General features: G+C 38.2%; 3 protein-coding genes across 19 annotated transcripts in view; 2 read left to right on the top strand and 1 right to left on the bottom strand.

Moving 5' to 3' along the window:
• The window catches only part of atp2b2 (ATPase plasma membrane Ca2+ transporting 2), a 207,139-nt gene extending 198,702 nt beyond the window's left edge, over window positions 1-8,437 (top strand). For 3 of the 11 annotated variants that reach the window (XM_079597528.1, XM_079597535.1, XM_079597531.1), the window contains 3 exons: window positions 1-105; window positions 2,723-2,771; window positions 6,412-6,500. The exon at window positions 1-105 is cut by the window's left edge and continues 67 nt beyond it. In XM_079597528.1, the coding sequence (XP_079453654.1) occupies window positions 1-105; window positions 2,723-2,730 (113 nt within the window). In that variant the 3' untranslated portion in view covers window positions 2,731-2,771; window positions 6,412-6,500. Of the gene's footprint in view, window positions 106-2,722; window positions 2,775-6,411 lie in introns of all 11 variants that reach the window. The other 8 variants (XM_079597526.1, XM_079597530.1, XM_079597529.1 and 5 more) reach the window with 6 other exon arrangements.
• Window positions 8,438-36,375: 27,938 nt separating this feature from the next.
• Window positions 36,376-118,520, bottom strand: LOC306990571 (uncharacterized protein). Of its 3 annotated transcripts, XR_013795900.1 has the most exons (4): window positions 39,570-39,890; window positions 39,418-39,507; window positions 38,602-38,658; window positions 36,376-37,113 (listed from the first exon to the last, which is right to left on the bottom strand). XR_013795900.1 is itself a non-coding variant. In XM_079597542.1 (3 exons), the coding sequence occupies exon 1, from the start codon at window positions 118,358-118,360 to the stop codon at window positions 117,446-117,448; it is 915 nt and encodes a 304-aa protein (XP_079453668.1). In that variant the 5' UTR covers window positions 118,361-118,520; the 3' UTR covers window positions 36,376-37,113; window positions 38,602-38,658; window positions 114,112-117,445. The 3 variants fall into 3 exon arrangements, 1 of the variants encoding a protein (XP_079453668.1); XR_013795899.1 differs by having other exon boundaries at window positions 39,418-39,890; XM_079597542.1 differs by lacking the exons at window positions 39,418-39,507; window positions 39,570-39,890 and adding an exon at window positions 114,112-118,520.
• slc6a11b (solute carrier family 6 member 11b) lies at window positions 46,014-79,208 on the top strand. Of its 5 annotated transcripts, XR_013795897.1 has the most exons (16): window positions 46,014-46,302; window positions 46,934-47,169; window positions 47,818-47,952; window positions 48,070-48,210; window positions 48,305-48,386; window positions 49,780-49,912; window positions 54,401-54,535; window positions 59,967-60,070; window positions 62,457-62,581; window positions 65,893-66,005; window positions 66,240-66,377; window positions 69,513-69,615; window positions 70,386-70,486; window positions 70,577-70,747; window positions 77,244-78,514; window positions 78,615-79,198. XR_013795897.1 is itself a non-coding variant. In XM_079597540.1 (15 exons), exons 2-15 carry the CDS (start codon window positions 46,947-46,949, stop codon window positions 77,391-77,393), a joined length of 1,854 nt encoding a protein of 617 aa, XP_079453666.1. In that variant the 5' UTR covers window positions 46,014-46,302; window positions 46,934-46,946; the 3' UTR covers window positions 77,394-79,208. The 5 variants fall into 5 exon arrangements, 3 of the variants coding, with proteins under 3 accessions (XP_079453666.1, XP_079453665.1, XP_079453667.1); XM_079597540.1 differs by having other exon boundaries at window positions 77,244-79,208; XR_013795898.1 differs by lacking the exons at window positions 46,014-46,302; window positions 46,934-47,169 and adding an exon at window positions 47,647-47,721.
• Window positions 118,521-126,977: the final 8,457 nt, after the last annotated feature.

Below are 126,977 nucleotides of genomic sequence, written 5' to 3'. Positions count from 1 at the left end.
CCACCAGTCAAAATCAGGATGTAACCAATGTTTCTAGTCCTAGTCACATGTCCTTGTGCAATGCTCTTTCCTCTCCTACCAGCACTGCTGCTGCTCCCTCTGGGCGTGAGTGACACTCTTCTTTGGGTGTTTGTCAGGGATGCCCTTGGACCTGAAGCGAGCCAATCACAATGACGAGCACAGAACTGTCAATCAAAATCAGAAAACAGGTCTATGAATAAATTAACAAAAAGTCAAAATATTTGACACAGTGGCAACAGTGGGTTAGACGCCCCCAAACACGTGGCCCCCTCTAAAAAATGCTGGGTTGTTTCAACCTAAATTTGGGTCAAATATGGACAAACCCAAACCCAACCATTGGGTTACATTTTTAAGTTATATTTTTAACCCAACGGTTGGGTTTGTCCATACTTGACCCAAATTTGGGTTGAAACAACTGAGCATTTTTTAGACTGTTTAATGTAGGTCAGTAAAAACCAAAAAGCAAAGTAATACCTTTTAAACCAATGGTGCCCAATCCCGTCCTTGGAGATCTACTTACTGCAGAGTTCAGATCCAACCCTGATCTGGAATTATCACGTGCTCCCGAACATCTTATTTAGCTGTGTGTGTTTAATCATGGCTGGAGCTGAACTTTGCAGGAAAGTAGGACTGTGTCTGAAGTCGTGCCCTATACCCTCGTTCACTATTCCCTACATTAGTCCACTAGTTTAGTCCACTTGAAGGAGTGGATGAAAACAAGTGAGTGAAATAACTTTGCGAATTGGCAGCTCCAGTAATAATGAAAAGATTTATCTTGAACTATGTCATGTGTAAACTTACATGAAACAATTTTATAATCAATTAAAAATCAATATCTACATGTATGATATTACGCCATCTTTTGGTCAAATGCGGGAATTAATTTGACAGTGCATTATGGGTATTCTCTAGCCGATGAGCGTACATCGGTTGTACATTCGTTATTGCGGTGCATTGTGGGATTGAATGAGTGCAGTTGATAACGTCCACTAGTGTTTCTGAAACCACTACAAATGGCTGTTCCCTCAGATTGAGTGATTTCGGACACAGTTATAAGATTGGGCACGCTTGTTTTAGACTGATCTTTAAACAGTACATGTCCTGAAAAAGGCATTGCAGGGAAGCAGCTCTGCAGCACAGATTCTAGAAATAAGCTTTTCTCTGCAATCTGTTGAAAATATTATGCTGCATTAATGTTGTGTCAGGATTACCATAATGATGAGAAAACGGCTACTCAGAGCTGTACACATTCACTGACTCAGAAATTATTTGTTTCTATGGCAACAGCAAAATGGATCGATGTACGGCTTTGTTATTGACAACAAAATCCTTCATCACTACATTAGTTCACCCTCTGTATGCTCTCACTAAATAAATTGCATGAAAAATAAAGAAAGCACACCACGTTATGAGCTGCAATAAAACAGCATAAAATTCCCAATGTACAATATTTTAAATGTACAAGACATGATTTGGTGTGAATGCAGGATTACTTGGCCTTGGACAAAAAAAATATGGACACTTTTGTTTGCAGTATAAAGACATTTTAGAGTGCTATTTCCTTTAATTTGTTAAAATTAGTATAGTATAAATGATAACATGTTATACTAGTTTATACATGACCCTGGATCTCAAACCCAGTCACAGTCGCACAGGTATATCTGTGGCAAAAGCCAACAATACATTGTATGGTTGTAATATCAAATATCAAAATTATAGATTTTTCTTTTATGCCAAAAATCATTAGGATATTAAGATCATGTTCCATGAAGATATTTAGTAAATTTCCTACCGTAAATATATCAAACATTTATTTTTGTGAGTGAATGCAGCACAATCGTGAACATAAATACACATCTTTAAAGGAGATTTTTTTGCACCCTCAGATTGCAGAATAGTTCAAATAGTTGTATCTCAGACAAATGTTGTCCTATCCTAACAAACCATACATCAATGGAAAGCTTATTGGTAACACTTGTTTTTTTCCCGATAGTCCACTTTAGACATTCTACTAACTATAAGCAACTTTGCAACTAGATGTCAACTAACTCTCATTAGAGTATTAGTAGACTGTCTGCTTAATATCTGCTAACTTTTTATTTTGTTGGTCCCCAAATAGACATTCTACTGACTGTAAGTAACTTGGCAACTACCAGTCAAACTTATTCTACTAACCCGAACCCTAACACCTAACCCTAACCTAACAGTCCACCAATACTCTAATGAGAGTTAGTTGACATTTAGTTGCAAAGTTACTTATAGTTAGTAGAATGTCTAAAGTGAACTATCAAAATAATGTGGAACCAGCTTATTTATTCAGCTTTCAGATGACGTATAAATCTCAATTTCAAAAAAGTAACCCATGTGCCTGCTTTTGTGGTCCAGGGTCACATCTTTTGGATATGGACACTGGACACAAGTCTGGCTCTAACATCTACAGCTGAAATATCTGACAGACATTACTGATCAGGAATAACAAAAAGATACCCTTAAGGTCCTAAAGGGATCTGGCATGACACCGGAGCTCTCTAACAGTTTCTTATTAGACATAGACGATTAGTGTAATTGTCAAAGGGCATCCCTGAAATCTGCTTTGCTTCTGATTTCCTCTTACTCTTCATGTCACAGTTTATCAGATCATCTTTAACCAACTTCTCAGAAGAACATATGTTTCAATGTACCATGTGTTTGTTTTCCCCAGAGTGCTAAGAGCCCTGGACTAAGGGTGCAGCCTACGAAGTGAATTTCAGGTTGTGAGTCCCTCCATTGTCCGTCGCAAAATTGATGTGAACTAATATTCCACCAACAAACTCACCAGGCTGGGTAAACATTCAAGTATAGCCAACGGTACCATTCCCCACTCAGCTTAAGCCTGACATGTTCTACAAAATGCTCTAGGTTGCATTGTTGAAGTTACTCTATTGATCACGGGAGGCTGTTTTGTTCCTTTTGTACTTTTTTCTCTCCACACAGATACGGAGACGTGTGAAGAGAGTGGCGCTACCTCCCCATAGTCTTGTCTTATTTGTCGTCTGTTTGATGTAGATCCGAGGCCACAGCGACCCATTATGTCTCATGGCTTTACTCTGTTGGTCATGTAGTCTGCTGTGTGATGCTGACAGTTGCAGAATCTCACTAAACGTTAGGCCAGTCTTCATCTATGTGATTCCTTCCGACATTTGTTTTCATCTGTCATTCAGACCAGTTTGTGTTGGCTTTGTAAGTTTGCTCTCAGCTCAGTTGAAAGTGTGCTATTTCTCTGCAGGAGAAAAGATTAGAATCAAGTTTGTTGGTTGTTTGATGTAGGAATTTTATTCCATCAATCATTTAATGGTGGGGCCAATGTAGGCATGAAATGGGCTTCAGTTAGGGGCCCTACATGGGTTCGTCCATGGGTTCTACGTTGGCCCTATCTGAATTATCCACAGTATAAACTAATTCCAATAGGGCCCAGCATGGACAAACCCATGGAAAAAACAATTTGTGGCCATACTGGGGCTAATTCCAATAGGGCCAGCATGGAACCAATGGAAAAACTCATGTATGGCCCATACTGGGGCTAATTCCAATAGGACCAGCATGGTGCCAATGGAAAAACCCATGTATGGCCCATACTGGGGCTTATTCCAATAGGGCCAGCATGGTATCAATGGAAAAACCCATGTATGGCCCATACTGGGGCTTATTCCAATAGGGCCAGCATGGAACCAATGGAAAAACCCATGTATGGCCCCATATCTTAAGCACATATTGTACCTACATTGGCCCCACCATTAAATGATGGCTGGTATGCTTAGCATGTCAGTAGTTGGTGGTATCATAGAGGCTCTGTTCCAATCCCTAGCGAAACCCTCTCCATTCGTTTGCTTAGGCAGCTCCCATCTAACGGGAGGTTCACATGGACAGTGAATAAAAGGCCATTTTCAATTGGGAGGCGTCAAGAGCACAGTAACTGCTATCAGTTCATAGATGCAGGGATATATTTTGAGTAGGAAGGTCTAGTACTAATCAACAGTACAGAGAATTAGATACCAACATTTTTTTTTACTGTCTTTAGGGGGTTTCACACCGGGTAGTTATAGGAACTCGGCTATAGGAACTAGCCACCATGGTGGTCCCTCGAGATCTTTTCCCTTAGGGCCATTTTCCTGGTTTCATTCGCACCACCAGTAGGAACCCGTCCACTCTCGTTGTTGTGCGGGACTCTTATTTTGACGGCGCTGAGAAAGCCATTCTATGTCTTCATTAGTTTACGATCTGTTTAACAGTCCTATATAATACCTCATTATAACTGTTAAACAAACAAAGTAAACGGTATACAAAAAATTATTATAGCATTTGCAATGTGGTTGATGCCTAATGTCGCTAAGACTAGAACATAGTCGTGTTTTTCTTGTTCCCTTTAAAGTCACTTTGGATTTCCTCCTTAGCGTAAAAGGTTTAGAAGTGCCTGGACTTTGGCGCCGGTCCATCTTTTGCTGTTTTCCATGTTCGTGGCATAAATATATAGGCTATAAACTGTTTGTTTACACGGCTTTTTAAAAATGGTGGCTGCCAGTGTTTCGGACGCGTTCGTCCAATCAACGTACACTTACGTACAACGTACAATATCCTGGGTTAGACCCTACTCTGAAGTAGGAGCTTTTTTTTTTTTAAGTATGTAAAGTTTACGGCATAGACTCGTCCAAGTCTATCTTAAAATATGTCCAAGAGTCTTACACACCGTTCTGTTAATGTAGGGTCATCGACATTACAGTTTCACGCCCCTAAACTTGATGCAGAATAAAACAAATTGGGATTGGTTGCTTTACATGTCAGTCAGACGGCCTCTGAATGGTCCTTGGCCAATGAAAGCTGCTATGGAGTCTGCCGTCAGTCTGAAGGTCTGGATACGCGAGACTATAGGAACTATGAAAACGTTTCTCCAGTGTGAAAGCCCCTCTTGTGAACATCCCTTAAGGCAGGGATGTCCAGTCCTGCTATTGGAGGGCCAATGCCCTAGAAAGTTTCGCTCCAACTTGCTCCCAACACACTTGCCTTAAAGACTATTCTTCTGAAGACCCTGATTAACTGTGTTTAATTGGGGTTAGAGCTAAACTCTGTGGGTCAGTGGCCATCCAGGAGCAGGATTGGACATCCCTGCCTTAAGGCAGAATCCTAAGCCAAATAAAACCGCATAAGTGACGGATATGAAACACTCCAGAGCGAACGCTGATTCCTCACTTGAATCGAAGAATAGATCACAATGCTAGGCTGACGTTAGCATGATACTAAGCTAATACTCTAGTAAGTAGTCCAGATAGAACTTATCTATTTTAATTAGACTGAACTTTTCATCAATGTTTTGCAGAATTGACTAACAGACAAAAAATGTTTTAATCTTAACCCAGTCCTTAGACTTTAGTTGCTTTATCAGTGAAGGACACATGCAATGCTGCCTTAGAATTTGACTAGAACGGTTTATCTTTGAATATCTTGTTGTTTAGATAGGTTGCTCACTAGGTTGTGGAACAGGACCATAGACCATATTCATAATTATTTTAGATTATTGTATTGTGTTTTTCCGAAAGTTTATCTGTTATTGTAAATCTTTGAAGTGGAATATTAGCTACTCCCAACTATTAAAGACAAGTACTTCTATAAAGTTTTAATTCCACAGTAATAACTTATTAAGGGATTCTCTTTTTTTTTAGTTCTGTGAACCTCAACAAAACTTTTCGGCCTATACTTGAGTGTTTACACAGAGACGCATGGAGTTTTTAAAAGAACAGACCTTTGTTTGTTCTCGTCTTCTCTTATTCCACAGTCTGTGTGCCTGTGTTCATCTCCATATGGTGTTGTCCCGAGTTGCATGTTGTGTGTAGTCGTTGAGTTGGCTTGTCAAGCTTTTGGTTTGCTTCCATCATCGTGTTGTGACTCTATGCTCTTGAAGCATAGGATCTCCTGTCCCCGTCATTCTCGATTGAGTCTCTGTAGACTTCTACTCTTTCTTTTGTTTTTTTCTTTGGCTTTGACTTTGTGTTTACCTTGAAACTCATCCTGGATCTATCTAATCTATTCCTCTTACCAACTTTCCACGAGATGTTTTCAACTTGCATGATGTTTTGTTTTTCCTTTGTTTTTAACTTTTTAACAATGCTTGTCTCTAGGTATACAACACATTGGACCTTACACTGTATACTGTATTGTGTACTGAACGGGACATGAGCATTGCCTATGTTTTCTTTATCATGAGTTTGAGTTTTAAATCCTTAAACCGTCTCAGTGCACGGCAGAGTAAGTGAATTACAGATGTTTTCCAAATGTTCTCCACGGGTGTCCCTCCGTTCTGACGGGGGGTGTTCCAACTCACTTTACAACCCTTTAACACTGATCTCCTTCCTCACGCAGATACGTGTTGTGAACGCATTTCGTAGCTCGCTCTACGAAGGCTTGGAAAAACCCGAATCCAGAACCTCCATCCACAATTTCATGACTCATCCAGAGTTTAGAATAGAGGACTCCACTCCTCACATTCCTCTTATAGACGACATCGACATTGACGACGAGGCGGCCAGGAAGAACTCCAGCCAGCCCACGTCTCCCAACAAGAACAACAACGCCATCGATAGCGGTATAAACCTGACAACCGACACGAGTAAATCTGCTGCTTCCTCCAGTCCCGGGAGTCCGCTTCATAGTCTGGAGACATCGCTTTAGCCATGAGCTCTCCATAATCCTCGTAAACTCTACGTTTAGAAGCACTCCGGAGTGCATGCGAACTGTTGACTGAAGGCGTGGTCGCGCCACTTTCTTTTACTGAACGCACGACTGACTCGGATGATCGCGGAGTGACTCGAGAAACTATACAAGAAACCACGAGCGCAGGCACAGCGCTCCCATTTCCTGAGGAAACGACAGACTATTACGAGTAATTTAAATCAAATTCAGCTATTATCGTTGCTCCTGCATGAATGTACATTACCCAGGTTTTTATTCGGAAACCTTTATTTTTATTTAAACGGTTTGATTTGATTTGGTGGGACGTGCGGTGGACTGCTATTTTACGACAGCTTATCTGATTCACTGATCTGTGAGTATTGTGTGTGGCATGTATCTAACTGTATAGATTTATTTGGTTATTGATTAAGGTGTATCCAGGTCGCAGGGCTCAACTTGCACAGTAGATTTGCACCTGTCGGAAAAGAGAAACCCATGGAAATTAGAATTTATTAAGCGTACATATATATTTATAGACATATTATAAATATATATTTACAGAGTTTATCTTTATTTGTTGGCATGTTGCCTTGTTCTGCTTCAATAACTACTTTAACTTATTTATGTCCTAAAGAGAATGTAATTTGTTTACAAAACTTGTAGATACGTCCTGGTTTCTTTGTAGGGTTCAAAACCACGCAGCAGACGTAGTTGGAACAGCTCACGTTGTTCAGTTCTCCTGTAATATCGGACTCTAGGTGTTTTATTACCAATTGTGCGCTGGACTTGCCTGCTATTTTGTCAAATAATGTAGATATTTTTAGAAGATAACAAAAGAAACCAAAATATAGTGGGATATATCATTAATGTGGCATCGTAGTATTAAAGTCGAGTGTCGGGATCGACGGCTCTGATCGGCCCCCGAGAAAATCCAATCGGTTCTGCTGGATTTGAAGGTTTCGTCAAAGTCAACGCTTGCAATGAACTTGTGGTCAGCCTCAAATGTGGGCATATATATATATATATATATATATATATATATATATATGATCAGGTTGGGTTTAAATATCTTCTTTAGAAGTATATACTATTTAACATAAAAATAGTTTCAGTTCCGTGTGACCATCGAAAGCTTCGATGGGTTTTATGTTGGAAACGTGTAAACTACTAAGTTATATTTGGCATCTCTGTATGAAAATCAAAATTGTGTTCAAATATTGTGATCTATTGTGTTGATTCTTCTTTTTTGACATTTAATTTGTAGATTTCTTTTGGTTGAAGGAAATGAGCCCAGCTCCTGAGCTGACGACACTTTGAACAACTGAATTATGTAATGTAACGAAACGAAACCAATAAGGAATGTTGCTTTTGACTCTTTTCTTAAAAGAAAGAGAAAAACCCAAACCAACAACAGCAACAAAAAATAATTACACACACACACACACACACACACACACACACACACACACACACACACACACACACACACACACACACACACACACACACTTATGATCCTTTTCTGCACTATCCGGATATGAATGAATTTCTGTGGTGTAAATTTAGATGTGCTTCTGTGTTCAAATCAAGCTTGTCTTCCTGCAGTCAGTAAATATACTCTAGCATCTCAACAGTATTCACTAGTCGTTAACTATTTATTGTACTCTAGAATTAAAGGACAAATGGGCGTCTACCAGAAGGCACACTTATAAAGTCACCCATGTATTCATTAATATTCTTTGCAATTATTGGAAAGGCATGATGTCATACACTTAATATGCAACTCATTTTTCGCCAAATTTTGACTGTTTTTTGTTTTTTTGTGGGGTTTTTTGTGACAATTTTCCTCATCAAGATAAGGTGCACAAGCTTTAACCGTTAGCTCAGGCATACTCAATGAGAGAAATGTACAAAAAAAATGTTTTTTTTTTCCAGAAATCTTTTACCCTTTATCATGTTAACGGGATAGTTCACCTAAAAATTACGATTCTGTCATCATTCGGTTCGTCTGCACTATCGTCTTCTGAAGTCAAACCACACAGAAGATTGAAATGTCATTATTTACTGAAAATCTTCCCCCATAGCTCTCCTTGGCATGTTCATGTGATGATGGACAGATACTATCTTTTCAATTGATAAGCCACTCCAGTTATGAAAACTGTAAATATGAACTGTTTGTTTTTGGGTGAACTGTCCCTTTAACGTGTCTCAAAGCCTCATTCACAGCCATTCTCACAACTGTTGTACACTGACCAAAAGAATCGCCTCTGACGCGTTGAAAGTTTGTCTGAAATGTGTGTGGACTGCAATGACTGCAGACGAGATCTTTTACGGTATGACTGGCCACTTCAGTTCAATTCAGTTTCGTTTAGTTCTGCGCCCTGTGTCGACGGGCCAAATAACGGATGCAGTTTAAAATGTTTAACCAATAAATCGGAAGGATGACGGCATTCTAATAATCACGAATAATAATATTTCTTGCAATACATCAGCTTCTATGTACTGTACTTAGCAGCATGCGTTTTGTGGAACAAAGAGCATATGACGCCACAGGTACTTTTGGCGCACTAGCAATTTATGGGTAAATGAAAAGTGTTCATCCATCTTGTTTTTATGAATTTTATAATCTATACAATAATTGTAAATAAAAAACTCAATGTCTTTGTTCATTTAATACTATGCAAAAAGTCAAGCTTTCTGATTGTTTCTCATCTACCCTAGAGTATGTTGCTGGAATGTTTGTGGTCTCAAAGTCAGTAAAACAAACAAAAAAATATTGTGATGTAAATGATTTTCTAGCCTGAGAACATGAACTGACTCTTGCTGCTTCCCCGTCCATACCACGATTCCAGACGGGAGCACAAGTGATACAAATGAAATGGAAGAAAAAATGAAAAAAATAAAAAAACAAGCACTTAATAAATTCCCAGAGGAGCATGAAAAAAGCAGTGAGCAGTGTGTGTGATGTTTCATCTGTGGCACGAGTAGATGTGCTGGGTTAAAGATATATTATGTGCTTAAGTCTGTCTGCTTTAATGCATTGATGTGGTCTCCAAACCCCACATGTAGGCCTGACACGATCATGAATTTTGTGCTGACTAATGATTGGATACATTTTTGTTCATATCACTTACAGTGCTGGGTTCGGATTACACGATTTTGTCACGATCCGTTTGACGTGTAGGGTGTCTTGGGGATTCGTAAACGACAACCGGCGTCGGGACGCAAAATGCGATTATTTCATCTCGTCCCAGCCAACATTTGTATGTGGGGCCTGTAAAGGATATTTCTCTACTTTAAGTTATTTTAGCCCGTCTGGAATGGGTCCCTCTGTCGAACAGGGTTCTGCAGTCTGGCAGAGTGAAGACAACATGGTTCCTCGTCCCCGTTTATCCGACAGAGGGAGATTCCGACAACTCCTGGCTGGCTCGCCAAATTATAAAGGATTTTTCCCTAAGCTTAACCATTCTATAATGTTTATACTCTGGTGCGTCTTCTTGGTCGATGTCGGCCGAGTCTAACCCTATACCCTAGCCCAGGGGTGGGGAACGTTGGTCCTGGAGAGCCACTGTCCTGCAGAGTTTAGTTCCAACCCTAATCAAACACACCTGAACCAGCTAATCAACGTCTTTAGGATAATTAAGGCTACAATCAGATGAATTTTTATCAGGGTTGGAGCTAAACTCTGCAGGACAGTGGCTCTCCAGGACTGATGTTCTCCACCCCTGCCCTAGCGCGTCTCCTGTCGACGTCGGCTGGGTGCTACCTATACTCCAGCTAGTCTCTAGTCGACTGCAGTTGAGTTCCCTATCTATACTCCAACTTACTTCCTTCCCTAAACTGACCTACTTGCTAACTAACTTACTTGCTTCCTAACTGACCTGCTGCGCAGCAGTAATAATAGACAGACTTTCAGCAAATGTCCTTCAAATGCCTTCATTAGAGGCCGGGAGAGTCTTCGAGCAGTTCTCAGAGGAACTCTCCCAAGAAGAATCAAGGCCGGGAGTATCTCAGACAAATTCCATTTAGAAAAACCCTCAGTACACAAGAATACAACAGTTTTTATAGTATAGAGGTATGGCATAAATGTCATGCTGCATTACATAATTTCCCCACTATATGATTGGTTCTTCATATGCAAACCCTTCTGTTACTAGGTGAAGCAAACTTTGTTTTAATGATTACTTCATTGTTAATCACAAGTTCTAACTTCGTCATCTGTCTAGTTTCAGTTCCCATATTCGTTATTTATACACACACGCACACAAAGTCATGAGTTGACATAAAAAGACACATACATTCAGCCTAAGTACAGAACGTCTTACTACATTGTGGTTCAGAGTGTTAGCTTTGTTATGCCTGAAAAGTAGTGTAAGGTTAGATGTTAGTTAATATTAGTTTGATATACAGTTTACTATTTTATCAAATAAAAATCTACCACAGGCCCATATGGGTATGAAATGGTCTGAGAAATGTTCCCTTATGTAGGATTGTCCGCGGGTTACATAATGGCCCCATGTTAATTACCCAGATGAATTTCATGTAGGATGGCACTTGGTACTAGTTGGGACCCAAGTGGGCAACGTGCGCAAGACCCATCTCGGTCCCAGTTAGTGTGTCATAGTGGACGACAACCGACTAGCGTATGCGACGCTTCACAACATCAAGATAAAAAGACTATAGCATGTATCATTTCCCGGTCCTCCACGACGTTTCCGTCAAGAGTGAGTAAGTGTTTGTGATTGAGAGTGTGAGTGTGAGCGCGTGAGTGTATGCGTCTATGCGTGTATGTGTGCGAGTGAATGTGTGTGTGAGACGGCATGAGATGACTGGTCGGGAAGCAACGTGACATATTTCTTGTCCTCGACACGACAAGATTTTAGGAGTCAAAATCGCGTAATCTGACACAGTGACTATCTTAAAGCTACACTGTGCACTGTGCAAAGTTGATTCTTAGCAAAAAAACACTTTGTTCTTTTAAAATTATATGTGCTCATTAATGTATAATTACTTCTACCAACTAATCAAGTATTCTCGTAAGCGTAGAATCTGCCATTTATAATACATACGGGTGAGTCGCTCGAATGGCGGAAGCCATGTTGTGCCTCCATCTTGAAAATACATTAGCCAAAGAGGGACATACCTGGACATTCAAGCTTCGCCTTTCGCGTTTTTACACTCAGCGGCACCGTGACGGATGCGAGCGGAGGATTACTCGCGACTGCCGGCATATTTGAAATAATAGGAGGAGTTAAAACGCCCTCGGAATGGGAGGGGCTAGAAAGTATTATTCAGTTGGTAGTCATATACGATTTCACCGCTAGATGGGAGTAAATCCTACACAGTGTAGCTTTAACTGACAAAAATCACGTAATCTGAACCAAACATAGACGTGGTGATTTGTAAACCATGATGGGTAGGGCTGCACAATTAACTGAATTTCTAATTGTGTTCTAAATTTTCACTTTGTGTTATTTTGTATATTTTTTAATGACTGGCGGGTCATACCAACATTGTATTTAAAAAAAAAAATTTGAGACTGCAATTTGATAGCATAACCTCATAGGCTTACAGTTTATTTATCAGTATTAGTCATATTCTTACAATTTATGTGTATGTTAAGTAAAGCTGAACAGTTCTTGTGTGTGTCAACAATCTTTGAGTAAAACAAATGTATTATAATAGGCATATAACTCCTAAAAGAGTGTGTTGCGGTTTGATGACATGGGGAAATGTGGGTCCCATGGCCAAACGAGTTTAAAGCTATTCAAAACGTCATGTAACATTCAATGTAAATTGTGATAATCGTAATTATTAATCACAATTACAATTTCAAGGGAATAATCGACAATTCTGATTTTTGTCATAATCGTGCAGCCCTAACGATGGGCGTCGGGACACGAGAGTCGATCGCTTTATCTCGTATAGTGTCTCCTCAGGGACCATTTAAAAGATAAATGCTGGCGAACGATAGCAGAGGAGCTGGAGTCACGATTACACCAATACCACCAGTGTTTGTTTCTGCTCTTGTTTCCGGAAGTCAGTCGCTAGAAGAACCGCCTTCTCGATGACGTCACGCATGTCGTTAAAGATGCCGAGTGATGATTGGTCAGTAAGTAACGTGGAATCTGACATGTTTCTTATTTAGGAGTCAAGATCTCATAATCTGACACAATGACTATTATAACAGACACAAATATTGTGTAGTCTGAACCCAGCATGAGTCTAATATTGTGTTTTTACTTGGATAGATAACATAGCAAACATTATAATACAATTGGCCCAAATGCTGTAAAAAACTAATATAATATAATAAGTGCATTGGGCAACGATTAATCGCATCCAAAATAAAAGTATGTGTTCACATAATATGTGTGTGTACTGTGTATAATTATTTTGTATATATAAATACACACATGTGCATGCATATATTTAAGATTTTTTTTATTTGTATCTAAAATGTTTACATTTACATATAATATTAATTATATATAAATATATATACAGTATATAAATGCAAATATTTCTTAAATGTAGCCTATACAAGCATGTGTGTATATATACAAAATAATTATACACAGTACACAAACATATTATGCAAACACAAACTTTTATTTTGGATGCGATTAATCGTTGCCCAATACAGTCATTATACAAAAAAAAGTATTTTCTTTGGCAAAATGTGAATTATTGCTGATATCTCAAGTAATTGTGATTAGATCGAATAACCATGGTCAGATAATTAATCAATAATCGCGACAGGCCTGGATATGTGTGTTCACTGGGTTTCTGCTGCGAACAGTTGCAATTCTCGTCAGTTTGAGAACCAAAGCAAAGGTATTTTGGGAACAATAACTTCTAAACATAAAGAGCAAATTACTCTATGAGACATATAATGAAATCATGTTTGAACAGATGAATATGAAAACTACATTTAGCAGTCATTTGGAAACCATGAGTGTAAAACTTTGCAGTTTTAGAGTAAAACGCTTTGGGAAATATATATTTCATATAAATAAATATATTTTTTTCCATAACAATAAACATACTTCTATCACTTTTTTTTTTTATTCACTTTTCTTCATTTCAGCAATAAGCTAACAAGTGAACTGCAGGTCTAAATTTCATTTTCAGGTCTATGCTCAAAAAGAGAATAAATAAATAAAGTTTTTAAAAAAAAGGATAAATATATGGATTAAAACTACTTATATATATATAACTTACCTATGATCCCTATAGACATGTATTGTGACTAACACTAAGCCTAATAAAGCACATGACCCCACCTCTTGCATATCATTTGAATAATGAACTGAGTTTCAATACCTCATCATAAACCATGCAATATAATTGAAAAGAGTCACTGTAAAAATGACTAATAACAGCCTTAACTAGCAAATATCATCATATACTTTTTATTCTAATAATTTTAAATGATCTCTGTTCGGCTCTTTAATGGTTCAACTGAGCTTGTTCAGGCTGACTATAATATCTGACTAAAAAACTGTAAATAAATGTTCATTATAACAAACATTTCAAATGAATGTTCCTGCATATGTCGGATATTTTGCAGTTCAATAGCAGTCCCGAATGAATGCCCAGTGAGATCTTTACAGATATTCATCCATCCATTCGCCAAACTCTGGTATCCCAGCATCTCGGACACCCTGGACAGATGGCTGACATTATAAAGTTGATATTATATAACATTATGTGAATTAAATATTATAATTCATGTTTATATGATTGTATAAACTTTCATAGATATGATGGAACCACTTCTCAACACTCAAGACACTAAAATAAAAAAAGTTTTCCTCCGTATTTTTGACTTGATTTCCCAGTACAAAGATCTACACATTCTTAAATCAAGATACATTTACTTAATGAACTAAGCCGTCTCCCTTCATCAAAAAAAAAGTGAGTTAATTCTTTAAATGTGGCTGATTTAATTTGAAAATCATACCCCAACATATGTCATAATGGCAAAATTATACCCCAATATTTCTAATTTCATCATGACGATAAATTCTCTTATGCGATCGTGTCTCTGTCTGACACTAAATGTGTCTCATTGAATGCAATGAAGAACCTAAACATTGAAAAGAGTTAAAGCGGTGGTATAATGCCCTTTTCACAAGATGTAAAATAAGTCTCTGATGTCCCCAGAGAGTGTGTGTGAAGTTTTAGCTCAAAATACCCCACAGATATTTTTAAATAGCATGTTAAAATGTCACTTTTTGAGGATTTGCAAAAACGCACCGTTTTGTGTCTGTCCCTTTAAATGTAAATGAGCTGCTGCTCCCGGCACAGTGGGCGGGGTTTCAAGAGCTTGTGTGTGCACACACACACACACACACACACACTCTAAAATGACAGAATCTGTTCTGCCTTTAATGTTAAAACGGAGTCAGACAAAGATGGAGAGACTCAAGAAGAAGTGCCTTAGGGATGCTCATTTCGGTTAATTTTCCCGACCGACAACCGCTCGTTATCCGCTCGTTATCCTATTATTAACCGTTACCTGATAAGATTATAATATTGAATTGGCATTCAATAAAAATAAAATTAACGAGTGTCTGTGACTTGTTAAAAATACAACAAAAAAAAGATCACAGGTTTATTGCATTGTATTCCTCATTTGTAAGTTGCTTTGAATAAAAGCATCTCATACATAAATAAACTACAAGATGTTTGTCATCAGTATCAGTGTGAGACGCTCAGCTCATCACGGCTGATCAACCGAGGAATCAATGAGAGAACAAAGTGTGTGTGAGAGAAGACGTTCAGCTCAAAATGTTCATTATGTTAATAATATAGTCATTTAGCATTCTCAGTACCACTTTATAGGTGTCTTTATTAACATTTAAATTAATTATTTGATCAAATGCATGTATTGTGTATGTTTTTTACATTGTACTTATATTTTGCTGTAAGTATAGTAGTTAAGGACACCTAATGTAAAATAGGACCGCATTATGAGTGTAAGTATTCTCATAAAAGGAGATGGAGACCAATTTCCAACATTAATGCTTGTTTTATGTGTGTGCCTCAGTTATATTTCATAAATGAGGATTAACAGACTCAGATTGTCCAGTCAACACAATCATGACTATCTTAATGAAGATGTGTATTGTAGAGTTTGATAAAGTCCAGTGATGTCTCGATGATCCCTCTGTACTGAATGAATCTCTTCCAGTCGGACATGTTCTTAGTGTGCACTTTCAAGTCTTAGAGCATTCCTGCACTGTAAAAAGTTATTGTTGGTTTAACGTAAAAAAGTAAGTTACCTGGTTGCCTTAAAATTTTGAGTTCGTTGAAATAAAAAATTTGAGTTAATACTATGAAGGAGAATGGTTTAATTAACATACACTCAAAATATTATGTTATCTGAACCACATTAATTATCTAAGTTGATTTGACAAAAGATAAAAAGTTGTGATGACAAATCATGAAAATAATTTTTTACAGTGTATCAATCTCTAGATAATCTACATATTAATAATATTATTACGCAAATTATTAGAAAAAGTAAACAATTAAATGATATAGTGGTAGACATGTTCCTATGATAAAGGGGTGAATCTTTTTTTTCTCTGTACTAACATATTTCTTAATCATGTGACCATGTCTGCTGGTGTTCACACAGAGAACACAAGAGAGCAGTGTTGAGTACTAAACAACAATGACACTAACAGTGACTTCTCACAGCAATGATTAAGAGACAGGAATGCTACTGAGAAAAACTGATGTGAATGCAAACGTAAACTGTAAATGTCTCTGTCAAATGCATGATGTCCTGACTCTTTATGAATGAAAGGACACATGATTATATCACTAGATTCAGGAACCCTTATATTTGCCGTCTTTCTTGGAAATCATCTGTTCCTCATCTGTAGATTTGAAAAGAAATTATAATGTCTAGAAAAGACATTCCATCAATCGCCTATGAATTTTAGGTTACACTTTATTTTAAGGTGCCTTTGTTACACTGTAATTATATATTTAAGTACTGGGTAACATTAAGTAACTACATGTATACTTTAGGGTCAGGATTAGGGTTTGATTTGGTTGAGGGTTAGTTGCATGTAATTATGCATAATTTATAGTTATTAATATAGTAACAATGACACTGTAAAATAAAGTGTTACCGACTTTTATTAATGAATGGAAAATTTCCCTCTCTCATATATATGTGATATGTCTTTTTGTCATACATGTGATATGTTGTAAGTCTTTGCTATATAATAGTTTTTAACTGCATACTTTGCAATCCTGACCCTGAGAAACATTTACATAATAATGAATGAATCTCTGTGGAATTGAAGGTGCAATTAAAGTATTTGTTTGCTTGTCCATTTTCTTAACTATATTTTGCTTTTCGGCAGCTTGATTGTCTGATAATGTCATTTTCACACTCAGGGTCATACATTTTTGCAAATTGAAATGTATGTTTGGTTAGTTAGTTTGTTAGTTTAGCTTTATTATCCCCCATGGGGCAATTTAGTTTACAGCCATTCAAGCTATGTTTGTCCTTGCTATGATGTATAATCGTCCTTCATAACACAATATAATTTCTAAATAGAGATGCACCAATACTACATTTCTCTGTCGATATAATAGCAGATTATTCAGAATCATATCTGCCGTTACTGACACCAATATTTACTTAAGGAAAATCTCTCCCAACTAATGCGGTAAACTCTACAGGGAACTCTCTCATTTCCCACATTATAATATTAGAGGTTCAACAACAGAGCCCAATCTATTATATTCAACTGCGGTTTATTTTCAGATAGGCCTATAACTGAAACTGAAATGTGTGTATTCAATTCATTTGTACTTAAGGTAGTTTTAATAAACTCTTGTCTTTATGACAAATTTATTCAAACATATGCATATATAACAGTAAATAATCTGCTCACAGTGCGTTTGTCAAGTGTGAGCTCGCAATACCGGTTTCCCGTTTTCCACAAACTATGGTGGAAGGAATAAATACATATAGGGATAAACACAAATTTGAAAAAACCCTGCAAGACAGGCAGTGCTATACCGTTCTGGAAGAAACAGTAGCCGGTGGGGAAATGGAAAATAAAACACTGAAATGACCTGATCTGAAATTTGTGGAAAATTTCTTCCTAAATTTCAGCAAATCTTGTGTAATGTTGGAATCGTGTGAAAGGCTGTTGGTTTCCACAGCAGCAACGCTCGCAGTATTACAGTAGATCTCCTACAGATTCCTATCTCTCTAAATGGTCTAAACCAATAATGCACAGTGATAACAACATCAGTGTGAGATAAACTGTGGATTATTTATCATTGCTTTGGCACACAATGCATTCAATTACGATCTTTTAAATTACATAAATTATTTTCTCACTTCAACACAAAAACCAGCTAAATTCAACGAACCTACAGGCTGCATATCTTTTTCAAAATATTAAAAGCATAATACAAAACTGAATAAGACAGTAGGCTACCTTATATATTTTTACAGCACTTTAAATATTTTGTTGATCTAAAAAATTAGAAACTATCAATGCAATTAGATGTAACTGAACGCCTACACATTTAAGTCTTTCAAATTCACTTCATCTACAAAAGGGGAAACTATGGAATAATGTTGTACTGTAATGTAAATATGGACCTGGTACTGGATGGGTGAGGGAGATGTTACAGGAGATCTGTGTTATTTGGGTTTTCACGGTTTAAATGGTTTAAATTGTTTGATTAATCTGCACACCTGTTGTTCATTTGGTTGATTGGTTTGTCTGTGTATTTAAACCCTGTGTTTCTTTCAGTGGCTTGTCTATTCTTGTCGTGACAGTTGTTCTGTTCCCGGGTCTGGAGTTATATATTCCTGAGTACCTTGTTTATTTTGGTTTGAAATAAATCTCGAACTTCTGCAATTGAATTATTTCCCTCATCTTTAATTTGCAACCAAAACATGACAGATATTGGTGCTTTTTTCACTGTTTTGAGACTGATCAAGTTTGTTGGGTGAAACCTTTAGCTAGTGTTCTGGAAGAATGAGTAGATTTAGACACAAATGAAGTGTTTTGCCAGTTTTAGTGCATTTTGAATGTGAAATGAACATGCTGTGCCGAGCTGAACGTTGGTTAGGAGAACTGTGTGAAGAGTTTTGAAAAAGTGACCTAGGTATTGAGAAATGTGTCCTAGCCACTGTAAAAAGGTGGCTGGGTATGTAAGGGTGACGGGGATGTGACGTACCTCCCTGCACCTGTCGTGAGACTTTTTGGGTGAGATCTAACATGGCGGCGCTCTGAATACAGTTTGTAAACAGGAATACAAAAACTCTCAACAAAAACCTGACAACAACTTTCAACAAGATCCGGACATTTTTTTTTTTTGCCTCTTTTTCCTGATGGCCACCTTTTCATTCTGGACACTATGTCATCTGAGCCCAGCAAAAAACGAACCCGCGATGGCTCAACTGAGACTGAACCAGAAATACCCTCCGCCTCCGCTACTTCTCCAGTCACATCTATCGAGGTTAGTTTACTACAATCCATTAATAGCAAACTTGCTATACTGGAACATCTTCATGCAGACATTAAGGACCTAAAAGCCAGCCTCGAATTTTCTCAATCACAGATCGACATACTTGCATTAGAAAATCGCGAGCTAAAAGGAACTGTCACAAACTTATCTAACCAGGTTAATCATCTCACCAGCGAAAGCCAAATCATGAAAAATAAAATACTAGATCTCCAATGCCGCAGCATGCGCGATAACCTCGTTTTTTCAGGAATTCCTCTACCAACATCTACACCTGACGACCCGGAGAAAGCAGTTAAAGAATTCATGCAATCATCCCTGAAAATTCCGTTAGAGACAGTTAACAGGATTACCTTCCACCGCGTACACCGTATCACTTCAAAAAACAACAAAAAGCCATCTCCGATAATCGTCAAATTCGAGCCCGGATGGCTTCCCTGCTGAGTTCTACAAACAATTCTGGTCCATCTTGGCTCCACTTTTAATTAGGATGATTAATGAATCTAAACAAAAAGGAAGACTTCCAGCTAGTTCCACCACAGCTTCAATTACACTCCTCCTTAAGCCCAATAAGGACCCAACAATGCCATCCAGCTACCGGCCAATCTCTCTTCTCAATGTTGACAACAAAATAATCGCCAAAACTTTAGCATGCAGACTAAAAGAAGTCTCTCCATCCATTATCCATCCAGACCAAACTGGTTTCATTAAAGGTAGATTCTCATCCTCTAACACCCGCAGACTGTTCAATGTCATGTACCACTCCTCAACTCTTCAAGAAAACACCATTATAGTAACTCTGGACGCAGAAAAAGCTTTTGATAGGGTCAACTGGAGTTTCCTGTTCTCCACTTTGGGGCGGTTTGGTTTCGGGGAATCGTTCATTAATTGGATTAAACTTCTTTACACTTCACCGTCAGCCACAGTAATCACCAATGGACTAACATCACAAAGTTTCATTCTACACCGGGGAACTAGACAGGGATGCCCACTCTCCCCCCTTCTATTTACCATCTTTATTGAACCCTTAGCAGCCGCCATCCGTCAGAACCCCCGCATTAAGGGAGTTCAGACTCTAACTATGGATCATAAAATTAGCCTCTATGCCGACGACATCCTTCTCTTTCTTCAGGACCACACAGCATCCGTACAAGAAACCATCAAACTCATTGACATATTCTCTAATATCTCAGAATACTCAATCAATTGGAATAAGTCTGCAATTCTCCCTTTACACTCGAATAACTGGGATGTGTCAGCCCACTCTCCACTTATCCCACTCTGCACTAACTATATCACATATTTAGGGATAAAGGTCTCTACCAGGCTGTCAGACTTATTCAGTCTAAATTTTTCCCCACTGCTTAACTCAATAGATGATGACTTACAACGCTGGATGAACCTCCCTCTATCCATCATGGGCAGGATATCAGTCGTCAAAATGACCATTCTACCAAAAATAAATTATTTATTCTCAATGGTTCCGACTCAGCCTACCCCACTTTGGTTTAAATCACTCGACTCATCAATTACTAAATTCTACTGGAAAAATAAGACACCAAGAATCAAACTGACCACTCTGCAAAAACCCAAAGTTCTGGGAGGACTAGAGGCTCCACACTTCCAGCATTATGCCATGGCCAACCAGCTTAAATACATTTACAAATGGCTACATCCCACCCCCTCGGACAACACCTGGCTAGACTTAGAACAAACCATTTGCAAGGATATACAGATCTCAGACCTCCCTTTCTGCAGTCAGTCAGTCAAAAAACATCCATCCTTCAAAGCACCAACAATATCATCCAGTCTGACAGCCTGGTGGAAATTCTACTGTATCACTGGTTCACCTGTAGCACCATCAATTCGCACCCCGATTTGGAATAACCCTGACTTCATTGTCAACAAAAAAACAATTAACTTTCGCACATGGATAAGCAAGGGCATCACTCAACTCATCCACATCATTCAAGACAAAAATCTATCTCCATTTTCTAATTTGATCCAGAAGCACGGCATTGAGAGCAAACACTTCTTAGAATATCTACAAATTAAATCATCTATTCAAGCAAAAATGAATATCCAAACAGCTAACCTGGACATCCCCCCACCAATCTTGGAGCGGATCAATATTCCCTCCCCTAAAAAAATTCTCTCCAAAATATACAAAATTTTATCCCATTTAGATAAAACATTAAGTCTGCCATTCCAAAAATGGGAATCAGACTTGTCCATTACTCCCGGTGCCGACTTTTGGACTCATATATGTAAAAACATATACCTCATGACAAAAAATAGTAATCTACAATTAATACAATATAAGGTACTTCACAGATCTCACTTTACTATTCAGAAATTATCTATAATGGGGTTCGGTTCTGACATATGCTCTCACTGCACGCAAAACAACCCAGACACATACGTTCATGCTGTATGGCAATGCACTCCAGTAAACCGATTTTGGATAAATGTCACGGAATCACTCTCTTTCATCTTTGGTTGTCACATCCCAGCAACCCCTTCTTTATGCATTCTTGGTGATACTACTACAATCAATGTAAGCACTTTATGCAATAAAACACTGCTAGTAGCACTAACTATCGCCAAGAAAACAATCCTCATGAACTGGAAATCAAGGAAAAAAATACATATCGCTCATTGGAAAAACCTGTTATCAGATTATATATCAATAGACAATTTATCAACTTCAAACTCACCCTCCCCTTGGTCATCCTTCATCACCTACTTACAGTCATGACCCTCTGCACCTGAGATCCAAGTCACAAGTTTAGATCCATCCACTTCACTTCCCACTTGTAAATAGCCACAAACACCAGGGCGGAGGATGGTAGCGGGAACAATTACTATTAGTATGTTTACTCTTTTTATTATTTTTTATAATCATTAGTTACACTTATAAATAAAATCTCCTTTTCCCTTCCCTCCCTCTTCCTATTAATTTATAATTTATGTTTTTTTTTTTTTTTTTTTTTTTACTTCCCTCTATTCATCCCTATTCTGCCTGAGCCAAATGTCTGGTGCTGGTCGGCCCCGTGGGGTATCTATGGGCTCTGGGCCCCCATGGGGCGCCCCCTTAATACGGACATACACACACCCGGTCCTGGTAGCACACAACATGCCGTACTCTCTTTTAAATGCTCTATACATTTGGTTGCATACATAATATTTCCAATAATAACAAGAACAACCAAAACAGACTAAGGTAAATGAGGGGAGCATGCAGATGCCTTAGCAGGTATTTTACTGCAAACCTCATCTCTTTTAATACATACATTCCAGAGGAGGCATATACCCAGTAATACTCAGGGCGAGTGCGTCATGCAGGGGGAAATCTGGGCAGATGTTCATCCTGCTTGACCACTTTCTTTTAATGCATTACATTAGTGGAAATCGACAATTTAGCCATTCACACTCGTTCATGGGACAAGAGTGGCGGGTAAGGTGATGGTTCCGGGGTCGGGATGTGGGTGTCCGTGGGGGCGGGATGTGTGCTGGGGGCCGGGGGATCGGATCACATGTGGGTCCCCCCTCTGCCATCTCACTATGGTATACCTTGTTCGGGGACCGGGCGGCAACGCGGCTATGAGTGCCCAGGCAGTTTGTTTATTCAATCATAAAAAAATATTTTATAATAATAAAAATTATTATTTGTTTATTATACTCTTCTTCTCTCTCTCTCGCTCTCTCTCGCTCTCTCTCGCTCTCTCTCGCTTCTCTGCAACCCTCCGAGGTGATCCAGCTTCTACATTACCGGCCAAACTACAAACCTACATTTTTCCTTATATACACCCACACACTGTTACGTGGATAGCAGATGAACCCAAGCGCAGACAGTATGCAACACACAATGTTTAATTAAAGACAAAAACAGGGGAAAACAAAACCCACAAGGGGGCAAAACAAGACAGGACTATGGAGACTAACTAGACTGAGACAGATAACTACAAGAAAACAAACAACTAATACAGGCAATAGCGCAACAGGACAACAGCTCTTGACAAGATACTCACAGACAAAGGTTTGACATGGATTAACAATGAACTGACACAGGACAGTAAACACAAGGGGATTAAATAGGGAGACTAATGATAACATAACAGGTGACACAGGTAAAGCAATAATGACGAGACTAATGATAACATAACAGGTGACACAGGTAAAGCAATAATGACGAGACTAATGATAACATAACAGGTGACACAGGTAAAGCAATAATGACGAGACTAATGATAACATAACAGGTGACACAGGTAAAGCAATAATGACAAATCGAGGATAACAAGGAGGGCGGGGCTAGATGACGAGACAACACAAGCACATGGCCAAACAAGGCCATGTGTTTGCACATAAAACATGGGTCTGTCATGATCCTGCCTCAAGACATAAAGAAAGACAAGGACTAGATGGCAGAATCATGACACACACACACAAACTAACACACAACTATCTCCACACACTCATTAACCCCCACCCCCCACCCCCCCACCCCCACCCCGCCACTTTAACTCCTGTAACTTCAGTTAACCTGTATGCAACAAGTCTCAACCTTTTATCTGTTGTTAAATGTTTTGTCATATCAAAATATGTCAAGTCAATGTAATGTCAAGATATGTCTTTTGTCTAGTGTACGTGTTTTATTTATATTTTTGTGTAGTATTCTTGTGGCTACTGTATCGTTACATTTTGTTCGTAATAAAAAAAAAAAAATAATAAAAAAAAAAAGGTGGCTGGCTGCAATGATGTTAATGCATGTATGTGTTCATGTGGAGGCGTCATGCACTGATGTTTTCATTTATTGTGTTGTGAAAGTAGGAAAAAGAGTCGTTTCGGCTGCTTGGGAATTTTAAGTTCAGAAACGTATATTATGTTTGGTAACACTTTACTTGAAGGGGTGATCATAAGACTGACATGACACCTTCATAATCATGACATGACACATGAATATGAAGGAGGTTTTATGCATGTTTATGACAACTGCTTATGACATTTATAATGCAAATATGTCATTGTTTGAGATGTCTTTGTTATGACACCTTGACATAAACCAATACATCATAACCTGTCAGTGTCTTTGTTATGACAACTTGACATTTCCAAGACAACATATATTTTCATAAATATGTCATAAACATGACATTGCAGATTAATTACCAAACTTAAGAAATCACTTAGCTTATGGGTTAACATTACATTAAACTGTCATGTGGTTGGTTTTGACATTGGCTGTCATGAGGACATTATAACATTTTAATGACAAATTAAATTAGTAGTTGAGGTCAAGAAAAATATTCATGACAGTTATAATGTCCTCATGACGGCCAATGTCAAAACCAACCACATGACAGTTTAATGTAATGTTTACCCATAAGCTAAGTGATTTCTTAAGTTTGGTAATTAATCTGCAATGTCATGTTTATGACATATTTATGAAAATGTATGTCTTGGTAATGTCAAGTTGTCATAACAAAGACATCTGAAACAATGTCGTATTTGCATTAAAAATGTCATAATGTCAAAATGTCATAATTGAGCGAATGACACTTAATGGCAGTTTTCATAAACATGCATAAAACCTCCTTCATATTCATGTGTTATGTCATGATTATGAAGGTGTCATGTCAGTCTTATGCACACCTCTTCAAGTAAAGTGTTACCATGTTTTAATAGTACTGTGAACTCTATGTCACAAGATCAAGCAAAATTTGATTTGTTATGTAACCATTTTATGCTTCGAACTGACCGCGGTAAAACCCAGAGCCGGTTATATGTTCTTGAACACATCATTCCACACGCAGTTTCTTTTCTATCATTCTCTCCATCAGGACAATGTGCTTGGCAGAAAGTACTAAAGTACACAAGCCCACCGTTACATAAGTTTAGCCTCGGAAGACTATTAGCTTTCCCATCATGCCTTGCAGCTGATCTCTTAGTTAAACAGCTACTGAGGATCTTGAGGTGACCTACAAACTGCATAGTTTTTGTATAATTGACGGTGGTGGTAGTAAAACTCTCAGTAAAAACTGAAGCGGTTTGTGCGACGGAGAGAGGGAGATGAAGTGCTCCAGGAAGAGTATCTCCACATCAGGAGCGCCTCATTTGCATGCAGTGATGTGCCCGGCGCTGCTGATGAATATCTAGTGAGCTCCCACAGGCGGGCGCAGATTAATGCAGAATGAATTCAAGTCCATGCGCAGGCTGATTTCCCCGAAGAATGGCCCTTTATCTGGGCCTGGTTGAATCATGCTGCTTTCCTTTTGCAGAATGGAGGGAGAAGTAATTGACAGTCCTTTAGAAAGTGCCAACACTGGTGCTTTTTGGGAAGGGATTGATTTTGAAATTACACTGCCCTGGGGTCTTTAAAGGCTGGGCTGGAAAATGCAGGCCTTTAGTAATTGTTCTAATGAGATCAGCATACCTATGGTTCCTGTTAGGGAAGCCCGTTTGTAGGAATGACATGGGAAAAGAAGAGAACGCCCCAACAACTCCCTCCCTCGCTCACTTACTCTTTCTCCATCACAAACCAACCAGAACCGAGAGAGTGAAAAACAAAGCCACAGTTTCAAGAATCCTGTTGCAATTTTACGTCCAGTTTTCATTGTAGTTTCTCTCTTTTTTTGTGTGGCTGTAGAGTTCAAACCCGTGCTGAAGAGTCAGTAGCACACTATTGCGCTGGAGGACGATAGTGATAAAAGAAAAAAGTGAGGATGGACTTCCAGCAAATTAGTTGATTTTACAAGACACGCTTCAGCTTTGCTTTTGAATTTCTACTTTTAATTTTACAAGCTAGTTCATAAAGCTGGTCTTGAGGGTTACAAAGGGATTTACCTAAATCTGAAATATTTTTGTCATCTAATAATATCATTAACTTTTTCCCCATTAGCGCTTTTTTTTTATGCCAGCCAGCGTTTGATTTTTTAATTATTTTCACATTATTTTCATGGCCCCCAGAATATTTTGTTGTATGAACAACTATGATTTTTTTATTATCATGTTGATTATTTTTCTGTTTTTGTTTGATGCTTTAGTGATTACATTAGTGTGTGATTTGGTTGTTATTGCATTGGATGATTGGGTATAGTGCACTAATGAGGTCAGGTGTAATGGTTCACACTGATATAAATTGTACCTTTCTATGATTGTTGCTTGCCTGACAAAGACCCTCTGGGTCGAAACGTTGTTCATTTTAATAAACCCTGGGGAGCAGAAGTGGTAGTGTGCAGATTCATTTTGAATTCGATGCTTCATTTGATCGAACACCTGCCAATAGTTTTTTGGATGTGCGTGTAACCCCTCCACCCAGGTCCTTCTCACCCCGCTCCGTACGGGTCTTGAACCCGGGTCTCCGGCATAAGAGTCAGGCGCTCTAACAAGGAGGCTAAAGACTGCAGCCTCTAGCACTGATGACTACACCGTATTGAACTTGAAGTAAAGCTCTTATAAGTTACAGAGAAATTGTTTAGAAATATGTGACCCTGGATCACAAACCCAGTCTGGAGCAATATCTGTGAGCAATAGCCATTGCTATACAACTATACACTGTATGGGTCAAAATTATCCATTTTTCTTTTATGCCAAAAACCATTAGGATATTAAGATCATGTTCCATGAAGATATTTAGTAAATTTCCTACCGTAAATATATAAAACATGTATTTCTGTGAGTGAATGCAGCACAATCGTGAACATAAATGCACAACTTTAAAGGAGATTTTCTCAATGTTTCGATTTTTTTTATTCCAGAGATTCGATTTGAAATCGATTCCAGATTTTCAATAGTTGTGTCTCGACCAAATATTATTATGTATTCAGCTTTCAGATGATGTATAAATCTCAATTTCAAAATTTGACCCTTGTGACTGGTTTTGTGGTCCAGGGTCACATATATTCTGTGTGTATGTTATTGAGTGTACCTCACTAAAGAGATCATATCTGCAGGGGAACGTCAGTCTCACAAGGGAGGAGAAACACGACAGCTGATGCCCAGACCTCCTGCTGAACTCAAGCTGCCGTCACACACACACACACACACACACACGCACGCACACGCACACACACACACACACACACACGCACGCACACACGCACGCACGCACGCACGCACACACACACACACACACATCTCACAACACTACATACAGTATGGACAATGATATTGACAGTCTTATGAAACTACAGGGGCAAAGCCTGACTGGATGAATCATCAAAAGTGTTTAAATAGCACAGATACTGACAGGATTGTCTTCTTGCAATTCAGACCTCAGTTGTACGATGAAAAAGCATAACTTATTTTGACCCAAAATACACAAATTCATAAAGAGGTTACTATGGGAATTTCTACTCTAATTTTACATGTTTGTGAACTAACAGGACTAAACCTACAGAATGCCTCTCAAACAGAACAAATTAAACTTGGTTTCACCAAAAACATGTTCATTTAAAATAAAAGAAATAACTCTCTTATCCGCACAGTTTTTTAAAAAGCCTTTTATAAACACTTGTTGTTAGGCATCTAAGCTGAAATGTAATATATGTGTATCTGTTGACAGTCATATGGCCATCCTGAAAAACAACTGATCATCATACATTTCCCTGAGGGTTCATATTCATTAAGAATTTTCCCTTCATTAATTCTCTAAAAAAAAAAAACCTTACTGTTTGTTCATTAGCTGAAACCAGTTGCACATTGTACACTTTTTTTGCCAAATTTTAGGAATAATTAAAGACTGATTTTGTGACTGATCTTACAACAATGCACTTGTTAACTAATATTTGATCCGGAGTGCAAAATATAGAGTACATACTGTATAAACCGATCAGATTTTTTCAGATTTATGGATGGTGTATTATTCCACTTGGAATGTTGTTTTAAACATATAGTAAAACAAACAAATACATAAATAAAACAGGGAAATTTCTGGGGACATCTAATAAACCTTGTGTGTGCCTCGATATGAAATCAACGTTTACTGGAAAACAAAATGTTTTCTTCCTCCGTTTTTTTGTCTTGTTTTCCAGTACAAATATCTAAACATTCTTAAATCAAGACACATTTAAATTTACAAGATACATTGCATAAAATATTAGGTAAGTCTTGTTTACTGAAAATCAGATCAAACTTTTGTCCCTCTAGCGGTGAAAAAAACAAAACTGCATGTATTTTGTGGAAGAACATTGTTGTGGTTGTGCTTCGGCTCTGAGCGGATGAATATGATTCTCCTGCTGCTCATGAAACACTCACTGCTAGAGATATAACCCGTTTAGAGGAAAGATCTCAAGCTGAAGAGTTACTGTCGTTCTTCATCTCCTGAAGCCAAGCTGATGTTGATTCTTGTTTTATTACGAGTTTGTCTCGTTACCCTCAAAACCCTTACCGTAGTGAATTAGGGCAAGACAAAAACACGTCTTAGAACAAGATTGCAAGATTGATGGTATATTTACTAAACTTTTGTTTAAATTTTGTTCATTTTGAACAAAATAAAATTGCATAGTACACCTTTTAAGTGTGCTTAAAACCAAAACAAATATTTGCCTTTGTGGTCAGAAAAATAATCTTGTTTTTTCATTTTAATCGTTTCTTTATTTTCTTTTTTCTTTTGCAGTGAATATTACACATGCATACTTAATCTTTCAGAAAGTAGATAGCTATTCGATAGTAGATAGCTATAGATAGTAGATAGATATTCACTCTCATTATTCGTAAATTCCTCTCCATTGTCATTATCATAAAGTTTGATGTGTGTTGCGATTGTTCACATGCATTAATAACATGTGTGAACATCATATGGGTTTGGGAAGACACGGAAAAATCAATACAACATCCGAGTGATATTCTAGCGTGGCAGAATAAAAGAGAAATTTCCTCACGAGAATTAAAGCACATTTTGTTGACAGTGTCCAGTTGTTGCGAGAGGACATCATTATCTTGAGCTTTCTCCGCTGAGAACACACACATTTCCCTGACGTTTAACTTCCTTTTCTGCTCACTCCTCCACCCTTTAACAGCCTGGGAGAATGAGGGAACACAAGGGCTGGTTATTCTCCTCCCTGGAACCAACATTGCCATAGAGACTCGCACTGTTTGTGTTGCTCAACCTTGTTTTCAGCTTTGTGTCTTTGCAAAGCCTTCAAAGGGGCTCTTGTGAATGCTTAGCAAGGGGCCAGCTTTTGTGCATCACGTCGCAGTGATATATGTGTGTTTCCCGTCCATCCTTTTCATGGGCTCGGTTACACAATGAAAGGAAGATGCGTCCAAATTGTAATTGTCCCTAATTACATCTGATTGTGGGACAGAACTGATGATGTCCATTTCTCTCAGTGGACAGGCAGGGGCCCGGGGAGTTTTAGAAAAGATCACATATTATTATCCAAGTCACATAAGCCTAAGCATCTGTGCAAGTGCTGCGTAAAGGAAAAAGCCTGTTGATCAGTCGTACAGATCTGGGGTTTTATAAGTGGCATACTTCACATGATTCCTAGCTAATTACATCTGGCCCAGGTGTGGCCCACATCTCTAACATTCTTCTGGCCGAAATACCACAGGGGTTACCGATGATGACTCAAACTGAGTGTGGGTATCAATAGCATGCATATCCAGGCCTCATCTGGGCCAGCTATGGCTGAGTTCTGGCAGCCGCAAATGTCACATGGGCCGTATCTGGGCCACACACAGCAAGCCACAACTCACACTAAAACCTGTACTCACCTGTACTCACACTAAAACCTGTACTCACCTGTACTCACACTAAAACCTGTACTCACACTAAAACCTGTACTCACCTGTACTCACACTAAAACCTGTACTCACACTAAAACCTGTACTCACCTGTACTCACACTAAAACCTGTACTCACCTGTACTCACACTAAAACCTGTACTCACCTGTACTCACACTAAAACCTGTACTCACCTGTACTCACACTAAAACCTGTACTCACCTGTACTCACACTAAAACCTGTACTCACACTAAAACCTGTACTCACACTAAAACCAGTACTCACCTGTACTCACACTAAAACCTGTACTCACCTGTACTCACACTAAAACCTGTACTCACACTAAAACCTGTACTCACACTAAAACCTGTACTCACACTAAAACATGTACTCACCTGTACTCACACTAAAACCCGTACTCACCTGTACTCACACTAAAACCTGTACTCACCTGTACTCACACTAAAACATGTACTCACCTGTACTCACACTAAAACCTGTACTCACCTGTACTCACACTAAAACCTGTACTCACCTGTACTCGCCTGTACTCACACTAAAACATGTACTCACCTGTACTCACACTAAAACCTGTACTCACCTGTACTCACACTAAAACATGTACTCACCTGTACTCACACTAAAACCTGTACTCACCTGTACTCACACTAAAACCTGTACTCACCTGTACTCGCCTGTACTCACACTAAAACATGTACTCACCTGTACTCACACTAAAACCTGTACTCACCTGTACTCACACTAAAACCTGTACTCACCTGTACTCACACTAAAACCTGTACTCACCTGTACTCACACTAAAACCTGTACTCACCTGTACTCACACTAAAACCTGTACTCACACTAAAACCCGTACTCACACTAAAACCTGTACTCACCTGTAATCACACTAAAACCTGTACTCACACTAAAACCTGTACTCACCTGTACTCACACTAAAACCCGTACTCACACTAAAACCCGTACTCACCTGTACTCACACTAAAACCTGTACTCACCTTTACTCACACTAAAACCTGTACTCACCTGTACTCACACTAAAACCTGTACTCACCTGTACTCACACTAAAACCTGTACTCACACTAAAACCCGTACTCACACTAAAACCTGTACTCACACTAAAACCTGTACTCACCTGTAATCACACTAAAACCTGTACTCACCTGTACTCACACTAAAACCTGTACTCACACTAAAACCCGTACTCACACTAAAACCTGTACTCACACTAAAACCCGTACTCACACTAAAACCTGTACTCACCTGTAATCACACTAAAACCTGTACTCACCTGTACTCACACTAAAACCCGTACTCACACTAAAACCCGTACTCACACTAAAACCTGTACTCACACTAAAACCTGTACTCACCTGTAATCACACTAAAACCCGTACTCACCTGTACTCACACTAAAACCTGTACTCACCTGTACTCACACTAAAACCTGTACTCACCTGTACTCACACTAAAACCCGTACTCACACTAAAACCTGTACTCACACTAAAACCTGTACTCACCTGTAATCACACTAAAACCTGTACTCACCTGTAATCACACTAAAACCCGTACTCACCTGTACTCACACTAAAACCTGTACTCACCTGTACTCACACTAAAACCTGTACTCACACTAAAACCTGTACTCACCTGTACTCACACTAAAACCTGTACTCACCTGTACTCACACTAAAACCTGTACTCACACTAAAACCTGTACTCACCTGTACTCACACTAAAACATGTACTCACCTGTACTCACACTAAAACATGTACTCACCTGTACTCACACTAAAACATGTACTCACACTAAAACCTGTACTCACCTGTACTCACACTAAAACCTGTACTCACCTGTACTCACACTAAAACCTGTACTCACCTGTACTCACACTAAAACCTGTACTCACACTAAAACCTGTACTCACCTGTACTCACACTAAAACATGTACTCACCTGTACTCACACTAAAACATGTACTCACCTGTACTCACACTAAAACATGTACTCACACTAAAACCTGTACTCACCTGTACTCACACTAAAACCTGTACTCACCTGTACTCACACTAAAACATGTACTCACCTGTACTCACACTAAAACCTGTACTCACCTGTAATCACACTAAAACCCGTACTCACCTGTACTCACACTAAAACCTGTACTCACACTAAAACCTGTACTCACCTGTAATCACACTAAAACCCGTACTCACCTGTACTCACACTAAAACCTGTACTCACCTGTACTCACACTAAAACCTGTACTCACACTAAAACCTGTACTCACCTGTACTCACACTAAAACCTGTACTCACCTGTACTCACACTAAAACCTGTACTCACCTGTACTCACACTAAAACCCGTACTCACCTGTACTCACACTAAAACCTGTACTCACACTAAAACCTGTACTCACACTAAAACCTGTACTCACACTAAAACCTGTACTCACCTGTACTCACACTAAAACATGTACTCACCTGTACTCACACTAAAACCTGTACTCACCTGTACTCACACTAAAACCTGTACTCACCTGTACTCACACTAAAACCTGTACTCACACTAAAACCTGTTCTCACACTAAAACCTGTACTCACACTAAAACCTGTACTCACACTAAAACCTGTACTCACACTAAAACCTGTACTCGCCTGTACTCACACTAAAACCTGTACTCACCTGTACTCACACTAAAACCTGTACTCACCTGTACTCACACTAAAACCTGTACTCACACTAAAACCTGTACTCACCTGTACTCACACTAAAACCTGTACTCACCTGTAATCACACTAAAACCTGTACTCACCTGTACTCACACTAAAACCTGTACTCACCTGTACTCACACTAAAACCTGTACTCACCTGTACTCACACTAAAACCCGTACTCACCTGTACTCACACTAAAACCTGTACTCACACTAAAACCTGTACTCACACTAAAACCTGTACTCACACTAAAACCTGTACTCACCTGTACTCACACTAAAACATGTACTCACCTGTACTCACACTAAAACCTGTACTCACCTGTACTCACACTAAAACCTGTACTCACCTGTACTCACACTAAAACCTGTACTCACACTAAAACCTGTTCTCACACTAAAACCTGTACTCACACTAAAACCTGTACTCACACTAAAACCTGTACTCACACTAAAACCTGTACTCGCCTGTACTCACACTAAAACCTGTACTCACCTGTACTCACACTAAAACCTGTACTCACCTGTACTCACACTAAAACCTGTACTCACACTAAAACCTGTACTCACCTGTACTCACACTAAAACCTGTACTCACCTGTAATCACACTAAAACCTGTACTCACCTGTAATCACACTAAAACCTGTACTCACACTAAAACCTGTACTCACCTGTACTCACACTAAAACCTGTACTCACCTGTAATCACACTAAAACCTGTACTCACACTAAAACCTGTACTCACCTGTACTCACACTAAAACCTGTACTCACCTGTAATCACACTAAAACCTGTACTCACCTGTACTCACACTAAAACCTGTACTCACCTGTACTCACACTAAAACCTGTACTCACCTGTACTCACACTAAAACCTGTACTCACCTGTACTCACACTAAATCCTGTACTCACCTGTACTCACACTAAAACCCGTAATCACCTGTACTCACACTAAAACCCGTAATCACCTGTACTCACACTAAAACCCGTAATCACCTGTACTCACACTAAAAACTATACTATGAAGCAGAAACCCCGGTAGTATACATATCCGGGACAGATGAGGCCCATATATGTATGCCATCTGGGATTCTGCTTTATAGTGCCAACATTAACTCTTGATTACAGTCGTTGTGTGTATGTACAACTAAAGAAGAAAAAGTTATTGAATGATACAGCTACAATGAGCTGCGTGTCCAGATGATCAAGTTCTACACATCCACTGCCCTGGTGTGCTTATTTATTACGTGTTGGTTAATTTGACTTTGCTCTCAGCTAATGCCAGCTCACAGCTCCATGAAACACATTTTACAATGTTTAAATCTCTGCAGATTATCCCCTGGTCAAAACATCCATGTGAGCCTGATCATAATATAGTTTCAAACTGAATATTGTAATAAGATTTTATTTCATCTCTCTTGCAGCGTCTGGCATCACCAGGTCATGGACACTACATGATGGACAACACTACAGCGCCTCCTGGAGGACGAGGAGATGTGACACTTCCCTGAGCTTTATCCAGGATCAGAGGAAACAATCGTTTGATTCTGCTAATGCCTTCTCTTAACAGCGCCATCTAAATGCATTTCTCTAGCAAATGAATAATAACTGCATCACACACATTCTTTATTGTATATAAGACAAGGCGGCAATCTTAATTTTACTCATTCTTGTGCTTTTCACAATAGACTGTTTCAGAGCAGCTTAACATGAAAATATTACAGTAACCATGACTTTATTTCCATAAGACCCTCATGTAGCATTTCAAGGGCAACGGTGCCAAGAAACTAAATATGTTAATGTTACTGGGATAAAAAAAAAGTATATATATATATATTAGCTAACTAAATAATAGCAACACCACATGCATCATTTTCACATTAATCTGTCGAAGGCAAACAAATAAAAAATAATAGTTTATATATAAAGTAATTTCTAGTTGTTAGATGAGGAAGAACAAATGTGCATTTACTTTTAAATCTGGATAGCATGTGCCAGACAATAATGCATCAGCCAATGTGTTAAGCTTTACAAAATATGATTTAGTTTTAATATCATTATTTAATATTATTTCATTTTTATTGCACAAAATTATTTTATTACTAGGGAAGATTTTTAATGGATGTATAAATTACTTTAGTTATCATTACTATACTAAGTGTCATTAATATAAAATATTAAATCAACTGTTCTATTAAAAATTCTGTTTTGACAATTTAGTTGAAAAATGTAATAACTGATGACAGACAAGGCAGATTCCCAGTCATAGAGATTCATCTGAATGGGTCATTATTATGTGACTTCTATACAGATATAGGGTGAAGTCAGCAAAACTGGGACACTTTTTGATTAAATGTGTTTTAAATACAAATAAATCTATTTGATTAATGTTTTAAACAAATGCTCCATGTCTCTTGTATCTCCAACTGTGGTTTTTGAAGGAATATGGGTGCTTTATTTTTATAAATTAAAAAGGATAAGAAGATATTTTCATTCTACAGCAGTTTTCTGGTAAAGTGGGACAGTGCAATCGGTAAAGTGGGACATCTTCACAGTTTGTGCTTGGATAATACAATTGCTTACAATAGGATATAGGCTACATATTTGATTGCCCATATTTTAATTGATGTAATAATGTGAGCATCACTATCTGACGTTACAGTTTACACTTGGGTGTAACAAAAAAACATGATTTTATTTATTTATTTATTTATTTATTTGAGATGCCACCATTGGTCACTTTTAGTATGACACCATTTTAATCACATTTGAGCCTCTTTTCTTCACGTAAATAGTCATGCGCTGAAACATGAAGTTAAAATATTCCATGAAGACTCTCATTTACTATGAGCTCATAAAAATGTGTGTATGACAACTATGAACAAATGTTAGAAAATCTAGATTAATGATTGCATGTCACACTGCTGGACATTTCATGACCCTTTTTACATTTGAAGCATTCATACCCAGGTGAAAAGGAAATATATTTAAAGTGTGCTTATTTTGATATACTTAATGTATTTTAAGTGTATTGTATTAATTATGTATTAAATGTGTTATTTTGGAACAACTTCAAGTATACTAAATGTACTTTTATATGTATTTAAGTTCAATTTTAATGTAATAGTAATATATTTTAATATACTTAATTGTGTTAAAATGGAACTATTTTAAGTATATTTAGTGTAATTTAATAGCACTTCTTTAAATTGTATTTTTAATACATTTTAAATGTACTTTCGAAATACAACTTAAATATATTTTTAACATCATATTAATGTGTTCCCAGTATATTTTAAATATAATATCAGGTTATTAATAATGTATTAGTAGAACACTATGACCCACTATTAGTATATTAAAAATATATTTTTACAAAACAATTCAGTATGAAAAATATATATTTTAATGTAATAAAAATACAGTTAAAAATTACAATTCAGTTAAACACAGTAAAAACAATAGTACAAAACACATTATTAATGTATTTAATACATTAAAATATATTTTTATATATGAAAAAAAGTTAAAAATTATAATTCAGTTAAACACAGTAAAAACAATAGTACAAAACACATTATTAATGTATTTAATACATTAAAATATATTTTAATGTATTAAAAATACAGTTAAAAATTATAATTCAGTTAAACACAGTAAAAACAATAGTACAAAACACATTATTAATGTATTTAATACATTAAAATATATTTTAATGTATTAAAAAAAAGTTAAAAATTATAATTCAGTTAAACACAGTAAAAACAATAGTATAAAACACATACAAACGCTCTTTGAAAGATAGTAAACATTAATGCACTACATTAGTACAGCAACATATGAAAATGAAACAAAATACATTAACATAAAATTATATAATAAGTATTAAACAGAACAACAACAAAAAACGAACTTAAAAGAATAGTTCACTTTAAAATGAAAATTCTGTCATCATATACTCACCCTTAAGTTGTTTCAAACCTGTATGTATTTATTTCTTCTGCTGAACACAAAGGAAGATATTTAGAAGAATGTCAGTAACCAGACAGTTTCTGGGTACCATTGACTTCCATAGTAGGAAAAATTATACGATGGAAATCAATGGGACCCAGTCTGGTTACTGACATTCTTCTAAATATATTCCTTTGTGTTCAGCAGAAGAAATAAATTCATACAGGTTTGAAACAACATGAGGGTGAGTAAATGATGACAATTTTAATTTTAAAGTGAACTATTCCTTCAAGTCAAACAAAGTTAAATACAATAGCTGCAAACAGTCCTTCATCCTTCAAGCGAATTGAAGTGATTGGTCTTGGAGTTTGCCTCATTGTTGCATTTTCTTCTGATCAGTGCTCGCACCTCAGACACTGTCGTGGTCGGAAACGGTTTGATCACAGTATCTATGAAAAGGGAAAAATATTTTTATTTTTTTAAATATTAAAGCAAAATTAACATCCGTTAAAAAAGTCACTGTTCCCTTTCGAAGGGAACTTGCACTGCGTATCTAGGCGCCCCTTTTATACTTCTGGGTCGCACTAATAGTGTCATAGGTTGTCGCCAAATTCGATTGCCGTGATTTCCCAAAGGCATTCCCCCAAAGCGTCATGCACCGTCTCATTCCCTGTTCTCAGGGAACAGAGGTTACAGTCGTAACCTAGACATTTTTTTAAAATGGCATGTAATGCTTAGTTCATATATTTTAACAGAAGACATCCAATATAAAATGTTAATAAAATGCAATAAAGGAGTTAATAAAATATCGACATAAAATAGCACAAACATTACGTCTTGCTGAACAACAGTGAGGTCTACATGTATACATGACACTGTATCACAGCAAAAAAAGAAAAAAAAAGAAAATGTAACTGTTTAACTGAAAAAGTACCCAGCCAACAAGTATAATAATTATAATGTATAACAAATGCTAATCTTTATTTTTAGCATTATTATTTGTTTTAGTCTTTGACTTAGAGAGCAAAAAAAAGTGATGTACAGAAACACATACTAGAGATGCACCGATTACAATTTTCTAGGCCGGTTTCGATTCTTCACTGAGTTTGACCTGCCGATACCGATTTTAGCCGATTCCGATTAAAAATTTTCCAACCCCTTTACAGCACACACACATATTTGAAGAGTTCAGATTCAAACGCTTTTAAGTGCCATCTGAAATTTTATTCTAAAATTATCATTTTTATCAAGCTCATATATTTAAGTTCAGTAATTTCACTTAAATGACAAATAATAGGTAATTTTCGTTGCCATTTAAGATAAATTACTGAACTTAAATATTCAAGCTTTATAAAAATGATCATTCTAGAAGAAAATTTCAGATTGGCACTTAGAGGCTTAAATTGCATCTGAACTCTTCATTTATTAAATTTTTTTAATAAAACACCATAAACTTTTACCCAAACTGAATAATTAAAACAAGTTTAAATGGGTAAATTTTCTACAAATATTTTTGTGTTCATTTTCTAGCCTACTCCAGTTCTTGTTAAACACACTAAACATGCAAATTCTGTGCATTTTTTGTGTGAAATCATATTTATTTTGTCCATCAAAAGCGTGTTTTCACTTTAATTGAGCGTGAGCTCCTGCTTTAATTACGTAACGCTCCGGCTTGACGCTCAAGCACTGCTCCTGCTCCGCATATTTTTTCCGGCGTGAATGTCAATCAATGAGAGCATCCACACCAAAAAAAAAAAAAAAAAAAAAACACGTTGCTCACGCTTGCGGTGTGTGAAATGGCCGTAATTCACGAGGTTTTCTACATGTGTGTTCCGTGTGCATGTGTGATTGCCGATGTTGCGCAATGTTAATCATACGGCGCCCGAGGTCATGGCCGATCACGCGAAAATGGAATCAATCGGATCATCTCTACTTACTCTCTTCTCTGCTTGTCTCTGCATTCAGATTTCTGTTTTTCTTCTATAGTAGCTAGTCTGAAAAACAACAAATAAAAACCGAGATTTATATTTATATATATACACAAACATATAAGGCAGGCAAATTATGAAGAATGATTTGTTTTGTTTTTAAGAATGACAGTACGCTGAGTACAATGTACTTGGTGGGTAATATAATCAAAACCCTTCACAGACTCGGCAGTTTCAGACGTATGCTCTCTTATAAGCATCCCTTTTAACAATTTAATCTTTGTACTTATTTGTAATAAGAAATATATATTAGAAAGTTATCAAAAAGGCAATAAGGTTATCAATCTTGAACAAATATAAACACCAATCAACACACACTACCCTTATTGGCTGGTCAGCTCAAGACAAAGGTAACTATATTCATAACATGTTATTTTCAAACTTTTTAAAGATCATTTCATTAACATCATAACAACGAAGGCAAATTCTTCAGGAAATCAGAAATAAATACACAGCTTCAGCAAATAAAAATGATATTAATGTAATGATGTACATATTATAATAACTAATAATTTTTTTTGCAGATGCATTGGACAATGTTTTAGTTGTTTTAAGACTCCACGTAGATTTTAAACAGATTCATCAAAGACTTTAGACTTTGACAGTGCAGAAGTTGCTAGAGTTCAGTGTCAGCATCATGTTACAGCGGTTAAAGTCAGTATCCCACGTGCAAGTCATATTAGCAAATGCATAGCAGACCTATCCACCTAGGAAAACAACTAAACAGTGAGCTATTTATTTATGCAAACAGCAACTAAAACTTACCAGTAACTTCTGAGGCAGAATCTTCATCTCTTCGAGTGTGCTTCGACTTTGACTTGAAAATCTTGGCTCTGATGGTCAAATGTAGCTGAACTGAAAAAGACGTGATGTTACACTTTGTGCCAAAAATACGAAATGCTGTCATGATCACTTACCCTTTAGTAGTTCCAAACCATTTAAGGCTTTCGTTAATCTTCGATAGAAAAACTGACATTTATATCCCTCCGATGAACGATTCACCAGATCTGTTCACGTTTCAAAAAGTGAATCGCAAAAAACATCACCCAATCCATATCAATCGCGTGGTTTCCTCCAAGTCCTCTAAAGAAACACGATCGCTATAAATATTTTAACAGTTTAAATTTAAACTTCTAAACCTAATCACATTCAAGGACCGCATGCACAGCAACTGAAGCTCTGAGTGAAATGCGAGCGCATTATCATAAGAACCAATCACAGCCGTTCAACGCCTCTGGAACCAATCAGAACTAGTCACGTGTGTTATGCGCATTGTTCAAATTTAAACAAGTAACGTTGCAACACCTTTTTGGAAATTAACATTTCTTTGGAAAATGTATCTATGATGCATTTCAAAAAATATGTTGCTGAAATTATTGTGGGAATTTCAGTAGTACAAAATATAATGTAATAGACAACAGCATTAAGTAGCCTTTTACAACAAATAATAATTGTAAGCTTATTGAAATGCTAATAATAGTTGACAAATGTTTCTAATACATTATAAGTTGGTATATTGTAAATGTAATTTTTTTTAATATTAAAATGATAAATACATAAATAATTAAACTATATTGCAGTAGGCCTAAGTGTTTATAAAGTACATACATTTTAAACACACTAAAATTTTAATCATTTTGCTATGTTCTTACACAAAGTACACATAAAATGTACTTTAAGAGCAACATAAGCATGTTTTCTTTAAATACACTAAAACTTCACTAAAAGTATGGTTGTGTTTAGCATATTTCTTAAAAGTGTAACTAAGCATATATTTATTACCAAATACTTCTAGTACACTTTTTAGAAATATATTTAAAGTATGCTTGTAATTAGCATATTTATTAAAAGTATAATTAAGCATATATTTATTACCAAATACTTCTAGTACACTTTTTAAACTATATATTTAAAGTATGCTTGTAATTAGCATATTTATTAAAAGTATAATTAAATATATATTTATTACCAATGTACTACTAGTATACTGTTTAGAAATATATTTAAAGTATGCTTTTAATTAGCATATTTATTAAAAGTATACTTAAATATATATTTATTACCAATGTACTACTAGTATACTGTTTAGAAATATATTTAAAGTATGCTTTTAATTAGCATATTTATTAAAAGTATACTTAAATATATATTTATTACCAATGTACTACTAGTATACTGTTTAGAAATATATTTAAAGTATGCTTTTAATTAGCATATTTATTAAAAGTATACTTAAATATATATTTATTACCAATGCACTATTAGTATACTGTTTAGAAATATATTTAAAGTATGCTTGTAATTAGCATATTTATTAAAAGTATAATTAAATATATATTTATTACCAATGTACTACTAGTATACTGTTTAGAAATATATTTAAAGTATGCTTTTAATTAGCATATTTATTAAAAGTATACTTAAATATATATTTATTACCAATGTACTACTAGTATATTTTTTATAAATATATTAAAATGCAATTCAATGTATTTTTAATGCACTTTAAATAAGCATGTTGGAAATACAAATGTATTATAAACATACTATTTGAATTTCAAATATATTTTTAATACATTTAATACTACGTCTTTTTCACCTGGGTAATGACTGCATTAACCCACTGGACAGAATGTTACACATTTGTGGTCCATCATGTTATGTCCGTACAGCATACGATAGAAGAAAATAAATAAATAAACGAATTTTGATATATTATGTTACTTATTTACGCATTTGTGAACTGGTCTGAGTAAGATACATATTACTTAAAAGGGCTGTTGATATTGATTTGACTTTTTTAACTGTAGTTAGTGTGTAATGTTGTGTTGTCTAACTGTAGTTAGTGTGTAATGTTGTGTTGTCTAACTGTAGTTAGTGTGTAATGTTGTGTTTTTTAACTGTAGTTAGTGTGTAATGTTGTGTTGTCTAACTGTAGTTAGTGTGTAATGTTGTGTTGTCTAACTGTAGTTAGTGTGTAATGTTGTGTTTTCTAACTGTAGTTAGTGTGTAATGTTGTGTTTTCTAGCTGTAGTTAGTGTGTAGTTAGTGTGTAATGTTGTGTTTTCTAGCTGTAGTTAGTGTGTAGTTAGTGTGTAATGTTGTGTTTTCTAGCTGTAGTTAGTGTGTAGTTAGTGTGTAATGTTGTGTTTTCTAGCTGTAGTTAGTGTGTAGTTAGTGTGTAATGTTGTGTTTTCTAACTGTAGTTAGTGTGTAATGTTGTGTTTTCTAACTGTAGTTAGTGTGTAATGTTGTGTTTTCTAACTGTAGTTAGTGTGTAATGTTGTGTTTTCTAGCTGTAGTTAGTGTGTAGTTAGTGTGTAATGTTGTGTTTTCTAACTGTAGTTAGTGTGTAATGTGTTTTCTAACTGTAGTTAGTGTGTAATGTTGTGTTGTCTAACTGTAGTTAGTGTGTAATGTTGTGTTTTCTAACTGTAGTTAGTGTGTAATGTTTTGTTTTCTAACTGTAGTTAGTGTGTAATGTTGTGTTTTCTAACTGTAGTTAGTGTGTAATGTTGTGTTTTCTAACTGTAGTTAGTGTGTAATGTTGTGTTTTCTAACTGTAGTTAGTGTGTAATGTTGTGTTTTCTAACTGTAGTTAGTGTGTAATGTTGTGTTTTCTAACTGTAGTTAGTGTGTAATGTTGTGTTTTCTAACTGTAGTTAGTGTGTAATGTTGTGTTTTCTAACTGTAGTTAGTGTGTAATGTTGTGTTTGGTCATAAACAACATCTGCAAAGTTACAACGCTCAAAGTTCAAAGCAAAGGGAGATATTTGCTTTTAAAGAAAAGGACTACAACAAACGGCTGGTAGGAACTACACGACATTCCTCACAGGTTAGTGACATCACCAACCCTAATATTTACATAAACCCCGGCCCCGGGACACGATTCATAGATTATCAAGACAGAATATGCTAATCAATGACTAGAAGATAACTACACATAAGCTTCATAAATTCATCAACTAACCATTCAGAAATGTCCTGTTCTTCTACATGTTGTCACTTCTTCTCGAGTCTCTCCATCTTTCTGACTCGAACACAAAAGGCTAAAAGTTTTAAAAGGTAAAAGGACACGAGCTCTTGAAGCTCCGCCCCCAGTGCCGGGAGCAGCAGCTCATTTGCATTTAAAGGGACACACACAAAACGGTGTGTTTTTGCTCACACTCAAAAAGTGACACTTTAACATGCTATATAAAAATATCTGTGGGGTATTTTGTGCTAAAACTTCACACACACACTCTGGGGACATCAAAGATTCATTTTACATCTTGTGAAAAGGGCATTATACCCTGCCTTTAAGTTTTGGCCTTGGTTCGTAGATATAGGAGCACATAAATTATGATTTGAAAAATCAAGGGGCCATTTAGACATGGATTTTTGGAAAGCTACTGGATGATTATGTCAGTAATGATTATTTAATAATAACAACTACATTATCAATCCATCAATTCTTAAACATTTAAGAAACAAATAAGTCAAAAAAGAATAATTATAGGTTACTTATATGACAAAAATGCAAATATCAGCAAATAGAGTCCCAAGTGTTTTAAAATAAATCACACTAAACAAAATTTGATATATGTTATGTGAACTGGTCTGAGTAAGGTGCATATTACTAAAGTTTTGGCCTTGTTCGTAAATATAGGAGCATATGAATTATGATTTGAAAAATCAAGGGGCCACATTTAGACGTGGATTTTTGGAAAGCCACTGTATGATAATGTCAGCAATGTTTATTTAATAACAACAACAACAATATAAATCAATATGTTCACATCCATACAAATAAGTGTAAAAAAAAGTAAATTAAAGGTTACTTAAATGACTTAAATGCAGATATCAGCTAACAGCGCCTGGAGAGCGGTTGCCAGCGTCTTAGGTGGCCTCTCTCTATGCAGCGTCCTGCTTCATTCAAGTTAAAATGACAACTGACCCTTAATTGAGCGGTGTTTAGTGAGCGGGTCAGTGTTTTCCATGCTGCTCAGAACACTAGGGGAACTAACAGCTCCCGCCATACAAGCCGTTCTTCCTGTCGAGAGCGCGAGCTCAAATATCCATGAGACTCATTAAGCTGGAGAACGCCTTGTAGCGCTCGCGGCTCGAGGCTAGTCGTGTTCTCCAGAACTACTGAGTCAAGCCAGTGATCGTGAAGGAGAAACAGAGGCCTTGTCACAGAATACACCTCTTCATTGTAGCAATTTAACTTCAATGTTTCAATGAGTTCACCAGTGCCACAAGATTTGTAGGATATACATGGACTGGCCCCAAAATATGTTTCTGAGGTTATACATTTGAGTTGCTCACAGAGATCTCAGAGATCCCACAATCCACTGCTCCTTGAAATTCCCCGTCACGCTTAAAAAGTGAAGGAGATCGTGCTTTCTCAGTCGCTGCTGGCTAACCAATGTTCATCAGATCCTCTGTAAATATGTTTCAAACTCGTCTTAAGACATATTTGTTTGATGAGGCCTTTGCTACTTTGTAAGAACGGTTAGGCTTTGATTTGATGATTATATTAGTATTATTATATTGTATTATTTCTTTCCTTGTATCTTATTGTTTTATCTAATCAGTTTGAAATGTACGGCACTTTGGTACACACTGTGTTTAAGTAACTTTATATATCAACTTTGATAATATATGAAAATGAACCCACTGTCACAATTACAGTTGAAGCAGAATATAAGTACATTAGCCTAGTAATATTTAATAAACAGTCTCAAACTAAACATGATAAACTCAGAACAATGCAACGTAAAATAACTGACAAAGAACAAGACAGAACACAGGGTATAAATAGACACGACTAACGAGGCAATTTAACAAGACACACCTGAACTGAACTAACTAATCAATAAGTAACCATGGAAACAAACAGGCAGGAGCGGAGGAAGACTAAACTGAACACAGAACACAGACAGAAATCAATGACAATGTAACACCCACTCAGCTAATAATATTAAAAATGACAGGTCCAGCTAAGATGCAACAGTTCCTCCATAAGTGATTACATTAGTACAACGGCCTAATGCACATGCTTAAAAATGTGCTTTTCACTACTCCCATAATGTAATTGATAAAGCTTTACAGTAGTATATTTTATTATATGATTTGATTCATTTCATATTTTTAAATATGATGGTTTCATTATAAATATGGTGATTATAAGGTGGACACCCAATTTGATATAATTGTCATCTAATGTCTTGTCAACAAATGGAAAAGTGTTTTTTATTATTATGTTAAATATTGTGTCTTTCGCTCAGAGCAGGGGCGTCTTTAACCCCAAATATACCATACATTTACATATTCTTCTGATGTTGAAAAACTGCTTTAATTACTTTTAATAAAAATTAAATTAGCACAGGATTAACTTTGCGTTGCTGTTCACGATCGTGTCAAGGATCAGCCAAATTTTCACGTGCATCTTGAAAAGCGGCTGTTAATGTCCCCTGTGGTGTAAATCCAGTTTTTAATGTAGTTTATGTGTGTATGTGGTGTTATTAATCTGCTTTAACACACACATGTGTAAGTTCATAAGTGGACAGCATTGCTGAGTATTTTCTGCTTAAAACTGCAGTGAACCAAAGACAGTCTCAAAAACACGCTTTAAAATCGCTGGTGTTTCTGACGTCACACACTACCTTGACCAATCAGATCAACGTGTGATCGTCCACCAGTGGATCTCTGAGTGAGTGAGTGAGTGGAGGCGGGGCTCGTTTGCATATTCATAGAACCACGCATACTAAATGAGACAAGAGTGTCGAGTTACATTCAAGATATTTTAAGGCATGAAGTTTTTTTTTTTCAAGGAATAAATGTTTAAATATGTAATTTTGGTGATCAAAGATGAGTTTTAAGGGATAAAATTGACTACAGGGGGACTTTAAGAAAAGTGCTGAGCTGAATTTTTGTGCCATCTAGTTAAAAGAGAATAAAGTCAAATGCGCCTTTTACCCAACTGTTAATCTACTAAACCTAATTTAGATGTTCAGGTTAAAAAGCAGGTTAGAATGAGAACAATGACTCAAAATCCTTTTCATTTATAGCCTATCTTGAGACTAAAATAAAGATAATAAAATATTAATAACAATTCATACGCAACTAATGAATAATATTATATTGAGTTCAAAAATTAAATTTCATTGAACATCTACAGAATATAATATTACAAATGCTCATATTACAACCAACTGATGAGCAATCTATAGGCCTAGTTGACAAACACACAGTTCAGGTTCAGCTTCCTTTATTCTATACCCGTATGTAAATTAGATTTCAGTGAACAAGTTGAGGCTGTTTCTCATATATCACAGACATAGACAACACTATAAAAACACTAACCCAGTATAATAGTTAGGTATGGACTGTAAGGAGTTTGGCTGTGTTTTGAGGAGGTGTGATCTGTACTGTAGACTCGTGGCTGTTGTCCAGTGAGAGGCGGTGGAGATCAGATCATCTGAGCTCGATCACAGCAGTCGTGAACAGCTCACTGCCACAGTCACAACACTGTGACATCCATCAGGGATTTCACTTTTATTCTTTTTTTGTCTTGTTTTGTTTTCCATCAAACGGGTTCAGACTGAAGCATCCCTCAAAGCGGGTGGCTTTTGGGTGATCTGAGGAGGTTCAGTGTCCCACAAACCGGTAAGTGAGCTTCAGCTCGGTCACTGTGATGGGAGTGAGTGAGTGGGCTTTGCTTTGCTCTGAGATGAAACTATGTTGTTTACCTAAATTCAATTTCGGTGACTGTGCTGTATACATGTCCTGCTATTCAAATATTAACACGCCGTGTGCAATAGCCAAATCACACAGAATACAATAACGCGACGCGACAAACTGGAACGCTTGTATTATAATCAAGACGTGACGCGACAACCCGGAACGCTCTACAAATACATTTCAGTGACATTTAACGAGTCAATTAGAATCAGTTTAGGGGCTTTTCATGCAGAACGCGAAGTTACTTTCATAAACAACACGACGCAGTGCATTAGAACAGATATTGAACAGAACGCAGAGTCCAGACGCGCGCGCGTTTAAACTTTAACTTCTTAAACTTGACACGGCGAGACAAAATAGAACACTAGCATTAGCGATGACACGAGATTACAACGCAGGCTTTTTCCTGATAAATCATCGCGGATATAAAGACGCGTTCATTGTTTTGAGTTCCATAACGGGCCCTAACGCGTCAATGCTCGTTAACTTGTGTGAAATGGTCCCGCTTCCAGTTTTGACATGAGCATCAGCTACACGTGTAATCCATATGTTTCAGGCTGGAGAACGTCATGACAGCCGAAAAGACGATCCCCATAATAAATGGAAAGGCAGATGAAACGATGGACCCCGAAGCGCCGAGCCCGAGCGCAGTGCACAGCAACGATAAGAAGGTTGTGAATGAGAGAGGACAGTGGAATAATAAGATTGAGTTTGTGCTGTCAGTGGCTGGGGAGATTATCGGTCTTGGCAACGTTTGGAGGTTCCCATATCTGTGTTACAAGAACGGCGGAGGTAAGAGATTATTCATTCATTCTCATTCAATGACACACTTCACCAACTCCTGTCTAAGGCTGATGCAGTTTTTTCTTCTTCTTTGCCCTTCATGGCAGATATGAACATGCTTCTTTATGCAACAGATATTCCTTCTTTCCCTTTTGTAAACATTACAGTCTTTTTAAAGTCCATCCACAACTATTTCATCTTTATTTCAATGCATGCTTTTAAAGTTTTGCTAGATAGCACATTGGTTTAACTTCTGCTGTGTTGAATGAATTATAAGTAAACATGGAAATATATGGTAATGCCATGGTACTTTTTGGATTTAGTTGCAGTGTTTTAAAAGGGCAGCTATAAGACAGCTATTGTGGCCATGTGATTTACTAAAGTCAGAATAGGCAGACAGCTGACATAGCTGAGAAACAGTGCAAAAGCTGTACAAAATCATTTATAGAGAGATATCAGCACACAATGCACTATTAAAACCACTCAGCCTGCGAAACATCCAGCAACTAATGGAACCTCTCAAATATTCCCTCATTGTCCTTCAGAGTTTAATTTTTTTCTGCAGGTTAACTTTGCATGAATTTATTAAATAAATGCGATGGCTTATGTTTATGTCCATGGGATAAGAGAGGTGTAACTGTATGTGTCCATTTTTAGGTGCTTTCTTTGTGCCTTATGTCATCTTCTTCATCTGCTGTGGGATCCCAGTCTTCTTCCTGGAAACAGCACTAGGTCAGTTCACTAGTGAAGGGGGCATCACATGTTGGAGAAAAGTCTGCCCACTCTTTGAAGGTAAGGCCTAGTTCACATTTGTCTCTTCATTACATTACTCATTAGGTTGAACATACATCAACAGTGAAATATAAAAAAGAGGATGCTAAACTGCAATGGTTATATGTCCTCTTATAGGCATTGGTTATGCGACCCAAGTCATCGAAGCCCACCTGAATGTTTATTATGTGGTCATATTGTCTTGGGCCATTTTCTACCTGTTCAACTGCTTCACATCAGAGCTGCCCTGGGCGTCGTGTGGTCACTACTGGAACACGGGTTGGTATATTTGAGGATACATTTATAAGAATTAAGTAAAACATTGTAATGCATGAATGAAACTGACAAATTTGTTTTAACAATTGCCTTCTAGAAAACTGTGTGGATTTTAACAATGAAAGCATTGCCAACTTCACCAATCCATATTCCACATCACCAGTCATTGAGTTTTGGGAGTGAGTATGATTCTGACTTTTTAGCAGCGTTACATGCATAATACTGTGCATGTTCCCAGAAACATCAGTAGCTGTTTGGAGCAAATTCTTATAAAGATCAGGGGGATCTCTGGGATCACCAGCAATCCACAAAAAAAACATTAATATGCACAGTGACACGCTGGCTTTCCAGGCAACTTTTGGCACAGTTTATCTGCAGAGCAGTTGACTACTGCCTATTATCCATGGAAATCCATAATCTTTTTCACTGATAATGTCTTGGGCACTTGCACAGCTTGAAAGGGCACTTACACAGCTAGGAATGGTATGAACACACATTTTGCCATAGTTGGCTTTGTTTTTTTCAACACATTTTCATATTGAAGGCCAAACACGGAGGAAGCAGTCAGACAGTTCTAGCATGTTGCTGGCCTCAGCCTCACACATTGAGCATGCAGGACTCTAGTACTGAGAGGCACAGAAGCTGTCAGTTCTGAGGTTCAATGGTGAAGGTTTGTTCAAAGGGGGCATGGCCTAGGCAGTGGATGTCACCCAAGAACATGTCAAAGATGATAAATGGCACTATGGCAGTGCAAGAAAGAATTGTGTCTTTTCCTCGCAAACTTGCAATTCATTGCGTCACAACCAGTCAGTGTTAAACAAAACTTCAGACCACCGTAAAGTTTGGACAAATAGTTGGGCATGTGCAGTTGGCTCTCTTGGAAGTCAGAGGCTCTTGGAATTTTGATGGATATCATTGTACCTGTACCAATGTTTTGGGGTCATTGCACGCATCAGAAAGTGTCCAATTTAGTCCGATGCGAGTGTTAAAGATGTTGGATTTTATATATGATATATACACTTTTCAGTAGTAGTCTTTTACAGCGACAGCGAGTCGACACACAAACCCAACTTCCCTCATTTATTCATTTCATAAAGCTGACTCTAAATACTAAATTTAGTTATTTTTCGCTGCTTATAGCACGTAAACAGTCAAATACACACTATGATGTCAAAATGCCGGTCATGGCGAGTAATGACGTAAACACAGTGAACGTAAACAGCTGAGAAAGAAAACATGTGTAACAGTATAATGGATCCGTGCATTAGATCTTAAAGTGATAGCCTAACATACCTGCTGCTAAATTATGAGATCATATTAAAATATATATATGGCAGTTTTCCCCATGGTATCAATGTCATAATTGTGGCCAGTGAAAATGCTTAGTGGCTAGTAACTTTGGAAAACCACTAGCCACAGTGGCTGGTGAGCAAAAAAGTTAAAGTCAAGCCCTAGAGCAACCTTAGAAACCTGTTCAAATGAACCTTGCAATATGTAATTGCCCTCTTGACTTGTGTTTATATGTTGCATGCCTGCTTAAAAGTAATTAATTCAGAATGTTTTCCCTTCTAGACGCCGTGTTCTCAAGATATCCTCTGGAATTGAAGAAGTTGGCAGCCTTCGCTGGGAGCTCGCTTTCTGTCTACTTCTAGCTTGGATCATATGCTATTTCTGCATTTGGAAAGGTCCAAAGTCAACTGGAAAGGTACAAACAAAAGGTCCAGTGACCAGAAATGGTGTTGAATGTGTGTAGATGTTAACCAAAGAGTGAGAAGCTGAGTTGGAGATGTCTCAATGAGAGACTTGGATGAATGGGAGAACTTAGCACCCTAATGTTATGCAGTCAATTCAGCATGGAATCAATTGGGTGAGTGAGACATGCAGCGTGAGATGTCATCAGCGTAACTCTGACATGTGGAACGGTATGTGAATATACAGTAGTATGTGACAATGTCCAGCAACAATGTGTATCCAGTGATTTGAAAAGGCTCAAATGCAAAGGTTATCTGCACATAAAGTGGTAAATCTTTGAGAGCACAATGACTCGTTGAGGCTTTAGACCTATATTGAGAGAATGTCAGCTGTCAAAACTACAGACTCGCATATCAGACTGGCAGGCATCAAAAAGGCCATTGAACAGAAACCGGCAACCTTCCAGAAGCCGAACGGAAATGTAGGTGCACAAAGGTTCATCCTCACAATAACCAAATGGTTTATTGGTAAACTCAAACCAAACTGTGAAAAAGTGCCTTTGGAAAACAAACAGTTTGCATTATTCCTGTGTCTGGACCACAAAATGCAGCTCTGGCCTTCCTCTACCTTCGCCTTGTACCCACAATCCATTGCATTATGAGGGCCTGTGTCCCTCTGCCAATCTCTGCAACTCAGTCACTAGCCTTCCTCTGGATTCTATTCTTCCAGCAGCCTTTAAGAAAGTCTAACGGACTCAATGAGCCAGAAAGAAAGTGCAAAGAAAGGAAGAGGGATGTGTGGGGAAAAATAAATGGGTTCACATTGTACAGGTCCAGGAGAAAAGCTCGGCAGCAAGGCCTATATCTCCTGAAGTGGCTTTTGTTTGGCCGTGAAGCAAGGGGAAAGAATGCTCCTTCATGGCGAGGCTTTAGCAGCCTGTCCAAGATTGATTTCTGTATTCACAGGGGGAAAGTGGAGCGTTCATGAGGAGCATGCAGAGTTCCTCCACTCGCCTCTTCTCTTCTGTGAGGAATTATGTCTGGCGGATAGCAAACTGCTTTCTTCCTTTCCTTTGACCGCTATACAGATTGCAGCATTCAGGACATTTGCTAAGCTGTTCATCGCAGGTCTTTTGTGGCTGTTTGCGCTTCTCCCATAAGCCAGCGGTAGATTTATGGCATGGGGCTGACCTGTGAATGTGGGGCTTAAATGTTTGACCAGGGAGAGTTGGGAGAAAGTCAGCGTGCGTCAAAGTTTCATGCCGAGTTGAAACATTGGTCCATTCATTGAGTAAAACCACACGCATGCATCTGAAAGCCTAGTGGGGGATTTGCTCATTGCAGTGGCCATGGTTTTTTGGATGTGGATATGTAATCATTTTACAAGACTAATTGAAAAGGGTGTGAATTAGTGAGCTGGACGAGCTTTGCCTCACTCATACTGTGAGGTGCATTGGGATTAAAGGATCTCCTTTGTCATACTCTTACAGATCTCTGCTTAACACAGTTGGTTTGTTTATTCCATTGGATTGCTTGGTTAAGAAAAGTTAATGTACATCAATTATCATATTGCAGTTGAATACATTTAGGCGCAAACGCGAAAGAGTTTGTTTGTTAAGGACAAAAACTTCCTGTCACAAAGGGCAACGCATTTGTTCATTTATATGAAGATGCGTTTGTTGTCGTTTAGTACAGTAAATTACCCAGGTCAGATTGAAGTCATCGGTAATACGTTTCTGTGCCACACATTTTCCCACACTGCCAACACAACTCAGTTGGGCTCCTTCTGGAGGGAAACAGGGTTGAAGCTTTTGTGTCCAAACCCTGTCTTGTCCTCGTATGGTCTTGACCGGGTGCCAGAGGAACAAGAACCTAGTGCCGCCCCCAAGGGTGGTTTTGTTCATGGGATTGAAAGAGCTTCAAAATGTTGAACTCATTTCTGTGGGTTGTGAATGCCATTTTGCAAAAGCATTTTAGGTTCTCAAACTTGAAAGTATAGTAGAGAAGAATCACTCCGTGATCTTATGACACTGTCGGTCTGATTGCGCTGAGGATTGCAGCCTCTGTGTGTCTTGGGAGACAAAGCTCTTACACTGATTGGTTGAGACTTGGTAATAATTCAAGACTCTGAACATCATGTTGACAAGTCACAACATGATGGTGGCCTGGCTATTCTATTTTTGTCTTTTTTATGTGCTGTGTTGCACTGTGGAGTGTTTTCTCCATCAAAACCTCTGGCTCAGACCTGCATCCCTTCCTCCCTCTTAGAGTAACTCTTTCAATCAGTGCTCAATTAAGGCTTTGGGAGAGTACCTGCCCCTTCTGGCGGACCCTCAGAGCATTCTGTAACTCCTTCACGTTAAGTGCACTGCTTCTTTCACTCAATCATTCATTCCCTCGAATCCCTTTCTTTGAAAGGTATACTAGTAAGACATCTGATTTGCACATGATAGCCCATCACAAAATAGGGTAGAAAATGTGTTTGGTCTCCTGATCACAGACAATTCAACCCATTAACTTAATTTTAAAGGAATAGTTCAAGAATTTATATTTTGTTGGTATATGCTTCCACTTTTTCTGTGGAACTCAAAAGAAGAATTTTTTTAAAAATCTTCACACATCTATTTTGAATACCATGCCTTTCAATTACCAAAAAAGGACAAAAACACTATGCACCATTTTTTTCTGAAGCCATTTAAGCCATTTTCCAAAATGACTTTTACAGAGAATCTATTCACATTCAGATTATGGTGCGCAACAGATCCTGAACGTCTTCTTATCTTGTAAAATGTGTGGTCAGTACCGCCGCTCCCTATTCACAGAGTTTAAAGATGTTATGAAATTGCATTGGCATGGTTCAAATCATACTTATCTGACTGTTATCAATTTGTAGCAGTAAAATAAGAGGTGTCATATCGATCGCAAGTTCAGTATGGAGTACCACAAGGCTCAGTGCTAGGACCGTTGCTTTTCACCCTGCACATGCTACCCTTAGACCCGAGCTTACCATGGTCAGCCGGATCTGGGCCATATCTAGATCAGATGTTGACTTGCACATAGACACGACCTTGAAACAAAGATGCCGTGATGCCAAAACGCTTTATGGAAGAAGAAAGCCGTGGTGTTTACTACTGTGACAATTAGTGCTTATCAGGATCAACTAAACGCTGGATTTTCAAAAGAATGTGAAGTTCACAGAATAGACTTTTTGAAATACGTCTGAAAGTTTTACACGCCGGTCTGTTATTGTAGCGACATCAACTTTATATTTTCATGGCCCTAAACATGACCATGAACAAAACTAATTGTGATTGGTTGCTTTACATATCAGTCAGACCTCTAGGCGGTCCTTGGCCTTTAAAACTGCTATGGAATCCAAACCTTCTGCCATCTAAAGCTCTTGCTACGCGAGACTAGCAAGAACCAGACCAATCCCCTGCACAGATCCCAATGGCCAGCTTTATCTCCATACCGGCATGATAAATCCAATTTTCAAGCAGAAGGAACTGGATGAAGTATTTTGAAAGATACAATCCACAATCTGACTTCTGACTTGTGATGTAGCCTGGAATTAAACCAGACCAAGTTGCTTTGTTTGGCCAGAGGAGAACTGAACTGACTTTAGCTGAACAATTACACTTCTTTTTTAGAGCTGCTTTACAGAGCTACAATTTAACCATGTTTGCATCATTAAATCATTATTTTCCAGATGATCACTCTAAAGCTGCTTTGAAACAATCCGTATTGTATAAAGCATTATAAAAATAAATGTGACTTGACTTAACAGAGTACGCATGATTGTGAATTAGAAAGCGAAAGTAAAAAGCAAGCATGCATTGAAAAGTGATTTCAATACCCTGCATATTGATTGAGGCTCCTTGGTGCCCGCAAATGATATACAATATAATTACCCAACCATATAATTGCGAGAAAACGTAAAAGCATTAAAATATATTTTTTCCTCCCATCTCCCTTTTTTTCCATTATGGGCTCCGTAGATATTGTCATTTCCTTTCCGAACATAGTATTAGGCTTTGGCACATCCTTATAAATGAGCCTCCAGATCGAGCTATATTGTATATTTTAGTGTTGCAGATATCTCAGTGTGATCAAATGTAAATAAAGTTTTAATGAAATAGAAGCAGCATCAGTTGTTTTCACTTGATCGAATGATAACATTTATGTACAACTCATCATATAAAGTACGGTGGTACAATGGTTATAAAGTACAATGGTTCTTTATGATGTTTTTTTGTCCTTTTTGGAACATGTCACATGTGGTCACTATAAACTGTTTTGAATGGAAAGAGTTGCTTGATTATTCTTCAAAATGTATTCTTTTTTTGTTTGTTTTATGTAAAAAACTATGTAATACAGATTTGGAAATACATGGAAGAATAAATTATAACTAGAATAGATTTCGAATAGATTCAGCGTCTCCAAAGATGTGAACGTGGTGCCGCTTGACGAGCTTTTTTCATGCCCGTGTTTTCCCTCTGCAGGTGGTGTATGTCACTGCAACCTTTCCTTATTTCATGCTGTTGATCCTTCTTATTCGAGGAATCACACTGCCAGGAGCTGCTAATGGAATTAAATTCTACCTGTACCCTGATATGTCTCGTCTGTCAGATCCTCAGGTATAAAAATTTTTATTCCATTTTATTCAGTGTAACTGCACTTTACATGGATTTAATACCCAGCTGTATAAAAAATGTCAGGCACCTTCTTTAACAACAATCAACCAGGGGTGCGCTTCCCAAAAGCATCGTTAGCCAACTATGGTCGCAAGTTCCGCCGTTATCAGCAGTTCAACGAGTCGGTGTTTCCCGAAACCATCGTTGTGTGTTTGAGTGACAGATCTCGACCTAGAGTTTCTTGTTTGCATGACATGTGGACTCAATAAATCCTTACCTTGAGCCAAATAAGCAAGCTGACATTCAGTACAATCTGTATCTTTTATTTAGAATACATACAAATGTAATTTAGTTTGTCAAGAGATTTAAAGTGTCATTTTTGAAGAGTGTGCACGTGTGAACGAGCTCTAGTGTGGAAGAACGAGCCAATGATTGAATCTGGAAATAAAGCAAAATAACTGAGAAAAATTATAATTAGCCCTCAGATACAATGTCCATAATTTATAGCAAAACATCTAGCATTAATTCGATCTCAAACAGATTCATTAAAAGTAGTAATTACTCCACCACATGCGTGATGTCATTAACCAGCGTGGTTGAACGACCAATTTGCGACACTAAGGTTTCGGGAAACAGTCGTGACTCGCTAGATGATTTCTTCAACGATGCGTCGTACTATGGTAGTTACGCAGCGAGTTACGGCGTTGTACTGGAAACACACCCCAGTACGAGAATAGTGAATGGAAATTTCACCAGTTTCCAAATCAAATCCTTGAAATCTTTATTGTGTGTTTAGATAGAAACTACATCACACCGCTGAAACATTGAATAATTTCAATGTATACGTTTTTATACATCTCATTGTTCATTATCCTTCTACCATTGCTTTGGCAAAGCATCTGTCAATCAAACTAAAATTGAAATCACTATATGGCTTAGTGCACTTCTAAAATCGCAAAATGCTGTGATTTAATTGAATAAGTGTAGTCTGTTTCATAGCGAAGCGTGGCACTGTGTCTCACACTCTTGCAGATCACGATCTGACAGTGTTTTCAGCATCTCAGAAGCGGCTCGGTTCATCGTTCTGCCGCAAACTCCATATTCGCTTGTGCATGCATTTGGGAACGCAACATGCGCCAGTTACACTTTTATTTTCACTTTCAGATCATTTCTAGCTTTTTGTGGATGATTACAGCATTTCATTGGATTTGTAAAGAGAAGCGTTTGTAAACCTGTTGTCACAGTTAAGATACCAGTATTGTAGTTTTAATACTGTAAGCTAAAATACTATACTTATTATGAAATAGTATATGTATGTATATATATATATATATATATATATATTTTTTTTTTTACAACGCAGTTGTTTTACAATAGAAATTTATTTATTTATTAAAGATGCACATGCCCCTAGATCGCCTTCGAGTTCCATCCATCAAACCCTCACGCAATCCTGTGAGAAACATGCAGACGTTCTGCTCAATCATGATCAGATATTGCAGGTTATAGAGGGGGCAAATCTTTCCTTTATCAAATTAATTTATGATAGAGAAATTCAGTCCCTGAAAACTACCTGAAAATGTACCTTAACGTATGACAGTGAAACCAGAGATGGACAGGGTTAGGGTTAGGGTAGAGATATAAGTAACACAGGTATAAATCTTTTAAATGACATTCATTTTACTATATTATGAGATGCACTAATGAATAGTTTACCAAAAACAAGAGAAAGGAACTTCTCAGGTGAAGAGTTATCATTCTAAATGAATGAATGAATGAATTAAAAATAATAATAATAATAAAAATATATTTGATCTCCTGAGCAGAGACTGAAAAAGCTGCTTTTCGAGATCCAGATTTGACCAACCGTCTTATGAAGCCAACTATCTCCTGACTGCTTTCTTTAGACTTGTCTCAACCGTGACTCTATTTGCTGATCCTCCTAAAATGAGTGTAAAAATCTGCCTTGTGTTTTTGCTGAAGGTGAATTGATGTGTTTTTGTGCCAGTTGATGGTTAGCTTAAGCCATGGCTCAGGATATTCTCTTTAGGTTAAAGTACAGTTTAAAAAAAAAATCACCACCAGATTTTGGGGCCTTTCCAGAATCCAAACTGAATTGAATCCCTGGCTAAAGTTCTGAAATTGCATCTAACAATTATTTACACTGTGCAAAGACAAATACTGCTATTTTTGGTAAATACTTTTCCTAGTCTAACTGAGATTTAGAATGACAAAGAGTTTGTTTTCCAAATTGATGAACATGAAGGAATCAGTGGCCAGTTTTTCCGGAAGCAGGGATCTCTCGGGTCATTCGGTGGGATTACAGGATGGCTAAACATCAGTCATGCTCCATCGTTTCATCATCCCAGTGAACAGAAAGCAGGACTGAAGGAATGTATGTGAAGTAGCTTGGATAGCCTGAGAGCGAGAGACATAAAGCGCCGCAGTGAAAGAGAGAGGGTGATAAAGGGCTGCTGTGGCGACGGGGCTCCTTCGACACCAGTGTTTAATTAGCTTTCATGCCACACAATACGAGGTCTGTTCACATTCTCTATGGTCTGTTGTTTTATTCACCATCTTCCTTAACAATATCACCACGCAGTTCAGTTTTCTGTGCTAGAGAGCTTCCATATCCATGTTTAGAGAACAGAAGTCTATGCCTGATTTGGACAAAATCATATTTTTGGTGTTATGTGATTTCTATGGTACTGGACAAATATCATCATTGAAATTTACTAATATTGTCATAAATTGCATGGACTCAACTATATGCAAAAAAACAAACAACCTGTCCATGTTGGCATTTGTGTGATTTGGCTTGATTCTAAGTGAGAGATGAATTTGCGCCAAAGTACCATAGTGTTGGACACAAAGCCTTTGACAAAAAGGGAGACGTTTTTTCCTTCTTTTTTACAGTTAATACGTATTTTGTTACTGTCCTAACTAGTTGCATTCACCTCATTGATGACTGTCTAGTATTAGAATTGTACTTAATAATGTTGGGTCAAAAATAACCCAACTATGGGGTGGTATAGCACCTTCCTCTGCACCTACCCCAACTGTGGGTTATTTTAACCCAATGTATTGGGTTAAAGCCAATTAGGTTAAAAGTAACCCAACAGTTAAGTTAACTATTTATTTTTATTTGTGACATTATTTTAATAAATAAAACTTGTTTTCAAATACAGATTGTTTTTTTGTTTTTAAACAATAAATATATCTCATACAAATATTGGTGAGTCTAGAATTTGATGTAAATACACGTAAATACACATAATTGTGCACATAAATTCAAAATATACAAGTGTACATACAAAATACGTATCTAAGCTAACATTATTACTAGAATTTTTTAATTATTTAATTATTACTAGAGAAACGATAAAAAAATGACCCAACATAGTGACCCAATGTGTAACCCAACGGCTGGGTTAAAAAAATAACCCAACTTTTTTTTTACTGTGTAATGAACGACAAGTTGCGTTTTTTTTGTGTGTGTGTGGAAGATTTGGAAAAAATGACTAGAGACGAGTTTACAATCAAAATGTTTCTTTGGGATGCACTTCCTGGCTAAAACAAGACAAAACAAACCTCCAAATTAGCCACAACATCAACGAGCAGCTTTTAAAGAATGTAGCGCCGTGTCCGAGTAATGCCAAAGCAGAGCATCCGCACCGGCCCAGTGTTACACAGAAGAGACGTAAATGACTGGATGTTCTTGGAGGGAAGTTGCTCTGTGTTTGTGAGGTCAGAAGGGTTTCCCCGGTTACTCGCTGGAGGAAGCAAATACTGCCAGTTGTCAATTGTTTTCCCAGTAAAGGAGATTAGTGGCTCAATGGTTATGTGAGAGCGTTTTAAAGAGGTGCTGGCTCGTTTTCCACAGACTCACATGGATCCCCTATGGCCACATTTTTACACTTCGCTCCCTCGCTGGGGCAGAATAACTCTATTCAGAGCATCCGAGCGCTACGAGAACATTTCATCCCGTTGCAGGAGAGAATCGTGCATCAGAATCACAAGCACGAGATACAGATCTACTGTAAAAAATATGATTAGTTGGAGATTCTGCTCGACTGATTCACTGCCATGATATAGAGACAAGCAGAACACAAAGAAAATCATATGGCTTTAGAATAAGACCAGGGTGAGTGAATAATGTGAACGGAGTAGATAGCTAATTAGCTGATTAAGTAACTTTCATTGTCGGACGACCTAACCTATATATCAGCGAATTAGCTATCTACTCCGTTTGAAAGGGTCAAAGTCGGCATAAAAGGGACGTTTCGCTAGTATTTTTTCCTCTGTTGTGCCGTATGTGAAACGCTTCAGGAACAAGAATAAATGTAGGGCGGGGCTTGGTTTTGTCTGTGGGGAATTGATTGGATGATTGGATGGTTGTGGTTTGGAACTTATTCTGATACAAGATTATCAGTAACATGAATTTAAAAGCAATAATGATGATGTGCACTGATAAATCGTTTAGAATAAACACTGCAATATTCCATAAAATAAAATAAAAATCATGATTTCATGGTGACTTTAACATGCAAAAAATAAATTGATGGGTTGTAAGTGTCAGAAAGAACTGATTATTGATCATTATGTCACGGCTCTGTGGAATACTTGTTTCTGATTGGTCAAACGCTCCATCCAGCGCTATATTATTCCCAGATAACAACCTCTGAGAACAGAAACACAGGCTCATCCGGGTCACTGAAGTCAGCAGCGCTATACGCTTGCTAGGAACGGGTTTTCTTCGTGGACGTTTTGCCTTTAGTAAGCTAATAAAATATTAAAACTCAATTAAATCAATATTTTGTATACAGTTATTTAATTATGCCATCCAGTATCGTGGACTTGCTCTCTCTCGTTTCATACAAACGCAACGGCGGCCATTTTGTGACTATTGTTTTGTACACTGTTGGATTATAAGATACAAACAGGTCTGATTTTAAAACAGTTTAATCTGAACTCAATATCTCTAATCTCCATAATGATTTATGTGTTGTAATGCTGTGTAATAAGTGTTATGACTGTATACCGTATCTCTGAAATATCCGTCTACTGAATCTGCTCTCTCCGCGGAAGCTCTGCGTTTAAAGACCTAATAAAATATTTCAACTCAGATCAATAATTTGGGTCTAATTATTTTATTATGTGGCTAGTAGTCGTGTAATAAGCAGGATAATGTTCATCCAGCCGGTTGTTCTCTCAGAATAGGCTGATGCATCACCCTGTCGGGGTTTATTCTGAGATAACAACCGGCTGGATGAACATTATCCCTTACTTAATGAACTCAAAGTCAATAACTGAACACATCTTCTCATTCAGAATACATGACACTATAGCATGTGTCTTAGGATCTTGTTTCAGTGCCAGTATCATGATGAATAAGAGCAGTTATGGTGGTGTAATTGATCTGTAATTTACACAGGTGTGGGTGGACGCAGGCACTCAGATCTTCTTCTCGTATGCTATATGTCTGGGTTGTTTGACGGCTCTCGGCAGCTACAACAGCTACAACAACAACTGCTACAGGTGAGAGTCCGCAAGTCAGTGTGTTTGCTTTGTCTAAACACACTCTCTGTTTAGACCGTATCATCTGTTGTGTATCGATCAGCCTTGCTCTGGTTACTATCATCCTACATTCTCTCTGCAAAACTGCTCAAGCTCACTCAGGTTATACAGTATGGAGATCCTTTACTTGCCCTCTCGTATTTGCATTTGGACTTGATCAACGAGGTGACGTTGCCTCAAGTGGAGGAGTTCAAGTATCTTGGGGTTTTGTTCACGAGTGAGGGAAGGATGGAACGGGAGATTGACAGACGGATCGGTGCAGCTTCCGCAGTAATGCGGTCGATGTACCGGTCTGTCGTGGTGAAGAAAGCGGCGAAGCTCTCGATTTACCGGTCAATCTACGTTCCTACTCTCACCTATGGTCATGAGCTTTGGGTCATGACCGAAAGGACAAGATCCCGGATACAGGCGGCCGAAATGAGCTTTCTCCGCAGGGTGGCTGGGCGATCCCTTAAAGATAGGGTGAGGAGCTCGGTCACTCGGGAGGAGCTCAGAGTAGAGCCGCTGCTCCTCCACATCGAGAGAGGTCAGCTGAGGTGGCTCGGGCATCTGTTCCGGATGCCTCCTGAACGCCTTCCTGGGAAGGTGTTCCGGGCACGTCCCACCGGGAGGAGACCCCGGGGAAGACCTAGGACACGCTGGAGAGACTATGTCTCCCGGCTGGCCTGGGAACGCCTCGGTGTCCCCCCGGAAGAGCTGGAGGAAGTGTCTGGGGAGAGGGAAGTCTGGGCATCTCTGCTTTGACTGCTGCCCCCGCGACCCGGCCCCGGATAAGCGGAAGAAGATGGATGGATGGATGGATGGACTTGATCAACTTGGCTCTCATCAGACCATAGAAACCTTCATCCCACACATCCCGGTTGCGGAGATATGACACATTTAAAGGAGTTGTTCACCTCAGAATTAACATTTACGGTAACACTTTATTTCGATAGTCCACTTTAGACATTCTACTAACTATCAGTAACTTTGCAACTACATGCCAACTAACTCTCATTCGAGTATTAGTAGACTGTCTGCTTAATACCGGTTAACACTTAATTTTGATGCTCCCACAATAGATATTCTACTGACTATAATTACATATTAAATAATAAACTTGGCAACTACAAGTCAACTTATTCTCCTAACCCGAACTCAACACCTAACCCTAAGCTAACTGTCTACTAATACTCTAATGAGAGTTAGTTGACATGTAGTTGCAAAGTTACTTATAGTTAGTAGAATGTCTAAAGCGGACTATCGAAATAAAGTGGAACCAAATTTCCTGATAATTTACTCACCCCCACGTCATCCAAGATGTTCATGTTTTTCCTTCTTCAGTCAAAAAGAAATTAAGCTTTTTGAGGAAAATATTCCAGGATTTTTCTTTTCAATGGGGTCCAGCGGGTCGAAGGTGCAAATGTGAGTTTCAGCTTCAAAGTCTCGACACGATTCCAGCCGAGGAATAAGAGTCTCATCTAGACAAACCATAGGTTACATTTATGTACTTTCTTAACCACAAATAGTCATCTTGTATGTCCACGATTTCATACATTACGTAATCACATTGGAAAGGTCAGGCGTGACATAGGCAGAAAGTGTAGAGTAGAGCGAAAAACTTCATCTCATTTTCTCCAACTTCAAAATCGTCCGACATCATTGTTTAACCTTTTTTATCTTTTTATTCTTTGTAAATGGCACTCAGTCTTTGCACGTTCGCTTTGTAAACATTGGGTCGGTACTTCCGCCTACGTCACACGTGACCTTTCAACCTTGCAACGCAAGACGAGCATTTGTGGTTAAAAAGTATACAAACGTTTATTTTTATTAGAAAATGACCGATGATTTGGCTAGACAAGACTCTTATTCCTCGGCTGGGATTGTGTAGAGCCCTTCTCATAAACTTTCCCATAATGCTGTGACTAGTAAAGAACATCTGTTCTGTCTTTCCGTCATTGGTTTTCTGGCTGCTTCCCTCTGCTCCCTTCTTCAGTCATTCAGATTTGGAGATTTGGAAATTGTCTTGCATCCATCCATCCCTTGCCATGTCTTTTTGTGTTCGGTTTTCTTCAAGTTCTGAAAAAAACTGACATCCACTGCAAACGAAACAACAACAACAACAACAACAACAATGAAACGATGTTCTTCCGCAGTATTTTTTCAATTCGTCAGTACAGTTCTGACGTAACATTGAACGTGACTGTCTGATGGGGAACTAAACATTCTTAAATCAAAATACATTTACTTGAGAAGCAAAATTACTTACCAGATTACACAAAAATAAGTTTGAGTGTTTCTTCTTCAGTGAATAAATCTATTTAAGAAGGGGGGTGAACACTTTTGCATTTGCTGTGTGTGTGTGCAGGGATTGCCTCATGCTGTGCTGTCTGAACAGTGGCACGAGTTTTGTGGCAGGATTTGCCATATTCTCTGTCTTGGGCTTCATGGCATATGAACAGAATGTGCCGATCGAGGCAGTGGCAGAGTCAGGTGAGCAAAATTCTCGTTTGGACTTTATTCTAATTAGCCTTATCTCATTTATATAGAAAATTAATATGTGTATGAGTTTGAGTTTATGTTTGATATACAGTAACCTACAGTTGGATGTCTAAGGCTTGTGTGTTCGGACTCATGCAATTTAAAGCACTTCTCAGAAAAGCCTTTTATTGTATGACTTATTCAACAATTCAGCATTACTTATTTACTACAATAGAGCAAGACTAAGTGACTGAAACACACTTTGAGTGGGGTTTAGAAATCCTCTGACATTTTATTAAGAAAAATATGATATTTGCTATTTATTTAAAAATATACATTCAGTTGTTGAGCCACTACACCACAACCATTGGTTCCCAAACCAGTTCCTGTACAATATAGAAAAACAAGTGTTCAGCCACTATGCTTTAAAAAAAATAACCCATAAACCTTATTTAATGAGCTTTTACTAGAGCTCCACTCATGGCATTAGATAATGAACAGTAGCTCTGAGCTCATATTATAGCACATTACTCTAGTGTTATGGCACAGTGATCTCTGCTCTTTGCCTGCTGCTCTGGGACAGTGCCTCTGTACTGTAAAACCAGAGCCAAGCCACATGGCACGTTATTTCACCAGGACCGTCATTGAGATAATTAAAGAGGAGCTACAGTATTATGCCCTTTTACAAAGTTGGGTTTGGGTTCTACTTAAACAGGGTTGATCAGGTCTACTACAGGTTTTCCTGCTTTAATGTTGAGTATTTTCCTCATATTCTCCATTGTTGCAGCTCCTCTCTTCCCAGTCTGTCAGTAACGCTCTGGAGTGTGTTTCCCGTACAGTGCCGTAACTCACTGCTTTACTATCATCTACTAAATCATCTAGCTAGTCACGACTGTTTCCTGAAACCGTATTGTCTCAAATTGGTCAGTCAACCACGTTGGTTAATGATGTCACACAGGTGTGGATTCATTAAAATACTTTTAATGAATGTGTTTGAGATCGAATTAATGCTAGATGCTATAAATTACGTACATGTCATCTAAAGGAATATTTCTATTTTGCTTTATTTCCAGATTTAATCATAGACTCGTTCTTACGTACTAGAGCTCTTCACACATGCACACTCTTCATAAACAACGCTTTAAATTTCTTGACAAACAAAAAGACGTAAAGGACATTTGTATGTATTCTAAATAAAAGATATGGATTATACTGAATGTTAACTTGCTTATTTGGCTCAAGATAAGGATTTATTGAGTCCACATGTCATGAAAACATGAAACTCTGCTTCTAACCACAGGTCGAGATCTGTCGCTCCAAACACACAACTGTTTGTGAATGGTCGTTGGGACGATGGTTTCGGGAAACACCGACTTGTTGAACTATGATGATAACTTACAGAACTCGCGACCATAGTTGGTTAACGATGCTTTTGGGAAACTCTCCCCTGTTTACTTCCTGTCTCTATGAAGCCCCTCCGCACACTGTGCTCTGATTGGTCGGCTGGAAAAGTGTGTTGTGATTGGTCGAGCGCTTCGAGTGTGTTTGGGAAATGCCCCGCCCCTTACCTTAACCGCCAGTTTAACACACTACTAACTAACTCAACCAGGCCCCGCCCCTTTATTCTGCGTATGAATTATTATAATGAGGAATATTGTGACGTGTTCGTTCCCGGAAGAAACTCGAGACTACAATGGAGGCGTTTCAGGAGTTCAGAAACACTGACACCGATATAGAGAGGAACTGGAGCTTTTCATGATCAAACAGCAACATCACACACTAAACACAAAAGCATAATAGGATGTTCTAATGCATGCTCTCTTAGAACCCAAACAGAACGTGAAGGTTAAGGTCAATGTTTTTACCCATCAATAGGACCAACTTTTGTACTAACTTACCATCGTTCCAGCATAATTAACATCAGAAAGGCTAGTTTCACAGACAGGCCTTAGAAAAAACAGTACTGGTATGCACCTGAGGGTGCTTTCACACCTGCCTCGTTTAGTTCGGTTGAATCGCACTAGAGTTCGTTGTCCCCCTCGGTGCGGTTGGTTTGGGCATGCAGCAATCTCACTCGGGTGCGCACCAAAAGCGGACCAAACAAGCGTACGAGGTGGTCTCGAAGAGGTGGTCTAGAAGAGGTGGTCTAGAAGAGGTGGTCTCGAAGAGGTGGTCTCGAAGAGGTGGTCTCGAAGAGGTGGTCTCGAAGAGGTGGTCTAGAAGAGGTGGTCTAGAAGAGGTGGTCTCGAAGAGGTGGTCTCGAAGAGGTGGTCTTGAAGAGGTGGTCTCGAAGAGGTGGTCTAGAAGAGGTGGTCTTGAAGAGGTGGTCTAGAAGAGGTGGTCTAGAAGAGGTGGTCTAGAAGAGGTGGTCTTGAAGAGGTGGTCTTGAAGAGGTGGTCTCGAAGAGGTGGTCTAGAAGAGGTGGTCTAGAAGAGGTGGTCTCGAAGAGGTGGTCTAGAAGAGGTGGTCTTGAAGAGGTGGTCTCGAAGAGGTGGTCTCGAAGTGGTGGTCTCGAAGAGGTGGTCTCGAAGTGGTGGTCTCGAAGAGGTGGTCTCAGTACGCTTTCAAACAAACTCTGGAGCGGTTCGTTTCTAGTGAGAATGTGATCCGACCTTGAACAGACCCAACTGCCAAAGAACTGCACATTTTTGGACTAAACCAGCTGCCGTAGTCAGCGGTGCTGCGCATTATGTCATTGTTAGCAACATTAATGCATGTCTCTGAAGTGACTTGCGATGCGCCTTCGCCGCGTGCAGTGGATTAAAACATTATTTTCAAGCCGCATCCTCGCTTCATTCTCAAATGTAAATATTTGCCTAAAGTGGTGTAGAACTTTATAATAAACTATGACCAGGGATACGTTCAGCCCACGCAGTCGTCTCTCCATAGTAAACAGCGGCGTGTTGTCTGCCGGATTTTCCTCCTCTTAGTTTAATTCCAAGAGTTGGAATTTCCCTGCACGTTAATTCTGACCAATCGAAGTGAAGTTATGGAAATACGTTGAAGACACATCTGGCCAAGAGTGATGTAGATGTTGTCACGTGACTATATTTTGGTTCGTTTCATCAACTGATTCGGACCAGAGCAATCAGTGTGGTGTGAATTAATTATATTATTTTTCGCCCTTGGTCCGGACCAAATGAACCGAACTACAGATGTGAAAGCACCCTAAAAGACAAAACAATACCTCTGACATATTTTAATATCTGTCAGTGCAAGTTTATTTCAGTTAAAACAGCTCAATAATGCATCTTAGTCTGGGACTAGCTTAAGCCTTGTCTGTGAAACCGGGGGAAAGTGTTTTCTGGTGACGTGTGTTGCAGGTCCTGGTCTGGCGTTCATAGCGTACCCTAAGGCTGTGACCATGATGCCCTGGTCTCCGCTGTGGGCCTGCCTCTTCTTCATGATGCTCATCTTCCTCGGACTCGACAGTCAGGTCACAAATGCACACTTTTTTAACCTTTAATAATTCACTCGAGAATAAAATTACTGCCACTATCAGCTTGTTGCTTGAAAACAAGGTACTAATATTAATATTTACAACGTTTCATATTTGATATTGTTAATATCAGTTATTATGAAAAAAGATAACAGAAACACTTTTCAAAAAGTGACGGTAGTGAGGAGAAATGTTCTAGTTTTAGTTAATGATCATAATTCCTCTGTGTAGTTTGTGTGTGTGGAGAGTCTTGTGACCGCGATCATCGACATGTATCCCAAAACCTTCCGCGTGGGATATCGGAGAGAGCTTCTCATCCTGGGAATGTCTGTGGTCTCCTTCTTCCTGGGTCTAATAATGTTGACAGAGGTAAAGTCATAACTTTGTTCTTCCCAGCGGTATAAGTATTTCCTTTGATTTGTGCTGATGTTTAGTACGACACAACCCAGCAAGCAGTAGCCGTCATTTCCACAACAGACTATTGCCATTCCCTCACAAACTACATCTCCCATAATTCTCTGCCTGGACTCATTAGCACTCATTGTTTTCACCTGTGTCTCATCTTCTTGTTTGCTCACCCTACAGTATATAAGCCTGGTGCTTTCTGTCATTCCCTGTGAAGTCTCGTTTTTGCCTAAATAACTTGCGAGATGTATAATATTCCATCATGAAAACAAAGTCAACAGTGATTACAAGCTGTTTGGTTTCATTTCTTCACTCATTTCATTTCTTTGTTATCTAATTGGTGACTAGTCAATTATTGGGCGATGGTTTAAAGGTCTGTAAAATTTTCACTGACAGCCCAAATTTTGCCTTGTTTTAGCCAGACGACAGGCCTGTGTTTGGACGCTATTAGACGTCTTTTAAACGCAAAATTGCTTGCTGGGAATCTTCCATCACAGATGGATGAACATAGATTTGTTGTAAGCATGCTTCGACACAATAATTAATCTCGTAAAATAAGCATAATGCATGATAATGACAAATCCAGGTGTCTTGTTCGTCAAGGACGAGCAGATTTGCTGTTTACATGTTGGTTTGACATGCTTGGGTTAATTTAGTTAATTGTTAACCTATACCCCCTGATGCTGGTTAACTGTTTTTATTGTGTAAAAAAGCCAGATTTGCGCTGGATCTGTAATGACAGAGGCCGAGTTCTTGCATATTGCTGTCGGCACCGGGCATGTGTCTGCCTGTGTTTATGGCTGGAGTGAGTGTAAAAATAGACAGGAGGACGCTCTCCACCAGTAATGTGCAGTCAGGTGAACGCTTTCACTCGGTGTTTCATGAATAAAGCCCCCGACTGTGGAACGAAGCCTCTCCGCTGTGACATTCTCTGTTACTAGGATGAGAGGGAGATGAAGGTGCTTTGAAAGCCATTTTCTATATGGCAGTAGTGTTCTCCATGCTCTGTGAAATACATGAGCAGAACCATGGTTTTGTGATATTGTCACTAGCTGTGTTTCCATCCAAAGTTGCGAATATGGGCAGAATTGGAATATCGCATAAAACATTTGTGAATAAAGCGTTTCCATCCCATGTGACGCCACTTTTGCTGCGTCTCAATTCGCTTACTTATACTACACCCTAGAAGTATGTACTCTGTTTGTGAAGTAAAAGTAGATACTTTTGAGTGTGTAGCAAAAGAGTAGACACGCTTTGGGACATATTATCAAGTAAAATGACCTGTCAATCATCTTGTCCCAGTTAAAATCCTCCATATTTCGTTTCCTACCGTATCGGAGAGAAATGCAGTAGATTCTCCTCATGTTAATGCAGAATGATGCGTTTAAAAGTGAATGGCCAAACGGATCTTTATAAAAGTCCACATTGTTATTGCAGATTAAATATAACACAGATAACATTAAATAAATATATATTTTTATCAGGTATCAATACGCCTGGCGATCAGGAAGTGATGCTTCCAATCGACTTCACTTTTCTCAGTTGAAACCTATGGGGTCGCTGTGTCCAGTTTATCTACTGTCTATGGGTACGGATCACGGATCCACACTTCTAAAATCCACCAGAAGTAGGAGACCATCCGGGGACTTCTGGCACATTCTTTTCCACATACTATGCTTTGGGACACACTTATTCTAATCTCACATATATTTAGGATGGATAGCATGGACATTGGGATATTTAGGATGGATAGCATGGACATTGGGATATTTAGGATGGATAGCATGGACATTGGGATATTTAGGATGGATAGCATGGACATGGGGATATTTAGGATGGATAGCATGGACATTGGGATATTTAGGATGGATAGCATGGACATTGGGATGCAGGGTATGAAACACCAAACCAATATTTGAGATGCTGCGATGCCATTGGTCCGCTGGTTACTCCAGTTATCCAATCACAGCTGACGCTGAGGCATCAAGGGATTTATTCGGTAAATGTGTTTTCATCGTAGTTTATGTGCATCAATGTTTATCCGCCTCAATTCACCTTTGGCTAAGCCCCGCCCCCCTTAGTTACTGTTGCTACCTCCGACAACTTCATCTGGGCTCTGGTTTGGTATCAACATGGCTTATGCTGTGACGCTCTTCCTGCTGAAATTTTATCAAACTTTTATAAAGCAGCAAATAAAGTGTGGGATAGAAGTAGGCAAAAGCGGCTCAGTGTGCGCTCGAAGGCTTTATTCAAGACATACGGAGAAACGCAAGCAGCAACAAGGCATCCAAATACAGGCAAAAGCATAAGTTAACGGTCACAGTCAAAAAATGAACCACCTAATATCCTAATCGAGACGGAGGCTGTGACTAACAATATCTGGAGAAACACTGTTCATACAAAGCTGGGTAGGTCTCTATTCACTTCTATAATCGTTATTATTTACAAAGCAAACGGACTACGCGAGTATAAAGTTGTATGTATTAGCAGCGTGTGCTAGCGTATCAACAATTAGGGCAGAGAACCGAAATCATAACCTAAACAGCATAAAACTGTCTAACTAGTAGCCTATAACTTCACACACAGTAAGGTTAAAAGGTAAATGTATCTTAGAGCAAAGGTGAGCTTGTTGATCCTTGAGGGGTTTCGCTGACTGAGGACGTCCACACAGTTTAATCCAAAGACGACACTTGTCAGTATTTAACTTCGGTTTTGGGAAGGGGAAAAAACGGACACCCCCTCCATCCTCTCTGGGAAACGCGTGTCTGTTTTACAAATGCCCCAGGCACAACGTTTAACCATATTTTTTATAAAACGACGACGTAATAACCTGCCGAGACCCAAAATATGAGCCTCCTGCGTTGAAGTCAATGGAGCGCCATGAAAAAGTGTCGGACCCTCTGTGGGAGCTCGTTCTTGGCTGCGCTGTGATTGGTCAATCTACATTCTAGGGCGTGGCTTAGCCAAAGGCGAATTGAGCCATACGTCTTGGCATTTCCATCCAGCGTTTTTGTTGCAACATCCCATAATTTGGTTGTGTGCTAATGCTAAACATATCATGCGACCCCGCAGTACTCTGTGTTGTGTGTGCTCTGTCAGGGGGGCATGTACGTGTTCCAGCTCTTCGACGCGTATGCAGCCAGTGGCATGTGTCTGCTGTTCGTGGCCATCTTCGAGTCCATCTGCATTGGCTGGATCTATGGTAAGACATTGCTCCATTAACAATATTCATCACATAATATGAACATCTTACTCACTTAGTCGACAACTAATCTTTCTCTAATGCAGTTTTTACTCCTTAACTTCCAAATGTTATCTGCTATTTAATTTCCTGGATAGTACACTGACAAAACTATGTTCTTCTTCTGTACAAATATCTAAACATTCTTAAATCAAAATACATTTACTTGAGAAGGATATCAAGAGAGAAAAATGAAATAAGTGAGAAACATCTGTCAGATATAAATGAATTAATTTTTCTGACCCAACTGGCTCGATTGGCCATTAGCACTCACTTCCTTTTGATCAATTCTTCAGTAAACAAGACAAAAATACTGAGGAAGAAAATCATTTTTTGCAGTGATGTGTAGCATATCTTTATGAATAGCCTCCCACAGAAACAAGGTCTATAGAAATAATAAATCCATTATATTTCTATCAGACAATGTCACATTTTGTCACACGATGTAGCAAGACCCGCTGTAATCCATCAGAATCTGTCATTATTAGACATGCATGATGTGCCAGCAGATGCTTTTCTGTCTGAATTATTAATGTCAATGTTTACAGTATTATCAGATTTCTGTAACCGTAATGCCACCTGCTGGCAAGAGTCAGACAGTGCATGTAATGAATCATTGAAATATGTATTCAAGCAGAGAGAACAGCCATCTTACTGTCCTTTAAATATAAGTGTCATATGTCTGAGAGATATATTAGGTGAATAACAGAATGATGGATCTTTATCCTCAGGTGCCGACAGGTTTTATTCTAACATTGAGGACATGATTGGATACAAGCCCATCTTCTTCATCAAATGGTGCTGGAAGTACTTCACACCCGGCATCTGTGCTGTGAGTTGAGCCCGATGTACCACGAGTCGAGATATGTACAGTGTGTGAGGGATAAATGCTGAGTTCTTGGTCTTATGATTGTCTTTTCAGGGCATCTTTCTGTTCTTCTTGATCAAGTACAAACCGCTAATGTATAATAATGTGTACACGTATCCGGACTGGGGTTATGGGATCGGCTGGATGATGGCCATGTCCTCTATGGTTTGCATTCCTGTGGGAATCATAGTCCAGATCTGGAAAACGAAAGGAACTTTCCGTGAGGTAAAAGCCTTTTTTATATTCTAGCTATTCTAATTGTGAACCTGGTCAGTGTATTTGTGTTTATGTGTATGTGTGTGCACGCGCGTGTGTGTGTGTGTGTTATATGTTATAGTTTAAGTTTGCACAGCATGTTAGTTATCAGAAAAACAGATTAAGTTGCATTGAAAAATTAACATGAATGTGAAAATGTCTCGATATTTGATTTGTCTTTTGCTTTAATGACACCTAGAAATAGAGCACGATCTGAACACATTTCTTTTAATTTTACATAACGTTTCAGCAGTATTACTTGTCTCTGTCCCTAAAGCCCTACACCGACCCCAGACCCATCCTATAATCACTTTACTTCCACTATTAAACACCCGTCACGCATTTTATTACCACTTTTTGAAAAAAATTATTAAATGCTACTCCGGGGTAATATGCCATGAGAAAAGGGAGAAGAGTAAATGACGAATTTGAACTTGGGTCGTTGACGTCAAAAGCTAACATCACCCGTTCTTCTCTGTTATCAGACAGGTTTCTTTCGTCATTTTATCTGGTTCAATCAGACAAAAGTGGGCGGAGTCAGTATAAATAGCCTATTTGCATTTGGTGTAAATAGACACTTTCAGTTTTTCAAAATACAATCTGTTTATTTCCAGGTTTAAATTAACTTTGTTTTTCTTTATTCATTATTATGTTCAAGTCAAGCTGTACTGTCAGTTATGAGTATGGTTTCTTCAGTTTGTTTATTTGGCATATATTCCACATTGCTGATAAACAACCTCTCATATTTCTGCCAGTGATTTTAGATAGGAGGAGGAAAGTTTTTTCAGCCTGTACTTGAGAAACAAACATCACATCTCTTGAGGTGCGTGACATGCCGAAGATGAAAGTAGTTCTGGCACTGCTGTGTAGAGATACAGCGAGTGTAGCGCAGACGTGATGGCACAGTGTGGGCGTGACGCGGGCAATGCCCTGACGTGACCCCATTGTGCCATGTTGTATTGATTGTGTCTGCTTCACAAAAAACACACAGAGCTGTGTGATGAGGTTAGTGTACAACACTGCAGAAATCCTTTTCTAAATCAGTCATTTTCCACAAACATATCAGAACAGCTTTAAAACAAGAAACGAGCTAAACACTGAGTAAAGGGCCGGTCACACAGAATGCGTTTTTTCCATTCCACATCTTTCCATTGTTTTTCTATGTAAACCAAGCGGCAACCTTTTGGTCTCTTCTCTTGAATCCGACACTGAAGAGATTAAACTGCAGTTCATCGACTGGCCACTAGAGAGTGGCTGCAGAAGAGAGTCAATCCCATAGACCCGCATGTTAAAATGCCCAACTTTACAGCAAAAAAACATGTTTACAGCCTGGTGCAAAAAGTGGTTTTGGTCTATATAGCTAATTTGTGTATTTTTTTAATTACTCATCCGTTTAAATTAAATTAAGCCTATACGTTGTGCATAATTAAGGGCATGGCCACTTGAGTGACTGGTGGATTGCCGCTGATGTCTCTACTAGCCGTTTGTCTGCTAGCGTTACGTCACCTCAGCTAATCCGCCTCGCTGCACATTTTCGTTTATCCGGGAGTGACGCGCTTACAAGATGGCGACGGCCGGCTCCGCCCACTTTGGACTTCAAAAATGCTCTTCAGAAACACTACGGGTGATGTCACGGCCATTTGGACCATCTTTTTTTTTACAGTCTATAATGTAAACATGCACTAGACGGACGTCTTTAAACATCGCTCATGTCCTGCGTGTTTTGCAGCGTCTCGCACATGACACGGCATTCGGAAAACACGCCGCTCAAGTTACAGTTCATCTGGAAAGGAAGAGTCATCATGACACACCTGTTGTCAGTGATGTTCTGGTAACCCTGCCACAACCGTCCTAAGTCTCTGTCATTCGTGAAGTTGCGGTTTAGTTTTCGTGCGTAACTCTTAGCCTTCCTGATCCCCGAGACAGATTATTCCTTGCCAGTCTGTATGCTGCAGTATCCCCAGATTTAAATGCCCTCAAAAGCGAACAGAGTTCTCCAGTTAGCCATGGTTTCTGATTGGTGCGCCTCTTGACCCCTGTCACATCATCTATGGATTTATTGACACAACCAATGACGGATTCTGTATATTCCCGTAGGTCAGTAATGTCCCACTGTGTGGTTTCAAAACAGTCTTGTATTGCTGAAGTGGCTTCCTGAGGCTAATTTCTCTTTATTTATGAGCTTTGTGGGCTTTATATGAGTCCTTAATGTTTGGGTACACTAGATCTAGTGTGTTACTATACGTGCTGATAGAATTTGGGTAGAATAGACTTGCCTGTTTGAATCTCCAGCTGCAGTGAAGAAAGTGTCAGGATGGTTCATCGGCTGCTCACTGATGTTATAGAAGAGCCTGACACTGCCTCCTTCACGTTAGCGCTCGGTGGGTCATAAACAGCCCAGACGTGTGCCGACACGATGTTGCCGTCTGGGAGCCGCTATGATGACTGCTGTTATCATGTAGAAGGGTCTGCATTTTACAGTCATTATCTCTACTTTCGGAGAGCAAAAAGTAGAAACCACCATGGCACGATTTGTTGGCGTACACAGCCAGACCGGACCGCCTCCCCTTTAGCCCACCGGCTAGCGAGGTTATTCTGTCCGCTGTGTATATCGATAGCCCCTCCAGCTGTATTGTGGCGTCTGTAATGTTTTGATTTAACCACGTCTCAGTGAAACGTAGACGACGCAGTCCCTCACTCTCTCCACAGTCTGATGTAATCCAACTTGTTGTCAGGGAACAAACATCTGCCAGCATGAGTGTTGGTACGGCCGGCTTGATGTCCTTCGCCAATTTTCTTCTTAAAACAAGAAGAAAAAACATTTGTCACAAAAAAAAAAACAATAATAATCAAGTAGGTCTATAATACCTGAATAAACATTCCAGTTCATTTCAAGCTGGTGCTTGAATCCGGACTAAATCTGGCATCTTTGCTTAGACGACCACAAACTGTTTTGGGCCAATTTTCTGAGTCACACATTTCATGTGATTTAATTACTCTGGAGTAGCAGGAAAATGGTATGACAAAACTAAAGGCAGGACACATGTTGCAAACCCTGAATATCCTAAACTGTGACGTCAAAGTCAATGCAACATGCATTTTTCCCCAAAAAATTTATCAGAGCATCACCAGGAGGGTTTCTCAAATCCAGCCCTCAAACCCTTATCAAACTCACTTACCTGTTGCTCTTGGTCTGTCCCAATACACACATATCTGCAGTTTTAGCCACTTGAGAGCGTGTGCATGCATTAGTGTGCAAGACTGTCTCAGGTCTAAAAATGCCAATTTAGATGTCTAAATATCTGCTAGCGCTTCAGAGCGTATCCCATCATTCATCACGATCAGGAACTTACACACCCCAACTTCCCAGTGTAAGTTAAATTAATTATGTTACTATAATGGTAATGGAGTCCATTGGAGGCGAGCTTGAAGAACCCAAGTGCAGTTATTTAGTGATGGGTCATTCATGAATGTGTCACATGACAAATGAACCAAAGACTCGGAAGTTAAATTAATTATGTATGTTCCCTGTAAATTATCTTTGACGGCATTATAATGATTGCTTAATTCAAAATATGATCAAGATTGCGTACGTGGATTTTCTCAGGGAATTTGGCTGTTAAAAGTATAACATTTTAAACCACTTAAATGAATGAAATGACTCGAATAAAGACTCGTTCATTTTGATGAATGAAATGCACCCATAAACTCCAGACAAGTGAAACACAGTCTGAATGATAGGCTGAATAAAAAGATCTGACTCTTCAAAGCCAGATAATATCTATATGTATACCGGTCTCGTAATCTATACGTTGCCTCGAGAACACGAGATACGAGACATTCATAATACATATCGGCTTTCTTCCCTCGAGAAGAAAGTCAATAGGTGCGAGGCTGAAACACGCGAAAGCGCACGTCTTTTCCGCATCCCTTCGCCACGCCTTCCCCTGCCTGGGAGCGACTTGCTTCATCGCTTAAGCTAACTCTACGGCATGACGCAACAGCAATGAGGATTGGAATAGTTTCATTCATGCTTCAGACGCGCTACGCTGGGGGCATTCCCCAAAGTGTCGTATTGACGCGTTCTCGATTGAAGTGTCTCGTTCCCTTCTCAGGGAACATGGGTTATAGTCATAACACAAGACGTTTTCCGCATATAGAGCAGTGATGCGCGGGTCAATGTATTAACAACCCGCACCCGACCGACGTTTTCAACTAACCCGCCCGAAACTCGGACCGCAAAAAAAAGAAAGAATATATTGTACCCGACCCGCTTCCTGACCCGCATTTTTTAAAAGTAGCTATAAATGCTCATAGTAGCGTCATTGGGCCGTAGACGGAGGAGCTAGCGGTGCGGGCGCAGCATTTTTCTGAATGCTGTATGATATCGCCAGTGTTATGTAATAAAGGCTTGATTTATTCATTTATTTTGTTTTATTTTCTTAACAATTAAGATGCTGCATGTGTTTATCCAGTCTAATCGAAGTGTGTGTCTCTCCCCCGACTTTCCCAACAAAAATCCGCAACAGAAAATCCATAAAACTGGCATTACTGAGCTATATGCGTTTAAAAGTAGCCTATTAAAATGGCACAATGGCATTGCTCAGTTCAACGTGTTGGAAATCGGCCATTTTGTCCCGCGTCAGCTTTTATACAAAAGTTAATAACGCTCAACATTCAAAAGGTGAATAAGGGTTAGGGTTAGGTTAGGGCTAGGGTTAGTAACCACGGGTAACCGCTTATTTGGATCATCACTGATACAGACGACACCATTGTCATAACGATCCCCATTCACACGGATCCGCAAACACAACAAAAAACACTGTATTATGCTGCCAGGCCATTAGATGACGATGAAACACTATAGACTGGACATGTTATACGCATGTGCATGACGTAATTTTACGTTGTTATTGTGCTCACAGATGTTAGTTACTACACTCTTAAATATAGGTTGAAAATGGGTTTTCACAGCGATGCCATACCCTATAATCAGCTCCAGCCGTAATTAAACACACCTGAACCAGCTAATCCATGTCTTCAGCAGCACTAGAAACTTGCAGGTAGGTGTTTTGGAGCTGGTTTTATCAGTGGACCTCCAGGAGCCGAGATAAACCTTTATTTGACCAGGAAGAAGACTCACTGAGATTAAAATCTCTTTTACGGGAGTGTCCTGGCCAAGATAGGCAGCTGAGTTTACATAGAGTATTTTACATCGAAGTTACAACACACAAACTTCAACAAACATCATTACATTTAAAAAAAAAAAAAAAAAACGCATCTGCTTCATCTGCAAAACATTTACACACCATTAATTTACTCTGATGATTGTTTAATAAATATTTAAATTGACCACAAGATACTATTTTTTTTTTACTTCATCTCAGTCTGGAGAAGATTCCAATCCGATGCCGCGGCATTTTTAAAAGAGGTTTTGCCCATCTCGATTCTGGCAAAAGGCACAGATTGACACATGTGCCATAGAAGAACCATTTTCCCCAAAGAAACTTTCAGCAATCTGTTCTTAAAAGAACATGTTTTATTCTCAGTGTGAAAAACATTTTAGAAAAACCAAGAAACCTTTTGCATAATGGAAAAGTTTTATGGATTTTTAAGGTTCTTCATGGAAATACAAAGTTAACTTTTTGAAGGTTCTTCATGGAAATACAAAGTTTAAACTTATCTCAATCACATCGTTATCTATAGGGCTCAGCTGATTGGTTCCTTCTGTATCAGTAGCCAATGAGCTACTGTTACAGTGAAGCCCAACCTTCAAATTCTTGGTCAATGTTTCTGCATCTTTCAGAAACCCTCCACCTTCCCCAGCTCCACCTGTATATATTCTGACACAGTTATAACGGCCTCATGACAGCCAATGTCAAAACCAATCACAGGACAGTTTAATGTAATGTTAACTCATAAGCTAAGTGGGTTTTTAAGTTTGATCATTAATCATTTTCAGCCATATTTATGACAGGTTATGTTGTCTTGGTAATGTCAAGTTGTCATAACAAAGACACTGATAGGTTATGATGTATTGGTTTATGTCAAGTTGTCATTACAAAGACGCATCTCAAACAATGTAATATTTGATTTATAAATGTCATAATTGAGCGAATGACACAGTTTTCATAAACATGCATAAAACCTCCTTCATATTCATGTGTCATGTCATGATTATAAAGGTGTCATGTCAGTCTTATGCACACCCCTTCAAGTAAAGTGGTACCTTAAGTTTTAGTTTAGTAGTTTTAAACGTTTGAAGTTTGATGGTTTTCAAGTCCTATCAACAAAACATATCAACAATGTCATAACCATTACCATGAGTTTTTATGACAGAACTACTGATGCCAATAATGAACCTTAGAGTATATTGAGTATATTGTAAGTAGAGGACGATAACCCAACTGTGATTAAATGTAATTGCTCTCAGACTGCTTATTATAATGCGGGTGTAATTTTGCAGAGGATCAAGAAGCTGACCACACCCAGCGCTGATCTGAAAATGAGGGGACGCGTCGCCCCCAAGGGTCCTTGCGCTATCAATGATGCTGATGCCAAAATGAGGGCCGATGGCAAGATCTCCACCATCACAGAGAAGGAGACGCATTTCTAAACCCAAGACACGGACATCACCGGCACAACAAACAGAAATGTGAAGAAACAAATATCTTTGCCTTTATTTTTAAAGAGAGAAAACTATTATCACATTTGTAGTGTTGCTTTTTTTGCACAAACAGGTAACACATCACAATTTAACGTCATGATTTGTATCAAGAGTGTATCTAAATCTAGATGAAACTGTGGTATTGCGTAACTCTTTGTCACTTTAGTCATTTCTGTACGTGTAGAATGAAGCCGAGGTGTAATGTGCTGTGAAATGTTTTTACACATTGCCCGTCGGCTCAGTGCAGATTACCGTAGTTCTGTTCTAACGGATAGGAGATGTATTGATGACCACTCCAAACGTTGGCTGTATGTTTGTAGATGAGGCTCAGTGTTGTCAGACACGCTGTGATTCGCTGTCCTTCAGCTAGCATTGACTCGCGGGGCGAGCGTGACGTAGCGAGCACATTCTCCACGCTGTCTTACGCGGCTCGAATTCTTGGCCATTTCACACCAATTAAACTGAGTTTGATTGAAGGTGACAGACCAAACAGTTTATCACTATGATTTTTTCTTCTTCAGTCTGGTGATCCAGAGAGTCATCTCATCATGAAGCCCTCATTAAAGTTCATGAACATTTAGTCTTAATAGTGTGATGTGTTTTTGTCTGATGGTTTGCATGTGAGGACAACATGAATGGGGTCGCAAAAGTGCACATATTAAACAGTTCAGACGGTTCTTTTCAGGTACCATAAAAGTCAACCAGACAACTCACTATATTCACTGATAATCTAGTCTGCGTTCACGTTCAGATTAAAAATGACAAGATGGTATTGATGCACCATTATTTAACGTACACAAACGTGGGCTAGACGTAAGGGTGAGCACATGATGACAATGTAGAGGATATTCAAATAACATGTTCTTGTAATGTAGTAATAAATAGATTTGCTATGGAAAGATCAGATGCCACTAATCAGCGCTTTTGTTTAGAGTACAAAGTCACAAAGTAGTACACTACAAAAAACGATTTTATTCCTCAAATATCTGAAATATCTTAAATCAAGATACATTTACTGGAGAATACATAAAATATTAAGTATTGTTTACTGAAAAATTTTGCAAAATGAAGTGTTTATGCTTAAAACAAGAACAAATATCTGCCCGTGGAGTCAGAAGATCGACTTAATCCAAAAGGAAAACAAGATTATTGTGTTGAACCCATTGGCAGATATTTGTTCTTGTTTTAAGCACACACTCATTTTGATATATTTATCAGTAGATCAATGTTTTGCAGTGTAGTTCTTCCATGTGTATTTGAGGGATTGTAGCCCGGTTATTAACATGAAGTCATTAGGAAGCAGTGGAAATATGTTCGAATACCCCATGCAGTTCAGCAGCCATGAGTCGTTTAACTGCCCTGGATCTGTACTGTACATCGCAGTGAAGAGCACGTGTGTGTGTGTGTGTGTGTGTGTGTGTGTGTATTCACTCGCTGCGAGCCCTGTGCACATGCATGCAATCTTTGGTCTGGTCTGTTCCATCGTGACATCATCAGTTTGTGCAAGTAAACTTGAGTGTGTTTTAATATCCGGTTAACTTTTCAGATAAATGTATATTTTTACACTTCTTTAGTTTTTTTGTGTATTATTTCTTGATGAAAAAAAAAAAAACTTTCTCTGAGGACTTTTGATATGTCATTCAACAATCAAGTTCTAGGTCTATGATGGAATTGTTATATGTACTGTTTACACAGATTTTGGTATTCACAGAACATATGAATTGTGTGCTTACTCATTTTTAAAAATAAAAGTTAAAAAGGGACAGATCTGTTTGAGTGTCTCATTCACTTCCGCTGCTGTTAAAGTCAACACCAGTCATTTCTGTAGTAATGTATGTTAGTCATTAGGAAAGTGTATTTGATGGTGTGTTTTCTCTCAACATCCAGTGAGCCCCTAAACGCTAGAAAATAGAAATAGTCACATGACCTTATTGGCCAGTGCCTTTAAAACATGAAGATTTAAACCAAATACCAGTCGGTTAAATCATATGCCGTATCATCTAAGTCACTGGATGACTAATGACTTAATTGAGAATATATATAAAAATATATAAAACATAATGGACAGAAATGAGTAGGAAAATTACTGTTTTAATAACATTAAAACAATATATTTTGATCTGCTAATCCCATTCCAAATCCGCAGTCCTCTCTGGTGTAATATACTAGTTTTGTATGAGGTACAGAGCAGAATTTAAGTTTTTATTCACTGGAAATGTTATCCACCGTTGCCAACCAATTTACATGAGAAGTTGATAGAAGCAGTTCAGTTAATTGCTAAAAGCTTCTAAATTATGTTTTGATGTAATTTAGAAGACGTTATAACATAATAACGTAAAACTGCATCATGTAGACACACAATCACTGTGTCCGATGTTGAATACTTCCCTACTCAATAGTATTGGGGAAAAAGAGTGCAGTGTATTCGAAAAGCAATCGGTGAACAGTAGCAGGGCGACTATCTCCTGAGACTCCGAAGTGTGCATTTGGTTGATACTCTGCTGTCAGAGAGGAGTTGTGAATGGCAGTGATACAAATGACACATGACAACATGGAGGATTATATCATTTCATATGAAAGATTTTGTTTTCTGATCAGCATGATGTTTATTTCAGTTCAACTTTATTACTCAATGTTTATAAATCTGACCACAATACATACATTCCAGTGAATTCTCTTACTCCAAATTTCATTAAGCATGTTTAAATGCTCACATCCAATTATCTTCCCCCAAAATTAATTAAAAAAAATTCGGTCAACCAAGTTGACTAAGTGTGAGTTGGTCTGCACAGCTTTGACAAGGGTTTGGAAGAGGGCTTGATGAAGTATTACTAAAGACTGTAGAATTACACAAGATGCGTCACTCATATTGTTTTGAATGGGGGAAAAGTGCAACGCTCAAAATTGCAGAATAAGTCCCGCCTTCTAAATAAGTCAGTCAGTCAAACACGCGCTTCCACTGCGCTTCGCTTGATCCAGCCTGAAAAATGTTTTTTTCTGTCATGATTTGAGCGTTTAGAAACAAAATGTAAGACAGTTGATTTCAAATATGAAATTTAATTGTAAGCTTGGTGAACAGTTTTGGAGAACTTGATGTGTCCCCATTCATAAAGATCGGAGCTGCATTTGCATTCCCGAGAGGCGTTTCAGAGATGATCGCCGAGTGAAATGACTTGTGTGAAGGGACTTTGTTATTACCTGGATGAAGGCTTGGAGAAGGACTTGGGTGAGGATGATGAGGGGTTTTGGAGGCCTCAGGTGCTGCATTATGTTCTGGTATTAAAATAGGAGAAAAAAAGAGCTTGGTCTATGCGGATGGGATCTAGATCAATTGCCCCTAAAGCCTGTTTGTGCATTCTGTGGCTTCTGCATTTTTCCAGGCCTATGAGAAGCTGGTCTCTGAGGCGTCCTTCCACTATTCTCTCCGGTGTAGATCTGGCCCTCCAGCTTCCAGTGATACTTCAGGCTTTTGAAGAATGCCTTGTCAGCTGGCTGGAGAATGTGTTGTATGAGAAGGGAAGCACACAACATGCATATTGTTGTCACTCATAAGTGTCAGAAACACAGGGATAGGACTAGTGTGAAAACATGAACAGTCAAAAAGCTGAACCCAAATGCAGATAAACCAGATGACAGTTCTGGGCAAATGTTTTCATATATTTAATAAATCCGAAAAGTAAACTCCAAAAACTTCCAAAAGAGTTTGACAACAGTTCCAAAAAGTAAATCCCAAAAGTCCACGAAGTAAATCCAGAATGTACACAAAAAATATTCTCAGTAGTCAATATTGAAGAGGAATAGTTCCAGCAGGCAGATCTCAAAAGTGCACAATGCCAATCCAAAAGGCATTCAAAAAAGTTCACAAAGAAGATCTGTCAATAAAACAAAACAAATAAACCATTCCAGGTACATGAAGGTATGAAGGCATATAAGGTATACTATACTATAAGGTTACTATAGCTCATACAGTAGTGCGTTGGTGCTTGCAACGCCAAGGTCATGAGTTCGATTCCCAGGGAAGGCAATAACTGATAAGAATGTAAATGTGTACTTTGAAATGCAATGGAAGTTGCTTTGGATAAAAGTGTCTGCCAAATGCATAAATGTATAACTATGTTGTGTAGTGAAGTCACAATGTTGACATTGAACCACGGTTCAGGGCCATTGCTTAAGGCTGTGCCGAGAGTGTCTGGACAACCACTGGACTTCATGCACTCGTCACTGCCCTGAAGCGCCAATCAGACTTTTACATTTCAACCCACCGTTGGGCTCATTGTGTCGTCTCATTCTTCATCGACCATGGATACGAGAGAATTGCTTTAATGTACCTCAGCTATATAAGTCTATGGTAGGGCATAATAACGTTTGCTGATAACCAGTGGTTAAAGTGGGATTTGGTAGGTGGGGGAACCCTCAAATGTTGTGTAGGTGCAACAGGGAAAAATGACTCGCATGTTAAAATTGCTGAACACCACAATATGGAACACAACCTTGATTTTCACAATGTAAATTCAAACATAAAAAAATGGGAAGTCCAAAACTGACTCGAATTTAACACACAAACATGGCTGTAGACAACTATAGCAAAAATAAATCACAACCACAATTATGGACATTTGATATTAGCCTACGTCACCTTCGACTTTTAACTCCACTGCAACATCCACTCGCTCTAACTAGAACAGCTACTGTCAGGGGCAAAACTTCAGTCCTGGCACTGCAGCCACGCCAGCCCACATTACCACCCCCCCCCCCCCACACACACACACACACACACACACACACACCCCCCCCCAGACACGGGCATTCAAACGTGAACATTTTTATTTCTCTGACCTACATGTGTGCAATTTAAGACTTCGTATATTTTGTTTTGTTGTTGTTGTTTTTTTCACAAATGTAGCATCTCCGGGAGCATCTCCCACTTCCTCCACAATCTCCTTGTGCTCTTCAATGGACCCCTTCCTCAATCAACTTCTTGTATTTTTTATAACTGCATGTTTGTTTTATTCCATTTGCTCTCCCTTTTGGAGTCTTCTTGCATCTCTATTCTCGTCTCACTGGTGCAGTTCTACTCTGCAATAGATTCAATTAATCAGGATGAGTTAGGAATGCATTAAATGGTCAATGTGTAACTGTCATGGGTTGCACAGATTAAGAAGTTGAGAAGCACCAGTTTAGAGCATGCAGAGCACACACACAATGGTTATCTGTTGCCAGGTTAATCCTTTTCTTAATTAGCAAAGCTTTTAAGAACTGTCCCAATCGACCCGAATTGTGTTTGGGTGGATGGGACAAAATAAAAAAACACCTAATTCTGAAAATAGAAACATGATATTAACACATTCCTCAGACTCAATTGGTCTTTCAATGGATGAAAGGTTTGTTTGCATCAAGTTGTTATTTACTCTGATTTTTTTATCAAGCCTTATAAGTCGAGACAGGATATTCCCAGCAAACACAGAACGTTGGCACAACGTAGCTGACCTTCTAACAACGTTTTAACAACATGGCCAAAAGGTTGCTTTAACTAGGCCTACGTTGTGGTGTGGTGAAGGTTGTTACAGCGTTGTCACAATGTTGACATTAAACCACCGTTCAGGGCCATTGCTTAAGGTTGTGCCGAGGGCGTCTGGACAACAACTGGACTACATAATGTACTCGTCACTCGTCACTCGTCACGGCCCTGAAGCGGGAAAATCAGCCTTTTAAATTCCAACCACCTGTTGGGCTCATTCTGTTCTCATTCATCATCGAGCAATGATACGTGAGTATTGCGTTTAATTTACCTCAGCTATTAAATATATTTATATATATATATATTTATATTTTTAAATATATATTATAAATTATAATTATTTGTGGATGTTTCCCCAGTTACCGGCCTTTATCGCCGGCTCGACTACTGTCTGCCATACTGAACCCGGTTTTGGTCATTAAATGGTCTGATCTGCCTTTGCTTTGTATGTTTTATTTATTATAGGCCTAACGTTACTTAAAATAAATTAGTATATTGTTTTTTTGTTTGTTTGTTTTTTTCAGAAATGTATGACTTTTGGAAGTGCAATTTGATTAGGCTATAAGCAGTTTTAATAAAGTTGAATTAACAAAACCTTCTGTCATTTTTACTTTTCAAAGTGTACACTTGCAGGTGTTGATTATAATTAGGCTAATTTACGGATAGCCCCGTTAAATAATAATGATAAACAATAAACGATAAAACAGTATATAATTATCTAACAAAATGCTAAATGGGGGATATCTACAGGCATATCTAGCAGCATATAAAATTCAGAACGTCGTCTCTAAGTTGCTGAATTTCGCGTAACAACGTTGCTACAGCCCGGTCGCGTCTTACAATTCTACGTTGTTACAATGTTGCGCGCACGTAGACAGCGACGTTGCCAAAGCAGAAATGCAACGTGCCAGAGACGGTGCCATGGCGTAAATGTGTTTGCTGGGTTCTCTTGTACCCCTCTTCCAGCAAGCCAGTTTGAGTGCTGGTTCAGAGCCAGAGCCTTTAGTTTCAAATCAGTTCTTTGTCTTTCGACACCCAAAGCACCCGCTCTGAACCGGGGAAAGTGGTTATTACATAGCACCAAAACATTGCTGGTCTAGAAGTAAGAACCGCTTGCGTCAGGGGCTGGGGCCGGGGTAACAAAATGAACAGAAACTTGTGACCGCCATTTTTTTAAATAGCTGCTAATCGAGCTAATAGCATGTCTATGCAAGTTACAGCGAGCTGCACGAACGTGTTGGATTCTCCGTGTTTGGGTGGTAGACTGTTAGGTTCGGGTTAGGAGAATAAGTTGACTTGTAGTTGCCAAGTTAATTATAGTCAGTATAATATATTTTGGGGGACCAACACAATAAAGTAGATATTAAGCAGACAGTCTACTAATACTCTAATGAAAGTTAGTTGGCATGTACAGTAGCTGCAAAGTTACTGATAGTATGTAGAATGTCTAAAGTGGACTATCAAAATAAAGTGTTACCAATGACATAGCAGATGAGTTGGCAAAAAAAGGCATGAATATTACAGAAATATTAAAGGTATAAATGCAATGTTAAGTTCCCCTACTACCATCTTTCTGCGGTTGAAACACTGATTACATGATACATGATACACGGTGCATTATTGTCGCGTTTACTTTGACAGTCCTGAATTCAACACAAGAGACAATTTCTTCACACACAGTGTGAGTTGCAGTCTGACATGTTTTTCAGCCCCTTTTGATTGACAGGACACAGTCAGCCCTGTTCTTAAACAATCGGTTGTTGGTGATACTGATTCATTATACAAGTAAACATTTTTGAATATGCATTTTTTCCCATCTTGTTTCAGTCAGTGTGTATCAGACTTAACACATCATTTACACACTATCACACTATTTCACCAAATTACTGACAATTCCCAACATATTGCCTAAAGTTGTTGGCAATTTGCGTCCTCATAAATATTCAAGGTAACTCTTTATTTTACAGTGTCCTTGTTACATAATTGACATGTATTTACCATAGTAATAACAGTAAAGTATGCATAATTACATGCAACTAACCCTCAACCAAACCCTAACCCTATAGTGAGTACATGTAGTTGCTTAATATTACTCAGAACTTAAATATATAATTACAGTGTAACAATGACACCTTAAAATAAAGTGTAACATATTCAAATGTCAGCCTGTTTCTCACACGATGCTATCATATGGCTTCAAAAGACAAGGAATACAATTTTAATTCATAATGTGGCTTTGCATCCTTTTTAAAGCTTAAACTCTAGATACCGTTTTTTTTAATTGCATGAAAAAGTGACCAGAGCGACCAATTCTTAACATTTTCCCTTTGATTTCAATTTTTTTTTTTTTAAGAAAAGAAAAAAAGGGTCAGTTATGACGATAACAGAATTTGGTAACACTTTATTTTACAGTGTCCTTGTTACATATGTTACATGTACTTACTATAGTAATAACAGTAAATTATGCATAATTACATGCAACTAACCCTCAACCAAACCCTAACCCTATAGTAAGTACATGTAGTTAATTAATATTACTCAGTACTTAAATATATAATTACACTGTAACAATGACTCCTTAAAATAAAGTGTAACCCATAATTTTTGGGTGAATTATATCTTTAACATCTGATATTATAACCAGGTTTGTATTTTTCAACAAATAATTAATTTGCATCTGCATTCGATATATATTCAGCCGGCCTATGTGTTTCTTTGTTGAAATGTCTGTCACTTATGTTCAGGAAGGACGCTCCCTCTACATTTTTACTGAAAAGCATCAAAATCCAGGCTCTAATCATACATAATCGCTAATCAGAGCATTTCCTCCCGCTTTTCCTCCGGAAACATGTGCTTGATTTGGCACTGCGTATTCGGAGCGGCTGGCGTATGCAGAGGCGTATGAAATGATTCTGCTGCATAATGCGAGTGATGAGGCTTTGGCGGCAGAAAGAGCGAGAGAAAGGGAGAACGAGTGAGCTTTAATGGAATGCAAATGACATCCAGCAGAGATGATAAGCAGGCAGAGGGTCAGCGGGACGAGTCTGTCCCAGCGTCTCACACAAGCTGCCCTTCAGCTCTGCAAAGTTCACGGAGGAGGACAGGAGTTGTGGACGGACAGGCAGAGAGTAGACAGAAACAGGGAGAAAAGAAAATGTAATGGAGTAAGGGTTTTCCTAAAACTCAAAGTAAAAGAACATGAATATCAAACGGATCACATATATCAATATTTGCTGCAAAAAGGTCCTCAAAATGAAGATAATTTCGTTATGAGGAATGTTTTGTTGGATGAATATCTGACCATGCAATATTTCTAAAGAAATAACATAGCCTCTGCTTTTACACATTTGTGACCCTCGCCCTGGATATATCTGTGGCAATAGCCAACTTTACATTGTATGGGTCAAAATACAATATTAAGGATATTAAGATCATGTTCCATGAAGATATTTAGTAAATGTCCTACCGTAAATATATAAAACATGTATTTTTGTGAGTGAATGCAGCACAATCGTGAACATAAATGCACAACTTTAAAGGAGATTTTCTCAATGTTTACATTTTTTTTGCTCCTCAGATTCCAGATTTTCAATAGTTGTGTCTCGACCAAATATTGTCCTATCCTAACAAACCACACATCAATGGAGAGATTATTTATTCAGCTTACATATGATGTATACATCTCAAGTTAAAAAAAATTGACTGGTTTTGTGGTCCAGGGTCGCATTTTAATGCACTTTAGACATTCTACTAACTATAAGTAACTTTGCAACTACAGTACATGTCTGCTAACTCTCAGTAGAGTATTAGACTGTCTGCTTAAGGCGAGACACTACATGTGAGTAGGGTAAAAAATGTAAATAATAGATATCACCATGAAACTTCCTCGGTTGATCACTTACACAAGTATATAAAAAAAAATTATTACAAGTTTTTGAAATTTGTATGTATACAAATTAGGCATTATCTCTTTAAATATGCAAACTCTTTATTGTGATGCTCCTCCAAAAGACATTCTACTGACTATAAGTAACTTTGCAACTACATGTAACCCTACCAGTCTACTAATACTCTACTAATACTCTAATGAGAGTTAGCAGACATGCAGGTGCAACGTTACTTAGTTAGTAGAATGTGTTAAAGGGACCATCAAAATAAAGTGAAACCTCAATATATGCTGCTAAAAGGTCCTCATTTGAAGATATTTCATTATGAAGAATGTTTTGTTGTATGAATATCTGAATACATCAAAAGAAATATCATAGCCTCTGCTTTTAAAAATTTTAGTCTAGCATCATTCATTCTTTCTTTTTTTAACACTTGAATGTGCACTGTAAAAAATGATCGTGGTTTTAACGGTAAAAGACTGTAAAAATGCTACAGTGAAAAACTGTTAATTGGTTAACAGAAAGTTTCCTTACTATATACGGTAAATAACTGTGATAGATCTAATGGTACATTTCATGTAATTTTACTGTAAAATATCGTTAAATTTACAGTTTTTGAAAGTGAAAAAGAACAACTTATTCTATAATTTACGGTGAAAAAACGTAAATTGACATTCCCACAATTCCCTGTGTGACATTTGATGTATTTTTTTTTTAAATAACTATGTTTCTTCATAGTTTTCTTAGTTTTTTCTAATCAGTTACTGTATGTACATTAGGGTTTTATGTTACATTTAATGTTGTTAAATTAATGTTTATTGCATTTTTTTAAATTTACCATAATGTTTGTGTGAATGACTGCTTTTATATATTAGTATTATCTTTCTTGTGGAAAAGCTGCTTGTGATAAGCTTTGATTGATCATGTGACTCTCATCACTGCTGTGATTGGTGGATATCAGTGTATTACAGAGGTACAAAACAGATATTAATACTTCAATAGGACGGAAAATTCACATTATATCAGATAATAAAATACGGTTTATTATTGTAAATTTTAAGTTAAGTCTGTAAAACCAATAATGTTGCTACCGTATTTTTGACTGTAAAGTTCTGGCAACCACAGCTGCCGTTTTTTTACCGTAAAAATTACGCTTTTATTTTTTACAGTGTGGGTAAGTTTCATTCTGTTTTAAACAAAAATCTGAGAAATTTTATTTTTGTCAAATACTTTGTCCGGATGAAATTCAGAACGATTATCAATACACGGATGGAGTTGAAGTTTCACAGTCGTTTCCTCTTCATGGCTTCAACATTTTCTTCGGTATTGTTCGGCAGTTTTGATTTACATGCTGTTGAATGTTTAATGATAATTTTAGCTTACATGTGTGCAAAAAACTTCTATACGCTCATTTTGGCGTCAATAAGCAAGACCTCTGTCTCATCAATATTAAGACACAAAAAGTTTTTGTGTCATCAATATTTATATCACAGAAATGAAATGTGAAAGAAAAGAAACATCCACGTTTTTACCAGGCTTAGAGTGAATATAAATATGAGTATCATCTGCATAAAAGTGATAATTAAGCCCACGTGATTTTAAGAGCAATCCAAGATGAAATATATACCGTAAATGCTAAAAAGTAAGGGGCCTAAAATTGAACCCTGAGGGACACCAGTATTGACAGAGCCCATCTCAGACCTGAAACCACTAAACAACAAACTGGCGGCGATCAGAGAGATAAGATCTAAATCAGGGGGAAACGGTCTCAGAAACACCAAAGAACTCGGTTGATAAGAGGTTGTGATTGACAGTATCAAAAGCGGCGCTGAGATCAAGAGGGATAAGGATGGAGAGAGAGCCGGAATCTGAAGCTATTAACAGATCATTGGTGACCTTGACCAAAGCTGTCTCTTTAAGATACTTTAGTGTGTCAAGAAATTCCTCTTTGAAAAATGCGAGTCCTGCTTTCTGTTCCATCGCATTGCACTGGTTCTGAATGCAGGAGCGAATCATGTGAGAATGAACTCGTTCTGCTCTCAGAAAAACATGAAGAGTCAGTGTCGTCACTTCAGTCACAAAATCTGCTTGTGCATCTCATTTGCAGAGCTGTAGAAGTAAAACATGCTGTACAAACATTAGTGTGATTTTAACGGTAAAAGACTGTAAAAATGCTACACTTTAAATTGGTTAACAGAAAGTTGATTGAGTGAATTACTGTGATAGATCTAACCGTACATTTAATGTAATTTTACAGTAAAATCCGGTAACTGTTTTACAGTTAACATTTACAGTTTTTGGAAGTGAAAAAGAACAAGTTATTGTATAACTTTCAGTGAAAAACGTAACTCACGTGAAATCACGTGACTCTCAACACCGCTGTGATTGGTGGTTATCAGTATAGTACAATACTATACAAAACAGATATTACTACTTCAATATGTTGGTAAAATAACTTTATATCACGTAATGAAATACCATTTTTTACTGTAAATTTAAGTAAAGTCTGTAAAACCTAAAATGTTTCTACCGTATTTTGTACGGTTTTTTTTTTTTTTTTTTTTTTTTTTTTTTTTACCGTAAATATAACCGATTTTTTTTTACAGTTCTTTACTGTTCCCTCAGACCCGTAACAGTAACATTTATCACATGGCATTTGCAATTCTGTTTGGTCCATCTGTACAGTGAATGTTTTTGTATAATAAACCATAAATGTAACATTCAAGTGCTACTGATCTCGCTTTTCATATCCTTTCATTCATTACATATTTTATTATGTTTTATTTTGAATACTTTTCTGAAGAATTATGGGTAAATAGTATCCAGTGTTGCAGATTTTGAATCCCAGAGCTTGACCTAAATTCTCAGGAGGGCGAGATGATGTGTGTTTTGTAAGGATGCTGAAGCTGAATTAATTACACGAGGAACCTGAGTTAACAACGTTTGATTCATTCATACGCTAATGTCTGCTGGCAAACCAAAGACTGCGCAAGTCTGACAGTAATATATATAGAGAGAGAGAGAGAGAGAGAGAGAGAGAGAGAGGGAGAGAGAGAGAAAGAGAGAGAGAGAGAGAGAGAGAGAGAGAGAGAAAGAGAGAGAGAGAGACGGAGGACTTGCGTCAGCAAACTGAGAGAATAAGATTCAGTCTCTTTTGTTAACTAGCAACATCTCACAGAACGATGACGTGCCATTATTCCTATGATTATCATCCACTCATCATTATTATCTTTCAAAAACTATGATAATTACAGTAACATTTGCTGACAGTCACGTTGATTATGACTGAACGGCTACTGATAAACATTCCAGAATTGTCCAGATTTCATTTTCCTCTTTGGGAACCAAAATTACTGTGATATTTTAATGACGAAAAGACCTTTGAAAAATGTAATTTTACTAAATATGTATTGAATTTGCTACATGGAGAAAAAACATTCAACTCACATTTATTTTCACGATACACATCTTTTCAAAGCATCAAACATTACAATTTAGAGTGTTCTGTTATCAGAGGAAACTGTCTAAGTTATGTATTTCAGAAATGTAGATATACAAAATCACAGTTAGCTAAAAATAATAATGTACTAATAAATGATTTATTACAATGTAATAATTTCAGGCAGAAACAATGAGCTCATTGAAGTATTGAATACTTGTTTGGTAACAAATTATTATATATGAACATGTTAGCATTGGTGCATGTTGATTCAAAAAACAAAACAAAACAAAAATGAATAATAAATGCTAAAGTCTTATCCAGATGTTCAAGACTGGATGGACCAATAGAAAAGTGATTATGATTGACGTTCTAAATGTGCAGATTCTGTTCTTCATCATTTTAGAAGAAAGACTGGAGAGAGAGAGAGAGAGAGAGAGAGAGAGAGAGAGAGAGAGAGAGAGAGAGAGAGAGAGAGAGAGAGAGAGAGAGAGAGAGAGAGAGAGACATCAGCCAGCAGAGGGCAGCAAACACAAGACATGTTGTTGTTAAGAAGCTGTTTTCTGGTGCGACGGTCTCCTCGAGCCCGCAGTGGAACATCAAAGGCATAAACGCGATAGTATTTTCTCCAGTGACATCCTAAGTATTTTATTTCACATTAAAGCTTCCCTTAACACGTCTGGAGCTCTGAAATTATCCCTGGATTTCAAAGCCATGCGTGTGAAGGACAGCACTATCTGTGCAGTGTTGCTATAGTAACTGCGGGCGCGGGAGTGTGTCAGGTAATGAAACGCTGATGAACAGCAGAACGGGGGAGCAAACTTGAATTTGGAGAGGGGCTTAACCAACCACATAGGCTATAATCCTTTCTAGCAGTGTCTTGCAAATGTGGAGAGGGGAAAAAAAGACTTCAGAATAAAAAATCAGTGTTGATTTCTGTAAAAAAAAAAAAAAAAAAAAAAAATCCTAATCTGCAGTGTGCGCAACATCAAGTCGACATAAATAGCCATTTTGAGGCACTTTAGATCGCTCGTCTGGCACTCAGTTCGCAGTGAATTCACCGGCTCGGGTTTCTATAGTAACTGAACAATGTGTGGGGGGGGGGGGAAATAGGGGGAAAAGACAATTTTCCACATAATGGAAAAAACGCTGAAACGTCGTGCATGCGCTTGAGATTTCAAACGTGCTCCTGAAGGCACATGTTCATGGAGATTGGCTGGCAGAGGAATGAACGTGTTTACTAAAGCCAGAACGAACACATGCAATCATTTACTAGCCAACTGTCAATGCACATCCAACCCACAGCGGCTCAGGTGAACTCTGGGTCCCGACGGAGACGTCCGGGGTCGCTGGGTGTGTGTGAAGATCAGGGTGAGATGTCCCCGGGCCCCGGAGCCTCCCGTGAGAAGTGTGGCGTCTCGGGTCAAAGGCAGAGCGGCCCCGGGGACACTGACTCTCTCCATACAAATCTGCGGCTCTGACATGCTTTCTCGAGAGCTATTTTTAAGCGAATGAATGCAAACGACTTCAAAGGGTCGCACAAAGAGGACAGACAGCGGTGAGACTGAAGTACAGTAAGATCAGGAACACCACATGTGTGAGAAGAACAGTCAGACACAAAATTATTCACACGCCAGATTTTTAGCCATTTTTGGATATTTTTCACTAGTGTGTGCAGGACACTATAGTGCATTTCTGTAAGTTAGGAGAGCAAAATAAAGTAAATGTGACATATTACACCCAACAATTCTTCATACAGCGACTACCAGTAAAACTTTGGGACATTAAATGATCAGGACACTTTGAGCTGGTCAGTGTGTAGTGTGTGTCTGTAACTGCTAATGCTCTTTTTACACACACACTGAACACAATGAAGCATTGCTTGGTCACTGGTTGAGCTAAACTGGTATTATCTAATTGTGTAGTTAAATTTACCAGCTGACAGATATTCAACATAATTCATGTGTGAGAGTCTAAAAGAAGGATGGACAAAACCTGTCAAATATCAAGTTCTCGTCATGTTTTATCATACATTTATGTCATGTATTATCATAGTGAATAAACTGTGATAATGTGAGAAATGTTGGAGGTGTCTGGATACATTTTGGTTTGACTGTATATTAAAGAGGTCAAATGTTTAAATTCTTCATTCTTGTGTTTATGAAGCGTATAAATCAACAACACATTTCATTTAGATGTATAACGTGACGAGACTAACTCTTTAGTTTAGGTTCCAATTCTCACTGTTAAGTTGCTTAGCTTGCATTATATTGACTGTTTATTCAAGCACATATTAATGCATTATTCTGCATGACATAAACATAACCACTGCTGAACTCTCAGTACGATATTAATGTGATCCTCCAAGACGTGATAAAATGTTAACAAAAAATGTACTGTTGATTAAAATGCTAAGTTTGATATTACATTGTGTGTGTAAATGAATATGATGGACTTGGTGCTGAAACCCAAAGCACAGGACAATAGAGACTCCAGAATAACAATATTCATGATTCTGAAGATGAAAATACTGAATTATTGTAGACGAATATGCTTTCACTGTCACTGACTAGATATATTTAAAATAATGTCGGACACTTTTACTGGTAACATCAGACATCTGGCATTATCAGGACACACACATATTCCCCCATTGCATTCTTATATTATTTTCAACATTATTAAAACTCTGTAAACTTGATTTTTTTTTTTTTTTTTTTTTTGGGGTGAGCTATCCACAATACATATTGTTGCATTTTTATATTGTGATATATTGTGACACGATATATTGTTACATCCCTACTAACTATACTAAACAGTAAATTAGGAGTTTATTGAGACAAAAGTCATAGATAATAGTGAATTAACATTAGATGATGTGCTAACCAGTGTTGGGTGTAATGCATTCATAAGTTATTAAATACTGTAATTTAATTACTTTTCTCTTGAAGAAGTAAGGGTTTATTTAGCCATTTAATTACAGTTACTTCTGGTGTAATTGCATTAAAAAATACTGTATAGAACAATTCTATATTAAACAATAGTGGATTGAACATCGAAATGTAATGTTAAAATGTTTGTTTTTATGGTAACCTTCTCCATACTTTGGTCAGTTCAAGAATAATTTATGCAATTTTATATTATTTATTTGGAAGAATTAAAAGAGCCGTTTAATGTCTATCCCTGTGTTGTTTAACTGGCCGAGGTTCATGTAGCGCTACTTTCTAGAGAGAGTAATTTGCACAGTTATCTAATTACCCAACACTGGCATTAACCAACAACATTTGTCACAGTATTTTGTTAACATTAGTTAATATAGTAAACTAAAATATCGACAGATTCAACTTTTGATTTTAATAATGTTATACTACATTTTAAAATGAACATTAACTGAGATTCTTCAGAAGTATTTGTATCTTTAATATCATTAACTTAATTTTAAAAAAATAATAATAATCTTTTTCACTTTTGTTCAAGCTCATATATAATGCATGACCTGATGGCAAGATTTATTATTGAATGCAGTTATGGATATTGCACCACGTCATTGATTTAGGTCTTGATCCATTAATAGCCCATTAAATGATTTTTCTTAGATTGTATATGGGGGAGCGTATTGATCTTTCTTCTGTTCAAATTGATTCACCTTGAGGTAATGAACAGTTTATCAGTGGTTGAGGATGGACAGATACTTGGAAACAAAGAACAAAGGAATCCAATTTAGAGTGTTTTGCTGTGGGGAATGAAGGCTTATTGTGTCGCTTGTGTGGAATCCGCTCTGTTTCTGCTCTTAGGATCTTATCATGCTAATAATAACAGCGCACAGGTCAGACACTGTGACATCAGCACCTTTAATCCTCAGCGAGAGACATCCAGATCTCTGGAAAAACACACACACACACACATCATAAATGTCAGTCCTTATCGCATTTTTAGGGTTTGTGTGTGTTTGTGCGCTAGATTTGGAGTATATTTACCTCCGCTCTGCTGAAGTAATGGGCTTTGGCAGCTGTGTAATTCTTTTTGATTTACTCTTGACCTATGACGAGTTCTGCTGCACATCCAATCTCAAAAAAATGAATGTGGACCTCCGTCTGCAGTGTCACATTTCCCGTCGGATAGACACATCAGGGCCGACCCCTATGATAACACTGTCCCCTGTGTCTCTGTGGGCCGCGCTGTCATACGAGATAAGGGCCGAGGGGAGAAACACGCACCAGACACGTGCCTTCAGACGGAAAACAGGGAATTATGCACTAATGATTAGCGGGATTTGCTGCATAAGCTTGGATATCTCTAATGAAATGGACGGAATGAGCAAGCTCATTCTCTGATGTGGACAGTGATTTTCTGTGAATGCTATTGAAGTCATGTTCTTCCTGCTCTCGTGCTCAAATCACAGTCATTTGTCCTGCAGAAATGTATGTCCACAACCTCATGATTTGCTACTGAGGTAATTAACAGGATACTGAGTGTTTAAACAAGTATTATATATATTTTTTTTCTTTTGTGAGAAAATGTCTAGTTTTTTTTTGTCCCTCACGTCTGTCTCAATCCTCCTTTGTTGAGATATTTACCCCTTTAGAAATAATGCTTTAATTTTTTTGACAATATATTATATAAAGGGAGTGTTATTATATACTTTATTAAATATAATGGATATAAAAACTCTGATAAAACAGCTGGTTTTAGAGAAATCAAAACACATCTTTTGCATCTTGAATATAAACATGACAGACACTAGGGACAACCAAAGTGACACATTTCAGTTGGGAAAAAAAGACATGCTTTTATGATTATATATATATATATACTGCTAAATAGGCAAGAGTGTTGGCTTGGTATCACTTGTCAAATGGTTTAAATCTTACATTACTGATCGTCTTGGGAAACAACAAATCTGAAATGGGCCAGGTCTGTCATGGTGTTCCTCAGGGATCTGTCTTGGGTCCTATATTGTTTAGCGTTTATATGCTTTCTTTGGGGCAAATAATAATGGAAATATGGCTTGGGGTATCAGTTTTATGCTAATGATACTCAAATAGCTACAAATCTGATATTACTGTCACCTCTACAAACCTCTTGCAGTGTGTGCCGGAAATAAAAACGTGGATGCACCATAATTGTTTAAAACTGAATTGTTCCAGCTGCTCTTCACAAAGGGAGCAATTTTAATTTGATTATGGATGATAGTGTTGTGTTTCCATCTACTCAAGCTTGTAACCTTGGTGTGATTTGTGACGCTCATCTGACATTAGACTCACGTTTTAAGAGAATCAGAAAATCTGCATCCCATCATCTCAGAAACAATGCTAGAATTAGGCCTTACCTCTGCCTGACGCTGAAAGGCTTATTCATGCATTCGTTACTTCCAGGATTGATGATTGTAATGCACTATTTGTTGGTTTATCTGCTAAATCAGTCCAACGGGTGCAGAATTCCAGAATTCAGAAGCACATAGTCTTACATATACGTCTGCAGGCGTGCTTTATAGTTTGCATTTCTTTTTTCAAATCGCTTAAATAGATCATAGTGATGATTAGCATTCTATTGTGTTGATTAGTTGTATTGCAATGATTAGTGTTTTATGATTTATTGTTTCTTTGTATTGTATTATTTTTCTACTTCTTTGTAGCACTTTGGGTATTAGAAAAGCACATTATTAATAAAATGTATGATATATAAGGTACACCAAAACTAACTGATGCTATGAGAATTCACTCGGTCGGCTGTTTCAAAGAGTCCCTTTCAAGGAAAGTCTGTTAACTCAGCAGCCATATTGAATCTGGGAATCCTGAAATCTCAAAAAACTCATAATTACATAACATAACATAAATAATATATATTCAGCAACAAAATCTGACATGCACTGTCCCATAAATGTGGTTTCTCGTGCTCAAATAGCATTAAAATAGCATATATTTTTTATGCTAGAACCCAGTGATGTGATGACTTCATTAATTAGCGATTGGCTCTTTTATTTGGAAGGCTGGACTGATTCTGCATCATTCATAAGTAATATGAGTACACCGTATTTGTGTATATAAAGTTTTTGGGCTCTTTGTTCAAATTATAAATTCCAAACATACTGTGATGGGGTTGAAGTAATATAGCACTTTAAACAATGTGAAATTATCAATTACTATAGCACTATGCAGACCACAATTATGATAAGAAAGACCGCTAATCTGAATAATTAAAAGCTGTGGAATGAAAAACATTTGCTTACTCTGGTCGTGTTAATACTGTAAATGATGTGAGAATATATCCAGCTGCCTTACGACTCCAGGGATGAAACTCGTTTTGTGTGTATTACCATTCATTCTCTCATACATTCCATTCACAAATGCAGATTGGCAAAAAGCATCATACAGTCGTCATTGTGTTTTGACACGTGAGAGTGTTGCTGCTTCCACATCAAGGGCTGTTCATACCCGAGTGCATCCAATTCACAAGCCCTTTTCTATGATGAAACAATACTGGGGCGAGACACGTTAAAGTCTTTATGTTTAAGCGTCCTTTTGTGTCTTATCCATTAAAGTGTCATGGAAATGGTGGCGGTTTTGCTGTGGAAATGCAGTATCTGTCTGCCTCAAGAAATGGATTTGTGCTCTTTTATCTCACCTCGATTCACTGCAAAATCAATCAAATGGCAAGTGAGCAGAGGAAGAGTGCTTTGGTGACAGGTTTGGTTTCAGAGACACTGACGGATAGGAAACATTTCTACAGAAGATGCTAAAGGGACATATACAGTCCTGTATGCTTTTATTGAGACTACAGCAGCTGTCAGGTGGAAAATATATAAAACAAACACACAACAGAGCTTTATCAGACTACATATCTTATCCACCACTTAATGCATCGTGACCATCCTGCTTTTTTAAATGAAGTTGTTAAACGTAAGTTAGGGAGGAGTGAGCCAATATAATCTTTCAATCATCAGCCGAGTACAGTATATAAGCAGCCGCTTACCTCTCCCTAGCATCAGCTGTTCCAGTATCCCTCCACCTCCCCAAACTCCACCTTCATCTTAGGTACCTTGCCCCTTTTAATCATCATATCCTACATTTTAGCCACTGGGGGGGTATATCAGAGCTCGAGTTGAAGCTGCTTCATCGAGCCCCTCTCCAGTGGACAGCAAGCCAAATAAGTTTAACCTAATATCTTAAAGATTTTATGGGCAAACAAACTCGTTAACAATAACATGACAAACTAATAAAACCATTCAATGGTTCAAATCGTACCTCTCATAGGTCCTTCAGGGTGTCTTGTAGGGTCGAGGTCTCTAAGTCACAACTTCTTGCTACTGGAGTGCCTCAGGGCTCAGTGCTGGGACCGCTTCTCTTCTTCATCTACATGTCATCACTAGGATCTGTGATTCAGAAACATGGCTTTTCCTATCACTGCTACACTGATGACACACAACTCTACCTCTAATTCCAGCCGGATGATCTACGGTAGCCGCTCGCATCTCAGCCTGCCTGACATTTCTTGCTGAATGAAGGACCATCACCTTCAACTCAACCTTGCTAATACAGAACTGCTTGTGGTCTCGGCCAACCCAACACTACAACACAACTCCTCCCTTCAGCTATAGGTTTATCATCCATAACTCCTTCCAGGACAGGCAGGAATCTTGGAGTTGTTATTGATGATCAGTTAAGCTTCACAAAGCATATTACTACAACGGCCCGGTCCTGCAGATTTGCTTTATACAACATCAGGAAGATCAGGCCCTTCCTATCAGAGCAGGCCACACAACTCATTTTCCAAGCTCTTGTTCTATCCAGACTTCCGGTATGTACTACTGTATCAAGTCTTTGCAACTGATCCAAAATTACTGCCTGGCCTTTCCAACCTGATTACGTACACTGTTAGACCTTACCAGGCTTCTTTTTTACAGTAAAATACTGGCAACAGTATTGCCAGTAATTTACTGTTAATTGTACAGTTCTTTACTGTAATCTACAGTATGTTACTGTAAAAATACCATGCACTAAATTAAAACTCGAGTTAAGTAATTTCACTTGCTGTGAAATTAGTGATTTATACTATCCTGGAACCCAGCATGCATTGCGAAATGAAACTTTTGATTGTCACCATTGTTGAGATTCATATGCTGATTGTTGATGTTGATGTCTGTGTCTAAGTCAAGAAGGAGTCCGAAATGTTTTAAAGCACTATATTATTTCAATATCCTTCATAATAAATGTTTACAGAAACATACATTTCATGTTGTAGATTCACAGATATATGGTTAACGCATATTAAATATCCATAAATTCAAAGCTTATACACAGGAAGAGAACAGTGAATCAGACATCAACCAAGGAGACCCGAGGTCTAGCTAGGACCAAGGAGCAGGACCGGAGCACACAACGTTTTAAATGATTTTTATTTGTGCAAAATGACTAGCGTTTCGACGCCCATGCGTCTTCTTGAGAGTCAAACAGTCGGGTCTCCTTGGTTGATTTCTCCGTCCTGTTCCGTGAGCACCAACCAGGCTGAAGCGCAAGTGACCCCCTTTTACTACAGTGAATCAGACATGTCCAGAATGATTATGGCATCATCACAACAGCCAAAAACACATGATACATTTTCTCTTGACTTTTCTTGCCATAACAAATGTGCTTTATAAACTCACAGTTACAGCAGCCAGAGAGAAACTAATGTTACAGTCAAGGTACAAGAGCCCAATTAAAGCAAATACTGACTACAAAGTTTATTATATTCAATAAAACATCAGAAAAAAATATCTGTTAATTCTCAACAATAACTTTTGTACATGTATGAAATAAATAATCGTAAACAGGTTTGTAAACTGTTTTCACACTCAGTGTGGCTGGAAGTCAGTTGTAGTTCTTGTATTTCTCTTTTTCTGTTCTTGTGTCTCTGTCCTTCAGTGATTCAGCTTATCAGGTGTTCATCGGTGTCTCACTTCTTTTCATTCACTCTCACAAGTGGACTATATTAGTGAACTAATGTAGAGAATAGTGATTGAGGGTATAGGGTGTGATTGGGAAAACAGCCTCTGAGTGTCGATTTTGAGCGCTGTTAATTTACTGTATATTCCTGTAGGCTATTTTTGTTTTCTACGGTATATTACTGTTTTAATGGTAAATGGTTTGATAATGTCAGAATTTGGCCTTTTTTTACAGCGAGGGTTAACAGTGTAATGTGTGGCGCATCAGTGCTAGTGCAAGATGAGCATTTGTGGTTACAAAGTATATCAATTTTTATTTTTTATATAAAATGGCCGCTGGTTTGTCTAGATGAGACTCTTATTCCCCGGCTGGGATCGTGTCGAGACTTTGAAGCTGCACTGAAACTCACATCTGGATCTTCAACCCGTTGGACCATTGAAGTCATGGAATGTTTTCCTCAAAAACCTTAATTTCTTTTCCACTGAAGAAAGAAAGACATGAAAATCTTGGATGATGTGGGGGTGAGTAAACTTTTAGGACATTTTAATTCTAAAGTAAACTACTTATTTAAGTCTTGTTTTCTGAAAAAAATATTACAATTAAGGGAGCTTAAAGACATACATTTTACATTAACATTGTCACTTAATTTGATACTATATTATATAATGATATTTAAAGACTTCAACATGACATCTGACTCTCATTAGACAAAAAAACATCAATTAATATGACTATTAATATGCAGTGCTTGTTATAAAGTGAAAGTTTGTTCACAGATAACTGACTGGTCCACTCGATTCAACCCTTAAGGCAAGTCTAGTATTAAACTAGCCTGTATTTGTTTATCCAAATCCTCATGGTATATGTTGTGTGTGTATTTTAATCTTCAAGTGCCTCTTTCCTCGGCTGACACCCTCTCCTACTCAAGTGTGAAATGTTATTAATCTCTTGCAGATTCCATCCCACTAGACTAAGAGGATAATGTAACAAACGCAACCCCATCGCAGTTAAAAACGCTCTGAAAGCATCTCAGAAAAGCCTGTGGCATGTTATTAAGTTTGGCAAGAGGGCTGTTTGATTAACTTTGGATTATTTGAAGGTGTGAGCTGGCTTTTGTATTAACGAACCCCAATTTGACATTCAGTGCTGTGGCATATTCATAGACATTTGAAGACTATGGTTTAACAGAAAGTCCATTAAACATCAGTCGGTCATATCCCAACCAATTGTACTTTGCCAGTGTAGGTATATGTATTTTTTTTATTTCTCTACACTTTCTTGTTTTCCAGTAGAAATGTCTACCATTCTTATATCAAGATACATTTACTGAAGAATCAACATGACTTATATGAAGTCTTGTTTTCTGATAAATGTGTCAAAATGTGGTGAACCAAAAACCAGAACAAATATATGCCTGTGGGTTCAGAAAAAGAATATTGTTTTCCCTTTGAATTCTGATTTTTTTCTTTCTTGCTTTAAGCATAAACTCACTTAATTCTGATGATTATTATTATTATTATTTTAAGTTAACAATAAAATGTATAATATAATTTTGCTTCTCTTGATTTAATAATGTTTAGATATTTCTACTGGAAAACAAGGCAAAAATACTAAGCAAGAAAAACATTAGCAGTGTATACGCCCTTATACATTCAATCTGGTGACAATATTTTTTTCCTAGAGACTTCAAATAAAAAAAAGATTGTATTTCTGCATAAACACATGCCTGGTCTTGATCTGAAATCGCAAATCTTCAAAAGAATAGAAACCAAACATTGTGAACATAGGAGGCTAGCTGAATGCACTTGAAGCGAAGACAATGGTTTTGTTCAAATGCATCTTGGCAGATGATTTAATCGAAAAAGTCTGCTTCTCATGAATCATCTTGGTCGGTCAGCCTTGTGTAACAAACAGGACTGGGGGAGGGCAGATAATGTAGGAGACAGACTGTGGCTGGGAGCACAGGGTGTGTGTGTGGGGTGAGGTGTACTCGACAGGACAGTTCAAAGACTAAGCCTTAAGGAATTGAAGTCTACAATGTTTTTCTACAGTGGTCTTCACAATACAAATCAAATCGTTTCACTGACTCTATAGAGTAAAGCCCTGTTTCAAAACCTACTGAGCTGCCTTGATGTCTACACTGTTTTTCTTCCACATTATGTTTGTCTTCTCCAGTACAAATATCTAAGCATTCTTATGTCAAGATACATTTATTGGAGAAGCAAAATTACTTTTATATTAAGATATTAAGTCTTGTTTACTGAAAAATGGATTTAAAAAAATGAATGAGTGCTTAAAAAATGAACACATATAAGCCAAATTTTCCAATGGGGCATACAATTTTATTTTGTTCTTATTTTAAGCATAAACTCACTGTTATTTCTTTTTTTTTCTTTTTTTTGGGGGTCTTTTACTTTGAAATTTGCCATAGGCATGTAATTTCCTGTTATTGTGTCATGTGATTTCTTGTTACCTTTATGTGATCTGGTCATGTGGTTCCTTTATTTCATGTGTTATGTTTCAATTGGTTTGTTCTTGTCAGGTGTTTCTCGGTTCATTGGTTTATCATCTTAATTACTCACAGGCAGAGGTGGGTGGAGTATCCAAAAACTGTACTCAAGTAAAAGACAAACATTAAACAAATACAATAGCATGTTATTTGTTAGATAGATATTTAATTAAAATAATTATTGTTATCTTAATTAGATATCTTTGCAACAAAGTCTTTGAACAGATTCGACTCAAAAGAGTGATTTATTTGTGAATGAGGCATCGCTCATGCCCCAGAAAAAAAGATACACTGCGCTTGGAATAAACTATGTATTTCTTAACATGTATTACATTAAAATAAAGCAATGGAGGAGCAGTTTTTTCATTAGAAATGTACTCGAGTTAAAGTAAAAGTACCCACATTTAAATATACTCTTAAAAGTAGACATTTTCCAAAAAAATACTCAAGTAAATGTACTTTGTTACTACCCACCTCTGCTCACAGGTGTATCTTGTTAGTAATTAGTCTTTGTGTATTTATAGCCCTCATGTCTAGCTCTTGTCTCTTGTCTAGCTTTGTCTTTTTGTTTAGTCATGTCATGGGAGTCATGTCATGTCAAGACCATAGTCAAGTCAAGTCACGTCAAGGCCCTAGTCAAGTCAAGTTAAGTCAAGGCCCTAGTCAAGTCAAGGCCCTAGTCAAGTCAAGGCCCTAGTCAAGTCAAGGCCCTAGTCAAGTCAAGTCAAGGCAAGGCAAGGCCATAGTCAAATCAAGGCAAGGCAAGGCCATTGTCAAGTCAAGGCAAGGCAAAACAAGGCAAGGCTATCGTCAAGTCAAGTCACGTTAAGGCCCTAGTCAAGTCAAGTTAAGTCAAGGCCCTAGCCAAGTCAAGGCAAGGCAAGGCAAGGCAAGGCAAGGCAAGGCAAGGCAAGGCAAGGCAAGGCCAAATCAAGGCCATTGTCAAGTCAAGGCAAGTCAAAGCAAGGCACGGCCATCTTCAAGTCAAGTCACGTCAAGGCCCTAGTCAAGTCAAGTTAAGCCAAGGCCCTAGTCAAGTCCATAGCCAAGGCAAGGCAAGGCGAGGCAAGGCCATAGTAAAATCAAGGCAAGGCCATTGTCAAGTCAAGGCAAGTCAAAGCAAGGCAAGGCCATCGTCAAGTCACGTCAAGGCCCTAGTCAAGTCAAGTCAAGTCAAGTCCATAGCCAAGGCAAGTCAAATCAAGGCAAGGCAAGGCAATGCAAGGCAAGGCAAGGCAAGGCAAGGCAAGGCAAGGCAAGGCAAGGCAAGGCAAGGCAAGGCAAGGCAAGGCAAGGCAAGGCAAGGCAATAGTCAAATCAAGGCAAGGCAAGTCAAATCAAGGCAAGCCACGGACATAGTCAAGGCAAGGACATAGTCAAGGCAAGTTAAGTCAAAGCAAGGGAATGCCATAGTCAAGTGCAGGTTTATGTTATGTTCATAGACAAGGTCATAGTCATATGGCAAGGCCATAGTCAAGACAAGTCAAATCAAGGCAAGGCAAGGCCGTAGTCAAGGCAAGGCAAGGCAAGGCAAGGCCATAGTCAAGACAAGTCAAATCAAGGCAAGGCAAGGCCGTAGTCAAGGCAAGGCAAGGCAAGGCAAGGCAAGGCAAGGCAAGGCAAGGCAAGGCAAGGCAAGCCAAACCAAGCCAAGCCAAGCCAAGCCAAGGCCAGGTTTATGTTATGTTCATAGTCAAGTTCAAGTCATTTTTTATTCTGTTTACATTGTATTTGTCCAATATTTCAATAAACTGCATTTGGGACATTACACACTTTGGACCAAACCACACCTTATGCAAATCTTTGTTCTTCATTTTCTAGAACTAGAGTTTAAGAACCTCGCTGTATTTTTGTGTAATTAATTAAGAGAAAGTACTCCGCCATCTTACTCCGACGAAAGTGACTTGAACGCACCGGCCATCGTAAACACGACTTCACACATCGTGCGTACCAACTTCCCAGGATGACTTGAACGCACCATATATGTTTTTTTTTTTTTTTTTTTCACCTCCGCTCCGATGTGCATGTTCTTAAAGAGAAAGACACAGTCTTTTAAGCTTGCCACAATAAATCGCTATTTTTCTGTACTAAACTAGTGAATTTTCCCAAGATATATTCAGAGATGATAAACAAGATGTTATAGAATAATAATTTAATGAAAACCCAATCTATTTTTAGTCCTTACTGAAAATGTACCACCGCGACATCCGACGGGTTTTCCCATATCGCATCACATATATAAATATATATACACGGATCGTCTGCCTCTCCCTAGTAATCAGCGCCACCCCCTCCCTTAATTCGCCTCCCTTCGCCAGGTTCCCGAATGGAGTGGGGGTGATTGGAGAGGAGAGGAAGGGAGCGCGGAGGGATTCCCGTGCCGCCGGAGCTGTGAGTCGCCGGACCCGCGGTCCGAACAGAGAACACGCGTGGCGCCGCTGACGGGCTGGGATGCCGGGATGCTATTCCCCGCCGTTGTCGGGGCCTATAGAAGAGGACTAGTCCCCCCTCGCGCCTCAGACCAAGGAAAGAGAAAGGTGCGTGCGACCGTCGGACACCGCCCCCTTACCTGGAACCATCTCATCTCTTCACTACCCTTCCTTCACAATTCCCTGGCACGATGAGGACACCAGGTCTCCTTTTATATATATATATATATATATATATATATATATATATATGCATTGTACAAAATGTTTAGCATCATAACCCAAATGAAACTTCATAAGTGACTGATTTGGATTATTCTAAAAAGACAGCGACTCTGTGTCAAACAAAGCATGAACTTTCATTTGATGTTAGAAGTTATTTTCATGTTAGCGGTACACTAAGCATAGAACACAATATTTGCACATAAACCTTGATTTGATCATTTACGTAAAATGTCTTTCCCCTGCTGTGCTCTTTGCCATGCATTCTGGGATTGCCTTATCCACAAAGGAAACATGCAATGCATCCCTAGATTTAGCATAAAATGGAAATATTAAAAGGCGTCATCATGTTGCTGTCTACTTTTTGGAGCAGCCTTCATGTTAAGATCATGACTATGATGCCTTGAAAAGTCTTTCAGTTTTTGTTAAACCATTGCTCTGCAAAGGGTATACATGATTTGACTTGCAAAATGGTCTAGCTGATCCTGCTTTACAAGTCCCTTGGCCTCACCTCAAGTTAAATGCCTGGCTAAAAGTCTCAGTGGTGATGGAGAATGTCAGATCTACTGGGCATTCAGCCCACAACCAATGCATTACCATTGCAGACACTTAACCACTACTCTACTACCTGCATCATAATGCATTCTGCCATTCCTACTATTTTTGTCTTACTCTATCAATGCATTCAATTGTTAAGTTAGTTTACTTGTAGAAATATTTTATTATCACTGTTCTGTTTATACCAAACTCCCATCAAATGTCATTTGGTAATAGTTTATATTATACAATTGATTTGTTTCTGTACTGTAAGACAAATGTGTATATGCACAGTGTAGAAATGTCTGCTATAAGGCTTTGTATTATAGAATATAATTCTGAGCTTCCCTGAGCAAGCGCCACTAATGACATCAACAACGATTCTTCACTCTGTGCACATCAGTATTGTGTATTGAGCATCCTGAAACATTGACCTAATATGAACATAAAGTTAATTATCATCGCCATAAAAAAGACCCAGGTGGATTCTTCTGTTAAAATCCCAGCACTCTGAATCTATCTTTTTGTCCTATTTAATTTCCTGGTTATAAGGGAGCTATTTGCAAGCCTGCCAGGAGAGATTGTCACAACCCATCATGTTAACCTTTCCCTGATGGAGACATGTGATGACTGCGGCCGCCAGCACTTCCAGCGCTCGATGTCCTCCCCTTCTTCATTCCTCTGCCTCCTCCTTCTTCCTCTTTTGGCAATGTGGCATTGCTTAAATAGCTTTATCAAGCGCCTGTCCTGATATTTAGATGTTAACAAAGAGAAATGGCGATGTGAGCATCGAGGAAGGAGTGAATTATGGAGGAATTATGATGTCGGCTCAGTAAATGCATCATGCTGTTGTGCGGTACACTGCCGCAAATGAGCCTTTTCCACTGAAAGGATTAATTATTGTCATCAATCACCCGTCTGATAACTAGAGTGGAAAAATGCCTCTGTTTAGGGAGTTTGGAGAGAATTTTTTTACAGATCTTGCATTTTGCATAATAAATAAAGTTGTATGAACCTCAGTCAATTGTGTAAACCAGACACAATTAATCATCGCCTCCAAAGCGAATCAAATCCCTAAAGGCATATTTTGATATCAGGAGACAACATATGCAACAGATCAATTGAGTGTTCTATGTTTTTATTTGGCTAAAAAACACTAAGTGTAATTTTGCATAACCGGTTAATATTCAGTGACATGATGTGTTTTAATGATGCAGAAAAACTATTGAATGATCCAGAGTATGGGTCAGAATTATTCAAAAATACTTCTGTTACAGATTTAATTACTATCGCAAGTATTGTACCGTAGAACAGCTGTACATTCTGGTCAATTAATTACATTTAACAATTCACAAAGACAACAAAACAGATTTTGGTTAAGGTGTCCTTACAGTGTAATTACACAAATAAGTACTGGGTAAAATTAATCAACTGCATTACTTATTATAGGGTTAAGGTTACGGTTTGCTTTAGGGTAAATAACTTGTATAATTTACTGTAGTAAGTACATGTAAAATAAAGTGTTACCCAGATTCAATATGTCAACTGCTTTATAAAATCATAAATTTAGAAAGAAATTAGATTATTATTAAAATCATCTGAAAATATTCCATATGTAGTGTGTACTGTATAATATTGTGTCAAATTCCACATAAAAACATGTATGGCTTCAGCTTTGAATTTGTTTGAATTTCATTAGATTTTTAATTCTAATTAATTCAAATTTGAATTACAATTCTTAATCCTGTTTACAAACTCAATTCAAACTGAATTTAAAAGCAATTCTAAATTAAATGTTGAATGATTCACAACTTGTTCCAATGACCCTCAGTGCAATTGTTCATATATAATTAATTACTCATATTTAAGTTTGGTTACACTTTATTTTAAGGTGTCATTGTTACAGTGGAATTATACATTTAAGTACTGAGTAATATTAGTTAACCACATGTACTTACTATAGGGTTAGGGTTTGGTTGAGGGTTAGTTGCATGTAATTATGCATAATTTACTGTTATTACTACGGTACATGTAACATCAAGGACACTGTAAAATAAAGTGTTACCTTAAGTTTAATTCATAAAAAGTTGCATGCATTCTTTTGGGGATCTTGGTTCAAAATCAGCCCCTATCTGTTGAGTTTGCTGCAGTCAGTGGAGTTCTCCGATCACACACACACACACTGAGACAAAATAAATGTCCTTCAGAAAGACATGATTGTCTGGGCCCTCAGTGGCTGGACGTCCTCGGGCATCATGGGACGGATATATGGCGTCGATGGCAGCTGCTCTGCCTCTGTTATATCTCAGCTAGCTCTCTCATTTATCTGCAGATGACATCCTGAATTACACTGAGATCAGAAACCTGACAGCGACGTCAAATCAAATCTGTCTCAATAATCAATGTAGTGCCCCCCCACCTCGACAAACACGCAACATTATCTCTCTCTCTCTCTCTCTCTCTCTCTCTCTCTCTCTCTCTCTCTCTCTCTCTCTCTCTCTCTCTCTCTCACACACACACACACACACACACACACACTTGCTCTGTTCAGCTCAGTGCACTAATGTACCCATGTACGCTTCTTTATGTGTTCCTCATCCAGCGCTGTCTTGTACTGGACACGCTAGAGTTCTCTGGATGATGCTGGTTCTTTGTGGGTCACATGGCGAGTTGACTTCACTGATTCCCCTGAAAAGCCCTCCGAGGCTGTCCTCGTCCACCGCCCTGGAGTGGGGGAGCCGGGGTCATTTCATTACTGGAGCTGTCATCATCACCCTGGGTATCAGAACCAGAGGATGTGTGCTGTGGCATGCTTGTTTTTAGGGCATCTGACTCATGTTCTTTCTGTTTAGCAGTCGCATCGGTTTGATTGAACATGGCTTATGTCAGTGGACACATTTCTATCAAAATTTATTTTATTTCTCTGTTGTTAAATAGGTCAATTTTTAGAGGGCATATTATTGGCATATATAGGTTTTCATGCATGAATGTTCCCAAAAGCATCGCTAGCCAACTATGATCACAAGTTCTGTCATTGCTAACATAGTTCAACAATCCGGTCAACCATAGTTCCAACAAACAGCATTGCACATTTACGCTCTCGACCTGTAGTTAGAAGCATATTGTTAAATGACATGTGGACATAAATAGATCATGCTCTTGGGCAAAGCTAATATGTAGTGCTTTCTATATCATTAATTAAATCTGAATATGCATCCGTGTATATTTTAGCGTGTCAACAATCAACGCTGTATATGAGGAGTGCGCATGTGCGTGCGCAAGGGAACCCCAGAGTATGATGAATGAGGAAACCTGCGATGAATCAATCATTAAATAAATGGTAAATGGTCAAATGGACTGCATTTATATAGCGCTTTCACAGACCTAATGGCCACCAAAGCGCTTTACATTTAGCCTCACATTCACCCATTCACACACCGACGGCAGTGTCAGCCATGCACGGCTCATCCAGCTCGTCGGGAGCAGCTGGGGTTCGGTGTCTTGCTCATGGACACCTCGACACTTGGTCAAGTGGAACCGGGGATTGAACCACCAACCTTCCGGTTTGTAGACAACCTACATGAACCACTGAGATTTCAGAGATTGCAAATAGTTTATTTTGAAGAAGTTATTACTCCTCCATTACCGACAGTCGTAGGCCTACAGTATATGGTTGAACTAATGTGGTTCAAACTACAGAGGGGCGACCATGTTACTATGGTTTTGGAAAACAGTCGTGACTAGTTGGTTAGTTTCTCCAACAATGCATTGTTCAATGGTCCTGTAGTTAATCAGCGAGTTACATCATTGTATGAGAACGTACCCTTTTTTAATTCCTGTCTCTATGAAGCTCCTCCTTCTGAAAAGCACACCGTGCCCTGATTGGTCGGCTGGAGCAGTGTGTTCTGATATGTCGAGCGCTTCGAGTGTGTTTGGGAAATGTCCCAAAAACTCACCTCAACTAGGCCCCGCCCCTTTATTCTGCGCATTAATTATTTAAATGAGGAATATTGTGACGTGTCTGTTCACAGAAAAAACTCAAGACTACAATGGAGGCGTTTCTGGAGTTCAGAAACACTGACACTGAGGCTGTTTACACGGAAACAAACGATCTGAAGAGAAAACACGAAAGTGGCCTTGCGTTATCACTTTTTATTCTGCGTTTAGACGAGCGTTATTGGGGGGGGGGGAATCTGCGTGCATATGGTGATGCAAAAGTGTGTGAGATTGGATGTAGTGTGCACTCCAGGCGGCTAGGTGGCGATGTGGAGCACTGAAAGTGAAAGAGACGCTGACACAGTTTGTCATGTTTAAAGGGGTGGTTTACTGCTTTTTTTCTTTGCATGATTGTGTTTATGGGGTGCAATATAACATGTCTTCGTTTTTTTTTTTTTTTTAAGCCTTATTTTTCATAAATTTGACCTTTATTGTAAGCCGCTTTCTCCTCTGTCATTTGAACGACCGGTTGACTTCCTGATTCTATGAAACCACTCCCTCAGAAACAGGCATGGGCTCAGATTGGTTAGTTGGGCTGGTGCGTTGTAATTGGCTAAACTGCGCAGTGCACGTTGTCCGGAAACTTCACGCCCATCACCTTTACGGGCGAAAGTTGCATGTGCTCCAGTCAAATGTAAATAATGGTTTCAATACTGCCGTCAGTTTGAGCCAGATCAGACCCAGAAAGCGGCACTGAAGAGAGTCAAGCAGAACCTCCCCAAACACGGCTCTTACAAAACGTTTCTGAATGGTAAATTTTTATTATTATTATTATTCTATTCTACTATTATTATATAATAATTTCGATACGCTGTTACTTGAAAATGCCACTGCTGACACTTGTTAGCTTTTGAGATACGGGTTTCTCCTGATTAAACATTTAATATAACTGAATAAATGACCGAGTAATACCACAGCTGAAGTTTGCTGTTGCGATTACATATATATATATTTTTACTTTACACGTTTGTCTTACACACAAAATAGCATCGAACTAACTGGCTACTATAAACAAACAGCTTTGGCATTGGTTTACGTTCTTGATCAAATTTAAAAATTACTTCATAAAGTATACATGGAAAATACATTTACAATATTAGTACATAATTACAAATTGCAGGTTCAAAATGTTTGTACGCGTTTGTCATAGACACACGAAATAGCATAATTAAGTGGCTATAACGCGAGCGCTGGCATTTGTTTACGTCCTTGATAAAACTAAAACATTACGTCTGAAATTATACATGCAAACATTTAAAATGATTAAGTCTTACTTACAGATTGTGGCCCAACAATGGCTGCCTCTGGTTTTAAAGTTGGAACTGCTTCATGTTTTAGAAACAGTTTCTTGTTTAATCCGGAATTGAATTCGTGGAGATTCTGGAAGCTGTCTTCCGTAAAATGCGCAGCACAGAGAGCTACGATTGTAATTTTCAGGAACATAATAAAACAGAAATTGTAGCCATTGTTGACGAACTACAGCGTCCATAGGAAGCCGAGCACAGAAGACATGACAGCTGGGTGAAAATAACACACTTTCGACGGCATGGCTACAGCTCTCCACTATAATTCTTCCACTTCCACAACGCCGCCGAAATATGGCCATGCCCCATTTTTTGCATATTCCGAAGGGAGGGTTGATGTAAATATATGGGTTAGCTACGTATAAAACCCGGGAAGTATCTCGTTGTAGTCCCATTCGAGTCGTTTTTGTAGGCATTAAACTTCTTGATTTTTAAAAGACAATATCTCTGCTTACGTTGAACTTTCAGCGCAGCAACTTTGCAGATACTGTTCATGCACCAACAGCAACATTCTCCACTCTGGAGGGTGGTTTCACTTTTTTGCGTTTTTAAGCCCCAAAAACCCTGTTGCCGTGTAAACGAAAGGCACATCCGATAAAATATTTTTACATTTTCACCCGCGAACGTTCTCGTGTAAACAGGGCCTGATATTGTCACGCCATCACCCTGTTTGGACTCTGTTTGCACTATTTCCCTGCCTGTTGATTTCATCAAATCATTCGTTGTTTAGGTGAGATACATGTGATTGATTTATTCTGTGATTGATTTAGAATTTTTTTATTAACTCTTATCTATTTATTTATTCTTTATTCTGGAAATGCAGCATACACTAAGCCCAAGACAAATTTCCCTAAGGGGACAATAAAGTATATTGTATGTTTGTATGTATCATAATGTTCATGTGTGTTGTCGTTATCACCTCGTTTGTCTGTGTATTTAAGTCCTGTGTTTTCAGTTCACCTTTGTCCGGTCTTGCTCTTCTTCATATAGATTTACCTTGTGGATATTGTTATACCGTGTTAACTCTTTATCTTAATCTTCATCTTCATCTTCATCTTCGTCCCTTGCTGTGCACCATTACCGTGACCGATATAGAGAATAACTCCCGCTGGAGGGGCTTTTTCAAACTCAAACAGCAACATTACACACTAAAGAAAGATGAACAGGCAAAACACATAATATAGGTCCTCTTTAATACATTGTATGAAACATTTTAAAAGATGGAAATCATATTAAGTTTCACAATATCAGAATTAAGTGAACATAAGAAATAATTGCACTATTTTGGGTTTGAGGGAATGCTGTGAAACCGTGCCATCTATCTATGTCTCTTTAAATAAATAATGTATTCTAAGAAAAATAATCATATTGTCTGCTCATTTCAATTGGTCATGTGTGGCAACTGACAAATATATAAATATGTTTTCAGTATCATTAGGATATATATACATTGAAGGTACTATTAAATGATCAATAATCATGTTGGAGATCACAGATGTCTTTGCAAACTAAACGTTTATTTAGGGAAGTTTGGACATTGTGTTAACATGAAATAGGCAAATTAGTGGATGGCAAAAACAGAGGATTGATGAATTTGTATTCTAGCCACCACGATTCGAGAGATATTTGCAAAAATGTAAATTAGCTTATTATAGTAGCACTTGTTGAATTTCATTTTAAAAAATCATTCACAATGAAAGTTATTAGCTGCTGAAATCCGATTGGCTGTGAGCACTTGCCCTGAAGAAGATAGACTACACATCAAATTACATTTTCCTTGATCGGCCTGTCGCAGAGTTTTGACAGGTTTTTAGTTGTAGCGCCACCTATTGGCAGATTTTGGCGCAACTTGGTGTGCATCAACAGAATGACGTGTAGTCTATGTGGGTCAAGTTTCGTTAAGTTTGGACCGTGCATTGAGCAGATACAGAATTATGTAAGTCAAATAATCAAAATGGGTGATGCCAGACTGATTGAGCGGTTAATATCTTTGCAATGCTTTTATTACTCAATTTTCTTTTGATAAAAAAATTGTCATAAGGGTTTTGGTATGATGTATGCCAAAATGTGTGCGAATCGAACAAACGACCTAGGATTTTCAACATTCAAAATGGTGGAAAAATATCCTTCGGCACGTGGACGCGTAATAATAATAATCTAAGTATTAGCAATGGATGTGTTTTTTTGTGGTAGTTTTGTCTGCTTATTCCATCCTGTTTGTTAGAATTACAGAAAATGGTTTAATAAAAAGATAATAATGAACTCTCTGTCCCTCACAATTTCTTTAGCTCTTTTATTTCCATCCTGATAATCTTATTGCCAATTTGTAAATAATCCAATTATTATTAATAAACTATCAGAGCTTGACCAAAAAATATTTCTGAAAATCTGACATATGCTTACATATATCCTTTAATGACAATACAAGCATGTTGCAAAGTTTAAAAGATACCACAGAACAGGAAAGACCCGTATCATGTTTGCTGTAATACATCGTGTTATATTATGTGCAATATATGTTATGTGGAATCTGCAGATTTTTGCCATCACCTTTGAGAAAACGTATTCATTTGAGTTGTTGCTCTGAGGCATTCTTCACATCGTTTTTTGCTGACTGTTCAACATTACACAGCTTAGGAAAACTGTCATGGTCTCAGTACTTGTTAACTGTTTGAGAACCATTATGCAGCAACCATCAGAAATGAAACTATTTGTTTATACATAAAACAATCAAATTAAACTTGTATGCACTTGTATGCATCAAATGTCTTTGCATTAATGCATTTGTACATTCTTTAATCCTTTACACCCTGAATGACCTTATCTGCATCCTCTGGGCATTTCATGAGTATCTCTTATATCACTCCTTCAAGAGCTTCTTTCCCATGCTACTAGAAAAAGTGGCGAAAAGCAATTAAAATCTATCGATCTTGAGTTAGTGTCACCAGTGGCAGCACCATGTACATGAATATACTGTGCATTGTGACAGCTGACGGATGGTGATGATAGCGTTTTTCTGTGTTCTACAACCATACTAATTAGTGCAGCTGGTCGCGCGAGTTCCTGCAAGGCTAGATTGTTACACTGGGATCTTCAATTGCCTCTGCCACAGCTTATCAATCAACGACACAGACCTGCAATTGACCTGGCAGAAATCACGGCAGTCGATTGTTGTAATTTTAAGTGTTCTCTAATTTTGAAGGGTTATGTAAAACTTTGGGTTTAAAGGGTTTAAAGTAAAACTTTGTTGCACAAAAAGTCTTCAAAAATCTGTTGTTGGTTATAGTTAACAAGTGATTTGGTTAGAACAATAAAACACAATCTGTAGATGTATTTTTGTATTCTCTCCCTTGTGAACTTGCTAGTCCCTTAGATGCTGAATGTAGCAAGTCATGATCTTGCACTGTCATTTGTGGCGTCATACCAATCACTGAGCAGTCGAGCAATCCATCCAGTCTGTTTCCATAGCGATGAATGGGCTGAGAGCAGGATGAGTGGAGGAAAGTGAAGAACAGATTGCCGACACCTGTGCTTGAAAAAAGAGCTTAATTGCAGTACCGCATATGTCTGTATTCTGTTAATTATGTCCTCGTGACATGACACTGATCAATTTTCATCTTAAAATCTTGAAAAACACAATAGGTTCTCTACAGCACAGCATGATTTGTAATAAAACGTCAATCAATGTCATTCAATTTAATACATCTACATTCCAGGTAATATCTCAGACCTCTGGAACCCACAGTATTCCCATGAAAAACCTGTCAAATGCAGCATATTTAAGTATACGTATTTGAAACAATTCAATTCAATTCAATTCAAGTTTATTTGTATAGCGCTTTTCACAATACACATTGTTTCAAAGCAGCTTTACAGAAAATGCATTTCAAAAATATCCATACAAAAATACAGTTAGTTAATCATGAAATTTAGGGCATAACATATCGCCGGCGTTGGGTCGTCTCTTCACAGGCGTCGAGTCGTCTCATCACAGGCGTTGGGGCATCTGAAGTCTCCATGAGAGGCTGGATACTAACTGGAGCTGACAAACTCTATTTGAGTTATCTCGGGACAGGCGTCCCGAGATAACAACAAAAAAGGCAGATGGGAAATAATTAGCGTAGCTGCTGTTCTTAATATGAATGCATTTGATCTGATTTAACTGTAGTATAAAAGGTATGAGATGCATCATGTGAATGCTTGGCTAAAGAGATGCGTCTTTAATCTAGTTTTAAACTGGGAGAGCGAGTCTGAGCCTCGGACAGTATCAGGAAGGCTATTCCAGAGTTTAGGAGCTAGATGTGAAAACGCCCTCCCTCCTTTAGTGGACTTAGATATCCTAGGTACGACCAGAAGCCTCGAATTTAGCGATCTTAAAGAGCGCGATGGAATATATGGCGATAGAAGATCTCTTAAATACACAGGAGCTAAACCATTTAGGGCTTTATAGGTCAGTAACAATACTTTGTAATTGATACGGAACTTAATAGGTAACCAGTGTAGAGATGATAAAATTGGTGTTATATGATCATATTTTCTTGACCTAGTAAGAACTCTAGCAGCTGCATTTTGGACTAACTGTAGCTTGTTTACTGAGGATGCAGGACAACCAGCTAATAGAGCATTACAGTAATCTAGTCTCGAGGTCATGAATGCATGAACTAACTTTTCTGCATCAGAAACTGATAGCATATTACGTAGCTTAGCAATGTTTCTAAGGTGGAAAAAGGCTGTTCTTGTGACATTTGAAATATGATTTTCAAAAGACAAGTTGCGGTCTAGTATAACACCCAGGTCTTTTACTGTAGAGGATAAAGTAACAGGACGTCCATCTAGATTAAGGTTGTATTGTAAGAGATTTTGAGGGCAGTTTTTTGGACCAATCAGTAATACCTCCGTTTTATCTGAATTTAATAGAAGAAAATTACACGTCATCCAATATTTTATATCTTTAACACACTCTGTCATTTTAGATAATTTAGTGTTATCATCTGGTCTAGATGAAATATATAATTGAGTGTCATCAGCATAACAGTGGAAACTTATTCCATGTTTTCTTATAATATTACCAAGTGGCAGCATATAAATTGAGAATAGCAGGGGGCCTAATACAGATCCCTGCGGCACTCCATAATTTACTGACGTTATCTTTGATTTTTCCCCATTTAAATGGACAAAATGGTAACGGTCTGATAGGTACGATCTAAACCAGCTTAATGCCTGTCCCTGAACACCAGTGTAATTTTGAAGTCGATCTAAGAGTATTTTATGATCTATAGTGTCAAACGCAGCACTAAGATCGAGTAAAACTAGTATTGAGATACAGCCTTGGTCAGAAGCTAAAAGTAAATCATTTGTAATTTTAACCAGCGCAGTTTCTGTGCTATGATGTGGCCTGAATCCTGACTGAAACTTTTCATAGATATCGTTTTCTTGCAAGAAAGAGCACAATTGAGCGGACACAACTTTTTCTAGTATTTTAGACATAAATGGAAGATTTGAAATGGGTCTGTAATTTGCTAGGTTATTTGGATCTAATTGTGGTTTCTTAATAAGAGGTTTTATAACTGCCAGCTTGAATGTTTTTGGAACATGTCCTAAAGATAGAGACGAGTTAATAATATTGAGAAGAGGCTCTTCCACTACAGGTAACACTTCTTTCAGTAGTTTAGTGGGTATTGGATCTAATAAACATGTTGTTGGTTTAGATGCAGTGATAAGTTTATTTAGCTCTTCCTGTCCTATAGTTGTAAAGCGCTGTAGTTGTTCTTGAGGGGCGATAATTGAGGCTGAATCATAAGACGCTGTCAAAGATTGTACATTTACAATTGTGTTTCTGATGCTTTCTATTTTCTCAGTGAAGAAATTCATGAAATCATTACTATTAAAATGTAACGGAATATTTTGTTCAGGTGATGTCTGTTTATTTGTTAATCTAGCCACGGTGTTAAATAAAAACCTTGGATTGTTTTGGTTATTTTCTATTAGTTTGCGGAGATGCTCAGCCCTGGCTGCTTTTAGAGCCTTTTTATAACGTGACATACTGTCTTTCCACGCGATTCTAAAGACCTCTAAATTAGTTTGTTTCCATTTGCGCTCTAAGTTACGAGTTTCTCTCTTGATAACATGCGTAGCACTGTTGTACCATGGTGCTTTAGTTTTCTCTCTAACCTTTTTTAATCTAATTGGTGCAACAGTTTCTAATGTACTAGAGAAAATGGTGCTCATACTGCTAGTCATTTCCTCTAGTTCCTCTGTTTGTTTGGGTTCACTGAGGAGCGGAGATAGATCAGGTAAGCTATTCAAGAATCTATCTATAGTGGTTGGAAGGATTGTTCTGCCTGGTCGATAACGTGGCGCAACATGACACATTTCAGCCGTACGTAGTATGCAAGTTACCATGTAATGATCAGTGACATCATCACTTTGCGGTATAATATCTATATCGGTTGGATCGGTTCCATATGATATAATTAAATCTAGAGTATGATTAAGACGATGAGTGGGACCACTAACGTTTTGCTTGACCCCAAAGGAGTTTAATAAATCTGTAAACGCAGCTCCTAACGCATCATTTGTGTTATCAACGTGTATGTTGAAATCTCCAACAATTATTGCCTTATCGGCATTGACCAATAGATCTGAGAGAAAATCTGCAAACTCTTTTAGGAAATCAGCGTAAGGCCCTGGCGGTCTATATACGGTAGCCAAGGCTAGAGATAATAGGGATTTCTTTCTTACATCTAGGAGCGTAACATTTAGAACAAGTACTTCAAACGAATTAAACCTGTGGCCTGTTTTCTGAGTAACATTAAGAATATCTCTATAGATTGTTGCAACACCGCCGCCACGACCAATCAGACGGGGCTCATGCTTATAACCGTATCCTGGTGGAGTGGACTCATTAAGACCGAAATAATCATTTGGTTTAAGCCAGGTTTCAGTAAGGCAGAGTACATCAAAGCTATTATCAGTGACCATTTCATTTACAATAACCGCCTTAGGTGTAAGCGATCTAATGTTTAGAAGACCTAGCTTTAGAAATTGTTTTTGTTCACTAATATTGAGATTTTCTGGTTTAATCACAATTAGATTTTTCTTAGATCCTGCAGTAGATTTATTGTTTGGCCTCACTAAACGAGGAATAGACACAGTTTCTATATAGTGTTCTACACTGGTACTTATATCAATTAATTTGGGACAGCAAAGAATGTGATTAGGACTTTGACTTACTAGTCATATGGTGTGTAACGTCTTGGAGATGTTGTCCGACAGAACAGCCGCTCCGATTCTGCTGGGGTGCAGGCCATCAGCACGGTAGAGCCTAGGTCGCTCCCAAAACAGATTCCAATTATTTACAAAGAGCAGTCTCTGTTCATTACACCATGACATCAACCATTCATTTAGTGCAAACAATCTACTGAACCTTTCTTGTCCTTGTCGGTACGTGGGAAGCGGTCCAGACACGACGATCTTTGCTTCAGGCGATGTTCTGCGTACCGTCTCGATCAGGCTCCTGTAGTCCCTCTTCAGAACCTCCGTCTGCCGCAGCCTGATGTCGTTCACCCCCGCGTGCAGCACGACAGCTCCGACGCGCTCGTCACCGTTCAGGATCTCGGGGACCTGCGCAGCGACATCGAGAACACGAGCACCAGGAAAGCAGTGAGTGCGCACCATACCTTTACCTGAGGTAGCGCGGACATGCCGGACCATGGAACTGCCGATGATCACAGCGTCGTCGCGTTCCGTCTCGCGAAGAGGGGAGAAGCGGTTCCGGGTGGAGATCTCGAAGACCGGGAGGGGCGGAGAGGTCCTTGCTCTGGTCCTGGCTCGTGTCTTCCGCTGTGGCATCATCCAGGGTCCATGGTGCTGTGTCGGTGTCGGGGTAAACGAAACCAGGGGTGCTCGGGTCCTGTGCAGAGAAATACACGGAGTAGAGGAGGCCGGAGTCGAAAAGTTACTAACCACTGACTTGTGAGCATCGGCGCGTGATACTTCAAGCGCTGATCGTCGGTCTCGCAGCTCGGCCTGCCTCCCCAGCAGATCACGGATCTGCTTCTCCACGGACTCCAGCTCCAACCGCACCGAATGCAGCTCAAACGTGTCCTCACCTGCACTCAGAGGTAGACACACATCCGATATATTCGCCATTATGACAGATGAACAATAAATTAGCAGTGATGCTACCAATATCACTACTAATTTAGGACTGAAATCATGGATAGAACCCGTATCCTTCCAGTGATTCGAGTGTAAATAAGACGGTCGATAGGCGAGACCACGCGTGCAAATGCTAGCGGGCTAACTTAACGTTAGAGGGCTAACTTCATGCATCAAGCATCATGCATGCTATCACTCTACAAACTAACGGTGTCACATTCTCCTCATGCATGTCTTCGGTTCATTTGGATCACTCTCTGTGGCGTTGATCTGTGAAGCAGGGTCGGGTTGGATCATTACATGGCCAAATAAAAACACCAAACCCCTGGCCATGACGCTGCACATAACAGAATGACATGGAAATGAACAGAATATTAGAGATTGAAACTGAAGCAATAAGTATTTGGCAATGGGCAGATAAGTGTTGAGGACGTAGTTCTAGATGATATGTGGTGAAGGCTAAAATGTGTTTTTTTTATGTACAACTTTTAAATGGCTATAAAGGTATTGTTTCCGGAACACTTTGTCCTCTTTAAAAGGGCTCTGAAAGGGCAATTAACGAGTGGAAAGGGTCTTATGAGGACAGACCCTTCAACAAGACGACACAAGGGACATATAAGGCAAAGGATTCACTCCTTTCTGTGAGAATTTATGACTGTAAGAAACAGTGAGATCTTAGTTTTAATGCATGTCCTACAAGCAATTGTCCATTAGCAGTGTATTTGTGTTGTTGTTGTTGTTGTTGTTTAAACTGAAACATTCATACATTAAATCTTACAAATAAAAATTTCATATGAAACCTTTTACATTGCCATGGGCATTATCATTTATTTAAATTATAATGTTAAATTACAGCCAAAGAATATGCCCAAATAACTGCAAATAATGTGTGTAGTCTTAGTTTAGCAAATAACTCAGTATACCAGCCTCAATTTGTACTATAAGCATACAGTGTTGTGTCTGATGAAAAATAGTCTTCAGTGAATATATATTTTAATTTATTTTATCTATTTGAAATTTAAAATGTAAGTTTCCTAGAGTAAGAAAAAAACTAAGTTTTTGAACATTTTTGAACAAGCTTGATGAACTTACATTGAACATGCAGAGCAAACTTATATTTGGATATTATATCTCAAATACAATAAAATCTCTACATATTCTGTTAATAAAAGTGGTCCCAGCACTGAACCCTGGGGAACTCCTTACTGTGTACAACTCAAATGCAATTATTGTTTAACATGGAAATTTAACCAACTGTGGAATTACCAAAATAAATAAATCAGACTACATAGAACATTTTATTGCAAATGTGCAATTTCCTAACATATTATATAACCTCTTATTTTGGCACCCATGTTTATTACACAATATTTTAATTTACTAGTGATTTGAAAATATATCACTAGCTACGTTTCCATCCACTTATTTTTAGGTGAATTTTGGGATGCCAAAATGCACATAAAAAACATATGTCTTCAGTTGAGGCAGATCATTTTCTATCCAATAAAAAGACATGCGCATTAACTATGATGGAAATGCATTTGCCACATAAAATCCTTCAATGCGCAACAAAAACATCAAGTGACTTCTCCTCAGCAGAGGATGTGATTGGATAATTACATTATTCAAATCATGTAAAATGATTATTAGGCTGCATAAATTAGGTCAGCCAGAACTGGGAACACTGGTCCACCGTACTCAGCCGGATCTGGATCAGATGAAAGACCTGCGCCGAGACATGACCACAACACAGCCCTGAAGCTTCAGCAGAGACCGTGTCAACTAGACTTTCCCCTGCGAAGGCCTCATCGACACGGAAAAAGTTTTTTTTTATTCACAACAAACGTTTTTTATTACTAAATCTTGTTTAGGAAGAGCATTACTGAAAACAGTGAAAATCTGGCCACCGTCTGAGTCACCAATCTCGTTCATACAAAACCAGATACATTTTTTTATTTTTTTTTATAAAAATGAAAACATTATCAGAGTGATTCCCTTTCACGCGGATCCGCGGAAACGTCTAAAAACGCTGTATAAATGCACATGCCTATAGACTTAACACGTAATGCGCATGTAAATGCCGTCACCGTTTTCACAGATTCACGTTCTTGAAGTTTACACAGAGATGATAACGGTTTCACTTTTTTTAAATTCATTTTTAAAAACGTTCTCTTTGAAACCTATACTTCAAAGTTTGCGTTCTCAGGCCACCAAAACGCCATTGCCATGTAAATGAACGTCCAGAAGAACGCATTCAAAGTTTTCTGTTTTCAATTGAAAACAGTGTCGTGTTAGCGGCCCCTAAGTTAATAACTAATGATTTTTACAACGGGAATGATCAATCAAAAACGCACTTAAGCTGAACAATGACTTTCTTCTAAAGCTGCGGTCCAGTATTACAATCTGCGGTCCAGAAACAATCTGTATTGTAAAAAGCGCTGTATAAATGAAGGTGACTTGATTTGACTTGATAACTGGAGTAACCAGCGGACCAATGGCATCGCAGCGTCTCTAATGTTGGTTTGGTGTTTCTGAAAGTCAAAGTGTGTGATCAGAATGATGTGGTGTAACTCCCTCCAGAAGCGTCTCACACACACGAGTGTGTTCCCGAACACCAGCATCCGATTGCTAGAGAACACGACAGCGTTTACTGTGTTTCTCTGACGCTCGACACACACTCGTTCATGATGGAGGGAAAAGAGTCCGATTGCAGAAACTAACAGTTTTATTACTTTTATATATTTTGTGCCAATTTCTCAGGAAGTCACGACTGTGTTCTCTTCGACACATGGGATGCTTTATTTGCAAATCTTTCACGCAATATTCCAATGGTGTCTGTAATTTAAACTCTCAGCTTTGGATGGAAACAGCAAGTGACAAATCTCCGTTTACTCGGTTATTCAAGGGAACCAAGTCCCAAGTAAACCTCACAGGTTCTGTATAGGTTAAAGAGAGCCTAAAGACTGTGCTGTTCTCTGGAGATCTGCCAGTCAGACGCCTCTGGCTGCTTGTCTTTGCCCGAGCGCTCAGTCACTGCCGGAGCTGATGATAATGCTGATGGTCAATGGGTGGTGTAACTGCAAAAAGAGGAGCTTCCTCACAGAGGCAGTGACCTAAAATGGTTGCACAAAAGATTATGTGGACACCTCAAGCCAAGGCATCTGAGCTCTGGACAACTTCTGAACTGGCTAACGGTTTCAACTCTGACCTACTTTTGCATTGCATATTATTATTATTACTGAACACATGAGCTTGAAAGCTGGAGGAGAACTTGAAGTAATTGTGTTCCCAATAAGCTTCAATATCAGTGCATTGGCTTTGTCAAGACAACAAAAGCAGTCTCACACCGAATATTTCCAAACTGGCACAAAAGGATGATGTTTAAAGATCTACAGATCTCTTCTTGTGGTCATTACATCGGTATTACAAAAGAGAATTAATGCATTTCTTCAAGACGATTAATTGCAAATTGAAGAAAGACAAAAACGTACATATGTCAGAGCACTACTGAAGAAAGAGCAAGCATTTCAAAGGCTTATCTGAATGTGTATTAACCTCTGAGCTCTAATCTAGGCATTTAGTGGATTCTATAAAACTTAATGAACCTATTTGAGCAGCTGCAGTGGAGGCCATCCACAGGAGGCCAGAGACATCGCCACACTGAAGATGAGTCTGTTTCCTAGCAACCCATCACTAATATTTCAAATGTAGTGTGTCTACTCTTGTGTGTGTGTGTGTGTGTGTGTGTGTGTGTGTGTGTGTGTGTGTGTGTGTGTGTGTGTGTGTGTGTGTGTGTGTGTGTGTGTGTGTGTGTGTGTGTGTGTGTGTGTGTGTGTGTGTGTGTGTGTGTGTGTGTGTTGGTAGTATTTTATTTTACATTATTTCATTTCATTTCATTATTTCATTTAATTTCATTTCATTTCATTTTACATTTTACATTTTTATTTTATTTTATTTTATTTTATTTTATTTATTTTATTTTATTTTATTATTTATTTATTTATTTATTTTTTACAATTTTATTTTTTCATTTCATTATTTCTTTTCATTTTATTTTATTTTATTTATTTATTTTAATTATTTTGTATTATTATTATTAAAAAATATATATATTATCTTTTAATTTAAACAAATTAACACCTAAAGTATGGCCATTAAAAGACTATAATTAAGAATATAATGCTTTGGATTAAAAATATAAATATAATATAATAAAATATAATATAATTTGATAAAATATAATAAAATATACTATAATATAATATGATCAAATATAATATAATATAATATAATATAATATAATATAATATAATATAATATAATATAATATAATATAATATGATAATAAATTCTTTAAAAACTCCCGGGAAAGAGCAGCGGTGTTCCCGCCTGCTGTGTCCTCTTCCCTGTGTCCCGCTGTGAGGGCAGGGGATGCGGGGAGGATCTGGAAAAGTCATTAACTCCTGATATTCGCCTTGACTGCTGAATTTATTTCTGCCCACCTCCATTACCCCAAATAGAGCAACCAGACAAGACTCACTCGAGGGAAGCTCTGTGTCGACCAATCAAATGTGCACGTGCATTCTGGGAAAAACAGCTTGTTATTGCAGCATGGCAGACTGGTTGACAAAAAACGTGAACTAAATTATTTCAGAAAAAACTAAAATAATTGTCATTGCCTTTGGCCTCACCCAAAAATGTGGTAATTTACAAATCACACACAAAAGCAGGACAAAGATATCAAACATCCTTGGACTAACCTCCTCCTCTGCCTTTGTGGCATGAGATTTGAGAATTAAATTAATAAGACACTTTATATGATAAATACAGCGGGATGCAATGAAATAATCCATGTGTGCTGTATGCTAATAAGGTTTAAATTAATCAGATCAGAAAAACAACATTACCAAAATCCATAAGAAATTAGACAATTACAAATCAGTGTGACATAAAAAAATAAATAAAAAATCCTCATAACATTGTCACTTAATAAACAAGGGTTTACCTGTGTAGTTAAAGGGACGTAAATAATGTCCCATATCCCAACACTCACTATAAATATCATTTACATTTATTAATTTAGAACATACTTTAATTCAATAATCTTACAAATGAGGAATACAACAAGATTTAACCAAAGGAAGCATGAGAAATACTCAGTTCCCGGAGATGACGAATAGAAAAAGAATAGTTTATTATTAAGAGAGACTCATTAACAGGATTAAAGCAATGGTTCATGGAAGAGATATGTGACCCTGGACCACAAAACCAATCACATTGGGTCAATTTATACATCGTCTGAAAGCTGAATAAATAATCTTTCCAGTGATGTGTGGTTTGTTAGGATAGGACAATATTTGGTCGAGACACAACTATTGAAAATCTGGAATCTGAAAAATGTAAACATTGAGAAAATCTCCTTTAAAGTTGTGCATTTATGTTCACGATTGTGCTGCATTCACTCACAAAAATACATGTTTTATATATTTACGGTAGGACATTTACTAAATATCTTCATGGAACATGATCTTAATATCCTCATGATTTTTGGCATAAAAGAAAAATGGATAATTTTGACCCATACGCTGTATAGTTGCTATTGCCACAGATATACCCGTGCGGCTCCAGACTGGGTTTGTGGTCCAGGGTCACATGTGTCTATCAACATTGGTAGATCATTCCAGTGGGGAGAAACAGTGAAAGTCCATGATTGTCTCCTTGTGTTTCTCCAGCAGACTCTTCTTCCAGTCCTGGATGCTTTATCAACGCAATGTTGCTGGGATTTCTGGGAGGATGAGATCGATTGAGACTGGAGATGTAGTTTTTTCACCCAGATCTGTGCAGATACCATGAGATGGTCCAGCAGGAACACGAGTCACAGTTTGTAATGTTTATGGTTAACTATTTTCCTTAATTCTTCATGGTTTTGTAACACCAAGGGCCGGATTTACTAACAGCTTGCGACATGCAGGAGACGGTCAGGATTTACTAAAGACATGCAGTGAAAGATTAGCACTGGACAGGCGTGGGCAGTTATATTTGCCACTGACCTTAATGCATCCCCAGTGTCGGCCCAGATCTGGTGTGCGGGGAATCCTCATATCCCAGATGTGGGCCGGATCTGAGCCGACACATGTTGTTGTCTGGGTTTGCATTTGTAGGAGTTTCTCTATCAGACGCAAAAATTATGGGAGGAGAGTGTTTAAATAAACGATGCAAGCTGATTTACTACGGTTTGCTCTAGTCAATTGACCCTTCGTTTGTGAGTCAGCTCAAACTTTAGCATCCGTCTTTTTACATGCAATAGAAAGTCACTCTGTGTGCGTCTCACAACAGTTCCTATACGAGCGATTTATAGATTATCATGACAGAATATGCTAATTGAAGATAGTTAACTCCACATCAGCGACATAAACTCATCAACTAACCTTTCAGAGACGTCCTGTTGCTCTACATGTTGTCACTTCTTGAGTCTCTCCTTCATTGTCTGACTCCGGTTTAACATTAAAGGCAGAACAGTTTCTGTCATTAGTGTGTGTGTGTGAGGTAAGCGCAGCTGCTAACACACACCAGCTCTTGAAACCCCGCCCACTGCAGCAGCTCATTTGCATTTAAAGGGACAGACACAAAACGGTGTGTTTTTGCTCACCCTCAAAAAGTGACACTTTAACATGCTATATACAAATATCTGTGGGGTATTTTGAGCTAAAACTTCACACACACACTCTGGGGACATCAAAGATGCCCCCCCCCCCCCCCCCCATTAATTTGTGCGTCGTCAGTAGATCACGAGCAGAGCTTTCCTATCGGTGAACAGGTTTACACATTACAAGAAACGCAATTAAGTAATCAGATTACTTTCTTCAAGTAACATAAAGTAACACATTTCTTTTAAATGTGAATATTATACATGTGAGAAGGCATTTAATCTCCAATAATTAAATGTGATATAAATAATACAAACATACTTTATGTATTTAATCTCACTTTATTAGCCAATGTCTTTGCTGCTGACCTTCGATGATCCAATTTAACCATAATAATAAGAAAAAGTGCCTTAAAATAAACCATATTTGTGTTTAGTTTGTTTAACCTCCTGAAGTGAGAGACTTTCTTCTGCGATCCAGAACGGCAGCAGCTGCACGATATCTTTGAGATTTAGTTTTATTCATTTCACTTTTGGCATGAAAGGGCCTTTACATTTGCAAAAAATATAACTTTTTTTGTTATTAAAAACAAGCAAGCCCAGCCCAGATGGGGAAAAGTAACGCAACATATTTCTTGCACAACTAAATAACACAACCAGTAACTTTTTTAGGGAGTAGCACAATATTGTACTTTTAAAAGTAACTTCCCTCAACACTGATATTATCAAATAAAGAAATCACACTGCAAGCCACTTGTGTAGTGGAGACATCCCAAAGTCAAAAGAAAAACATCTTTAAAACAAGTTCACCATCGCATTCATATTCCCATTCCTATTCCTGCATTGTGGGAAGAGGTATCTGTTTGTTTTGTGCCCATTCCCAGTTTTTTTCCCCCTCTCTCTCTATTGAACTGGCCCCAGACCACCTTGTTGATCACCCAGCAACAGACACGCCAGTCTGTCCCAGTCTTTCAGAGCGAGCGGAAGCCCAGCGCTGAGCCTCTTCTGCAGGACTCATGCAAGCCTACCTGACTGCCCTACCAATGACCACCGCACACATTCTGCGGCCGCTGTCACGCATAAGGAGATGTGACATCTCAAGCCTGGCTTTCTACGCCTCAATGGATGAAAGAAGTAATGTTGTCTCCCCTCGCAAACTTCCCCAACATATATCGTGTATGACTGGATGAGAAGAGGACAAACGCAGTGAATCATCGTTCCCTCGGTCATTGTGCATGATGCGTTTTATCAGTTAATTCTGTTGATGACAGATTTCTCTAGCTGGCAAATTCATAAAATCAAGGATTATTGGGATTTTATGAATGGTTTTATTTAAGTCAAAAATAGTATAACTAACCGAATGACTGTAGAAACACTTAGTAAGTTAAAGGATGGAAACAAAGATGTTATAGTTAGCAAAAGTGATGTCTTGAGGGGATATTTGCTTTTAATGACCTTACAATGACCTTATTTGGCAAAAAAAAGGCAAATTACAGCTACAGGTTTTATTTTACTATGCAATAAAAAAAATGCATAGAAACGCAAAAAACACTCAGGAAAAAAAGCATACAACATCATTAGTTATTAATATTGCATTGTTTCTCTCTTGTTTTCGCGTGTTCATAATTTCCACAAATGATGTCTGTCTGCAGAATTTGACATGTTTCATTGCATTATCACAAATTGATACAGCTACGCAATATGCTTACAAAATCTTTAACATATTTATAATAATATTTGAATAAATTGTGAAGCCGGACATCACTTTTGGCCACTACTGTACATGTGTGTTATAAGAACACAGAAACAAGAGCACATTGAAGGAATCAGTCTTTTCTTACTGAGACTCTCAGATTAAGGATGTCACAACACACAATAAACACTCCGCTTGACTATATTTTAATGTCAAAATATATTTGTATTCAAATGACTACATCATTTTCAAGTCTGGTTTTGGAGTTT

Source organism: Phoxinus phoxinus, assembly GCF_949152265.1.
Source record: "Phoxinus phoxinus genome assembly, chromosome: 22".
Classification (NCBI taxonomy): domain Eukaryota; kingdom Metazoa; phylum Chordata; class Actinopteri; order Cypriniformes; family Leuciscidae; genus Phoxinus; species Phoxinus phoxinus.
The sequence above is the reverse complement of the archived record's forward strand: the minus strand, read 5'-3'. Positions and strand labels throughout refer to the sequence as shown.

Excerpts from the sequence above, each read along its gene's own strand:
- slc6a11b (XM_079597540.1), top strand. The coding sequence starts at position 46,947 with ATGACAGCCGAAAAGACGATCCCCATAATAAATGGAAAGGCAGATGAA. Across the intron at positions 60,071-62,456 it reads TACAACAACAACTGCTACAG|GGATTGCCTCATGCTGTGCT; the intron begins GTGAGAGTCCGC and ends GTGTGTGTGCAG. Across the intron at positions 70,487-70,576 it reads TCACACCCGGCATCTGTGCT|GGCATCTTTCTGTTCTTCTT; the intron begins GTGAGTTGAGCC and ends TTGTCTTTTCAG.
- LOC306990571 (XM_079597542.1), bottom strand. The coding sequence starts at position 118,360 with ATGGCGAATATATCGGATGTGTGTCTACCTCTGAGTGCAGGTGAGGAC.